The sequence below is a fragment of the Pseudorasbora parva genome, chromosome 11 (genome assembly GCF_024679245.1).
Source record: "Pseudorasbora parva isolate DD20220531a chromosome 11, ASM2467924v1, whole genome shotgun sequence".
NCBI lineage: Eukaryota > Metazoa > Chordata > Actinopteri > Cypriniformes > Gobionidae > Pseudorasbora > Pseudorasbora parva.
This window is the reverse complement of record NC_090182.1, coordinates 44,226,277-44,351,757: the sequence shown is the minus strand read 5'-3', so window position 1 is coordinate 44,351,757 and position 125,481 is coordinate 44,226,277. Positions and strand designations below refer to the sequence as shown.

Here is a 125,481-nt window from a genome sequence, read left to right as displayed (position 1 = left end):
CTCCGGTTTCCACTGATCGTCCTGGAGACGTTTCTACAACTGGATTGCTGTGATTGACAGTCTTTTGTCTAAAATGCCTTTCTAAAATTTCGTTTGTCATATTTTAGTCACCTGAATTGTTTTTAGTTTTAACTAAATAATATCATAATATTTTTGTCAACTAAAATCTAATAAGTTTAGTGTAATTTGTAATGCATTAATTGAGCATTGATGCATGTCAAAACTGTTTTTGACCATTCAAGTGCAAAAATAATTCACCTCAATTCACTTTTTTTGATTTTTAAAAACAATTTTTATAATTTTGTATTTCTGTTTTAGTTAATATATCAGGGTTTTTTTTTTCAGTTATAAGGTAATGGATATGTTTAATCGTTTTAGTTAACTGTAACTCTGATACATTATTAAATAATATGTGTAAAGTACTGTTCTTTCTGGTCTTTCCTCCTGACTATGAATTAAATGAGAATTACATTAAATATAGTGTATTGCAGGGCTATTCAAATCTTACCCTGGAGGGCCAATGCGGTGCAGAGTTTAGCTCCAACCCTAATCAAACACACCTGAACATGCTAATCAATGTCTTCAGGATCATTCGAAAATCACAGGTGAGTGTGTTTGATCAGGGTTGGCGCGAAACTGCACCGCATTGGCCCTCCAGGGTAAGATTTGAATAGCCCTGGTGTACTGTATTACCATTATGTGACTTAATTATTGCCAAACTCAAAATACACATTAACTCTTATTTTGAAATGACTGCGCCCTATTATTGTAGCTGCAGCTGCTCGTTCAAGTTTAGGCGAGGGAGATAAAATATGCATTGTAACCGTCTAAAAATTAATTTTATTCATTATTCATCAGAATTAAATCATTGACAGTTACCTGGCATAAATATGCACTATTGATTGATTGCGACCTGCTCTGAAGCGCTGTCGCGTGAGCCTGTAGAAGCTCAACAGCTCCGTGTTTTCCTGCGGTTAGATCCGCACCTTACAATTCACATCTATTATACTACAGGACGTCAGTTCTGACTGGATCTCTTCCCTAATCGTCCCTCCCTAATATTTTCATCTAGATTTTATTTATTAATGAAAATTTCAGTAGATTTTTGTCAACAGTTTTTGTCATTCAAAACTGTTTTTTATTTATTTGTCGTCTCGTTTTTGTCAGTGGAAAAAGGTTGTGGACATGGTTGATTGGACATGATTTGGAAAGGCACACACCTGTCTATATAAGGTCCCACAGTTAACAGTGTATGACAGAGCACAGACCAAGCCATCAAGTCCAAGGAATTGTCTGTAGACCTCAGAGACAGCATCGAGACACAGATCTTGGGAAGCTCCCAATGAGCACAGTGGCCTCCGGAATCACCAGGACTCTTCCTAGAGCTGCCGCCCGACAAAACTGAGCGATCCTGGGGAAGAAATACTTAAGTCAGGGAGGTGACCAAGAACTCAATGGTCTTTTTTATTCTTTGTGGAGAGAGACGAACAACCATCCAGAAGAGCAACCATCTCTGCAGCTCTCCGCCAATCAGGCCTGTATGATAGAGTGGCTAGAAAGCACATGACAGCCCTCCTGAAGTTTGCCGAAAGGCACCTGAAGGATGCTCAGACCATGAAAAACTCTCTGATCTGATGAAACAAAGATTGAACTCTTTGGCCTGAATAGCAAGCGTTATGTCTGGAGGAAACCAGACACCGCTCATTACCTGCACCATCCCTACAGTGAAGCATGGTGGTGGCAGCATCATGCTGTGGGGATGTTTTTCAGCAGCAGGAACTGGGAAACTAGTCAGGATCGAGGGAAAGATGAATGCAGCAATGTACAGAGACATCCTTGATGAAAACCTGCTCCAGAGCGCTCTGGACCTCAGACTAAGTGAAGGTTAATCTTCCACCAGGACAACGACCATAAGCACACAGCCAAGATAACAAAGGAGTGGCTACGGGACAACTCTGTGAATGTCCTTGTGTGGCCCAGCCAGAGCCCAGGCTTAAACCTGATTGAACATCTCTGGAGAGATCTGAAAATGACTGTGCACCGACGCTTCCCATCCAACCTGATGGAGCTTGAGAGGTCCTGCAAAGAAGAATGGGATAAACTGCCCAAAAATAGGTGTGCCAAGCTTGTCGAATCATGCTCGAAAAGACTTGAGGCTGTAATTGGTGCCTATTTTCTCTGTACAGCCTATTTTCTTTTCTTTTTTGTTGTATTCTGTGAAATGTAAATGGGGCTTAAAACTATTTAATTAATATAGAAAAATTTAATTTAAAAACATCCAGTCAGAACACTCCATTTTATAAAATAAAGCAGGGCTATAGTATTATTTATATTTTGATTTGGCTTTTATTTTAGTTTCAGAAATTTGTAATTTATATATATTCTTTTTAAACTTTTATTTTAGTTTCAATCATTTTAATTATATATTTTTTAATATAAAGACTAATATTTTTTATACTTTACTTTTAGTAAAGCAATTTGAACAGTTTTACTTAATAACAACACTTGATAACATCCTCTGATGAAGCAGTTGCTGTTTCGTTTTTCCTCTAATATTCACACACTGATTTAAATAGTGTCTAAAATTAGATTATTAACAGGGACGTCCCTCCGGCTGTGTGAATGACTCTTATTCCTCCAGATAATCATCAAGGGGAGTGAAAGCAAAACACTTTTCTTGTTTCCTGATCTAAAGCCACTATTAATAGAGAAACAATGCAAAGAGGAAAATAAAACGCTTTGGTTTAGTCATACTGAGGAGAAAAGTGAGCGCAAGATCGTGATTCTTTCTATTTCTTGTTTCAGCAAAGACAAAAAATACATTTTTGCTTCCTTCTCTGAAATCATTTCAGGCGTTCTGGGCCAAACTGAATATACAGTTGCAAGAAAACTAAATTAAAGAGATCATACACAATGCATTATTTTTATTTCTGTCCTGAATAAGATATTATACATACAATTTGTTTAAATATAGTCCGCAACAAGACAAAAAAACTAACAAAAAAACCCTGAATTTATTAAAATGACCCGTTCAAAATCTCTTGTTTGTCCTGATCAGTTTAACGGCCCAGCGTTCTTCAGAAAAATCCTCCAGGTTCTGCACATTCTTCAGTTTTCCCGCATCTTTTGCATGTTTAAATCCTTTCCAGCAGTGACTGTAGGATTTTAAGATCAATCTTTTCGCACTGAGACAGATTGAGGGACTCAAACACAACTATTAAAAAAAGTTCAAACATTTACTGAAGCTCTAGAAGGAAACAACGTTTAAACAGGATGATGTCCACATTTTTCTTCTTTTGTATAAATATCTATTTTATTAATTTAGGACTGCCCTTCAGAAGCAACAGAAGATGGTAACATGTTTCCTGGAAGACAAATTACCTTGACTAGCCTGACGTGGTCATAGTCAATTCTGGTCAGGGGCGAGGGGCGTTTCAACCCAACCAGGAAAGACCGCAATTGGATAGACCAACAACCAATCAGAGCAACGAAGCGACGCATTGTCAAATGTCAACAAAGCTCAACTGCACTGTGTTGCCAATTCCGCATTTTCTAAAAAAAAATTTAAAAAAAAAAATTTTAAAAGTCCGCATTTTCTTCCGTGGTTGTTTTCTATGTCCGCAGGTTGAAGCGACTATTATGTGATATATAGACCCATGAGTGCGAATTTTAGCAGCAAACTTGCCAAAATAACACACATTTTACCCCCCAAACGCCTTTTTTCCCCCTGGAGAACCCCCCGAGAAGCTATTGTTTAGGGCTAGTAGTTGGCGGGTTTTGTTGTAAAAACTTGGCAACCCTGTCTGCACTCGCGCTGGAATAAATTATCTTTGTTGTAAAATAAATAAATAATTTAATGATACACAGAGTACTTACCCAACATGATCATCATTTCTGAGAGAAATTGTGAAGGTGAATGCACAAGCTCTCCGTTTAGGATTTGAACAAATATAACCCAAGCCCCTTTGATGACGTGATGATTACGTTACTGTTGATCATCTGTCCGTCATCGTCTAAAGCCCGCCCTGATGATTTCATTGGTCCGAACAGTTTCTGTTCAGAGATAATTAGTCCTCTATGGAGCGAGGCCAGACCAAACTGCCCGATCTAAACATTTTGTGGGCGGGGATAAGTTCGGCTGGCATCCAGGCTATACCTTGATACAATTAGGAAGTACAATTTACCTTGATCTTCAGATTCGATACGTTTTCATCCACTGGGTCAGAATGCGTCTTGTTTCCTTCTGGAGCTTCAGTGAATGTTTCAACCTTTTCTAATAGTTGTGTTTGAGTCCCTCAATCATCCTCAGTGTGAAAACATTACCAAAAAAAAAAAAAAAAAACAGCCGTGGATCATCAGGGAGCACAGTAATGAGAATCAATGGTTCATAAACTTTTGGAATGGGACAGTTTTTATAAATGCAGCTATTTTTTTTTTGTTTTGTGGACTACATGTTAAAAAATGTCTTTAAATGTAAATGTTACTTTAAATTTTATGTAAAATATCTTATTCAGGACAGTACTAAATAAAAAATAACATGCATTTCATATGATCTCTCTTATTTAGTTATTATTTAGTTCAAATGATTCACATCTTGCAGGCGGTTCACATACTTTTTCTTGTAACTGTATTTCCAATGCTCACGTTGTTAATAATTCCTCAAATCATGGCGTTTTGATGAGGAGTGGTTTGCCATTACTTTTCTAAATTTTCAGAATTATATATATTTTTTGTTTTCAACCACAATCGTCCTGTTTATAATGAGCGTGCTGTAGTTGTGTGTAGTCTGTCTTGCTCGTACTCTTTAAAGTCTGGTGGATTCTGATTGGCTGTCTATATTTTTATCAATCACCAGTTGAATAAAAAAAATTCTGAAAATTGATTCTAATGATATGGTTTATTTGTATCGTCATTGTTATAGTTGTGATTTAGATGCCCCTATTGTCATTGAACTAGAACAATTATTAAAATGTTTAAGTTATAGTCCTTGATGTGAACCGGCCTTACTCTGAAGGATGACCTGAGCCTGAGAATATGACTGAAACCAGAGGAGGGCCCCTAAACAACTCCCTGGCAACTTGACACTGGCATCACTAAATCATAAATCTGGCATTATATTTATAATGCACATGTGTAAAATTCTACTAAGGACGCGGCTACAGATAAAGCCACAATAATCCTGTGGAGGTTATTTGTCAATACAGCATAAACACATTTAGCTTCACTTTGAAAGGTTGCCCTGTGAAAGTGAAATGCAATACTATAACAATTCCCTAATAAGTCCCTGCACCGAAACAAAACAAACGATCTACAGGTCTAAAAACACCCTAAAACTGCCCCATCAAGACTTTGAGATGAAGGGTCATTTGTGATTTGTGCAGTCATGGGTAATGCACCCTAAACACAAGCTCTCTCACACTGGTCCAAAACGCAGGTGACGCGTCATTAAGATCGAAAATTACCCTCAGAAATGGTCTCAAGTGTCGACGCAGTCCTAAAAAGTGTCTGAAAAGATTATTGTTCTCATGCACTTGGTGGGAATGTGAAAGAAAACTTGTGTGTCGAGTCTTATCTAAGCGGCTTTTAGCGCACTCATGTATTTAAAATGTAAATCTAAAGGTTTGATGAATTGCGGGAGCCCACTGGAGGTTCATGGCTGACTGTAGATGGGGAAATGTGTCCTCCCTGACAGAGTTTGAACACTCTTTCCCTGAACAGAGGGTCTTTTATTTGGTGAGAGTGAGACACCTATGGGACTCAGCAGGTTTGTTTAATGAAGGAACAGGTTCAGGGCTCACTGTCATTGACAAACTGCATCACATCTTTTCAGCATATTTTTGAACTATTTGAGATTATTGAGGTTATTGACTTTCTGCTTTGGCAATACTGTGGCTGAAATAATGCAGAACATAATATATACTACACATAAAAGGATTTCTGTCATGACAGTCTCTGAGTGCTTGGCATGATAACGGATATGAAAATATTATTATATATTGTTGGAATGGATCTGCTACACCGCTGTTGTTATTGCTGCTGCTGTTGTTATTGCTGCTGCTGTTGTTATTGCTGCTGCTGCTGTTGTTATTGCTGCTGCTGCTGTTGTTATTGCTGCTGCTGCTTTTATTGCTGCTGCTGTTGTTATTGCTGCTGCTGCTGCTGCTTTTATTGCTGCTGCTGTTGTTATTGCTGCTGCTGTTGTTATTGCTGCTGCTGCTGCTGCTGCTGCTTTTATTGCTGCTGCTGTTGTTATTGCTGGTGCTGCTTTTATTGCTGCTGCTGTTGTTATTGCTGCTGCTGTTGTTATTGCTGCTGCTGCTGCTTTTATTGCTGCTGCTGCTGTTGTTATTGCTGCTGCTGCTTTTATTGCTGCTGCTGCTTTTATTGCTGCTGCTGCTTTTATTGCTGCTGCTGTTGTTATTGCTGCTGCTGCTGCTTTTATTGCTGCTGCTGTTGTTATTGCTGCTGCTGCTGCTTTTATTGCTGCTGCTGTTGTTATTGCTGCTGCTGCTGCTTTTATCGCTGCTGCTGTTGTTATTGCTGCTGCTGCTGCTGCTTTTATTGCTGCTGTTGTTATTGCTGCTGCTGCTGCTGCTTTTATTGCTGCTGCTGTTGTTATTGCTGCTGCTGCTGCTGCTGTTGTTATTGCTGCTGCTGCTGTTATTGCTGCTGCTGCTGCTGCTTTTATTGCTGCTGTTGTTATTGCTGCTGCTGCTGTTGTTATTGCTGCTGCTGTTGTTATTGCTGCTGCTGTTGTTATTGCTGCTGCTGTTGTTATTGCTGCTGCTGTTGTTATTGCTGCTGCTGTTATTGCTACTGCTGTTGTTATTGCTGCTGCTGCTGTTGTTATTGCTGCTGCTGCTGTTGTTATTGCTGCTGCTGTTGTTATTGCTGCTGTTGTTATTGCTGCTGCTGTTGTTATTGCTGCTGCTGTTGTTATTGCTGCTGCTGCTGTTATTGCTGCTGCTGTTGTTATTGCTGCTGCTGTTATTGCTGCTGCTGCTGCTGCTGTATTGCTGCTGCTGCTGCTGTTATTGCTGCTCCTGTATTGCTGCTGCTGTTATTGCTGCTGCTGTATTGCTGCTGCTGCTGTTATTGCTGCTGCTGTATTGCTGCTGCTGTTATTGTTGCGGTTGCTGTTATTGCTGCTGCTGTTATTGCTGCTGCTGTATTGCTGCTGCTGCTGTTATTGCTGTTGCTGTTATTGCTGCTGCTGTTATTGCTGCTGCTGTTATTGCTGCTGCTGTTGCCGTTATTGCTGCTGCTGCTGTTATTGCTTCTGCTGCTGCTGTTGCTGTTATTGCTGCTGCTGCTGTTATTGCTGCTGCTGTTATTTCTGCTGCTGTTATTGCTGCTGCAGCTGCTGTTATTGTTGCTGCTGCTGTTATTGTTGCTGTTGTTATTGCTGCTGCTGTTTTTGTTGCTGCTGCTGTTATTGTTGCTGCTGTTATTGCTGCTGTTGCTGCTGTTATTGCTACTTCTCCTGTTGCTGTTATTGCTGATGTGCTGCTGCTGTTATTGCTACTGCTGCTGCTGTTATTGCTGCTGCTGCTGTTATTGCTGCTGCTGCTGTTAATGCTGCTGCTGTTATTGCTGCCGCTGTTATTGCTGCTGCTGCTGTTATTGCTGCTGCTGCTGCTGCTGTTTTTACTGCACGTTATTGCTGCAGTTATTGCTGCTGTGGCTGCTATTGCTTACTGTTATTGCTGCTGCAGTTATTAATTGCTGTTATTTATGCCGCTGCTGCTGTTATTGCTAATGCTGTTATTGATTGCTGTTATTGCTGCTGCTGTAATTGATTGCTGTGATTGCTGCTTCTGCTGTTATTGATTGCTGTTATTGCTGTTGCTGCTGCTATTGCTTACTGTTATTGCTGCTGCAGTTATTAATTGCTGTTGTTGCTGCTGCTGTTATTAATTGCTGTTATTGCTGCCGCTGGTGCTGTTATTGTTGCTGTTGCTGTTATTGCTTCTGTTATTGTTGCTACTGCTGTTATTGCTACTTCTGCTGCGTTTATTGCTGCTGCTGCTGCTGCTGTTATTGCTGGTACTGCAGCTGTTGTTATTGCTTCTACTTTTGGTTATTTTTGTTGCTGTAGTTATTCCTGCTGCTGTTGTTGTTTCTGCTGATTATATTGCCACTGGTGGTTGTTGTTGTTGTTGTTGTTGTTGTTGTTGCTGTTGTTATTGCTTCTTCTGTTATTGCTTTTTCTGTTGGTTATACACACACACACACACACACACACACACACACACACACACACACACACACACATTCTTCTGTTCTTGGCCTCTTTTTTTTCATTACAGAACTCTTTGATATTTCATGGGAATGATGTCACACGTTTCCTCCTGCCCAGATCAATGACCACATTTTTTCCTTTTCGTGATCCAAGCATGTTTCTCCTCCCTCTGCCTCACGTCCTGGGCTTTGGACCTATAATTTACAATTATGCACTCAGCAGACACTTTTATCAACAACGCCTTACAAAAGAGGAACTAAAGCAATTTATCAATGATACTTGTAGTATATGCATGGTCATCATATTTATTAGACAACCAAATTAGGAAGCAAATTAGGGGAGAGGAGAAATAATGTTCCAACATTGATGGAAATACAACATATGACATGCACTGAGATCTCTGTAATTATCCAGGGAAGCATTTTGCACCACATTTTGTTTTGTTGTTGTTGTCTGTACATAAACACACACAGAGAGAGAGTTTTTTTAATCCATAAAATGTATCGCTGGCCGCAGAAAAACAGGGGCATTTCCTGTCTGAGCACAATATGTATTGTTTGACAGGAAATGTGGGAGCTTGCGGTATTCCTGACAATAGGCAGATTACGTCTTAAGGGGTCAGTAAACATGGTCCATGTGTCTTTAAACAAACAATAATCTCAATGGTTTCGTCAGATCCGCAATGGAATCTGTTTACAGTCTCTGTGTGTCCTACAGTAATATGTTTGTGATTGTTCTGAATAATATGTCAAGTCACCTTTATTTATATAGCACTTTTTACAATGCCGATTGTTTCAAAGCAGCTTCAAAGTGTTAACAGGAAGATAATGCAACAGAATTTGATTCGGCTGTACAGCCGCTCTGGAGAAAACAGTGATGTTATCAGCTCATTTCAATGGTCATAGTGTCAATTTGGGCAGATCAGTGATATAGTTGAAATTTAAGTGTCCCCAACTGAGCAAACCAAAAGCCAAAGGCAACGGTGGCAAGGAACCAAAACTCCTTCAGGGCCAAAATGGAGAAAAAACCCTTGGGAGAAACCAGGAAACCAGGACGAACAAACAGTGTATGATTATAATTCTAGCAACGTTACAGATCAGAGGTGAGAGGTTATATTAGATCTGAATATTCAGAATGTTGGTCCAGTTCCAGCTGATTGAAGATTAAAGTCATTATGCCGGAGACGGGTTTGTTGAGGATGTCGTATCGATGAGGCCTTCACAGGTGAGAGTCTAGTTGACACGCTCTCAGCAGACACTTAAGGGATGAGTTGGTCATGTCCAGGCGCAGATCCACCATCTGATCTGGATACGGCCCGGATACGGCTGACTGCAGTAAACCTCTAGCCTGACAAGCCAGACCCACATCAAGATGTTTGGTCTGGAAACTCACCATTGACAGCTCAATCTGAGGGGCGGATAAACGGTTGTCTTTCAAACTCCCTCTGCACGCGATAGGATAGCGCTACAACCAACCAGAGCAACGAAGGTGAAGCAGAGCTCGTTGATAGATTAAACATTCACCGTATCCGGTCGGCAAAACTCAGAACACATCTTCCCTTTTTAAGAATGACTTCAGTGCCGTTCTTTGTTCTTTTCTCAGAGAAAAGCTTAAAGGTCCCATTCTTTGGGATTCCATCTTTCAAACTTTAGTTAGTGTGTAATGTTGCTGTTAGAGCATAAATAATACCTGTAAAATTATAAAGCTCAAAGTTCAATGCCAAGCGAGATATTTTATTTAACAGAAGTTCCCTTTCAAAGCCTACAGCAAACGGCCGGTTTGGACTAATGCCCTGCACTTCCTGCTTTAATGACGTCACTAGAACCGTCTGTTGACGAACCCTCCGCCCACATGAACACGCAAATTCGGGGGCGTGGTCCTTTTGCTCTCGCAGGTCGAGAATAGGAAGCGTTGTTTTTGTAGAGTGTGTTTGTCGCCATGCCATTGAAGCGCTGTTATTTTCATCCCGGAGTCAAATCACCTCTGTTTGGCCTTCCCACGGACGCTGTACGTAGAGATCAATGGCTACAGTTCATGGTTAACTCGGTTCCGGAAAATTATAATCACAATTTAAAACTATGTGCAGCACATTTTGCTGAGGACTGCTTCCTCAATCTCAATCAGTTTAATGCCGGATTCGCAGAAAGATTATTCTTAAAAGATGACGCAGTTCCCTCTTTGTCTTTTATGGACCACAACCGGTAAGTGTATTTTATTATTTAAGTCGGTCAGTTTAACAGTTTATGTAACTCATGACACAAAGTGCAACGCTGTTTAGCTTTGTTAACTAACGTTAGATGGTAATTGAAACTAATCCGAAAAACGTAGCATACAGTATAAAAGTGTATTAATTCATTCAGACTAGATTGTTGATGTTTGTAATGATCAGTTTAAACTACTGAATAGACAGCTGACCATTCTGAAACATCCAGCAAAAGTCTTTCCTGAGCAGGTTGTAATCGATCCTCTTCGATATTCTCCGGGTCTGATTCCGGCTCAAATTGAAAAGGCAATATAGACATTTTTGCAATAACATTGAGCGTGCATATCTCCCCGTTATGATAAGAGGCAGGTCCTTTCCAGGCAACGTGCTAAGCTGCTGTCCAATCACAGCGCGGGAAGCGCTGGCCCAATCAGAACTCGTTACGTGTTTCTGAAGGAGGGACTTCATAGAACAAGGAAATCATCAGGCCGTTTTTAGGACAGAGGAAACAGGGGTATACAGATAAGTAAATTGTGTGAAAAATACTGTGTTTTTTTACACGCGAAACATGAACTCATGTTATATTGCACACTGTAAACATAATCAAAGCTTCGAAAACACGCTAAGAATGGGACCTTTAACTCCAAGTCTTCCAGAGTCGCGGTCAAAGCTGATTCGAAAGACCGCCGCCGTTGGCCAGTTTCTGTGTTTACTAGAAGCACGCAAACGCAACTCGGCCGTCATTATGTTAAGCCCCGCCCACCGACTCTATACACGATGTGATTGGCCCGACCAGAGTTTGGCGTTTACTAGGGCTGTAACGATACACCAAACCCACGATTCGGTTCGTATCACGATTTTTGACCCACGGTACGATACAAACCTCGATATAGGGGGGAAAAAACAGTTTTATTCTGTACAGTATTCTGTAGCCTATTTTGCCGTCAATACCATATATCTGTATGGTCAATAGGCTACTGCCGACGTTTTCTTTGCGGTACCAATAGGCAATATATATTTAACATAAAGTATAGGGCCTCCTGTACATCAATACCAACAGAAGCGCCGCGTCAGACACGCTTCTGGTGTGCAAAGAAAGAGAAAACGCCACGCAGCCGCCCCGCGGATGACACGCAACAGAAACGCCACGCTCACACCACGTTGCCAGCCGGTTGGGGAAGCTTCTTGAAACACTTACGGCAAATTGTGTGGGTCTTGTCAACTACACGATTGCCATTCTTGTTCTCCACCGGGTAGCTGAAATGTTGCCATACTGCTGACTTAAAAGTTGGACCTGGACAGGAAGGATAATTCTGGGAGTTGGAAGGGGTGTGTCGCGATTCTGCCTCCTCACATCGCGATACAGGTTTGTGGACCTGCGTATTGCGATTTCGATTTCATATCGCATATCGTTACAGCCCTAGCGTTTACAGCTCAGACGTGTATTGAGAGTTGCTAGACGACACTCGCGGCAGATTAGATTTGCTGCCGCTAGGGTGCGTCTAGATTTCTAGGCTAGTAAACCTCGGGATAAACAGAGAGACTAACATTAGCGTCGATGCCTTCTTATGATGTAACGAGTCCATCAGGAAGTGTTCCCGGTTCCAGCTGACCTAGTTAATGCAACAATCATTTAACTGATTTGAATAATAGAAATATATATTGTTCTATGTGTGTGCCATAGTAAAGAGATGTGTTTTTAGTCTACATTTAGAGTGTTTCTGCTTCCCGAAAAATGCTAGGAAGACTGTTCCAGAGACATTTTAATCTGAGTATGTAGTTTTCCGAAAATTCTCAAAAATAGGGGCGCAGGTCAAGAAGTTAATGCTGGTTCTGATGGAAAGGTGTCAGAATACACAGAGCATCTCAGTTAGTTGTGTATGGGTCTGCACAGACCAGTCAGGGTGCCGATGCTGACCCCTGTCCATTGAGGCAGTGTGATAGCAGCAAAAGGGAGACCAACAAATATTACTTTCACTATATTGCTGTTTTTACTGTATGCTTGATTACATAGATGCAGCCTTGGTGAGCCTAAGATACTTTTTTCAAAAACCTTACAGACCCCAAACTTTTGAATGTTAGTTCATACAGTCGCTGATGCACATCAAGCCCAGTGTATTCAGCTCTGTGGTTAGTGCTGGTTTATTGGTCTTCATCTGCACGCCAACTGATCGCATGTGAGCACATCAGTGTTTTTCCGACAGCATAGAAACATTAGAGTAATGTACACAGACACACCTGTGTGTACACGGACATACATACACACACACACGTTTATTTATGGATTACATGCCAATCATCAGAACAAAGACCAAAACCGGAATGTGTACAGAGCTTTCAGTCGCCCTGCTGTGAAGATGAAATGTTTCAAATGGGCATTTTTATTTCATGCAGGCATTTTCTGTGCTGCTTTGGTCTGATAGTCGAAATCAAATTGGCTGAAATCTTCAATAAGTGAAGGGTCAGGGATGTGTTCAGCTTTGGGAATGCTGTTCTAATTGGGAGCTTTCTGCTGGTACGGGATCTGTTTTCACTCAACTGTATACAGTTCTCATGAAAATCAACCAGAGCTTAAAGTCAGCATGAAACAGAGGTGTCTTCTCTTCTCTGTTCTGCTGTACGTCCGAGTGAAACGGCTTCTCAAACAAGAACAAATGTATAGCGCGGGACTTGATTTTGCCTGTCTTAAAAAAACCTGTCGATTTTATTCTGATTCATGATTACAACATAAATAAAAAAATGATGTGCATGGATAAATCATTTATAACAGACTACATTTTAGATTTCATGGTAACTTTAATCTAGAATCATATAAAGTCTGTCATTTCTCCGCATAATACACATTAACAGAAGCAAAATAGCAATAATGTATGTCAATGCACACACACACACAGACACACACACACACACACACACCGCCTCAATTAGATATATTTATGTCACAGGTATTTGGTTACTTCCTGTTATTAGCATGTCAGCAAAGAGGGATTGACATGTGCCTGTTATCTTCAAGATGTTCATCTCTCTCTCTCTCTCTCTCTCTCTCTCTCTCTCTCTCTCTCTCTCTCTCTCTCTCTCTCTCTCTCTCTCTCTCTCTCTCTCTCTCTCTCTCTCTCTCTCTCTCTCTCTCTCTCTCTCTCTCTCTCCAGTATTTGTAGTCTCATTTCCTCTGGCCAGTTCTGGTTTGAGTTCCAGATGTGTTCAGGGCATCTGTAGAGGGAGGGGTGTGTGGGTGTGTGTGTGTGTGTGGGTGTGTGTGTGTGTGTGCATCTGTAGAGGGAGGGGGTGTGCGATTATGTAACAGCCATGTGTCGGTCTACACGTCTGCTGTCCGTCTGTCTTTTCTTCTGCTATATGGCTGTGTGTGTGTGTGTGTGTGTGTGTGTGTGTGTGTGTGTGTGTGTGTGCGTGCGTGCGTGCGTGCGTGCGTGCCTGCTTCTGTTCAGGGACTGAAACTCTTAATTGGGCTGGATTTTCAGTTTTCAACCGCCACGCACATTCTTAAAAACTGGAGCTAAAGTTTTAACAAACCCAGGAGTCCTGTTATCCATCAAGTAGCCTACATGATGGAAGGGAGTAAAAGAGGAAGGGTAATTTCTTTTCTTTTGAGCACTTCGGATTAGTTTGTGTAATAAAAATACTTGTTAAAAAAATTGATCTAGTACTTTCTTCCCTCTTGAGCTGTAACCGCTTCGGCTTCTGGGACGAGAACAAATGGGCGTGGCCCGCCCTCGTCATCAGAGAAGTGATGATGTCACCACAAGAGGGAGGGGGAGTTATTCTGATTCAAGATTACCAGGAACATGAACTAAAAACATAATGATAAATTATTGATAAATAATAAATAAATGATAAATGTGCACAGATAAAAGGAGTTCACATTAATGGATCTTGTTTCACGCTGCTGATTTCTGTAGCTTAAAATCCAGAAAGTTGATCTTTTCTTAATATGTTTATAATTTATAAAACAAATATTACATTTATTTGCTATATATAAATTAAATGACTGTAGTTCATTAGTATTAAATAATATATTAATAACATAAATGTATTTATATATTATAAATAAATACCATTTTATTTAATTATTATATATTAAATTTATTTATAGATATTTATAAATTGTACTGAAGATTAATTTTACTCTTTTTAGAATTACTGAAATATGCTAATGAATAATACAATTTGCCATGAATTAAAGGGGGGGTGAAATGCTGTTTCATGCATACTGAGCTTTTTACACTGTTAAAGACTTGGATTCCCATCCTAAACATAGACAAAGTTTCAAAAACTAATGTTGGACGTTTGATGGAGTATTTCTGTGTCAAAAATACTCCTTCCGGTTTCTCACAAGTTTCGGAGAGTTTTTTTCGAGTATGGGTCTACTTGACGTTAAATAGAGCGGAAGGTCCTTGTATGGGCCGTACGGGCTCTTCTCCCAGTAGGGTGCGCGCGCGTGACTAGAGGGAGAGAGAGGAAATGCACGCTGTAAACAGTCTCTCAGGTGCAGATCCAGTCGTCCGTGAACACTTATGACGCGCCGCGCTCCACTTTATTCCTATGGGTGATTTGAATGCAGAAATGACGGGAAGCTTCAAGGCATCGCTTCAGTCGCGTCTCAAAGTGGATTTCCACGGTCACTGCTGTCACAGGACTTCACCAAATCATACCAAAGAAGTGTGTTTTTGACAGAGCGGTCCTGCTTTGATGCCGGTGAGTAAATCAACTTCAAATGTCTCTGCTATTGGCTACCGTCGCATGAGTAAACATCAGTAAACGATACGATCGCGTGCTTCGTCATTCAAATGCGCTAACGGTTACTCCATTGTTGTTCTGTATAACGTTACACTATTCTGACTCTGACGTGCAAAACCGTTTTGCTTGCTACCTCTAAGGTCTAGTCGCATACAATAGTCCATAAACCGAATCATGTCCTCATAAACTGCACACAAAGGCCCCTAAATACAGTACATACCACAGAGACGGACGTCCTGATGTTGCCGTTTCTCCTGTTCAATTTATTTCAGCCTCAGATTTGATTGTGGATCATTATCTGTATTAGCTGAGATAGATGGGTTTCTCCACGCTTGAGGACGTCACCGCTTTGCGCGCTTGTCATTCTTTAGCTCCGCCCACACGATACGCCTCCAGGCGCTCGGTTTTTTCCGGAAAGACTCGGTAGAGCCCATATTTCTTTTATAAATATGATAAAACTAAAGACTTTTCGGAGATATGAAGGATGCAATACTACTCTATAGGTACTCAAGATTGACATGAGATTGACTGAAACTGAGTGTTTCACCCCCCCTTTAATCAACCTGATACCCCCCCCCCCATCTATCATATCAAGTAAGGCACAATTGTTATCATTTTTTTAAGCAAAATCCACAATTGATAACCATCGTTATCCTTAAAGTGTTGGATTCAAACTTTTTTTCAAACATTTTACTGTTTCTGAATGTTTTTATTTTTACATGATCAGACATGAAATCATATGCTGAGCGTGTGCTCTGCTGTCTGATTATGGATCTGTTAAAATAAATCATCATCTCTGTAAGTAATGCTGATGGATGTCCGTACTTCATCTCCTCCCTATCAATCATGTGACCTTCATACAGTGAACACATTAATACTGTTACAATATTTAGCATCAGCAATACTCTTTTATGATACAGTGTCACGACTTTAACAAATCAACAGCATTTAGACTGCTGAAAACCTCTCATTATATTAAACAGGGCATTTGAGCTCATTATATCCCAGAAAACACCCCTCTGGGTGTGAGACGGCACCAGAATGAAAGGCCCGTGTGTTCAGGAGCAAGTATGGACACTGTTACCCAAACCTATTCAAAGAGCTTCAGAAAACCAAACTGTGAGTCATAAAAACTCAACACCCTCTCCTCGGGCAACAGAAAACACACAGGGCTAAAGGAGGTGTAGAAATCAGGCCAAACGCGCAGGAATCAATACAACACCCAGTGCCAGTGGAAATAAAAGACAGTATTTTGAGTCCACTGCATTGATTCTGTTTTGTTCCCGTACAAAAAAGAAGGACGGGCATCAGTTTCATGACCCACTTCACACAGATTCATGTCTGCACATTTGCATTTGTCACTTTAAGCATAATGTAAAGAAGGAATGTAAAATCATTTGTTGTTGCAGTTCCACCAGAGGCCTGCAAGTGTCAGTAGTCTTGTGTTACACTTTCAACTGTTCCAGTCACCTGAGCTGTGTGTGTGTGTGTGTGTGTGTGTGTGTGTGTGTGTGTGTGTGTGTGTGTGTGTGTGTGTGTGTGTGTGTGTGTGTGTGTGTGTGTGTGTGTGTGTGTGTGTGTGTGTGTGTGTGTGTGTGAGCCTGTTTATGAGGACATAAATGTGTATAACTACATGGGTTTTACACTGGTATTACACTATAAATGTGGTTAATGAGGAAACTTCAAATGTCCTCATATTTCAAATAGCTTTAAAAACATACTGAATGATGTTTTTTTGAGAAAATAAAAATGTTTCCTGTGATGGGTAGGTTTAGGGGCAGTGTAGGGGAATAGAAAATATAAGGTTTATACAGTATAAAAACCATTACGCCTACACTGTCAGAAAAAAAGGTAAATTTCTGTCACTGGGGCAAGGTACAAAACCGTAAAGGAACTAATTTGCACTCTTAAAGTACTGATATATACCTTTTAAGGTACTAATATGTACCATTTAGGGGTGAGTAAGGTACAAAGACGTACCTTTTCACTTTTGTACCTTAGGGTACCGCCCCAGTGACAGCACTGTACCTTTTTTTCTGAGAGTGTATGGAGAGTCCCTGTAAACCACATAGACCAACATGTGTGTGTGTGTGTGTGTGTGTGTGTGTGTGTGTGTGTGTGTGTGTGTGTGTGTGTGTGTGTGTGTGTGTGTGTGTGTGTGTGTGTGTGTGTGTGTGTGTGTGTGTGTGTGTCATTTTCAACTAAATATCCGATGAATCTAATTAGTAAACTAAATTAATAATATGAACTATATTACTGATCTGCCCACACTGTATGATAATTGAAATGAGCTGATGACATCAAATTCTGCTGCATTATCTTTCCTGTTAACACTGTGAAGCTGCTTTGAAACAATCAGCATTGTAAAAAGCACTATATAAAGTTGACTTGACACCTAATTGAGGCTTATAGGGGTTGCATATGTAAAGTGATTTATAATCAGTCCAGAGAGTCAGTGGTCTCTCTGTGGGAGTCTGGATATCTGTGGCCCTATATTTCCTCTCCTCCATTGAAATCTTCTTTGAAAAACACCCGCAGGCCTCTCTGCAACAGATGTGTGTTTTCTGTTCATGACAGACGGATGTTTCTGTATTCAGAGAACTCACCGCTCAGCATTCTTGTGAAGTTTCACAGTTCAGGATGACATGAACAAACACAACACATGTGCTGTAAACTGCAGCGTTCCCATCACTGACTGCAAACAGAACCAGCTCCCTAAAATCTTCCACGATTTGACTCCATATGTAGTGTCTGCGATGGGAGAGAGATTCAAGAAGAACATATGAACAGATGCATGTCTGTTTTCATACAATTAGATCAAATTGCTGACAGCCCGTACGAGTTTCACATAACACACGAGCAAGCAAACTCAAAGTCCTTCACCTGGGTTTCACTGATACCTGAAAAAAATGTCGGACTTGTTTGTTCAGCACATCCCACAGATGCTCGATTGGATTGAGATCTGGGGAATTTGGAGGCCAAGTCAACACCTTTGCCATCAGACCAGGCCACCTTCTTCCATTGCTCCGTGGTCCGGTTCTGATCCTCACGTGCCACTGTTGGCGCTTTCGGCGGTGGAAAGGGGTCAGCATGGGCACCCTGACGGGTCTATGCAGCCCCATACAAAACAAACTGAGATGAACTGTGTATTCTGACACCTTTCTATCAGAACCAGCATTAACTTCTTGAGCAGTTTGAGCTCCAGTAGCTCGTCTGTTTAATCAGACCCATTGACTGTAAAAAAAAGATGGACGATGCACCTTCACTCTCTTCTGTTGATGTGAGTGGAGCTGACATCTTGTGTCTCGAGTCTGTGCAGTAATGAATGAGAAGTGGAGCCGTGATATCAAGGTCCTGCCCACACTCCCGCCTAATCAACAACATTTTGTGAAATAAACAGTTATGGAAATGTAGAAATTAAAGCTCTAATCTCCTCCCGAACTTCCTGAAAAATGTCCATTAGTGCCTCAGTGACTTCAATCAGAGAAGCTGTCAATCATAATGTCACGCTCCCGTTTGTTTAGCATCAAATAACTAAAACGAATTAACTATTCAGTAAGCAGTTGGCAACACAACGATCACCACACCAGCCATGGGAGTGTGTAATCAACCTACTAGGCCCAAAGGCAGAGTTTATCCGCTGTCCATCCCGGAGCAGAAGGCCATGGAGGAGTACATCCAGGAGGCACTTCAATAAGGTTTCATCAGAGCTTCTACATCCTCTGCCACTTCAAGCTGCTTCTTCCTAGCCAAGAAGGATGGAAGCGAAAGGCTGTGCATTGACTACCGTCCCCTTAACTCCCAAATGGTAAAGTACAGCTATCCACTTTCTCTGGATGAGCGGAAGACCGCCTTTGTTATATCTCAAGCTGGAGAAGTGTGAGTTTCATACCACCTCCGTACACTTTCTGGAATATGTCATCGACCGACAGGGCATGTAGATGGACCAGAGGAAGGTGGAAACCATTTGGAACTGGCCTCGACCAGTCACTAATAAGGAGCTAAAGCACTTCTTAGGATTCACCAAGTACTACTGCCTGTTTATTAACAACTGCAGCCTGCTCAGTTCACCTCTCACCTCGTCACTTAAGAGCTGGCCCAAGTCTCAGTCCTTGACTCCATCTGCCCTAGAGGCCTTACATCAACTAAAAGAAGCCTTCAAACTGCTCCGATCCTGAGTCATCTCAATCCTGATCTCCCGTTCATCATAAAGGTTGACGCCTCTTCTACCGGGTCAGAGCGGTTCTACCAGAACGATTCGGAAGCCAGATGAATTGCAAACATTAACACATTTATTGATAGTCCAGCAAGTATGTAGCCTGACGTGGTCATAGTCAATTCTAGTCAGAATATGAGTCTGATGCTCCATTGGGCTGTGATTATGGGGCGTGTTTCAACCCAACCAGGAAAGACCTCAATTGGACAGACCTACAGCCAATCAGAGCAACGAAGCGACGCATTGTCAAATGTCAACAGAGCTCAACTGCACTGTGTTGCCAAGTCCGCGTTTTTTTCCGCCGGTTGTTTTCTATGGCCGCGGGTTGAAGCGACTATTATGTGATATATAGACCCATGAGTGCGAATTTTAGCAGCAACCTTACCAAAATTACACACATTTTACCCCCCAAACGCCTTTTTCCCCCCGGAGAACCCCCCGAGAAGCTATTGTTTAGGGCTAGTAGTTGGTGGGTTTTGTTGTTAAAATTTGGCAACCCTGTCTGCACGCGCGCTGGAATAAATTATCTTTGCTAGTGTTGTAAAAAAATAAAATCATATAATGATACACAGAGTACTTACCCAACATGATCATCATTTCTGAGAGAAATTGTGAAGGTGAATGCACAAGCTCTCCGTTTAGGATTCGAACAAATATAACCCAAGCCCCTTTGATGACGTGATGATTACGTTACTGTTGATCATCTGTCCGTCATCGTCTAAAACCGCCCTGATGATTTCATTGGTCCGAACAGTTTGTGTTCGGAGATAATTAGTCCTCTATGGAGCGAGGCCAGACCGAACTGCCTGACCTAAAAAATTCGGCTGGCATCCAGGCTAGCAAGTATGATAATTAGAGTTCTTTGGCGTAGGCCCGTCCTCAGCTTCCGTTTCGAGGGTAACGGACTCTGCGTTTCCTGACTGAAGATGAAGGCAGGGGCACAGCCGACCCCCGGGAGGTATAGACGGGGACCATGGTGGTGGTGGGGAAGTTGGAGGTAACTGTCGGCGTCAGCATCTGCGAACTCAGGTCACCATCTGTTTTAAGTGACCTAAGATGGACATGTTTTAAGTGAGCGTCTCTTATACTCTCTGGATTATGATGTGATTGGTTAGGTCTGAAAGTTACGCGTGACATAACATTGAATCTTACGCTAAAGCTTTCATTTCTCTCACAGTAGCAGAGGGATCCTCCACTCCATCCATGTGCCTTCTATTTCAAGAAGCTGTCCCCGGCGGAGCAGAACTTCAACATCAGCAATTGTGAGCTCCTCGCCATCAAGCTAGCTCTGGAAGAATGGAGAGACTGGCTGGAGGGAGCGCATCACCGCTTTTTCATCACTGATTATAGAAATCTTGAATATCTGAGCGAAGCAAAGAGACGGGACCCACAGCAAGCGCAACGGGTATTATTCTTTACCCGATTCAATTTCACGGCCTCATATCAAACCTGGGGATAAGAACTGTAGTGCAGATGCTCTGTCATGTCCTGAAGATCGGTGAGGATGAGGGACTGATGGCAGGAAACGATGACTGGTCTGTAGGAGTAGTAGAAGACTGAGGAGGAGACTGAAGACGACAGATGGTGTTCACAGGACTATGGCAGTAGCTAGCAGTTTGGAGAGGTGGTGGGAGAGAGAGGATGGGTGGGGTTAACAAGACTGATGACGAAGGTTTCGATGTGATGAGGGGGCACAGGAAAGCACAAAAACATGTATGCATCTCTCCTGAAACTATTCTCCCTCCAGCCATGATCATCAGTCCATTCCAATGGTCCATCGATGAGCAAATTGCTGAAGCTTATCTCTCTGAACCTGCTCCACCGGGAGGTGCAGAGGGGCTCCTCTACGTACCATCCAACTATCATCTGCCCCATCGTGGACTCAGCTCATTCGTCTCCGTGCTCAGTCTGGACACCCAGAAGGTCTATCGTACTCTTCCGCTCTTACGTCATTGGTTCTGGTGGCCCATCATAGCTCAGGATATCTTCTGGTACATCCAGGGACGCGCAGTCTGCGCCGTTACCAAACACTCCCCAGAGACTTCCTGAAGGAAAGCTGGTATCTTTACCAATTCCACGCCGTCCATGATCCCATCTGAGTACTGATTTCATGTCCGACCGTTCCTCTACCACAACCTGTGTATTCGTCATCATAGATCGCTTCTAGAAGGCATGCAAACGAATTCCCTTCAAGGGATTACCAACGGCCTTCAAATCAGCTGAAGCCTTATGGTAAAAAATATTAGTAATTATATTAAAAACATTATAGTATTTTTTTCTTTTTTTACAGATTTTTAATATTAATCCAGTGTGAATTAAATTTGAAGGGAGTACAGCAAATACTAACATGATGCGTAAAGTAAATTAATAAATAAATATTATAATTAATCATATTATTAATTTATTAATAATAAAAACAATCATTATGGTAATATTATTACATATATTTTTGGCTTTTAATGAGATTTTTTAATGCATATAGGAGAAACGTTGTCATAAAAATAATGTATTAATGGTCTGAAAAGTAGTCATGAAATATAGTTGGTGAAGGGATTAGGGCATGTTTTACAGGTAAACACTGCATGAGCTCACGCTTCAGATCAGATGTGACGTCACCCGGGGGCATTACATAATGCTGTGAACGGTCCGAGCGGAGCAGATGGAGTTTGGACACCGTCAGAGCAGGACACGCGCTCGCGGCTGTCACTGAAAAGAGGCGTTACGCGCGCGTCCGCGGACTGGAGTTTGTGGCTCTCACACTGACTTTGTTTTGTTCATTTTCCGCAGCATTTGCTCCTGAAGCCTGACGTTTTCTTCCAAAGACTTTGGACTTTATTTGCATCAGTCGAGCTGTGATTTGTGTTTCCAGTCCACTCGTCCGTTTGGAGCTGAAACATGAGCGCGAGTGGAAACGCGATGGCGATGTTCGGGATGCGTTTAGCGGACGATCAGATTAAAGTTCTGGAGGAGAATTTCACGAAGGTCAGCAAACATCCCGACGAAACCACGCTGATGCTGATCGCGGCGGAGTGCGGGCTGAGCGAGGAGGAGACAGCGGTGAGTTTATCAGCAGATCCTCATCTACAGCGCCGTCGACGCGACGCGAAAAAAGAGAACGATTGAAGCCGCGTGACGCGTCACGTTGATTGGTCGATTGGGCGCGTTGCAGGATTTGCCGCGTCTTTCTGATTGGTCGAATTGGAGCGCTCGCGTTTCGGTTGTGACGCTTTTAAAGCAGAAAAAGCTGTGGTCTAGAAATAATGATAACTATTATAATTATCAATTAATATGTGGATAATAATAATAATATAATATATATTAATATTAATATGATAATACATATATAAATATCAGTGTAGTAATAAACATTATTATTAATCATAGTATTATTCAAATGCTTTTAATTGATCATAACAATGTATATTCATATATTTTTGGCATAATACGAATTAGACTTTTGCATTATATCTATCTATCTATCTATCTATCTATCTATCTATCTATCTATCTATCTATCTATCTATCTATCTGTCTATCTGTCTATCTATCTATCTATCTATCTATCTATCTATCTATCTATCTATCTATCTATCATCTGTCTGTCTATAGGATTAGCATATTGATGATAAGCGCATGGCACTAGTTTTAATAATTTAAAAATCTATCTTTAATATTAGAGATATTTGTCATACATAGTCACAATTATCTTAATAAAAGAAAACTTCATAATAATCACCTACCTTTGGCAATATGATATACCATTGTGCTGTGCATTTAAATCTCAATATTTAAAATAAAACTTGGTGGATGTTGAAAAATACAGTAATACCATTGCTCCATTTAGTTCAAACAACATATGGTTTGACATGTGGCTTATGAGCCTTTATTTGATCATGGAAAGTTTATGAGAACAATAAATGCTAAAGTAAATAATAATCGAATGCCGCCTCCGGACAGGTGTTCTTCATTTTGCGACTCAATTTTGACAGGTGGAGTCCCTCTGGAGGATAAAACTCTTAATTACTCCTGAATCAATCCTTCTGGGGTGTGTGTGAGCTTACTAGTTTTCAGTTAACACACACGATATATTTCAGCACTAAGCCACATTACCATGATGCAAGCTTCTCTTGTGCATTGTCTTCATTCCTGTTTTGCTGTCAGCAGCTCAAAATAACACACCGACAGCATTAAAAGCCGAAGAGTTGTGCTGTGTGAATGGAGCGCCGCTGACACTGACCATAAACAAAGTGTTGGAGCACAATAGGCCACCCGGACGCGCCTTCCCTCTTACGGATGGGGTCGACACGTTTAAACACATTGGGTCTGGTTGACAAATGACAAACCCACGCAGGAGTCATGATGTAATGGAGCAGTTAGTAGTGCTGTAATGCATCTACTTATCTAATAGATAGTTCAGAGCCTGTGAGCAACACTTCCAGCGCTGACAGCATGAAGTTTGGCAGAATTTAACTGGAAACACATTCCATCATGAGGCTGGTCTGTTCCTGTCACTATGATTGTGAAAAACCGTGTGCATTTAGACAAAATGTGAAAACGCCTCTGTGATATATCATCACACACAATAGAAAAGGCTTAGTGATTCAGGGGTGTGTGAATGAATGTAGTCACTTAAATACTTGAATGTTCTCTCGCTAAAACATGCCCATTGCCACTCAGAAGTTTGTTTGTTTTTAAAGAAATGAGTACTTTTATTTGTTGGGGAAGCATCAAATTGATCAAAAATGACAGTAAAGACATTTATAATGTCACAAAAGATTCCATTCAAAAAATAGAAAGAATCCCGTACAGTTTTTGTATCACATTTTCCACAAAAATATGATTTTTTTAACACTGATAATAATCATAAATGTGTGTTGATCATCAAATCCTCATCTGAGAGTGATCAGTGAAGGATCATGTGACACTGAAGACTGGAGTAATGATGATAAATTCAGCTTTGATCACAGGAATAAACTACACTTTACTATATATTCACAGTTTTTTAAAATTTAGTTTAGTTTAGTTTATTGGTTTATTATAACGTGGACAGTCCCTTTTTTTTTTTTAAAGAGCAGCTTTAGCCTCTACGGCTAATTTCCAGCTGTAGTCCCCGGCCCGTTGTTAATAGGCGTACATCTGGTAAAATAAATGACAATTATATTTACAACAGGGCTAAACAAGAACACACACTTGAGGCAAGCACAAACAAAGAAGCATCAATTTGCCAAGACATAAAAGCAGGTCATGCATTTAAAAAGTACAAATTTCGGATACAGTATAGTCATACAAAGGCCACATTAAGACACAATACCTAACATTGAGGCAGGCAACATGACCATGTCACATCACAAATACATCCCATCTGTCTGATTAATGTGTGCAGTTATAATTGTCGGACAGCCAGTTTTTAAGGTGTGTAGTAAAGGAGGAATACGTATGTATGTCTTTTAATTTAATGGGCAATGAGTTCCAATTTCGTATTGCTATAAGAAAATGATAATTGACCAAATGTGCTTTTCCTGAATGGGATAAGAAGGTCACCTCGTGCAGTGCTTCTGGTGCTCTGACTCTGAAATTGGAATAGAATGTGTGAAATGTGCAAAATTGCCAGCATGAAATATTCAGTCATGTAGCTTAGCACAGTCCCTCCTCTATGGCTTTATTTCTTAGGCAAATATGACCTGGGGAAAACTGGTTTGAATAACAAACTCTGTCCTGGCTCGGGGTGAAATGATATCACCTCTTTGCATTAGAAGACTAAAACGCAAAAGGTGTGGTATGAGGAACAGGTAAACCGGTCATGCCTGCTCGCTGTGTTGGGTATTAACACAGGCATGTGTGTGTGTGAATGAATGTAAGGGTTTGCTTGTGATGGGTGCGGGTGGATAGTTTTTGGCTCCGAGTCAAACGCTGCACACGCTACCCTTAAACCCTCAGTGCTGTGAGGTGGAGATGAGCGGCGCTGCTTTATTTCTGCTGAAATGCAGTTCTCCATGTGTTTAAACAACCTGTTTTCTTTTCTTCTGCTGAATAATATTACAGAGGAGGGGAAATTTATATATGCTTTTTATACCCGGTCGTGGTTTGTTCTGTAAAGCACTGACGGTTTTGCAAGTGTGTTGCAATGCTGTACCTCAGTCGGAGATGTTGTGCAACTCTCCGTTTCTATGAAAATCATCTAATTTGGGATACTCTTAAGGGTGTGTGTGTGTGTGTGTGTGTGTCTGTGTGTGTGTGTGTGTGTGTGTGTGTGTGTGTGTGTGTGTGTGTGATGTCATGGAGTTGATGTCATGGAGTATAAAACATTATAGTATCCAAATTCATCCATCTTGTTCACTCATTCACTTCTCTACAATTCTTCTCATGAGCACAATAACATGTTTGAGAACTTCTGAGAAACAGATATAAAAAAAAAACTAAGCAAAACCATCACATTTTGTTCAGAAAACAAACTCTATTTAAAAAAAAGCTACAATTAATATAAATATGTAAAAAGAAAAATCAATTCTGACTGTTTTTCTGTGTTTCTCTCAGTCTTGATTAAAAAAAAAGTCAGTTGTGACAAAAGTCACATTTTGAGAAATGAAGTCAGAATTGTGAGATATAAACTCAGAATTGCGAGAAATAAAGTCAGATTTGTAAGATATAAACTTGAAAAATAAAGTCAGATCTCATGGCCAACGCTACAGCCTGTTCGTAGCACTTCAAATCTGATTTTTTGGGGGTCAAGCGACCAGGTCAGACCTCTTCAGAGGTAGTGTGAACACTCAAATCTAGCCCAGATCTGATTTTTTTAAATCAGATTTACACCACATACATATGTGGTCCTGAATCAGACCCAGATCTGATTTTTTAAAATGTGGCCGCAGTGCGAACAACCAAAGCGGATTTGATGCGACTTTTACGTCAATCTATGTCGACATTGTCACAATTATGCACCGGCGAGTTAACCCTAGACACAACAGACACAGACAGTAACATTAAAAACATGACTAGATATGGAGAACAGCGATGGAGCGAGACAACGGAGGGAGAGTGAGGTGTTAGACCTGATTAGTATATGGGGAGATACTTCAATTCAAGCTAAACTAGAAGGATCCTACCGTAACCGCTCCGTTATTGAAAAAATAGCACATGAAATGGAAGAACAGGGACACAGAAAAACATGGCTTCAGTGCCAAAGAAGGTGACAATTTTGCTCTCCTTCTTTTCTTTCTTCTCCTCTTCAGCACCTGCTCATTAAGGTCATGGCTTCCATTACACAAACATGTTTAAATAAAAGTGAAAATGCTTACTTCCTCTAAAACCTCCCGAACTTTAGTGCAACAGCGTGCTGCGTCTGATGATATTGTTCTTTTGCACATGCGGGTTAGTTTGAAACCTGAAACAGTTCACACTGGAATCAGATATAGGCCACATTTTAAAAGGTAATGTGAACAGCCAAACAAAAAATCAGATCTGAGCAAAAAATCAGATCTGAGCATTAGGACTTGCGGTGTGAACGGGGCCTTACACAATTAAAACTGATCTATAAAAACTGTGCGACCACATTTATTAAGCTCGGTAAAATATATTATATACTTGAAATACTTCATGTCTCATCTGGGGCTGTTAGGTTCACATTACTGTATGACTTCTTTGAGTTAAAGAGCTTCAAATACGGGTACACGAGTTAACAGATTGAAGTATCAGTTTTGATGTTAATAATTATTCATCATAGGCGACTGTTGAACTTGACAGTATTGTCTCTCTTGTTATTTCATAGCAAGCTTCAAAAAAGATGAATGTTTATCAGTATCCAATATGTTCTTTGGGTAAAAAAGTAAAACTAAATAAACAAAGTAAAAATTAATTTGATAACTTTCCCCCCAAGGTTTCTATAGATATCGCAATATATCGATATTGTGAATTATTTTGGCCATAATAACCATATTGTGAAAAACTACACTGGAAAAAAAAAATGGCTCCAATTGAAATTTTTCTAGTGACTGATCACATCTAAATTTGTCAGTTGGCCGAATTGAATATCTGTGAATTGATGCAATTTAATTCACAGAAATTCAATTCGGCCAACTGACAAATTTAGATGTGATCAGTCACTAGAACATGTTCAATTGGAGGCCTGAGTTTTTTACAGTGTAATATTGTGACCGCCCTATTCTGTCCTCTGTTAGAACATGTTTTAGAGGATCTCCTAATGTCTCTCTCGTTCCTGCAGAAATGGTTCCGGATGCGAAACGCTCAGTGGAGGAAAGCAGAAGGCCTTCCTGCTGAACTGGGATCAGTGAAGGACTGAGGAAACATCTTCCTCATGCTTCATCTTTTCTTGCTCTTTTTCTCTGTTTGCTCCAGACCTGGAGACCTGAAGTTGTATTTTTTTATTATTATTATTATTATTATTATTTTATCTAAGTTGTAATCTTTTGCTTTTTCTCACAAATCTTTATTGCCTTAATAACTATCAAATGTACGTAAATAAACTAATGTAAGCATCTGTATATAAAGAATTACATTGTATTTTCAGGGTTTTATTTTGTGTTGAATGATTATTGTAGAGCATTTTTTGCTTCTCCATTAGGAGGATGATCATGGAGCAGAGAAACAAAGAAAATGACTGTTTATCTTTATATTTATCTATAAACATAAAATAATAAACAAAATCTCTGTGATATCTCAATTGTTTGTACTAAAAGGAGATTAAATGGAGAACAAATGAGCATGTCTTCTGCTTCTCAGATTTTTCTCCTGCAAACACAGACCACAGTAAGCTCACTAGAGGTCCAGAAGAAACCAACATCTCAGAATCTGCTCCGATAGGAAATATCAAAATCACAGATGTCAGTATGAACTCAGAAAAAAATCACATCAACCTAACATATTCTTTCTATATGACAATGGCTTTGTTTATCTGTTACTTCAAGAAGAATCATATCCGCTGACACCAGGAGAGTTTCATGATCTATGAAAGCAACATCTGAGCATTCAGTTTTTCTCAGTTTCCGCCACAGAATAAGAAAAATAAAAAGGTAATTGCGACCTTTTATCACGCAATTCTGACTTAATATTTCACAATTCTGACTTTATAAATTCGCTGCTGTAAGTTTATATCGCTGAAAAGTCTGAATTGCAAGTTGTAAACCTACCCTTGTGGGGTAAATAGTCGCAATTATCATTTAAAATGTTTTATTCTGTGGCAGAAGCAAGCTTTCATAGAAAACCAACTGACAGAGAGCAAAAGAGGTTATAAAATAAAATACTGATGAACAGGATGGTGAGAGAATCGACTAAAGAACAGAATCCAGTGAAAAGAGTGAGAAGCCCCCTGCCAACCAAATGCTGATGGCAGAGTTTCATAAAATATTTAAGTCTTTAAACTAAGCAAAGGATGGGCAGACAAGGCCGCTTTTGAATAAGCTGACTGCAGTGGTGTGTGTGTGTGTGTGTGTGTGTGTGTGTGTGTTGAGCAGTGGGGTTTGAAAAAACATCCCACACCCTCTATGGAAAAACAAACATGTTTATTTGACTGTAGCACAGATGCTGTCCTGAACACAAAGCTTTAACGGTTTTTTAAAGGGGCGATGAATTGAGAAATCAGCTTTCCTTTGAGCCTTTGATATATAAAGGTCATGGTAATATAAGACATCTTGTAAGTTTTGGAGCTGAAAAATAAATGATCAATTGTATTTTATTTTACTTCCTTATTAGTAAAATGTAAAAGAAGGGTGAAACACCGCCTCTATAGATAAATGTGTACACTGCTACTGTAGCCCTGCCCACCTGCTTATATATCCCCGCCCACCTGCTAATGTAACCCCGCCCACCTGCTTATATAGCCACGCCTACTTGTTTCGGTAGCCCCTCCCACCGACTCATGGAGCTAAACAAGCAATAAACACGCTGAAGATAGCAAGATAATCGTGTGTAAGCAAAATACAGGTCGACACTGGATTTGCCAACGTGATCTCATGAAAATACGTGAGTATTTTTACGTAAAGTGTGATTCTACTACAAGTACATTTACTAACGTTTTCACACACATTAAAACGTACAATACTGACTTATTAACAGCACTAAAATGTACAATATTGACGTATCTGTTAACGTGTAAGCAGCCAGCCACCGGCTCCCATAAATCGTGGCATTAATATTGTTTATTTTATATCCAATAGTCACATCAATACATGTTTTCAGTCACATTTATTAAATGCATTTTACTAAGTTAATCAACCTAATATAAAATAACAGAAATATAAAATAACATTTTGCTCTCGTGACATCACTACAAACTCATTTCGGGTGACTAGATAATGTTAAAAGAAGACTGAATTTTAAAACCGTCAGATGAATAACATTCTTGCCAACCATTTTGTAGTATTTAGCTTGTTGTTTGCTGTGAGACATAAAAAGGCATTTTCTCCTATTCAGCAACTGGCGATCACAATATACACCAAAACACAACATCAATTCACAAAACGCAACACTTTATTCGTTTGCTGTAATCCAAATCGTTAGAATCCATATGTTTGCGAGAAACAAATCTAAAATTGAGCCCGGTGATCTTCATCTCCATTAGTCTTCATCTCCTGTCAGTAGCGCGACGGCAAACATCAAATCTCGCGCTCGTAAATTCAAATTTAAAAAACGCGCCCTCATGAAGCGTTACGACATGATTTACGGCAGTGGCATCGAACGCTCATTGGCTCTCGCCTGCTTCGTCACAGATTTTGACATGTCGTGTTTCAGTCGATTTGTATTTGAAATGGGAAACGCGCAACTTCACGGAGAGAAGCCGGATTATTATTTTCATTGATTAATAGCTAACATTCTGCTCTGTACCTCATACAAAACTATTAACGTTATATACCACCAGAGAGGTCTGCGACTGCAACACATCTTCATTTGAACTACTTTTGGTACCGCTTTTGACATTTTTGCAATAAATAAATTATTGTGAGTACACTGGTCTGTCTGTTATGCTTTGATTTATAACAGTACGTTGTTTTAATAAATGCTAATGGGTAGGTTTAGGGGTAAGTGTAGGATTAGCCGTTCAAAATATTTTTTTTAATGCTATATTGTTACCAAAATCGTCATTTTCCAACGTTTTACCTTTTATTTTCTTTATATTCTGTATTAAATTGGTAGGTTTAGGTTTTGGGTAGTGTTAAGGGATCGTAGATTAATCAATAAAATGGTCAAAGGGAAGTTATATAGATATCTTTATGATATAACAAAACAAAAAAAATGTTTTTACCAGAATAAAGTTTTGTATTCTTAAAAAAAAAGATTTCATGATGGATTCGTAAATATTTTAGGTTTTTTAGCTGTAAAAATGAAATATTACTACGTTTAAATGTTGCAAATACGTCTATATTTTACATTTTAGCACTTCTCCAAACGTACTAAGACGTACGTTTAGTCTCTTTGAAAGTAACGTATTAATACCTACGTATTAAGGATGAGACCAGGCTGGATTTGCAGACATATTGAGATTAAAACACAATGCTGTGCCTTCTATATTGGATCCGATAGGAATGGTGCAGCTCACTTATGTGAGTAAAACATGTTTTTTATGTGAGATAGTATTGCATTGTTACAGATCGTATTGATTGTGTCCGTGTCTAACAGAACATACCTTAGCACACTGCCACAGGCTGGAGAATCCTTTATTTGTTGGTTCATTGCGATTCGGGATCAGAAAAGATCAGATCGGACATGTGATGTTAGGGGCCAGGGCTCGCAAAGCCCATGTGTTTTCCGGACCAAAACGTAAGCCCGTCGGCAGGCCGGTGAATCTTAAATAGTGAAATAACCTTCATTTCTTGATCTGCTTTGTTAATGTTCTCTCGCTTGACTTGATATTTGAAGAGCATGCGCCTGCTTATGTGTCTGCAGTTCGCGGGTGGATGATAGTGAGATAAATGATTGTGTTTGTTTGATAAAGACGTTTTGATTGCCCTGTGAGAGAATCATTCCGGTTGCCGCTTTCAAATCAATCCCTCCCTCTGATGGGAGCTAAAGCTCATTAAATATGCAAATCTTATCCAATCCTAGCAGTGGGCGTTTACTTCCAAGTCTCCAGTGCACCACGCCCATCAGAACCCAGCGTTCAGGAGAGAGCCTCAAAACCAGTGTAGAAAATAGCCTATTACTTATTAGTTTATGGTTGCTAGGCAACGTGGGGGAGAGGACGCTGGCGTTGTCTGTTCGCCGCTTCTCCACCCACAACAAATCATGTTAATGTACTATTAGATTTACATTTTATTTTATTTCCTTATGTTTGTGACTAGTCTAACAGTCAGAGCTACAATTGGGACTGTTGCTGATTGCTGGCAGCCACTGAGAGGTCGTTGTTCGTCGTTTCGCCGTTTTCAACCGCTTCTCTAATGTTTACGTTTGAATTGCTGCGGTTGGTTTCTGGTTTGGAGGACATTTTATGTTTCTCGCCGCGGGTGCTCACTGGTGGTCTCCCTTGGGCTTAAGCTGCATGGTGGCTGAAGTTTGCACCGGGCTAGCGTCATCCGGGCTCTCGTCGTCGGCGTCCGGCATGATGTTGATGTTCTGCTTCTCGGCTGCGCCGCTGTTCCGTCCTGCATTGCGACCGTGGAGCGACATCTGCGCCGGCCCCGGTGTGTCCACAGAAGTACCCGGAGGAATGTTCTGCCTCTTGCATGGTGCTGCAGCGATCCCCATCGTTTGAATCATCATGAAGAAGACCCATCATCTGGTCTTCAGCTGTCGTGCCTCGGCGATGTCATCGGGACACTGCCGCTGGGAGAAATCTGAAACATGGAGTGGACCACAGTGTGCTGCGGAGCTAACAGAGACTTCCACCATCAGCTGTTTTCTGTCCACCATCAGCTCTGTTTCTGTTCACCATCAGCTCTGTTTCTGTTCACCATCAGCTCTGTTTCTGTTCACCATCAGCTCTGTTTCTGTTCACCATCAGCTCTGTTTCTGTTCACCATCAGCTCTGTTTCTGTTCACCATCAGCTGTTTTCTGTTCACCATCAGCTCTGTTTCTGTTCACCATCAGCTCTGTTTCTGTTCACCATCAGCTCTGTTTCTGTTCACCATCAGCTGTTTTCTGTTCACCATCAGCTCTGTTTCTGTTCACCATCAGCTCTGTTTCTGTTCTGTTTTCTGTGTTGGTTGATTGTTTGTAGTATTCTATATTTTTACTTGTTATTCATTTTTTTGTTGTTATTTGCCCCCCCCCCCTTTGTTGCACTTTGAGATTCTTCGGAATGAAAAGTGCATTATAAATAAAATCTATTATTATTATTATTATTATTATTATTATTATTATTATTATTATTATTATTATTAGTTATGATGTTTTTGAATGTAAAAACCTCAAAAACGTCATTAGTTGACCTCAGACAACAGTATACTTTTTTTTTTTTAAAGCCAGTTCATGACACCTTTAAAATAATATGGTTAGTAACTTGAAAGGACTGGAACAGATTCTGGTTAATAAAATAAAAATGCATTTAAAAGCAACATAAAGAGTGAGCAAGAGAGTGAAGTAATGTGAGAAAAGTCCTGCTGTACTGCAAACCACCCTCCTACTAGACCTACAAGTTTAACCTCCCACAAAGACACAAGCAAAAGTTTGTTTGTAAGGCTAACTTATATTGCTTTTGAATCTTATAAAGTATGAAATAACAATGTCTCATGGGGATGAAAGACTACAATTCCCAAAATGCTTCGCTGCCCTGTTAGGCCATTTCAAAAGCCACCTACTGGATTACTGTGAGTTGAAGTCTTGAAGACACTACAATTAAAAACCTGAACGTGTCTGTTTAATATAATGAGTGAGTCGCCGCACGAGTATCACAGCACTGCACTAACTGCAGGAGAGAGAGAGAAATGAGCTAATGAGCTCGTGATGAGAGCTGAGGTAATCGCGACTACACTCGCGGCATACATTCACAACGCGAGTTCAGTCTGGCGCTTTTCAGTTCATGCCTTTGCAAGCTTAACTTTCATAGAAATTAATTTGAGAAGTTAAAACACTTACATTGCTTAGCATCCGTTTAAATGAGTGCCTGTAGCAGCCTGCTGAGCTCTCCCTGCTAGCTGAGTGTGAGCTCCATCCCCCATGCGCGAGTTCAAAACATGCGGAAATGGCTCCCTCTGCTGGCTGTAGTCTTTAGCCTTATTCCAAACATTCCTCCTATGATGCAAATATCGTCAATTTGCATCATAGGAGGAATTTTTCCAGAAATAAAATGCATAAATCTCTTGTCTCAGGGGGATATGAGGGGGGAAAGCACAATCATTTGAATATACTCCAGGGTTTCTACTGATACAAAGCCATATGCTAATCGCTGAAGTAACCCTTTAAGTTTCCGCATCCAGGCACATCTCGTGTATAGTCGTGTCCACTCCGCACAGCTTTCAAAGTACAGAGGATATCAACAAGACATTACCATCAGCTGGAGTGACTGCGGTGACGCGCAGTGGCAAAAAGACTGCGAATCACCATTGGTTTACAGCGGGAAATGTGTGTAAAAGTATACTTTGGGCTTAAGGCAGCGAGGCAACAAGTCAGCTGCCTAGTTTTTCGGATGCAGCCCTCAACAAAGATTCTAGAGGGAGGTGCTAATTGACTATTTCATTGCCGTAACCTGTAGTAAGTGTAGGGCGTCAGTTGTAGGGTCGTAGTTTGTAGTACTGAGGGATGCAGTCGAACACACTTGGGCAATTGCCCCCTATACCCTCATGCACTATTCCCTACATTACTCCACTAATATAGTCCACTAAGTGTCTAAAAAAAAGTCTCTAAAGTCCCTCACTTCCTTTCATTCACTCCTTCAAGTGGAGCTTGAAGGAGTGAATGAAAACGAGTGAGGGACTTTTTGCATAGTTTATGCTTGCAGTTTAATAATCATTTGAAACTAAGCAAACTGGCAGCTCCAGTAGTAATGAAAAGATTTACTTGATCATGGATACTATGTTGTAACCTTAATTAAACAATTTAATAATCAAATAAAAATGACTGTGTACCTGTATGATATTACGCTGTACCCACATTGGACCAGTGGTTTGGAAAATGGGTGGGTGGATGATTCCTCTGCAGCGCCATCTTCTGGTCAGATACGGGGATTCATTCAGCGCGACAGTCACAGTGCATCATGGGTATTCTCCAGCCGATGAGTGTACAGTACATAAGTTGTACACTCGTTATTGCGATTCATTGTGGGCTGTGTTGGGGAAAGTTACTTTAAAAATGAATGCATTACAGTATTGCTTTACTTCCTTAAAAAATACGGAAGCTTTTTGCCCATGGTTTAATAGAATCATCGAAGGTCAGCAGCAAGTACATTGGTCCATAAAGTGATATTAAATGCACAAAAATATTTGTTTTATTTAATATTTAATTATTAGAGGTTTGCATAGTATTCTGATTTTGCATTTGATTGATTTTGTTCATTTTGAGGAATACAGAATTTTATTTGTACAAGAGATGAATAAATGCTCACAATTATTCTAAAACTACAATAACCATATATTTACACACAACCTCTGCACTTACTCTCGATTTTTGCTGTACATTTTAAAAGTAATGCGTTTCTTTGCTAGTTACTTTTAAAAAGTAATCTGACCGACCAAGTACGGTGACATAAAATATGACGTGGCGCTTTTCTAAGCGGATTAAAAAGGAGAACTATAATGTATATCGGAATAGCACTTCTGAGAGAACTTCGACTTTTTTGCGCAGTAAAAATTCCCGGCTGAAAAATCCTTCCTCACATCTCTCCCTCCCGCTCTCATTTCTGTCAATAGGGGGAGAGGATTTTTCAGCCGGGACTTTTTACTGCGCCGAGCCGAAGTACTCTCATAAGTGCTGTTGCGAAATACATTATAGTTCTCCTTTTTAACCCGCTTAAAAAAACGCCACGTTTTATTTTTTTGTCACCATACTAGGTCGTTCAACTATTCGTGTAACTGTATTGAAATAGGCGAAACATTGAGCTGTTTGGTCGCCTATAACTTGATCTCTGTTGGTACCATAGTGAATGAACTGGGCTTAGTGGGCTAAGCTAAATGCTATCAGATCATAACCGCGTATCAGAGCGATTAAGAGCACGCACTGAGACGAGAGAGGTGTGTATCAACTCGGTTTAGTTAAGGGAATAACATTTAATATGAAAAAGCAGTGGAGTATCTCTTTAAGTAGGGCACAAATTGAGGGGCAGCCATTTGTAATGGCCGAAACCGTAGTGGGTGAAGTGGAGTGCAGGCATTATATCCTGCAATCAGTGATAGGGTAACTTATAACAAGTAACTTGAGTTTGTCCTTTGATATCCTACATCTTCTGTGGGTTTTGTTGTCGTTGGGTTTTTTGGTTTTTGGTCTCTATTCAGGCTTTTTTTCTGTTTTGTTTCCCATTTTCTTTGGAGTTTTTCTCCACTTAATTTTACTTTCTTGCCCAACCTGTTGAAACAAAGTGCTTTCTGCAAAACCAACCACCTGGTTAATGAAAATGCAGTTTTACAATCAATTCCTCATGGATCAAATCTATCCTGCCCTATATTTTGTTCCTCATCTGATATTTTTTTACTGAAGTAAAACAGGCTGCAAACAACCTATCAAGTTTAAAAAAAAGAAGAAAAAAAAGAAGACAGAACCATATATATATATATATTTTAAGCACGATTCCATCTGATGAAAAGCCTCCCCGTTTGGTCCCTAATGTGATTTACAGACACGTTTCACCCTTGAGTCTGTCTGATGAGGTTCTGACTCGGTTCTGTTTGATGAGTTAATACAGTGAGAGGAACTAGATCTTTTTACTGAGTCTGAATGTCTGACGGAGAGCCATGGCATTGTGTGTTACCACGACAACTCGACAGACACAAGTGGAATCTGTTACCCACGGGTCAGTGAGAGAGTTAGAGGAGGATCATGGGAATAAGAAAGACTGAGAAAACAGCAGGAAGAGGGGGGGGGGGGGGGGGTTACCACCTGGTAAAATAAAATATTTTAATATGGACATTTAAACTTTGAGTATTTGTTGGTTGTTAACAGTAAATACAATATAACACAAAAAAGCCACTGCACTTTAGATTAAACATACAGGAGCAAAAAATTTAAATATTTTTAAAGCTACACTGTGTAACTTTTTTAGTTTATTCTTAGCTAAAATCACTTAGTTCTTTCAAAAATATATGTGCTCATTAATGTATATTTACTTCTTTCAAGTAATAAAGTATTCTCGTAATTTTATAATATACCATTGAAAATACATACGGGTGAGGGTTCGGATGGCGGTCGCCATGTTGCTCCTCCATCTTAAAAGTACATTTGCCAAAGAGGGACATACCCGTAAATTCAAGCTTCGCTTTTCGCGTTTTTACACTCGATGGCGCCGTGTCGAATGTGAAGAGGGGGATTGCTTGAGGCTGCTATATGATGATGGAGGATCACTCTTAAGCCCCTTTCACACTGCACGTCGGACCCGCAATATTCCCGGAACATTGCCGGGTCGCCTTCTGTGTGAAAGCAACCACGTCCCGGAATTGATTACCGAATTCGACCCGGGTCGGGGACCTTAACATTGCGGGATATGTATCAGAGTCGCCAAGGAAGCGGAAAAGAGAATTAAGACGGCAACGCAACGGGCAAATCAACAAGACAAAAGTAAATATTGGAGTGGCCTTTCCAAGATGGAAAGAGCTCATGAGGAGCAACGATTTTAAAAAGAACGCCAACGTTGCATGCTTTCTTCTCGACAGGTAATATTAATTCAGCCTATTTGTGTATATTGGAAGTTTTATTGTTGCTTGGCTAATTATATCATGGTGTGCTGAGCATAACACTAGAACGACGTCTAGGATAGTTTTCCTCGCGTCAATGATGAAAAAGTATTGTTTACCTTATAACATAAATCCGTGTTCTATGACGGATTACATGAGATTAATATTTTAATTGCATTATAATTTGTTTGCCTTACGCTAGTGATGTCGTACAATATACAGAATAACGATAGCACTGATAAAAGTTACTTTACTAAGATTAGCTTGCATTGGTCTGGGAACCTGATAGCTGATGTTAGCAATGAAACGGTAAAAAATAACGAAAACGTAAAACTATTATTCATTTTACATAGATTAATTTGATCATAGATCATTTGGTAAATTAAATAACTGCAAATTATAATAGTTTTCAAAAATTACCTCATCATTTGAGTTAAAGCAACACTCACCGAAGAGGTCGAACTGGAAGCCATGACTAAATCGGCCACCGTAGGAGTTGAAACGAAATCGAAATTGAGAGGAGCAGAAACTATTATTCACTGGATGGTCATATACCTTTACACCGCTAGATGGGGGAAAATATCACACAGTGTAGCTTTAACTAAACAGTTGTAATATCTGTAAGGCACGTCTGCCTGTCACACCTCCACCGGTGCCAATGGGCCAGCCACAAGGTCACACACATATAAATAGACACACACTCTGTCTAAATAAACAAACATATATTTATTTATTTATTTATTTACACACCGATCAGGCATAACACTATGACCATAATGCCATCATAACAGCACCTGTAAAAGTGGGTGGGATATATTAGGCAGCAAGTGAACATTTTGTCCTCAGAGTTAATGTGTTAGAAGCAGGAAAAATGGGCAAGCGTAAGGATTTGAGCGAGTTTGACAAGGGCCAGATTGTGTTGGCTAGACAACTGGGTCAGAGCATCTCCAAAACTGCAGCTCTTGTGGGCTGTTCCCGGTCTGCAGTGGTCAGTATCTATCAAAAGTGCTCCAAGGAAGGAACAGTGGAGAACCGGCCACAGGGTCATGGGCGGCCAAGGCTCATTGATGCACGTGGGGAGCGAAGGCTGGCCCGTGTGGTCCGATCAAACAGACGAGCCTCAAACTGCTCAAGAAGTTAATGCTGGTTCTGATAGAAAGGTGTCAGAATACACAGAGTATCACAGTTTGTTGCGTATGGGGCTGCTGACCTGTCAGGGTGCCCATGCTGACCCCTGTTCACTGCTGAAAGCACTAACAGTGGCACGTGAGCATCAGAACTGGACCACGGAGCAATGGAAGAAGGTGGCCTGGTCTGATGAATCACGTTTTCTTTTACATCACGTGGATGGCCGGGTGCGTGTGTTGCTGACCTGGGGAACACATGGCCCCAGGATGCACTATGGGAAGAAGGTAAGCAAGCGTAGGCAGTGTGATGCTTTGGGCAATGTTCTGCTGGGAAACCTTGGGTATCCATGAGGCATCCATGTGGATGTTACTTTGACACGCTCCACCTACCTAAGCATTTTTGCAGACCATGTTCCACCTTTCATGGAAAAGGTCTTCCAGCAGGATAATGCTCCTGACACAAAGCACAAATGCTTCAGGAATGGTTTGAGGAGCACAACCACGAGTTTGAGGTGTTGACTTGGCCTCCAAATTCCCCAGATCTCAATCCAATCGAGCATCTGTGGGATGTGCTGAACAAACAAGTCTGATCCATGGAGGCCTCATCTCCCAACTTACAGGACTTAAAGGATATGCTGCTAACATCTTGGTGGCAGATACCACAGCACACCTTTAGGGGTCTAGTGGAGTCCATGCCTCGATGGGTCAGGGCTGTTTTGTCAGCAGAAGAGGGACCAACACAATATTAGGAAGGTGATCATAATGTTATGCCTGATCAATGTGTATATACATACAAAAATATTAAACATTATATATTAATATGTAATGTTTAATATTTTCGTGGAAACTGATACATTACTTTTTTCAAAGTTTAAAAGAACAGTATGTCCTTGAAATTGAATATTTTGTAACATCATAAAAAAAATATATCAATTGAATGTCTTTATTTTTCCAAACGTACAGACCCCAAACTTAAGGTAATGTGACTGTGTATATATATACATAATTATTGTTCTATAAAATGATGACATGTTATATTACAGTAAACTGTGTAGAATGAAAGTCCAGGCAACAACACTTACACTGATCCACAGATGCGGATGATCAGAGACTCTCTCACAGTGTTTTCTCAGAAAGCTTAATATTCAACAATATGATTGATCTGACGCCGATGAACGAGAACTGAACTGAGCTGGACTGCTTTATAGATGAAATGAACTCATTTAATAATTGATGACCTTTACACTGAACTGACTTCAGCTGAACTACAGCCCAAACGCATCGTTTTCCTGTTATCACTGTAAAGCTGCTCTGAAACAATCTGAATTGTATAAAGTGATATAAAATAAAGGGTGACTTGACTTAAAAGCAATGGCTGAACAGAAAGAGCAGAAGAGATGGATACACTACCGCCGTAAAACACACAGTCCTGTTTGAGAAGCCGAGCAGGTTTGGCAGCAGAGACCTTGATTAGAAAACCAGAGCGAAAGAAAGAACAAGAGACCATCACCAAACTCCTGACTGAAAAAACAAGATGGTGAGAGGATGACAAAACATAGACGCTTCAGATGATGAATGTACAGGAAACCACAGCTCTGCGGTCTGTCTTTCTCCCGTTTTCTCATGACTGCCATGTCGGTTCTCTGGGTGGGATGTAATCTTTAGAGAGGGCTTTAGGAGCGGATAAATCTCGGATCCGGGCACTCACCGTGGCTTTTCTGGCTCCTCTAGACACCTGTAAGAGAAACCAAAGACACCTGAATCAACCACCTTTGGGAATCCAGACGTATTTCACATTGTGCAACAAGAGTGACCAACAATTAAACTATTTTGAGTACTTCTTTTCTTCTTCATAAAACCTTCTCCCACCCGTGTCTTTGGCTTACCCTAAGTGACTATGGTAAGCATATATTAATAATCTATAATAAAAGGAATAGATAACCGTGACGGATTCCCTGGGAAACTGCATATTTTCATAATTCGTGTTTACATCATATCTGTAAATAAAGGAGAAAAGATCACTCTACAGCTAAATCCAGTGGAAGGAGCTTGAAGCCACAACAATCGGATCGAAAAGAGTTTGCAAGCGAAAAAGCGACAGTATATCCGTAATAAAACATGAATCAACATAGCCTCTGCGTAACATCACATTTGCTGTGAAACTACAGTTCACAGAACAATATTTATGTTGATAACAATGCCTCTGCTCTAAACAAGTACTTTGGTTTATTTACCTATAAATACTTTTGCTAAGTTATAGTTTCCACCATTATTTGATATGAATAGCAATCGCTGTCTAATGTCAGTGTTGCCAACTTTTGCAACATAAAAAACATTTTTCAGACCCCAGACTTCTGAATGGTTTCCAGGCAAATCTGCAAAGATTTTTTTTAGGTTTAGATTTTTTATTTTTTATATGTAACCGACAAACCAGTGTTATGTGAGGATAAATAATATATTAATTAATACATTATTAATATATTATAAATATATATATATATAGCGGCGTAGCAACAAATTTTGGGCCCTGGGTACAAACCATCTTGCTGGGCCCCCGTACCAAATACCATAGTGATACCAATGGGTGGGGTATTGCATTTTTATCATAAAAACACTTAAAATGTAAACAAAAGCCATTTGAACATAAATTCTATACAAATGTTAGTGTATGTATAGAAAACTGACTTCTAAGGGCCCCCCCATATATATAATTATGAAATTTAAAAAAAATCTGATTTAACTGCATAGAACAGTGCCACCATAACTCATGTAATGACAAAAGCAATGTTCTTCCACAAATCACACGTCATTTTACACTTCAGCCACAAGAGGGCCAAAGGCTACATGGTAAATGGACTGCATATATATATAGCGCTTTTAACAGACCCTATGGCCATCCAAAGCGCTTTACATCTTGCCTCACATTCACCCATTCATACACCGACGGCGATGTCAGCCATGTAAGGCGCCATCCAGCTCGTCGGGAGCAGCTGGGGTTAGGTGTCTCGCTCAAGGACACTTCGACACTTGGTCAGGTGGAACCGGGGAGTGAACCACCAACCTTCCGGTTTGTAGATACATGAACCACTGAGCCACTGCCGTGAAAGCTACATAGCGTAGATTTCACAAATTCACTTTATTCTTTCTGAAATACTTGATTAAGGTTGGTCAGTCTGTATACTTTAGAGTAATTCTTGCTGTATTCCATGAACAGTATGAAGTTTCATTCAGGACACATATACACATTCAGCGCATATATATATATATATATACACATATACAGCAGCTGTGTCTGTCTCTTACAGGTCGGATTGGACTCTCTGGTCGTCCGGGCTCATAGAAGTGTCTGTTCTCTCTTAGTCTGGGCAGTGAGAGCTGCTCGAGTCTGGCCGTCATCTTGGCTGTTTGAGCTGCATATGAGATGAATGTCTGGACATTCTGGACACAAAACAAATGTAAATTTGACTGCAAAACTCGTTGTCACAATGAATTGAGCACCAGAATCTTTCCTTGGTGGGATTAAACTGTAGGTCCGGACCTGTCTATTGCTGGTGAAGTTTGGGTGGTTGGTTTTAGGGTTGGCCAGATGGAGGATTCGAGGTGACACCATTACGTTCCTCACACTGGGACTTGTGTGCCAGATGGGACAGTCATGCTCACACAGCAATGAGTGTGGAGAACTAGAGAAACACACACACACACACACACACACACGCACACGCACACGCACACGCACACGCACACGCACACGCACACGCACACACACACGCACACACACACACACACACACATCAGAGCAAAAGATGCTGCTTTACACTACATTTCAAAAGTTTGGCATCAGAAAAATATATTTGAAAGAAATAAGGGATGCATTAAATTGTTAAAAAATGACAATGTAGAAGACATTTATAATGTTACAAAATATTTCTATTTTAAATAAATGCTGTTTATTTGCAATTTCTATTGAAAAGAATGCATCATGATCATGGTTTCACAAAAAGCAGCAAATCATCATATCAGAATGATTTCTGAAAGATCATGTGACACTGAAGACTGATGAATTTTCAGCATCATTACTCCACAGGAATAAATTACATCATATAATATATTAATAAAGAAAACACTTATTTTTAATTGCAATAATATTTTACAGTTTTTTTATCAAATAAATGCAGCCTTGGTGAGCAGAAGAGACTTTTTTCAAAAACATTAAAAAATATTACCGACCCCAAACTTTTGAATATTTTCTGAGCAAACCTGCACACCGATTTTAGAAGTTTTTTTTAGAAATTTTTTTAGGTGTACATTTTTATTTTCTATATTGTAAATGACAACCAGTGTTGGTGTAGGATCACTGATATACAATATATCGCCAAAAATCTAATCGGTTCAGGTGTTCAATCACTTCCATGGCCACAGGTGTATAAATCAAGCCTTGGGCATGCAGACGCTTCTCCACACATTAGTGAAAGAATGTGTCCGTAAAATCACAGAGTGGGGTCAGCGCATGGTGAGGGTCACAGTGCGCAGAAGTCACCAACTTTCAGCAGAGTCAATCGCTAAAGACCTCCAAACTTCTGTGTCCTTCAGATGAGCTCAAGATCAGTGTGTAGAGAGCTTCATGAATGGGTTTCCATGGCCGAGCAGCTCATCCAAGCCTTACATCACCAAGAGCAATGCAAAGCGTGGGATGCAGTGGAGTAAAGCACACCGACACTGGACTCTAGAGCAGTGACACATGTTCTCTGGAGTGACCAATCATGCTTCTCCAACTGGCAATCCCATGGATGAGTCTGGGTTTGGCGGTTGCTAGGTGAACGGTACTTGCCTACCTGTATTGTGCCAAGTGTAAAGTTTGGTGGAGGAGGGATAATGGTGTGGGGTTGTTTTTCAGGGGTTGGCCTTGGCCCCTTAGTTCCAGTGAAAGGAACTCTTAATGCTTCAGCAAACCAAGACATTTTGAAGCTGAAGCTGTTAGAGCTGTAAAGGGTGGGCCGACTCCATATTAAACCCTACAGATTAAGAATGGGATGGCATTAAGGTTCATGTTCAATGCCATCATTAAAGCATGTGCAGGCGTCCTAAAACCTTTGGCAATATAGTGCACTATTATACTTTTTGTTCATATTTTGTTACATGTAAAAAAAAAAACTTTAAAAAAAACTTTTTTTCATATTTTCAGTTTTATATGTTAGCTTTAATTAGAGTAAATTATTTGTTTTTTACATTTTTATTAGTAGTAATTTTTAGTTCTTTATCAGTTATTAAGTAAATTCCAAATCATGATTTTTTTTGTTTGTTTTGGTTTTAATTAATAATAATTCTATCACACACTTTCTTTTCTAATAGCGTCATGTCTAAGACCTGCTGCAAACATCCTCTGCTGCTGGTTTGAGAAGAATCACAGCTTTCTTCTGGTTTGCAGCGCATGTGATCTTCAGATGTTACGTAACAAAAGTCCACAGGTTGTAAAATAAATTGTTCAGCTGAATGCTGAGGTGAGCATGACTATTTATTGACCACTGAATTCTTTCAAAATATAATGGCATGAAGTCTTGTGATCAAAAAATGTCATGTGATCATGTGTATCTGACAATAATCTGACGTAATATGGGAGTCTTTAAAACAGCTGGAGATGAAACTGGGCCCAGATCTGAAACTGTGATGTAAGATTAAAAAAAGAAAAGAAAACTATTTCTGTGGTCAAACACAAACCTTGCCTGGGGTTACAGACAGGACTACTGTCTGAAAGCATCTCTCTCACGCACACACACACACAATCAGAGTAAATGCTACTGATAAAAACAGATGTTGTAGACTACTGGCTTCCTCCTCAGCAGGAGCTCATTTTAATTTTGGAAATATTTCATGAAACTGTATGGGTCCGGCAGGTTCTCTTACTTCACATCCTGGGCGCTTCTGCCTCTGGTTTTGGGAGTCGCTAGACGGACGATGTTCTCGTACTGCACTGCATGAGAGGAAGGGCGGGAGATCTTCATCCTTCGGTCGTCTTCCTCTTTCCTGCAGGAAGATTGCAGAGGGAATGTCTGACATCCGAGAGAAAATCCGCCTTTTCAAATAAGACAATAGGACGAGTGTTACACACAGGATGCTTGATAGGAACAAGTGAAACTCCTAGAAGAAAAGGTTCTAGGACAAACACTAAAATACCCCATTAAATATGAAAATATTATGTAATCATTTAAGACATTTCTCCTTATTTAAAGTTTTGGGCATAAATCGAGTGAAGAACACTAGACTTCTATATACAGAAGAACCCAACTCTTTTTTTCTAAGATTGTAGGGTTTGGAAAGTGTTTATGCTAATCACACCCATATTTCTCAGTGTTGTCTTTGTCTTTTATACGAGCGATTTTTATGCTCTCTTGAGGGGAATGGGCTGGAAACGTTCTTGCCAGCTGGACTCATTTTCAGTTTATCCATTATCTCATAAAATCTCTATGGCTTCAGACACAACCTGCTCATTCAGACTGGGGCAGATGACCGGACCGCTGGGCACTTGGGCAGAGAAAGCAGTTTTCCCACATAATATGAATGTATGAATGTGGAGGGGTTTTTTCAGGGTAAGACAGAACAGTGCTTGTCTATAAATGCATCTTGGCCATGCTAGAAAATACGCACAGTCACTTTTAATAGCATGCTTGATCAAACTATGACTGAGTTTGGTGTAAAGTACACATGTACAGTCTAAAGCAGGTGTTCAGCTGGAGCCGCAGTGTGGAAAAATCTAGGGGAAAACTATAAAAAATATATTTATATATTACAATAATAAAAAATTAAAAAACTAGACGATTAAAGCAATAACTTAGATGTAAATAATGTGATTAAAATAAAATAAGAATTAGTTAGATATTAATCTATTAAATAGATTAAATTAGTTTTAAAAAATTAAATAAACATTGATTCATATAAATAAATAAATTACATTAAAATAAAATAAAATACATAGTACATAATACATTACTAGTTACTTGAAAAAAATATATAATAATATTACAAACTAATTTTAGAATTGTTTGTATTACTTTTGTGTTTATAAAAGACAGATGCCTTACATTTTAGGATGATCATACACTATATTGCCAAAAGTTTTGGGAAGCCTGTCTTTACAATCACATGAACTTTAATGCCATCTCATTCTCAATCCGTAGGGTTTAATATGGAGTCGGCCCACCCTTTACAGGTCTAACAGCATTAAGTCTTCTGGGAAGGTTTTCCTCAAGGTTTAGGAGTGTGTTTATGGGGATTATTGACCATTCTTCTAGAACAGTGGTTCCCAAACCTGTCCTGGAGGACCCCCAGCACTGCACATTTTGTATGTCTACCTCATCAGACACACCCACTTCAGGTCTTGCCATCTCTACTAATGAGCTGATGAGTTGGATCAGGTGTGTCTGATGAGGGAAACATGCAAAATGTGCAGTGCTGGGGGTCCTCCAGGACAGGTTTGGGAACCACTGTTCTAGAAGCTCATTTGTGAGGTCAGGCACTGATGTTGGATGAGAAGGCCTGGCTCTCAGTCTCGGCTCTAATTCATCCCAAAGCTGTTCTATCGGGTTGAGCTCAGGACTCTGTTCAGGCCAGTCAAGTTCCTCCACACCAAACTCGCTCATCCATGTCTTTATGGACCGACACTTTGTGCACTGGAGCGCAGTCATGTTGGAACAGGAAGGGACCGTCCCCAAATTGTTCCTACAAGTTGGGAGCAGGAAATTGTCCAAAATGTCTTGGTTTGCTGAAGCATTAAGAGTTCACTGGAACTAAGGTACCAAGCCCAACCCCTGAAAAACAACTCCACACCATAATATCCCCTCCACCACACTTTACACTTGGCACAATGCAATCAGGCAAGCACCGGTCACCTGGCAACCGCCAAACCCAGACTCATCCATGGGATTGCCAGACAGAAGCGTGATTGGTCACTCCAGAGAACACGTCTCACTGCTCTAGAGTCCAGTGGCGGCTGCTTTACTCCACTAAATCCCATACTTTGCATTGCTCTTGGTGATGTAAGGCTTGGATGAGTTGCTCGGCCATGGAAACCCATTCATGAAGCTCTCTACACACTGTTCTTGAGCTCATCTGAAGGCCACAGAAGTTTAGAGGTCTGTAGCTATTGACTCTGCAGAAAGTTGGCGACTTCTGCGCACTCTGACCCTCAACATGCGCTGACCCCGCTCTGTGATTTTACGTGGCCTATTACTTCATGGCTGAGTTGCTGTTGTTCCCAATCGCTTCCCCTTTGTTATAACACCACTAACAGTTGAGTGTGGAATATTTAGTAGTGAGGAAATTTCCCGAATGGCCTTATTGCACAGGTGGAAACCTATCACGGCCTCATGCTTGAGTTCACTGAGCTCCTGAGAGCGACCCATTCTTTCACTAATGTGTGTAGAAGCGTCTGCATGCCTAGTGCTTGATTTATACACCTGTGGCCATGAAGAGATGGAACACCTGAATTCATTTTGTGGGGTGTCCCATTACTTTTGTATATATATTGTATTTGGGGGTCCGTTGCATCTAAACCAGGGGTTTTCAAAATCATTCCTGGAGCCTCCCCAGCACTGCACATTTTGGATATCTCCCTTATTGGATACACCCAGCTCAGCTCATGGAGTACTAAACTAATCAGCTGATGAGTTAATACAGCTGTGTTAAATAAGACACTAATAAGGGAGACATCCAAAATGTGCAGTGCTGGGGAGGCTCCAGGAATGGTTTTGAAAACCCCTGATCTAAACAATTGAAAACCCCTCTTTTAAAGCATCCAAAAATGAACAACAGGAAATGTGAATTGCTTTCTTCAACATTTCCACTAAATAATAGCTTACACTATCACTTGCTGGTTTGTGAACACTGACCTCAAATTCTCATTCATTATTAACTTAAATGCTCCTTCAGTATGCGCTGAAGCGGCTAAACCTGAGCCCACACAACCGAGTACACTACTGATCAAACACTTAGGGTCGGTGCGATTTTTGAAAACATTTTAGAAAGACATCTTTTATGCTCACCAAGGCTGCATTTATTTGATCTAAAATAGTGAAATATTATAACAAATTTAAATAACTATATTTTATGTGAATATATAGTAAAGTGTGCTTTATTCCTGTGATAAAAGCTGAATTTATCATCATTACTCCAGTCTTCAGTGTCACATGATCCTTCACTAATCACTCATATGAGGATTTGATGCTCAAGACACATTTATGACATTTATCATTCTTTGATGAATAGAAAGTTCAAAAGTAATATTATAATATTTAGTAACATTATAAATCTCTTTACTGGCACTTTCAATTAATTTCATGCATCCCTGCTGAATGAAAGTATAAATTTATATTTTTAAAGCCTCACTGGCTGTACCTGAGCTGAATCTGGAGGGAGAAGTCTCTCTTATGTTGGGCCAAAGCCTTTATTCTGGGGCTCGGGACGGCCCTCAGTGCTGAGCGGGACAGCGGCCGGATTGACTCCTGGTTTCCCCACGTCAGCGTCCTGAAGCCCAGAACACAAGCACAACACACTGGCCATATGTCAGCTGGATCAACGGACGAAACAACTGCTTTATGTCTGTATTTGGCTAGTGCCGAGTACTCATGGTTGAAAATATACTTGGTTTCAAGGTATAAATCAAGTTAAAGTACATGCAAAAAACAAAGTTTTTACCAAGGTGTTGTGGCCCAAATGGTCTTGGATGTTTTTGGTTGAGCTAGAAATGAAATTCTACAAGCAAACATTTTATCAATCCTCTTAAAAATATGAAGGAAGTGAATGAAAAACGAAATGTTATTATGACATACATACATACCTATCCAAGTCTTACAGGAAAATAATAATAATAAAAAAAACATATATTAGCAAATATTTCAGTAAAAAAACCCGAGAAAATATTTAGGTTTTGTTTTTAAATGTAGACGTTACCTGAGTCCATTCTGTCCAACTACAGACCTCTCGGCCCAAAGGGATCCTGGGAAACTGAAAGCTTACTGAATAGTAACACAACAGAGACGGTTGTTGCCAAGGAAGCTGTTATTATGGCAACCGGTCACATGATCAAAGTAACATTGGGGGATTTTTTTTAACTCTCATTTCTGTTACAAAAATGACAACCATATTCAGCCATTTCAATCAATATTTAATGGTTATCAAAAAAGACCAATCATAAAATATATCAAATCTTCACTTGATTTCTGGCATTAAAAATCCAATTAAAGACAGAAAGGTCAAGTTACAAAATTAATATACAGACATTTGCAGTGTAAAACTATCATTACTGACAAGTCAGCCAGTCACATCATAAACCAATGAAAGCATCTGATCATCTAGCAAACACATACAGTCTTCATAAAAGAGATTTAGAAGATTCATAACATATTCAAACATCCCATAATACACAACAGCAGCAGCAGCAATACACTGAAAGACATTATCATCTTTGGCATCTTTTTCAAAATGCTCCGTTTTCTCTCTCATTTTAAGCAATCATGATGTTTAAGTGTCCACTACTTCAGCTATTCTCTCCTCTACTACAGAAACAGAAACAGGCTGTTTGGTTGTCATTTGGTGAATGTGAAGCCCTGAATAAAGAAACCGTTTGAGGACGCAGCCGGTGGTCAGTCGTCTGCCATCATGTCTATGATGAGGTCACGGGCGTCCTGCACACCGGCGTTGGCCACAGACTTCCCCTTCTTCACCTGAGTCCCGATCACACTGAGCCGGTGGCCGTCGCCAACGTTCCCCAAATCCAGCGCCTCGTACAGATCAGTGATGCCACGAGCTCCGGGCACGTCCTGCGGGACAGAGAGAAGAGTGTGAAGATGTTGGCACTTGAGTGCGGATCGGGCCGCATTTTTCTGTCCGAGCCCGGCCCGCGTCTGACAGAGCAGTAACCGAACCCGACCCGAGCCCGACAGGCATTACAATATTTATGTCCGAGCCCGACCCGAGCCCGACAGTTAAAATCTATTTTTTCCCTCATATACTAATGACACGTACGTTTGTTTGTGTGGAAAGCCCGCTTTTATTAAGCAACTGTAGGAAGGCATTCTGAAATGTTTAGGCAAGGCAAGGCAAGCCCAATCAAAACATTAACGTAACACAATTGAAATGCTTATTGAAATGAAAGTCATCTTACCAATATTCTCAAACTGTATGGTTCCTAAACTGCAACATGGGATCTATTTACATAATCTATCCATATACATAATCTATTTAGGCTAATCGAGGTGGCTGCTGGCATAATTTTATTTTACTGACGATGGCTTTTAAAATCTCAGGATTCACAAAACGCTTGCTCTTGAAAGATGTGTCAATACACAGTTTATTTGGAGCATCTCATCAGAATCACAGCCTGTAAGTATGAATAATTATTGATGTATATATTGTCTACCGGGTGTTCAAAATACAGTTTTGTGTTTTATATTGTGAAAGTTTCCAGCTAACCTGCTGACTCAAGTTATTACTGTCTTACTGAAACACTTAAATCAATAAATCAGAAATACTGTGATGATAAACATAGGGCTCATCACCACATGAACGTCTGTTCACCTGATTATGGAGTATTTTGTTTATTATTGCATGTTTTGATTGATTATTTTTATGATTTACGTGTCTCAATGTCTAGGGTTCATACCGTGCTGCTTAGCTGAGGGCAGCAATTGAACATAGACTTTGTAGATTGTTATATTTTCTTTATATATTTCAGCTCATTTCAATTATCCATATAGTGACAATGCGGCAGATCTGTAATATAGTTAACATTTAAATGTCCCCAGCTGAGCAAGCCAAAAGCCAAAGGCAACGGTGGCAAGCAACCAAAACTCCTTCAGAGCCAGAATGGAGAAGAAAACCTTGGGAGAAACCAGACGGGGTGCCAGTTCTTCTCTGACCGATGAACAAACAGTGTATGATTATTATTCTGGCAACATTACAGGTCAGAAGTCAAATTAGATCAATAGATATTTGTAAGATTATTCGAAAGATTGGAGTCGTCACGCCGGAGGCGGGTTTAGCTGAGAAATAAAAGGACACTTTCATTTTATAATTTGTCAAATAATAAAATTGTGAGAGAATCGTCAATCGTATCGCAGAGTGAGTTAAAGGGGTGGTTCTGTGTTTTTTTTTAAGGCTTGGTTGTGTTTATGTGGCGTAGTATAACATGTCTTAATACTTCTTCTTTTTTTTAATGCTGTATTTTTCTTCTATTCTCCCTTTATTCCACACCGCTGTCTCCACTGTCCTTTGAACGGCTCGTTAGCTTCCTGCTTTTATGAAGCCCATCCCTCAGAAAAACGCAATGGTCTTATGCTGCTGTCGGAAGTTTCCTACTGCCCACTTCAGAAGTCGTGATTACGAGCTTGTTGTGTTCAGGTGCTTTGTTGTCGGAAAGAATGGAGGATGCCAGGTTCATACTTTTGTGCGTCTATGGAAAATATTATTTTAACACTATAACCATTTCAGCAATTTCCTGGTCCCAGAAATTCATAGAATCACTGGCAAACATAGCAGCACAACACGAAAGCATATTGTTTATAATCACATTCACAATAAAGGCATAATGTAGACAAGAGAAGGCTGCTTAATGACTAAAATGGCAATAGTTTTCAGCCATATATGGTCCTATTGTATAGCTAGATTTACCACAATATCTAGATCTCACTATTCTGGAATGATGGTCAACTAGATGCGATTTTCGATGTGTTTAAAATACACAATATGCTTCAAATGATTATTAATTTATGTAAAAATGTACTACTTTAACGACAAGACAAGACAATTAAATTGTTGTGGGGAAAAAAACTAACAAAACACCTGCCACAGCAGGAATTCGTCTCCCATCTGCCACTTTTAACGGTTATGCCACGCCCATCTCGGGAACTTGGGTATCAAAATTTTTTCCGAACTTCCCAGTGGTAAACACGACATCAGAGGGCGTTCATGTGCAATTTTTACCTCGGAAACTCGTATTTACGATAATTCAGACAGCACGTGAAGGCAGCATAAGATTGGTTAGATGGCCAAATGTAGTTTCCTGTATTTTTATTGGCTGAAGTGCCAAGCACAGGTTGCCGGAAACGCCACGCCCCTTCCCATTAAGGGCAGAAGTCACATCTGCGGAGACTAGCGAGGGTTTATGATGTCACCAACACAGGAAGAAGCTCGTTGTAGTCCAAACCGGCCGCTTTTGTAGGCAATAAACTGCCATAACTTTAAAAGACAATATCTCCGTTTGCAGTGAACTTTCAGAGCTGTAACTTTGCAGACACTGTTCATACTCAAGCAGCGACATTACACACTAACTAAAGTTAAAAAAGTCAAATCGCATGCAACCCCCCTTTAAGGGAATCGTTAAATCCCTAGTCGGCACAGAATTAAAATGCTCTAAAATATTCTAAAGTAAAAAACTTGGGCCGGGGGCTCAGCACATGGATCTCTCGTCCCCTCGCCCCCCAGGGACTCAAGAATTATTGCCTGGCCGGTCAGTCTGTGCCCTGGCACCGGCTCTGAAGCTCCCTTCTGAGCAGCCAGATGGTCCTGACACGCACGCGATCAGACAGAGAGGATTATGGAGCGCAGCACGACAACTCCTCACCTGTTTGTTGGCGAGCAGCACGAGAGGCAGGCAGGGGTCAAGAGACAGGAGCTGGTGCAGGAGACGTTTAGCCAGAGGAAATCGCTCTGGGTCAGACGAGTCCACCACGAACACCATCACACGCGCCTTCCCCAGATACATCCGCCAGTAATCACGCAGCTTCTCTGTGCCTCCAACTGCATGACAGACAAAAACATTACACTCTTCACTTCAGGAGACATTTGGATGCATACCCATATGATGCTGCAAGCCACAGGAATCGCTATATTTACTCTCTAAGAACTCGATCTGAAGCTCCTCCTTGTTGATGGAGACGGCGTTGAAGCCCTGAGTGGGACACACGTCTTGTTCCAGGCTGCCTGTGGCAAAACAGTGCAGTAAACTCGTCTTTCCTGCCCCGTCCAGACCCAAAACCAGCACCTGAGTACCTGCCGTCCTGGGCTGCACAACACAGAGCACAAATAAAACCACATTAGAACAGCTTTCTCTGCCGGTTTACTGCAGAAATCACCGCATGATGGGAGAGCAAAGCTGCCTCACACAGGACCAGACGGATCGCACTGCAACTAAACTAAATTCATGCATGCACATTTATCTAAAGTGGGGTTTTAATTAACTTTTAGGCAAAACTGAAATAATTTAAAGGTAACACCTTGTTTTACAGCTTCCTTGTTTCATATACTTACCATATAGTAATAACAGTAAATTATGCATAATTACTTGCAACTAACCCTTAACCAAACCCTAATCCTACCCTAACCTTATAGTAAGAACATGTAGTTAATCCTATATTACTCAGTACTTAAATATATAACAACACCTTAAAATAAAATGAAAAATCATTGTAATAACTTTTATGAAGAAGCATTATTATTTTATTAAAACATGAATCAATGTCTTAATATTAGGCATGTACTTTCAGCATCAGAATTATGTTAACAAATTATTATTAACATTTATAAATATATTAATAAAAGTTATTATTATAATAATACTATATGGGACTGTTTAAGCATCACACATTCCTATAATGTTTATTAATTTCAAAAATATGATTTAAAGATGCATGGTATTTTTAACTACTTGCACCTAATGTTATAAATTACAATGTTAACAAATAACTATTAACCTTTCTAAAAATATTCACTGGCATAATATTATAGGCTATGGGATTATTTGCATGCACTGAAAGTTTATTTTTAAGCATTACATATTCTGATAATGTTAATAAATTACTAACGTTAGAGAAAATATTAAAAGTTGGGTGATGTTTTTTTCAAATATCTGCATCTAACATTATAAATCACAATGTTAACAAATAATGTTAAAATTTCAACAAAAATAAATCAAAGTTGCATGCACTGAAAGTATCTTTTACGTATAATTGTCTGATGTGTATTAATTAATATTAACATTAGAGAATATATGCATGTTGTTTTTAACTATTTGCATCTACTTTAAAGATGTGTTATGCATTATGATAATAATAATAGAATACTAATATGTATAGACTGACTGTGCATGATAAGATAAGCATTAAACATTTCAATAATATGAGATACATTAAGAATTATTAAATCAACTGTAAACTGGACTATTATTTTATTTCTGCGTTGCGTCGTGGCCTCGCGTGCAACCAAAACACTACAATAAACTGAAATCCAAGAGGATAAACTGGATCAAAAGGAACAAACCTCTGATATTATAGGCGTTTGTTGTGCAGTTTCGGTCTTGTCTGCTTTATGCACGTGTTCTTTGTTGCTCTCGTTCTCCTCATGCAGCTCGTCCTTCACTTTTTTCTTGTTTTCCCGCGGCTGATGCATCAGATAGCAGACGGCGCACGCGACTCCTCCCGTTAGCGCGAGCGCGGCGCCCACCATCCCGATCTCGCGCGCACCGGGCATGTCTACGCGAAGTTAAAGCCCCCGAAATCAAATCAAGTTAAAAACGTAAACAAGCGCGATACTTTTTCACATGCACGCGGACATAATGCGCCACACACACACACAGGCCTCGGCACGGCTCCACAAGTGGATTAGAAACTCTACAAGTGGATATTTCCGGGGAGCAGAAACGGCGAGAGCGAGAAATAGAATTATTAATGCAGTAAGAAATCAAATATGAGCGATAAATGAAGTTAATTAGTCGTCCTTGCAAAGACGGGAAAGGGAAAAATCCGAGCGTTTCCTGGACATCAACAACAAACGCGCTGGTCTCGTGAGGTAATCACAACAAACCGCGAGAGATTTTGATCTTAAGTGGCTCTGCGGGAAGTCGGAGCTCAAATAATCCCCTGGGATGAACTAACCTGCCGCCGAGAGGAAAGCTTTTCCATTAAAGGTGCACATTAGCCGTCGGTGACATGTTTGATCCAAGTTTTGCGTGATCGTTCCGGCAGAGGGCGCTCGAGCACACGGGGAACTCAATAAAGCGCAGCAGCAGCGCCGCCTGCTGGTGGAACATGTTGGTAACTGTACACCGATAAGGCATAACATTATGAAAACCTTCCTATACCTAATATTATGTTGGCCCCCTTTTTTCCCCCGTAGTGGCATGGAGTCCACTAGACCCCTAAAGGTGTGCTGTGGTATCTGGCACCAAGATGTTCAGAGCAGAAGATCCTTTAAGTTCTGTAAGTTTTGAGGTGGGGCCTCCATGGATCAGACTTGTTTGTTCAGCACATCCCACAGATGCTCGATTGGATTGAGATCTGGGGAATTTGGAGGCCAAGTCAACACCTTAAAACTCATTGTTGTGCTCCTCAAACCATTCCTGAATCATTTGTGCTTTTGTGTCAGGAGCATTATCCTGCTGGAAGAGCCACAGCCACCAGAATACCGTTTCCATGAAAGGCTGAACATGGTCTCAGCAATGCTAGGTGGAGCGTGTCAAAGTAACATCCACATGGATGGAGGACCCAAGGTTTCCCAGCAGAACATTGCCCAAAGCATCACACTGCCTCTGCTTGGGGCCATGTGTTCCCCAGGTAAGTGATGCACACACACCCGGCCATCCACGTGATGTAAAAGAAAACGTGATTCATCTGACTAGGCCACCTTCTTCCATTGCTCCGTGGTCCAGTTCTGATGCTCAAGTGCCACTGTTGGTGCTTTCAGCAGTGAACAGGGGTCAGCATGGGCACCCTGACAGGTCAGCAGCCCCATACGCAACAAACTGAGATGCTCTGTGTATTCTGACAGCTTTCTATCAGAACCAGCATTAACTTCTGGAGCAGTTTGAGCTCCAGTAGCTCGTCTGTTTGATCGGACCACACGGGCCAGCCTTCGCTCCCCACGTGCATCAATGAGCCTTGGCCGCCCATGACCCTGTGGCCGGTTCTCCACTGTTCCTTCCTTGGAGCACTTTTGATAGAGACTGGCCACTGCAGACCGGGAACAGCCCACAAGAGCTGCAGTTTTGGAGATGCTCTGACCCAGTCGTCTAGCCATCACAATTTGGCCCTTGTCAAACTCGCTCAAATCCTAACGCTTGCCCATTTTTCCTGCTTCTAACACATCAACTCTGAGGACAAAATGTTCACTTGCTGCCTAATACATCCCACCCACTAACAGGTGCCGTGATGGAGAGATAATCGTAATGTATTGCAGTTTCCTGGGAACAATAAACCTACAGTTTAAAAATGTTAGTGTTGTTGTTTTTTAATGCAAAAGCTAATAAAGTCTCCATCTGATGCTTTATCACCACACACTTATATTTCTTATCGCTGGTCTGGATGGACAAATCATAATCATTTGTGAGTACAGGACAAGGCAATTTATTTAGTTTATTATTATTTATTCTTAACTGCCAGTTCCATTTTTGGGGGCATAAACCCCCCGATTTCTACTTTAAATTGTTATGAATCTTGGATGCAGACTTAAGTTTGGTCTCTTTTTAAAGAAGACAATTTTTTATGAAAGTGTAATGGAAAGAAAAACTTATAGAAGTTTAAGTTTATAAAAATATAAATATATTTTTTAAGACATGTTTTACTCTGAAACTGGAAGAAAATCAAAGCCATAAATTTGCACAAGTTTGAGGTGGACATCTGAACATTAGTTTGAGCGCAGTACCAAACGCTTCAACTAGATGGCAACATTTCCACATATGGTTTGAGTGATCGGAACCATATATTTCCATAATTTTCATACCATTTATAAATTACAGTTTTTCTCGATTGCTTAAACACATTTCTTGAAACTATGCCTCATATTCTCAAAACTATAAACACAAATCCATAACGTCTCACCCAGTTTCCCAAACAACCTATTTTCAGGTCAAAATGAAGCTCTACAATCAAAACCATTCACTCTTGCTGAAAAACCAAACTTTGCCCTCAGACAAGACACACAAGCCCTCAAAATCACACACACTACAACATAGTCTAACACACTGGTGCAATAAATTCAAAACAACATTTCCAAAACTGGTAAGTTATGTTACTTGTGGTTCCCCTCCTCACAAACCTTTTCACGTGATGAACAAAAGACACAACCAATGGATACATTGGCACATTTTTATTCATTCATTCATACTACACAGTACAAAAAAAAAATAAAATAAATAAATATTCCGCCTCAGCCTCCCGTCTTTGGTCTGGGTCAGGCCAGAGAATCTCATCCACATCACAGGCTATATTAGCCCTAGCCTGGCAGCGGGGGTAAAATCCTCTTGCATGCCTGATCCACCCCTGGCACGCATCTACTGACACATGGCCTGGACGAGGTGAACAAGCATATAAGGTTCTCGATCATACACTTTCCACTAGTGTTGTAGTCAAGACCACCTAAACCGAGACCAAGACAAGACCAAGACTTTGAAGGGCCGAGACAGAGTCAAGACCAAGACCAGTGCATGTCCCCATGATAAACTCCCTTATGATAAAATGTGGAATATGCATATGATTGGCACTTCTCTCGTATGATCAACTAAACTGGCTCTAATTTCATCCGAGACTGCTCCTCCTCCTCCTCCTCCTCCTCCTCCTCCTCCTCCTCCTCCTCCACGTCCTCTTCCTCTCCCTCCTCCTTCACCATGTCCTCTTCCTCCTCCTTCACCACCCACGTCCTCTTCCTCTCCCTCCTAGACCTCTTCCTTCATTTCTTTGTGGATCCATTGTTCCAAAGCTCAAATGAACTGACTCTGGCACTTTTATGTATCTTGAAAGTTCTGATTGATGTGTGTTAAATTTTGACTCTTAGTGTTTTCACCTGGGTAATTGTGTGCTAATTGAGCTGAAACTATGCTGACTTGAGTGAACAATATTGAATTCTAGTGCTTTCTAAATGACCACATGGTCTAGGCAATGAGAAATTAAGGGATTTGTGTGTAGAGTTTTGCAGTGACAGTTTAACAAATCTGACTCATGTGTCAAAACAAGGAATAGTGTTTATAGTTTAGTGAAATGGGTGTGCTTTTTGATAAATGGCGTTATGGTTTTGAAATTTTAGTTCAACAGCCTGGTTATAGTGTTTAAGCAATCGAGAAAAACTGTAAACATCTTATTCAGAAGGAATACGGGCAGTCTGGCAGTATTTGATTTGTACTTAACCTCTAACAAACGCATAAAAGATGCAGAAAGCCACAAATGGAGAATATCGGTATATCATTTTTCTTTAGATTTAAAATACTTTCAGACCTCTAGAAAAAAAAATATAGAAGGGGAGTTCATTTTAATTCTTGCCATTAAAAACAAACTGTTTAATGTTCATTGCCATTTCAAAATAAACGTCTGAACATTATGAGAAAATATACTTGTTGCAAATCAGTAAATCAATACCGTTCTTTTTCATTTGTATTGCAATGAAATTTGAAAATGTTAAGCTTTCAAATGATATAGTTTGTCAATATTACTTTAGGTTTAGACTAACCTACTGTTTTAAATGGATAAGAGAAAAAGTTTTTTACTTAGTGCATAATAATGCTTTTATAATTACAGAAAACAATAAAAACCATTTAAATAATAAAAAAAATATTACTATGGCAACAGGAGTTTATATATGAAATAAACAAATAAAAAAACACTTAAAGTTCATTGTTTTTTCCTTTATTGAGACGTAACACTGGAGATCCGTTTCGGTTCTCTGACTGAGGATAGTTTGTTCAAAATGATTAGGGTTGAGCACATGATTTAGAAAAGAAATCTCTCAACTTTGCATAAGCAGCCTCCACTGTAACACAAGTTGCTTTATTAAGCATTCATGTACCAAGCAAGGACAAAAGATGAACAGAAAAATGATCCAGATCCAGATTAAACAAATAAAACAAAAAACTAAAATGAAAAACGCCCTAGACTCTTGAACGTATACAGTGAATTGGATGGTTAATTAAAAAAAAAAAACATCGACACAAGACGGCTCCTGAACTGATTCCTGTTTATTCCACATGACAGTGTCGCTCAAATCACCATCCTTTTCCTTCGTCCGTCACGATTTAATGATAAAACATTTCTGCACAATTCATCCTCCAGGCACTGGAGTGGGTGGCGGCATCATTATTACAACAGTTTTCAGTGTTTCAAAACCAACAAGCAAACGGAGCGAGACAAAAGCTAGATCAATGGTTTTGTCTCTCTCTACCATCCTCCCTTCCCTCCTTTCTTCTTCTTCTGCGGAGCCTTTTTGCGAGCAGCGGCGGGCGCAGCAGGTTTCTGTTGTCGTGGAGGCACGGCGTTGCTCGTGGCGCTGCCGGTTCCTGAGCCGGGGCGAGGGGAGGTGGGCGGACTGCTGGCGCTCTTACTGGCGTCACTGAAAAACAAAACACAAAACTGTGACTGACGCTTCCAGAGCATTAAATGAAACTAGTGAAGTCTGTTTTTTATAGTTAAAGGGGTACTTCAGCGCTGGGAACATGAATCTGTATTTAATCTGGGTCATTAATGTCGTAGAAATGTGAAATTTATTTTTGAATTTGGTGCTTTCTAGACTGAGAAAAGACAGAAAATGTATTTTTTCATGAGGATGAAAGACAACAATTCCCAGAATGCAATTTCTTCGCTGCTCTACGAGGCCACGGCTACTGGATCACTTGCCCTCCGCGACACTGCTCCTTCATTTGTTTTCATTTTCATAGTAATACAATTATTTATTTCAGTTAGAGAACAGACACTACAATTAAAAACTGAACGTGTGTGTTCAATATAATGCGAGTGAGCCGAGCGAGTGTGAGGGCACAAACGCAGCAGGATTCAGATTACATTCATCACGAGAGCTAAGGTAAACTCGTCCGCGGAACAGATTCAGTCTGGAGCGTTTTCAGTTCATGCCTTTGGAAGCTTAATTTTCATAGGAATTAATTTGAGAAGTTGAAACACTCACTTTGCTCCGCTGGCCGCTCCGTTTACATGAATGTCTGAGCCGAGAGAGTGTGATCCCCCCCCCCCCCCATTGACCGGTTGAAAACATGCAGAAATAGCTCCTCTACTGGATGTAGTCTTTAGCCTCTGGCCAAACATTTCTCAGATGATGCAAATTGACGATATTTGCGTTATAGGAGGAATTTTTCCAGAACTAAAATGCATAAATCTCTCGTCTCAGGGAGATCGGCCTGCGAGGGGCAATGGGGGTATGAGGCAAGCAGCGAGGCGAGGAACCGTGACGCCGGCTTCACACTGCACGCGTAAGCAGGGCGTAAGCAGCGCGTATTTTTTTCAGCGCTCATGTTAACAGATGAGTGCATTCACACCGGCAGCAGAGGCAGCGCAACGGCGCGTAGCAGGAGCAGAGCAGAAGCGTCAGTGCCGCGATCGTTTCGGCGCCAGGTCTATTTTTGACGCGCTGCTCACGATGAATTAAAGCCACAGTACATTGTTCTGATCAAAATTAACCTGGTTAACATGAAAAATAACTTATAAATAATTTTGTGAAGTGTTCCGTGTGTTTCCCAGTCACCATATGACATCCGGCGCTGAGGAAAAAAAAAGTTCTACACAAAAAACGAAGTCACTGCCATAAGTTTTTGCCTGAACTACAAAACTAATTTTAAATAATGTATCCCAGTTTAGCTTAAATTAAATATGAATTAAATTATGTATATATGATAACTATATGCTGGCATAACAGAAACGATAAACAAAAGCACGTGGTGTCACAGGCAGTCATCTTCAGAGTGCATCTGGAAAGACAGTAATGGACGACACTCGTCTCATCGTGGAGGTTTAGAAGCTCACAGTTCTCTATGATCCACACAATTTGCTTTATAAAGACTTGCAAGTGAAGGAAAAAGCATGGGAGGAAGTTGGTGAGCGTGAGCGGCTCTTGGTGCTGATGGTACGTCATTTTTAAGTGTTTTTGACAGTCTTTCGTTGTCTCACGAACGAACAACTAAATATGGATAGGTAAATAAAATATACACACATTAATATAACACACATACAGTATAGACATGTAGATAGACTATAATGTGCGTTATTTTGTCATTTTTTTTAAAAACGTTAGATAATTTGCTCATTTAGCCTACAATATATCATTAAGAAGTGTCCTCTTAGTTATTACAGTCATTTATGAATTATCTTTAAGAGGTTTATGATGGGTAATGCATGTAAATTTGATGCCTATCCAATATTTCAAGACAATTTCCTGAAGTTTCTCTTTTTAGCAGTGTGATTTTCATGGACATATAGTGCGATGGCCTTTCTTCTATCAAAAACTCGCACTAAACGAAATTAAAAAAAACATCAGAAACAAGTGAAACGATTTTTTAAAAATAAAATTAGCTTCATGATAAATCTTTGCTTTATTTCCATTTCATATACATTAAAGAGAAATGCAAACTTATCCATTATAGAGTACTCTGTACACAACTGCGCATGACAAACGCTGCCTGTGTGAAAGCAAAAAAAGCGCGCGCTGCTACTGCTTTACACACGCGCTGCCTACACCCTGCTTACGCGTGCAGTGTGAAGCCGGTGTGAGAGCGGGCCGGTGGCGAGTGTTAATGAGCGCCAGCTGCGCGACAAACCGGCCTCGTCTCACCATTGCGGAGTGACGGGAGTATAAAGGGAGGAGCGAAGGCAGTGAAAGACGAGAGAGGACCAGGCCTGGACTTTACGTTGAGTTTTATTTATGTTTTGTTATGCGTGTGCGGGCAGTCGTCCCGCAGTTTACTTTCGTTTTGTTTATTGATTTTGAAATTAAAGTTTGTTGAATGTTCGCCGGTTTCCACCTCCTTCCTTCCCATATCTACAAACATTATTACAGTGTTTAATAAAAGTTTGTTCAGTTCAGAGCTGTTGTTATAATTTTCAAAAACAGAAATAAAACACTAAATAAATATCAGTTCTAAATATCAGTTTTTGGGGAAATAAAATGCAAATAATTAGTATTGTAATTTAAAAAAAATATATACATAAATTCTCATTTTAATTTGGTTGAACTTGATGTACTAAAATAACTCAAAGTTAAATTAAAGTAATTACAAACTTTTAATTTAAATCATTTATAAAATATATTTTTTTAAAAATTGAAATCGAATAACTACTAAAAATTATCAAAGCTGCACTATGTAACTTTTCCGTCCGCTAGAGGTCGCCTATTCTAAACAAAGGCGTAGTTTGATGACCGCAAGTTTGAGCTCAGAATCTTGGGACATGTGATCTTCACCTCACAGCCGGTGGAAAAGAATCGGGACAGGACTCGGGCAGAAATCATGTTCATGGATGCGGATATTAACGTTACTGTAGTGAAGCAGAGCAGGACCGAGTGTTGAGGAGCTGAGCACGGCCGCTGGAGCAATTATTACACACAAACACGGCTCGCGAGCAGTGGGACTTTTATTATGACAGGACAGTCGCAGACGCCATTTCCGGTTTTCCGGTCATGATTATAAGGTAAAGCAGCTCTGTTTATCATATAATATACATTTAAGTGTGTTTAAAATGATGTTATGACGTTACTCTGTGTGTTCGCTCAGCGCTGCTGTGACATCTTCACACTGCTAAGAGTAAAGCGCTTCTGCAGAATAAAACCGAGGGTAGCGCAGATATGACGCGATTGACAGGCGACTCCCTCAGACGTCCCGGCTCATTGATTAAAATAGCAATTTTCTCACAATTTACAAATAGTTGGAAACATTTGAGATATTGTAAGAACTCAACTAAAAATATATAACACTGGCCTGGTGTGTTTTCAATATTTTACAGCAAAAATACTACATAGTGCACCTTTAAGTTAAAAAAATTTTTAAAACTATAATAGTATGGAAATTGTACTAAAATAACACTGGCATGCAATAGTTGACACTGTAGAAAGAGAAGTATGCAAGTTCTTCCCCAGCATTTGACGTGCACACTTACAGCTCGGCAGAAGCTCCAGAGGTCGTGCCCTGTGTGCCGCGGCCGACCTGCTCCTTCTTCTTGCCCTTCTTCTTGCCGCGGTAATACGAGCGCTCTCGCATCGGTAACCAGCGCTCGGGGTCAGGGCTCGAATTGGGGTCGTAGTTCTTGGGCAGTTTTCCTGAACAGAAAACGCATTATAAAACGAATGACTTCTAGGGCTGATAAAATAAGACACCAGCAGCAGACATACCTTTCTTCTTTTTCTTCTTCTTTTTAACATCCTCTGGACTGAAAGAAAGCAATCAACATGTTAAATGGTGCTAGAAACGACATGAAGGGTTTTCATGTAGACACGAACATGCAGCTATATCTTCCGATAGACTCGGTTCTGCTTGCGATGGTAATTCGTTTTTTAAAATGAATGGTTACCCCTGTTCTTTAGGCTGGCTTTCGCCCACGACTTTGGCAGCTTTCTTCCTGACATACGTGGCTCCGTGCGAGTTCTCCAGTTCATCAACATCCACATTAAAGGACATGGTTTCCGGAGAAGGAAGGTGCTTACTCAGACTGAATTAAATCAAGCGCTCAGGAAAACAGTGCAAGAACATACAACATTTATGTCATTCAGCAGATCCCAGATCCTAAAACAGAGTTCAAGGGTTAGTTCACCCAAAACTGAAAACTCTGTCATTAATTACTTATCGCCTAATGTCGTTCGACACCCGTAAGAAACGTCGACACCGTCGTTACAAAGCCCATCTCACTACAGTGGCTCTACAATCATTTCATGAAGCCATGAGAATAGTTTTTGTGCGGAAAAAAAACTAAATAACGACTTATATAGTGATGGGCCGAATTCAAAACAATGTTTCTAACCGTTATGAATCAGAGCATCGATTCATGATTCAGATCGCGTGTCAAACTGCTGAAATCACGTGACATTGGCTATCCGAATTATAAATCAATACGAATCAATTCCTTCTTCAGAGGGTGACGAATGATATTAGGGTAAGTAATTGAGGACAGAATTTTTTTGATGAACTAACCCTTTAAGTAGCTTGAATTCAGCTCAGAGAATGAAATGAGTGAGATGTGTGTGATATTTGAGGATACGCTTTGGCCTTCTCCTGATCCACGAGCGAGTATGCAGAGATGAGCTGGGCGAGCGTACGGATATCATTAGTGTTCTGTTTCCACAGCTGCTCCAGATCACTGGTGGCCTCTTTCTTACGGCCATATTTCAGCTTGAAGTTCGCCGCCTCCCGCACCAGAGAGAGGTGGATGGCAGACCCCGGCTGGGAGGGGAAAAAAACTGAATTATGCCGTTCTGAGCGAATAAAAAGGCTTATTGAACCGTCATCACTCACATCCTGGCATTTACCTGCTCTTTCTGGTAGTACTGGATCGCTTGATAGAATATGTCAATTGCGCTGTCAATGTCTTCTTCATGCGAGTACATCGTTACCAGAGCAGAAATCTGTTAAAAATACAGAACAAAACAGTGAAAGATGGGGATAACATTAAAAACAAACCCAAACGACTGATAGAACATCAATAAAACATGATTTTTAAAAAAAATATCTACACTATATTGTCAAAAGTATTGGGACACTCCTCCAAATCACTGAGGTTCAGGTGTTCAATCTCTTCATGGCCACAGGTGTATAAATCAAGCACTAGGCCTGCAGACGCTTCTACACACACTAGTGAAAGAATGGGTCGCTCTCAGGAGCTCAGTGAACTCAAGCGTGGGGCCGTGATAGGTTTCCACCTGTGCAATAAGGCCAGTCGGGAAATTTCCTCACTACTAAATATTCCACGCCCAACTGTTAGTGGTGTTATAACAAAGGGGAAGCGATTGGGAACAACAGCAACTCAGCCACGAAGTGGTAGGCCACGTAAAATCCCAGAGCGGGGTCAGCGCATGCTGAGGGTCACAGTGCGCAGAAGTTGCCAACTTTCTTCAGACTTAATAGCTATAGACCTCCAAACTTCTGTGTCCTTCAGATGAGCTCAAGAACAGTGTGTAGAGAGCTTCATGAATGGGTTTCAATGGCCGAGCAGATCATCCAAGCCTTACATCACCAAGAGCAATGCAAAGCGTGGGATGCAGTGGAGTAAAGCACTAAACATATTTGCTAACCAAACAGTCGATGGACCCCATTTCCAGTGTGAATTTTTTTTAATGGAATTCAAGGGGGCCCATAAACTGTTTGGATACAAAAATTCTTCAAAATATTTTCTTTTATGGTCATCTCTTTAAAAGACATTAATAAAACTAAATGTTTCTTGAGAGGAAAAAAATGTTGAAACACAAAAATTTTAAATGAGGGACAAATAGAATATTTTCCGTACTGTACAAAAGTCTTAGGCACGTTAGTATTTTAATATATATATATATATATATATATATATATATATATATATATATATATATATATATATATATATATATATATATATAATTTATTAAAATACTAACGTAGATATATATATTATATATATATATTTAATAATATATAAATTTGTACTTTTAAAACAAACAATCTACTAAAACCCCTTATAAATCCAAAGCAAATGAAATCTCACCATTCCTGGTTTGTATTTAAATTCTTCTATGGACATCAGAATATCACAGGCTTTAGTCACATGACCTGTTGAGGGGTGGACACATAAATTACACTTCAAAGATCCTTTCAGGTTCAGTCTGCAAGTGTGTGTGTGTGTTTGGTCTGTATGAACATACCTTGTGTCAGGTAGAGTTGTGCCATGGTAAGTTTGATTTCAGAAGCGCTCTCAGGGTGCTTATCTGAAAACCGCTGCAGGAGAGACGGAAACGGTTACAGAACGCCACTGCGAGCGGAGGTGAAGAGGCAGGCGGGTAAAGTACCTGTAGGAGCTCTATGGCTTTATTGTGCTGTTTTTCTCGGCAGAGCTGGGCCACCTGGATCAGAACGGGTCTGGGGTGACTGGGATTCTGGGCCTGCAGGCTGGCCGACAGCTTATTGCACTGATCGGCCTGTGGAGCGACAACCGAGAGGTCAAAACTGGTCACATTCTTCTGTTGATTGTTTTTATTATTCTATATTTTTTACATTTTTATTCATTTTTGTTAAGTTCCCTTTTCCATTGTAGCACTTTGAGATTCTTCGGAATAAAAAGTGCAATATAAATAAAATCTATTATTATTATTATTATAACTACATCCATCAGGAAGAACGCATACTGTACAGTACAAACTGGCTGCTCACCTGATTAGTGTACATGGCCAACAGGGCTTTGTTGATCTCGATGGCCTGCAACTGTTTTTTGGCCAGTTTGTGCTCAACCCCCTCAGCATTGGTCAGTTTCACCTTTTTCTTGGAGTCAAACACATTTTGGTCCTGGAGGTTTAAAGAGCACAGATAAAAACTCTGGTTATGAACAAGACTGACACAATCAGCTCTTCAGGCGTGTGAAAGAAGAATACAAGAAGAAAGATCTTGGTTTTATTTTTGGTTTTACCTTGTTAATGGTGATGATGTTATTAGCAGTCACAGCCAGTAGACCCACGTCAGACGGCCTGAACGCAAATACAAAACCCTCATGAGAGTCAGATGTGGCAAACTTAACATGCATTTCAATCAATCAAAACTTATATTACAACTTTCAAACAAATACAATTTAAGGTACGTTTTTTACAAGCATTTGTCACAAAATAAAAATTAATGATGATATGGCAATGTGAAATAGAAATAAATGATGTAAATAAACAAAAACTAGAGTTAGAAGCCAGACTAAAGGGAGGCTTTTCAATTATGTTCAGGGATGCACCGATGTGAAAATTTTGGCCGATGCGATAACTATATATTTGAAGGCGATAACCGATATATTGCCAGATAAATCCAAATCTAAAATTAATATTACTGTTTCAAATAACAGCCTTGCTGTTTGAAGCTGAAGAGCGAATGAACACTGGGAAACTAAAGCGATTTGTACATGACATTCTACATGAGATTAATCAGATATTTATAATAAAAACATAATATTACTTACATCTGCACAAAATGACAAATACACAAGTGAGCCTGAACTAAGTAAAATACTACTCAGAATGTGTAACTCCTGCTGTGAATGCACCGTAACCACCCGCTGAAACACGGCAACTAAACCCAAAGATTTCACAATGTTTTATTGCAATATTGGTATTATCTAATAGTGTAATTAAATCTAACAGCTGATTGGTTGATTGTAACCCATTAAATCCCTTTCTTCTAAAAGCTACCTGACATTATCAAGATGAATTTGTTCAGACAGTTTAACTCTGGGTTGTCGTCATATTTTATTACCATTTTCTTAACTATAGCCAATAAACTTTGATAAGGTGAGAAATGTTGAAGGTGTCTTGTTACAGTTTGGTTTGACTATGTAAGACAGTCCCAAGTTATTCATGTTAGACCAGCATGAAGCTAAAGATGATCATCCGCATAAAAACCAAACGCATCCTATATGAAATAAATCAGAAATACACAAAATAAACATAAACATTAAAACATACAATATCACACACAAATGCACTAGTGAACTTCTAGTCATGAAGGTGTAATTAGGGACTTTAAGCAACAGCCACTGATGGAACGGCAACGGCGTTCTGGCGTTCTATTGCGCATGCGTGACTTTAACTGCTACTTCGTGACGTTCTACTGTAACCGTCAACTACGGGAGAACAGCTGATTTGCCGTAGTCATTAATACGTGACAGATTAGATAAGTAAATATAGTTGTGGGGCATTTTAATTGTATCTGTTTATAATTTAATGCCAAAAGCAACCATTTCCTTGCTTTTTAAATTACATGTTTCTTTATATTTGGTCAAATTATGTAAAATGAACCATTACGCCGTCTCTTTATTGTTGCTTAGTGATTTTTGCGTTCTTTGGCTACGGCAGTTAAAAGTTTATTTCCGGTCGCTGTTGCCATTCCATCAGTGGCTGTTGCTTAAAGTCCCTATTGTTTCGCTCTTCACAACATTATTTTACAGTAGCGTTATCATTGTATTTTTATGTAGCCTATATGGGATTCCAATCATATTTCAAGCAATTCAAACCCATCACGGCAAAAAGTGTCTCAGCTGAAGGAAATAATACATTATTTATCAGTTTAAATATATCAACCAAATATTCTTATCAAGTCAAAAAGATAACTTTAAAATGATGATCTGATATCGGCCGGTACGGACACGGTGGCCGATATATCGGGCATCCCTAATTGTTTAAAAATTATCAATTTATCAATTTAAAAATTATTAATTATCAAATTATCAATTTCTGCACCCTTTCATGTCTTTTTGGAGTATTCTACGCATGTCTTATAACCTGAACATGCATTTATTTGCCGTTTTATTAATTAAGACGTGTTGGGTTAAGGCGGGCGTACACAGTGCGATTTTTGCTGTCGTACAAACTCGCAGACGTTTTTTTTTTCTCGGGAGAAATCACGTGGACATCGTGGATGCTCGTATGGTCGCGGCTCGCAGCGTGAGAGGAAATACAAGACGAGCCGAGCACGTTAAGAGCAGCTCCCGACCTTACGATCATTTTTAAACATGTTTAAAAAGTTCGGAGTCAGCCCGATTTTTACCAGCATATGACTGTCCCCTATTGCCAAATCATGCACAAGCACGTCACATAGGCTCAATCTATGACTATTATTAGCTCAGTGGCTGCCACATACTGCGTTCACACACACACACACTCTCTTTCTCTGTCTCAAGCTCCGGTGTCTGTGTTTAAAGCGAAAGCTCGTGTGATCGCGGTGCAAACAGTCGTGCCGTGTACCAGCTGATTTGATGCGATGATCAAAATAAATGACTCGTAGTGTCTGCAATATCTCACGACCTCCGGAGTGTCCGAATTCGCAGTGTACGCCCGCCTTTATGAGTATATTAAACGTGTAGTTTTTTTTAATACACACTTAAGTTTAATGACTTGATTGTAGAGTTGAAGGGCATCTTCGGTTCTTCCCTGTAGCTGCATCACATAAGCCATCTGAGAGTGAATGATGGCCAGCTCAGCATCAACATCCTCTTCCGTCACATCCTAAGTAACAATATTCACAGTTAATAAGTGAAATGCAATAAATATTTAAAGAAGGCTCTTTAACCCTAAGTTAGTGCATGTGATGCTTACGCTAGCAAAATCCACTAATGAATGTGTTGCAAACACTTCAGAATACAAATATGAAGTATTACTCACCGAGTCCTCAGCCATAGACTTCCTGCACAGCTCTGGGAATACAAAAAACAAAGGCATAAAACAAACAAACGGACTGACTCATTCAAGTTATTCTCAGCCAGCTCACATTATTCATTACAGTCGCGGAGACTCAAAGTGAAACTATGCAAACGCTGGCAAAAGCATTAGTTGCCAAAGGCTAGATTAAATGAACCACAGTATTGTGTTCACTTCCATGATCGATTTAACGCTAATCGGTCCATTCATTTACAAGCAATAGAAAAAAGGAAGCATTTTACCACCTACAGATTTAATGAGCCAAACCGAAGCTGTAATGCACAGCAGGAGGCTCTTCTGGGTGTAAATAATCTGCCTGCTTAGATTTCAGAACATCTACGCAACATGATTTCCCAGAAATTCAGCCAAGTTGATTAAAAGCATATGATGCGCACACACACACACACACACACACACACACACACACACACACACACACACGTCTCCAACATTTTTGATCTGCCTGCTTTGAAAACATTGTATGAGGACTGAATCACTAGCCGCGTTTGCATTACAGATTTGCGAAAAACTTTTGTGATATTTCTTATATGTTGATAAAACCTATTGCGAAATCACAGCGTTTCCATAGCCGCAGTTATGCGACTAAAACATATTTTCCTCTCGCGATAGGTCATTTCAAAATGATGGCACTTGGTAGGTTTGTATATCCCATCCACCCCACTAGCCATTATTTTAATTGGAAGGAGACGTGTGTGTTTTCCAATCATTAATGACAAGGAAAGCCCCTTAGGTTACATAAGTAACATGGATATGAGGTGTGTGTGTGTCAGTCAGATCTGCTTCAAGCAAGGTCTTCATGATAATGTGGTATTTCTGTGTTTAGAACCCAGTATTCCTGTAAATCTATTGTCTTTTTATGAGTTTAATAAAGAACTGTCTCGTCTTTTCTCCAAACAAACCGTCTGTAAAGAATGATCGACTTTTACGCGACGCCAGGTTGACGCATAGCTACAGAAAAGAGCGAAATGTTTGAGTTTGCATGGTGGAAAGTGTTTTTTTATTTTTTTTATACACCACTTCGTTATTTTGACTAGAAATTTTGTTTGCTGGAAATATGAACTACATTTAGAAATGCGTTTGAAATGAAAAATTTGCCGTTTAATAACTTTTTTTTTAATGAAGACAGCGTTTGGAGTGAGAGCATGCAAAATAATTAGTTCCCTGCCTCCACAAATAAAAGTAGACAGTTTATAGTTTATGTCTTGAGCTTATCTGTGACTTCTTATACTTAACCGAGTTGCTTCCGCTGTCTTAAAGGAAGTAAAAAAAATAAAAAATGCTGGCGTCTTCATCGGCCATGGAATAAAGAAAACATAGCATAACTATGAAACTAAATAGGGTACGTTTAGGCCTAAACATTAGTCTGTAATATTATTATTTTATACATTGATTATGAAAAGTTAACAGCATGAGTAAGAAATAAGATTCGCAATATGTTTGAAACTTTGGGGCACACATGATTTTGACCACTTTGAGTTTTATTTGCTAGAAAGTCTTTTGTAAAAATGTATTTCGTTTTTTTATAAATTGTATTTTAATTTTGATCTATGTTTCATCAACTAATTACCTGTATATTAAATAAGGAGCAAACCTAGCTCGTCTGGAATGGATTGACATGCGTTCCGTTATATGTCTGAGTAAGGCTGAAACTATAGCTCTTTCTGTTTTAATACATTTCTTGAATATATGTCTTAATTACAGTAGGCCTATATAGTTATGATATTATTTGTGGCTGCACCGGGGGCCATTACTAGGTTAAAGTAACTCCACTGTCATTATTAGGAGAAAATACATGTCGTTTTAATGACAAGATCTCGTTATTACGAGAAAATACGTTGTTAAAAGACACAATTGAGTGGAAAATAATATATATGCCTTATGTGGCAGCAATGCGTCACCGCACCAGGTGACCTGTAATGCGGAAAAAAACGTTTCCATTGCAGTTTTGCGAAAATTTCCTTTTTCGAATTGCCTGAAAAACCACCTCATGAGAGCATAACTTTTTTGCGATACATGGGAGTTTTTGCGAAATTGCCGCGTTTCCATTGGGCATATTTTAAATTCTAAATTTCAGTTTGCGCAATTTGAAGGGTAATGGAAACGCAGCTACTGTTTGCTCCAGAGCAGCTGTATCGATAACTAAACTAAGGGTGCGTTTATACGCTAATGATGCTGAAAACAGAAACGTTTTTTCCTCCGTACAGATGACAATGTTATCAAAATGATTTCCGTTCACACAGATCCACAAAAATGACTAAAACTGCTATATCATGCATGCTAGACAAGTAGTTGGCAATGTCATTCTGTAAAGAAAGACTACGCACACACGCATTTGACTGCGCTTGCCTATCGACCAATCATGTAAGGCGCATGTGCATGACATCACCGTTTTCAGAGATTCACGTTTTTGACATTTACACGCAGATTACATTATCGTTTTCAAAAACAAAGTTTGCAGGCCACCAAACACTGTTAAAATGAATGGCCAGAATGCATTAAAAAAGTTTTCTATTTTGTGTAAAAGTCCCCTAAATTAAGGACTTTTCCCACGGAAATTATTCAACAATGAATTTACAAAATTAAAATCTCAGAACTGCCTTCACAGGGACTTTAAACTGGACAATGACTTTCTTCTAGTCAAAACAAACGCTGTTGCATTATTTTCCTGTTATCACTGTAAAGATGCTTTGAAACCATCTGTATTGTAAATATTGTATAAAGGTGACTTCACTTGATAAAGTCGCATCTTTCAAATTCTGTCTATTTTATCACAAAATCTAAAAAATAAATCCCACTTTGATGCTCTTAAATGTGACGTGACAGATCGCTGTAGGCCTCAGTTCAAGCGGCATCGCAGTGCACAAGTCTTTTCTTCCACTTTAATACAAATTACAGTCAAGTGGCAACTAGAGTTTCCCGCAGCTGACCCGACCAGATATTTTGCGCCGTGGGATTACATTTCCAACTAAAACACGATAGCGGTCGGTAACTCTGGTATAATTTGAACGGGAGCAGTCGTCCTTTTAGAACAGCATATGTTCGCTTTACCTAATCTTTATCTTCTCGATATACAGCCTGCACTTAGGACCGTTCTGCACGTATGGACCAGTTCTTTCTGCGTCATGCATTGTATTTGCGGGGTCTGTGCATGAGCATGATGGTCATCAGGGCAGACTGTACACCGGTACTTTTAGTTCTCCAATGACACAAACTTAGAGGTTGCAATCTATCCCTTTAAAGAAACCCCTAAAATAAAGACATGACCTCTGACCTTCAGCCTTCTGCAGTTTCTGCATGGCCAGGCTGAGCTGCCCTTGACCAATCCAGCAGCAGGCAGCGTTGTAGCACAGCTCGTATGAACTCTCCGGTAAACCCAGATCATCCTAAATACAAACAAAACACATCAAACATGTGTCACATGACCACTTAAAAGGTTAGTTCACCCAAAAATTAAAATGCACTCATTAATTACTTACCCTAATGTCGTTGGACACCCGTCAGACCTCCGTTCATCTTCAGAACACAGATGAAGATATTAGTGTTGAAATCCGATGGCTCAGAAAGGCCTTCATTGACACCAATGTCATTTCCTCTCTCAAGACCCATAAAGGCACTAAAGACGTCGATACAAAGCCCATCTCACTACAGCCGCTCTACAATCATTTATGAAGAGACAAGAATAGTTTTTGTGCGCCAAAAAACTAAATAACGACTTATATAGTGATAGGCCGATTCTTCAATCTCGAATCATTGAATCTTCAAAACAAAGATTTGAACCGTAATGAATCAGCGTATTGATTCATGATTTGGATCCCCTAAGTCTCGTGATTTCAGGAGATGGACACGCGATCCGAATCATGAATCAATACGCTGATTCATTACGGTTCAAATCTTTGTTTTGAAGATTCGATGATTCGAGATTGAAGAATCGGCCTATCACTATATAAGTCGTTATTTAGTTTTTTGGCGCACAAAAACTAATTCTCGTGCCCTCATAAAATGATTGTAGAGCCGCTGTAGTGAGATGGGCTTTGTAACGACGTCTTTAGTGCCTTTATGGGTCTTGAGAGAGGAAATGACATTGGTGTCAATGAAGGCCTTTCTGAGCCATCGGATTTCAACACTAATATCTTCATCTGTGTTCTGAAGATGAACGGAGGTCTGACGGGTGTCCAACGACATTAGGGTAAGTAATTAATGACAGAATTGTAATTTTTTGGGTGAACTAACCCTTTAAAGCAAATCAAGATTTCCATAGTTGAGCATGTGCGTTTCTCACCGGCAGTGTGTTCTCCCAGGTGCTCTGTGCCGCTAACACAGCTGACAGATTCGTCTTCCTCTCCTCTTCATACTCATCCTGAGAGTTTCTTATCAGGTCCTTATAGACGGCCTCACACTCGTCGTACCGCTCCAGTCTGTACAGCTACACACACACACACACAACTGCATCAACTCATGCATTTTGACTGAAACAGCAAATCCTCTAAAATCATGCCATATACACATTTGACAGCAATAACTGAAACCACATACCACTTGGCCGTAGAGCTCTTTGAGTTTGTCTGTTTGCTCTGGGATTCCCTGGATAGTTTTCAACGCGTTCTCCACCCTGTTCAGACGGTATTCACAGTAGGCCTTCTCAAACCCGATAATGTCACTACAGAGATGAATGACAAGTTTTTATTAGAAAAAGAACAAAAGGCAACATGCTGCTGAAACCTCGACCAAATTCAGCTGTCAATTTAGACTCTTAGAAATATAGTTAATAATAGTGCTCATGATACTGTACCCTGAACGAATCCTACTCTAACATATATGAACCAGCTAATCAAGGTCTTTGGAGTTTATTTTAAAATTACAGGTCTTATATTCAACTCTTCAGGAGGAAGAACAGCCACCCGGTCCTCTAAAATCAATTGACCATTATACAGGTCCTTCTCAAAAAATTAGCATATTGTGATAAAGTTCATTATTTTCCATAATGTAATGACACAAATTAAACTTATATTTTAGATTCATTGCACACCAACTGAAATATTTCAGGTCTTTTATTGTTTTTATACTGATGATTTTGGCATACAGCTCATGAAAACCCAAAATTCCAGTCTCAAAAAATTAGCATCTCATGAAAAGGTTCTCTAAACGAGCTATTAACCTAATCATCTGAATCAACGAATTAACTCTAAACACCTGCAAAAGATTCCTGAGGCTTTTAAAAACTCCCAGCCTGGTTCATTACTCAAAACCGCAATCATGGGTAAGACTGCCGACCTGACTGCTGTCCAGAAGGCCATCACTGACACCCTCAAGCGAGAGGGGAAGGCACAGAAAGAAATTTCTGAACGAATAGGCTGTTCCCAGAGTGCTGTATCAAGGCACCTCAGTGGGAAGTCTGTGGGAAGGAAAAAGTGTGGCAAAAAACGCTGCACAACGAGAAGAGGTGAGCGGACCCTGAGGAAGATTGTGGAGAAGGACCGATTCCAGATCTTGGGGGACCTGCGGAAGCAGTGGACTGAGTCTGGAGTAGAAACATCCAGAGCCGCCGTGCACAGGCGTGTGCAGGAAATGGGCTACAGGTGCCACATTCCCCAGGTCAAGAGACTTTTGGGCTACAGCACTGGACTGTTGCTCAGTGGTCCAAAGTACTTTTTTCGGATGAGAGCAAATTTTGCATGTCATTCGGAAGTCAAGGTGCCAGAATCTGGAGGAAGACTGGGGAGAAGGAAATGCCAAAATGCCTGAAGTCCAGTGTCAAGTCCCCACAGTCAGTGATGGTCTGGGGTGCCATGTCAGCTGCTGGTGTTGGTCCACTGTGTTTTATCAAGGGCAGGGTCAATGCAGCTCGCTATCAGGAGATTTTGGAGCACTTCATGCTTCCATCTGCTGCAAAGCTTTATGGAGATGAAGATTTGGTTTTTCAGCACGACCTGGCACCTGCTCACAGTGCCAAAACCACTGGTAAATGGTTTACTGACCATGGTATTACTGTGCTCAATTGGCCTGCCAACTCTCCTGACCTGAACCCCATAGAGAATCTGTGGGATATTGTGAAGAGAAAGTTGAGAGACGCAAGACCCAACACTCTGGATGAGCTTAAGGCCGCTATCGAAGCATCCTGGGCCTCCAGAACACCTCAGCAGTGCCACAGGCTGATCGCCTCCATACCACGCCGCAGTGAAGCAGTCATTTCTGCAAAAGGATTCCCCACCAAGTATTGAGTGCGTAACTGAACAATTATTTGAATGTTGACTTTTTTTGTATTAAAAAAACTTTTCTTTTATTGGTCGGATGAAATATGCTAACTTTTTGAGATAGGAATTTTGGGTTTTCATGAGCTGTATGCCAAAATCATCAGTATTAAAACAATAAAAGACCTGAAATATTTCAGTTGGTGTGCAATGAATCTAAAATAGATGAAAGTTTAATTTTTATCATTACATTATGGAAAATAATGAACTTTATCACAATATGCAAAAAACTTTAAAAGGACCTGTTTATAAATGCAAGGAATAAGCAATGAATTTGAATGCAATCCTTTACATTAAATTTAAAGGGGGGGTGAAACACTCAGTTTCAGTCAGTGTCATGTCAATCTTGAGTACCTATAGAGTAGCATTGCATCCTGCATATCTCCGAAAAGTCTTTATTTTTTCAATAATTATATAAGAAAGATGCGCTGTTCCGAGTCTTTCCGAAAAAAGCAGAGCGGGTGGGGGCGTGTCGTGTGAGCGGAGCTAAATAATGACGTGTGCAGCAGTTGTGTGTTGAGTCGAGTCCGTCATCCCTAACAGCGGGAAAAAAACTTTATTCAAAATAAAAATATGGCTTTTAATCAGATACAGCCATACATCTATGATCCGGAATCAGACCCAGAGGCTGCAGTTGAACAGGAGCAGCAAAAACGACTAGAGCAGGACGTCTCTATGTGGTACAAGTTATACACTAACTATATAATATGCTTAGCGGCTTGTGTTATTTACATATTTATACTTGAATTATATCGTCGTATTTTTGTCTTTGAAGGTGTACATGTGGGAAGTGCAGTTGTGCACGTGTGTTTGTGTGTTTACGCGTGGTTTGTGTGTTTACGCGTGGTTTGTGTAGACAGTAAGCGGACTAAAAAAAAACACAGACATTTGAAGCAGTCTCACTCACCCTTCTAACGTTGGGACTGCTCCATCCTTCAGTATTAGGCGATTGGGAAAATGCGGCGTCGAGCTGGGCCTTGTTTATGAAACAGTCGGCACCGAAATGCAGCGAACAGATATAAACATTCGCGCAACTCAGTTGCTGATCCGGAAAAGCAAATTACATCCACTGTTGCCTTAACGCGGGGTTTTGGGGAATCTGTGCAGGACTGTCTTGGTCTGGCAACCAAAAACGCACTTTTTTGGTGACATTGTTATGTGGACATCACCTGTCCAGCATCCTACAGGCCAGCGTTTTGATTGGCATAGCCTGTTGCTTTCGCTCTCTCCCTCGCTCTCTCTCACGCGCTTCCGGTAGAATTGTCCGTAAGGCCCATACAAGGAAATTCCGGCCCCATTAACGTCAAAGGGGACGCATGATCTCAAAAAACTGGCCGAAACTTATGACTAACCGGAAGTAGTATTTTTGACAAAGAAATACTCCCATCAAACGTCCACCTTAACTTTTGAAACTTTGTCTATGTTTAGTATGGGATTCCAAGTCTTTAACAGTGTAAAAAGATCAGTATGCATGAAACAGAATTTCACCCCCCCTTTAAAGTACTACAAATTGGTCTGGGTGACAGTCTCACCTGGTCAGTGATTTGGTGTGAGTGTTTATGACATTCAGGGCTTCTTTAAAACCTCCATTCTGGATCAGACAGACGATTTTGCAGCGCAGTGCAGTAACCTCATCCTTATTTTCATGAAGAACTGCAAAAAGGCAATGCAAGATTCAGTAAACAAATACTTACATATATGTACTTATATATAAATATACAATATATATGTGTGTGTAAGAAATATTTGCATGTATATATAATTTATCTTATACATAAATATAATCTTTTATAAAAACTATATTTTCCTTAAATACACACACACACACGTGTGTGTATATATGTGTGTGTATGTATATATATATATATATATATATATATATATATATATATATATATATATATGTGTATATATATATATATATATATATATATATATATATATATATATATATATATATATATATATATATATATATATAACGTTACTTAAAAAGAACACCTTTAAAACATTAAACAAATATAAAATACTTAATTTAATCCAGCATTGTAATCCAGCCCTTATGACACGTAATCACTAAGCACAGACCCCTCAAACCTCTAGAAAGTCTTTAGGACTCCGAAGACACCCTATAACAGCCTCACATAAGTTACATTGTTACAGTAAACATTACATTTTCCTTAATAAAATCTGTGAATTGTGTAAAAAGCAGTCATTCGCGAATCTACTGCAGGTTAGACACATGCTAGAGGAGAAATGGAGAAAAACAGTGGTTTTAACTAGAGCGAGAAAAATGTGGACACAAATATGAATGATATGTTTTTATTTTACTTTTGTTGACAGCTTTCAGGGCTCTAGTAAAGTCGCCGTTCTGTCCGCAGCGGTTGATTTCGGTCCAGAGAGCAGCAACGGGCCCCGATCCGCTCGCCATCTTCAGCCATATGAGCGGAACCAGCGGCCGGGCAGAATAAAAGTCCCCCAAACACAACGACACAATAGAAGTCCCCAATCTAACGCGTAAATTTAGATGGGATTTTTTTCTCATTTTTTCCTCGAAATAACAATATAAGGGAATACAGAATCATACAAAACCATTGAATATATAAAACACTAAAATCTAAATTCTGCATCCTGTATCAAAATTCAATATACATCTAATACATCAAGCCTCTTCAGGAGCTGAGACATCTTAACAAATTGTCCTGTATAGGAGTGCCTATTTCACAGAACGGGTTCAGATTAAGCCAGGATTAGGCCTTAGTTAATTTAGGGTATTTAAATAGCTTTTATAAACGTGCCTTAGAAAAAGAAAAAACATTACTGGTGTAAATCTTGCGACAAAACAATGGCACTGACATATTTTAAGATATATCAGTGAAAGTTTCTTTCAGTTAAAGCAGCTCAAACATGCATTTTAGTCAAGTAGGCTACTAGCTTAAGCCTTGTCCGTGAAACCGGAGGGGGGGGGGGGGTCGTAAAAAGACAGTCAGTGGGAAATAGTCTACCATTTGATACATATAATATAGGCCTACATTTTGCTTTATGAATATGATATTTCCCAAATAAAACAATAATTTTATTTATATTATTAATTCCCAATAAACCGGTATCACAATCCATAAATAAGACCATTATATCAGTTATAGTGACAAACTTGTAAAACATCTACAATAAAAAAATAAAATAAATAACAGACACTTGGGACCACAATTTGGTAGGCCACAACTGAAAAAATAATTTCAAGATTGTTTCTGATTAATCTGTACAAAACCAGCAATTGGAAAGAAATGCTCAAAACATGACACTTTCACAATTTTTATTGAAACCTGTCTTTTACGACTTTTTACTGCTTTTTCTTCTTTTTTTTTACATGATCATTCTTGTATAAGTTTACTTAACAAAAGTGATTTACAAAGTTGAAGAAAACATTCTGAGGATATTCTTATGCAAGATTTCTACAATGTGGAATGGTAATTAATACGTTGCAAATTACAACTGTTGCATAACGTAATTTTATGTGTAGCATTTCAGAATTCTGAAAAATGTATTAAAAAATAATAAGCACGCTGTTAAATTATTAAGGACTACACCTACACTATGTGTACTTATTTTTAAACAGGCAGTATCTTCAAAACATCTCATACCTATTTCAACCTGATTATTTTTGGCACGCTTCCTGATACATTACACACACAAAAAGACACATTACACTTCCATTCTCATCTGATCTCTGTGAACGGAACCAATCTGAGGCTTTGAGCAATAACTTTTCATGAATCATAGCATCCTCATATTGTTTGGACTGCCGGAACTGATGCTGGTCCGGAGAGAGAGATTCCATATTTTAATAAAGCACTGGCGTAGGAGGAGTCATTTGGGACCTGGGCCCACATTAGAGGTCAGGGGTGGGTCACTGAAAGTTTGCTAAAATTAAAATAAATTCCAAAGCAATGAAATAAAACGTGACAACTCCAATGAACATTACACTATACGTTTCAAGAGTTTTCACTTCAGCCTTTCTATTAAAATGCATTAATGCATGCCAATTTACACTTACAGTCTTCAGTGTGACGATATGATAGTTTGCAGAGAAATATAGTGCACAGAAGGTTGTTTAATGACTTCACCGATTCTCACGCTGGGTTTTTTTGTAATCATGCAGGTTATGGTCATCATCTGATCATCAAACATTTCAGACGTCTTGTTCGTTTTCAGTTCATTCTGCATTACTGCAACTCTACATTCAGCACGTGTACCTTTTCTAGAAGGCCAACATCTGTCATTTCAGTTTTATTGACAACAGATTTATTTATTTTAGTGCTCCTTGAACTGATAAGGAATTAGATATTCACATTCATTGCATGAAACTGCAGTTTTATCAATCTGCACCAGAAGAGGGCACAAAAAAGCAGTGTGCAAGAGGCAAACTGACTGGCTCTTTTTCTAGACTTCATGCATTATACACCACTAACACTCAAAATGCTTAATTGGTTTGAGCAGGACAAACTTAAATTAAACAAATTAGCTCAGTTAAATAAACTGTTATGAGTATTTACAACTTTCTTTTGACTTCACAGCACTGACATATTTCGTTGTTTCAGAGTTGTATGAACTAATTTCCTTTAATTTAACTTCAATTTACAACCCCAAATCAGAAAAAGTTGGGACAGTATGGAATGTGCAAATAAAATAAAAAAGAAGTGATTTCTAAAATTACTTTGACTTGTATTTCATTGCAGACAATATGAACACAAAATATTTCATGTTTTGTTTGGTCAACTTCATGTCATTTGTAAATATGCATCCTTTCCTGTCATTCAGACCTGCAACATATTTCAAAAAAAGTTGGGACAGTAAAGCATTTACCACTTTGTAATGTTGCCATTCCTTTTCACAACACTTAAAAGACGTTTAGGGACTGAAGACACCAAGTGATGAAGTGTTTCAAGTGTAATTTTGTCCCATTCTTCCTGCAAACAAGTCTTATGGGTATACTACTGTACGAACATGATCGCCATGTCACACTGTAAGATCTCAGTTGACATTAATGTCAGACTGCACGATAGTTAAGGCGCGCTAAAAACGGACGCGCGCAAGAAAACTCACCCGGAGTTTTATATCATCAATGAATGACGCGTTCAGTGACAGTGAGCTGAATTACACGCGGGACTGAAATGCTGGCTACAAAGAAATCTCTAGCTCTCGTTTTGGTCATAGTTTGTCTTGAAGAACGGAGATATTTGACGGTCGTCGTGGAAGTCACACTGCAGGATTGTGTGCCAAATCTTCTGACACTGCCAGAATTTCGTCTGAGGTAAAATTTGATCGCAGCGCTCATTAATCTGCTGCCGGTGAACATGTCAAACTAACGACCAAAGCAGTGGCGCCTCCAGAAATTTTTCATAGGGGTGGCCAGATGGGGCCACTTAAAATCTTGGGGTGGCACACCAAAACTAGAAACCATCATTTCAGAATTGTATTCTACTAGTGAAGTAAACCGGCCTGTAGCACGACACATAATTCCGCGTCGTCTTTTACTAAAAAATATTTTTTGACTTATTTACTTACCAGTAGTCTTCGTCTTCTAACGTTAACTTCTTTTGAAATTGTTGACTGACGGGCATGAGCTGACCTGTTGCTGTCTGAGCGAGCAAAGTTTATTAATAAGTCTATTAATTTATGAGGCTCTTCAGTTCAAATTATCTAGTACCAAAATAATAATACTCTTTATTTTCCAAGTTCATAAATGATTTTCAAAACAGATTTGAAAAAAAAAAAACATACACACAAAATGACTTATTTTAAATATAAAATACATATATAAAAGTCTTGGGCATGTCAAAGATTTGTAACAACTTTAGCTTTGATGCATTGTTAGTTTTTGTGCAGCATCAGATTTTTTTTCTCCCTCATTTACTGTTCATGGCTGTTTTTGCCCCATTGACTTCCATTATAGCCACAAAAAAATTATTGGAAAGCCATGACACCATATAATCATGCATTCTTGATTGTTGGTGGTTTTCCCAGTTGGGAAGAGGTAAAATGTGTAATTTTTACAGTTGATAACCAGGTGGCACCATTAACCCTTTAGATAGGCCTGTGCTGAAGAAAAAAAAAGAAGCTTAGTGTCCGGCATTTGTATAGAGTATAATAACTGCATTTAAATGAGGGATTAAAAAAAATGTAAATCTGATGCTGCACACAAACTAACAATGCATCAGAGCCAGTGTTGTTACTAATCTTTGACATGTCCAAGACTGTGATAAAAGGTAAAAAAATATCCAGTCCACAATCACTTTTTATATTGAAAATAAGTTATTTTGTGTGTATGTTTTTTTTTCCAAATCAGTTTTGAATCCGTTTTTGAAAATAATTTATGAACTTAGTTAAAGAGTTAAAGAGTGATAAGAGTGACAATGAAACAATGACAGCAGCTCAACAATAAACATGGAATTAAGTATGTAAACTTGCAATAGAACACATTTTAAAGTATTTTACTTTTGATTATTTTATTTATTTCTAAAGATCTCTTTAGTAGCCTGTATTGGTGTACTTTAAAGGGATAGTTCACCCAAAAAGGAAATTTCTGTCATCATTTACTCTCCCTCATGATGTTCCAAACCTGTATGAGTTTCTTCGTTCTGTTGAACATAAAAGAAGATATTTTGAAGAACGTTTGTGACCAAATGTTTGCTTTGGGGGCAACATTGACTTCCATGGTAGGAATGTGTCTTCATATGTGTTCTACATAAAGAAATGCATTCAGGTTTGGAACAACTTGAGGGTGAGGAAATTATGACAGATTTTTCATTTTTGGGTGCACTGTCTCTTTAAGCAGTCATTCTGAACCAGTAACCACTTTACTGACATATCTGAAATTCAAAAATGTTTAATCCTCTTTATTAATTTACTATTTTGACTATATTATTATGTAATTATTTGTCCCATTTTAATCTAAATATTTTTTAAATATCAAACTGCTAAATGATAAATTGATAACATTAATATGCTATAATCTATTATTTAACCGTTCTAATATCTAGAAAAATAAGTCTGCCAAGCTCTGATAATGTATGAAATATTATATTATCCATTAAAAAAACAATAGGCCTACCTTTAGTTCACGGATGTGTCTGTCATCGCATGCTTTCAGTCAGACAGTCTGAGACACTGAAATGCTTCTCTGCAAAGGGTGCAGTTGGTCTCAGGTTCATCTTAAGTTACTGGACAGACCCACTCATGATACCTTTTTTTTTTCTATTCAGCCCTATATCTGGAAATCCTCTTGCGTTCAAACTGTGGACGCGAGCTCGACATGTTTTAAAAAAAACGCGCAAGTTTCCAGCGCATGTTCTCGAGACTCCGTCGCTATGGCAGCAAAGCGCCGCTAAAACCCAATCTTGTGCATCGCGTCCGTATTGGTTTGATACGGGACGCGTCATTTTGCTTATTCTAAATATTGATTGGGACTAGTACCTTGCGTCCCCCCATGGGGTGGCCAGTGGGGTGGCCAGGGGTTGGCCAGGGGTGGCCGTGGCCACCCCTGGCCACCCCCTGGTGGCGCCACTGGACCAAAGACGTCAGATTTTAGCCTAGGATCTGAGGAATCTTTTAGGATTTGCTAAATTTGTCCCAGACGGCCAAATCGTGGCCAAAATCGCACAGTGTGCACCCGGCTTTAAGGTGGGCAACAGTACGGGGTCTTCGTTGTCGCATTTTGCGCTTCAAAATGCGCCATACATTCTCTATTGGAGACAGGTCGGGACTGCAGGCAGGCCAGTCAAGTACCCGTACCCTCTTCCTCCGCAGCCAGGACTTTGTAATGTGTGCAGAATGTGGTTTTGCATTGTCTTGTTGAAATATGCATGGACGTCCCTGGAAAAGATATCTTCTTTAAGGCAGCATATTATGCTCCAAAATCTCTATGTACTTTTCAGCATTAATGGTGCCTTCACAGAAGTGCAAGTTACCTTTGCCAAGGGCACTGACACAACCCCATACCATGACAGACCCTGGCTTTTGGACTTGTTGCTGGTAACAGGATGATGAATCTGGATGATCCTTTTCTTCTTTGGTCTGGAGCACACGGCGTCCATTCCTCCCCAAAAATACCTGAAATACTGATTTATCTGACCACAGTACACATTTCCACTGTGTGATGGTCCATCCCAGATGCCTCCGAGCCCAGAGAAGTCGCCGGCGCTTCTGGACACAGTTAACATAAGGCTTCCTTTTGGCACAGTACAGTTTTAACTGGCATTTGTGGACGTAACTGCATATTGTGGTACTTGACAAAGGTATGCCAAACTAGTCCTGAGCCCATGTGGTGATATCGCTTATAGATGAATGACGATTCTTGATGCAGTGCCGCCTGAGGGATCGGAGATCACGGTTGTTCAGCTTAGGCTTGCGGCCTTGTCCTTTACGCACTGAAATTCCTCCAGATTCCTTGAATCTTGTAATTATGTTATGCACTGTTGAATGTGAAATATCCAAATCTCTTCCTATCTTTCTTTGAGGAACATTGTTTTTAAACATTTCAATAATTTTCTCACATATTTGTTGGCAAACTGGCGATCCTCGGCCCATCTTTGCTCCTAAAGGATTAGATCTTTCTTGGATGCTGCTTTTGTACCAAATCATAATTTCAATTACCTGTTGACATCACCTGTTTCAAATCACATCATTATTTAACCCTTTTACCTCATTACTAGCCCTAAATTGCTCCTGTCCCAACTTTTTTTGAAATATGTTGCAGGTCTGAATGACAGGAAAGGATGCATATTTACAAATGACATGAAGTTGACCAGACAAAACATAAAATATTTTGTGTTCATATTGTCTGCAATAAAATATAAAGCAATTTTTTTTTAGAAATCACTACTTTCTTTTTTTATTTGCGTTTTCCAAACTGTCCCAACTTTTTCTGATTTGGGCTAGTTTTGTTTTTATTTTTTCCCAGCATGCCTTGTCCATGACACTCGAAAGGGAGAGTAAATGCTACAATTAAGTGTTATATAAGGTTTTTTGTGCAAGATCAATGGTAAGGGAGATTTAGTGAATCATGTTTTGTTTCTAATTTAGAAGAATTTCTGCTAATGTGTTTTTTTGGAGAGTTACCATCATGGTGAGAAGTGATGCATGCGGCTTGATTTAACAGCAGGTACCGTACTCATTCAGTTATTGCTATACTATGCAATTGCTATAGCAAATTAACAAGTTGACATTTTCTGAATTCTCGTTATAACAAAATATTTATGTTGAAATAACTTGGTAATTTTAAGTTAAATGTATAAATTAAGTTAAGAACAATACCAAAATGAAGTTAGCACAACTTACTCAGGTTTACTGCTAGTCTGAAATTGGCTGTTTTATGGAGTGACAATATTTGCTGGACTGGAATTTAATTTTGTGGTGTAGGTTTTACCTTAATGAGGTCATATTTTAACCATATACCAGTAAACACTTCACAGTGTGGATAATTAAGATAATTCGTTGAAATTAATACTGTCAAATCGATTAATCAGTTTGTGGTTATACAATATATTTGTGTATATTATACACCGATCAGGCATAATATTATGACCACCTTCCTAAGATATGCTATACGTGACAAACTGAGCTGCTCTGTGTATTCTGACAGCTTTCTATCAGAACCTGCATTAACTTCTGGAGCAGTTTGAGCTCCAGTAGCTCGTCTGTTTGATCGGACCACACGGGCCAGCCTTCGCTCCCCACGTGCATCAATGAGCCTTGGCCGCCCATGACCCTGTGGCCGGTTCTCCACTGTTCCTCTTGGAGCACTTTTGATAGATACTGACCACTGCAGACCGGGAACAACCCACAAGAGCTGCAGTTTTGGAGATGCTCTGACCCAGTCGTAGCCATCACAATTTGGCCCTTGTCAAACTCCCTCAAATCCTTACGCTTGCCCATTTTTCCTGCTTCTAACACATTAACTTTGAGGAAAAAATGTTCACTTGCTGCCTAATATATCCCACCCACTAACAGGTGCCGTGTAACACCTGTCAGTGGGCATGATTGGTGTATCTATATTTGTGTGTGTGTGTGTGTGTGCCCTTGTTTATATTACATTGTGGGGACTAAATTTCCCCATAAGGAAAGTAGATCATCTAAATTGTGGGGACCAGCCAGCGAGTCCCCATAAAGATAGTGAACCATGTGAACATGTGTGTGTGTGTGTGTGTGTGTGTGGGTGTGGGTGTGTGTGTGGGTGTGATTTGACAGCACTAGTTGGAAATCATTTCTCAGTTTTATTAATTCTTTGCTCACTTGTCTAACACCTGGGTTACATTACACACTAGAACCATATTAAACCCATAACCAAATCCAGGTCTAAATCAGATCATCGTGAAATATATAATATGTAAAGAACAGATTGTAGCTTTCAGTATTTCTCCTTTTTTTTCTGTCTCATTGACCAGAGCGGATGTTCAGACGCGTTTACAATGAATCAAAACGCATCAGTTACGCATCGTCAGTCTGGGCCATTTTCCAACAGCTTGACTAAGTTTTTCTGTTTTCTGGAAGTCAGAGTGAACTATGAACAGTGACATATTAAAAAAGAAAGACAAAGAACATATTCAAACCTATACTTGGTTGGCAAACGTCTGACTTCCGCTGGATGTGCTGTCGTCCAATAGCAGAAATACCTTTCATCATATAGATCACCATGACTGCTGACAAAATGGAATGTGCACTCCTACTTAATGTATATAAATAATTTAGATTGAAGATAATATCTGCAACCCATCCAACAGAGGTGCTTGTGTTTACTGTACCACTGAGGAAGCAATGAACCACAGCGTGTCAAACCAACACCTACACTAAACTTTGCATGTCATTGCACACCAATCCATGCGCACTCGGCCTGGTCGAGCAAAACACCCTCTGGACATCACTGCATTTGCAAATCAATGAAAGATTTAAGGATAAATAAAAACGAGAGCAGAATCAGGATTGTGTCTGCATGGAAACAGACGTTAGAGGAATGATATCAGTGACGTCATGTTCTTATTTCCAGGCGTCAATATTAGTGTGTGGGCTTTGAGGTAGGATGTCTTGCTCTTTTGCTCACCATAGGACTGCACCGTCAAAAACACCCTGGATGTTTCCACTTTGCTGATAAGCATTAAATTATCCAAGGATCTATCACCTCTCATGCATGCAATAAAATATACACACTAATTGAGCTAAACTGAGGCATTTCCGAGGTAAGAAAAAAAAGTTTTGCATCTATTGTTTTGATCATTCCATTTCTAATAGTGTTTTTAAAAAATATTATAATATTATATGTTATAATATTTTATTAAAACACTAGAAATGGAATGATCAAAACAATAGATGCAAAACTTGGCGTTTGCTTACCACGGAAAGGAAAGGCCTCAGTTTAGCTCAATATTATTTAATTATAATAATGAAAATAATAAATAGAAATTAATCAAATTGAAAAGAAGAGAAAATACCCAGGTGAAGTAAACTAAAGTATTACACAAATGGATCAATAGAAATTAAGTTGTAAACAAAATTGCTAAATAAATCAAAATGATGTAATATTTGAGTTTTTTTTTGGCCATCATTGACTGAATGAATGTCTGAATAAAGTCCTAAATAATAATAATAATAAAAATAAATTGGTCAGGTTGAAATTCTTTGTTTTTTACTTTGTTATCATCTTGAAAAAGATTGAAAATCTAAGCATGCGGCTCACTCAGAGTTTGATCTCTCTCGTCTTCTTCTGATGTCAACATTGCGTTTATGTGGTTAATAAAGGTCTTCTATTTTTAGAGCATGAAAAAAAGGCTCTTTCCGGTTGGACACACACACACACACACACACACACACACACACACACACACACACACACACACACACACACACACACACACACACACACACACACACACACACACACACACACACACACACACACAAAGTGTTGAGTCATACACATCTCTGGAAAAGTGTTTTCATGAGTAACTGTTTAAAAACCCCTCTGTTGTCCCTAAATGCACAACCGGTTTTAATGTTACTTCCTGACCTTCATAGTCCATCACTTTCACTTTTACTCACGGGGTCATTGTACTGGGCTATCAATAATGGAAAAAATCTTGTGGTTGATCTTTTACAAGAAAATACAAATTTTTGTGTATGTGTGTGAGAGATGAATCTCCTCCAGATGTAGATAGAAGCATGTGTCCTATGGAAAAGCCCATTTCCGCCACATAAGAGAAAAGAAAACATGCTCTGGTTAATCATTATTATGACATATAGCCTACCCCCACAGATTCACAGACAAGGCTTACACCTATAGTCCCTGACTAAAATGCATGTTTGAGCTGTTATAACTGAAAGAAACTTGGACCGGCATATCTTAAAATATGTCAATTGTTTTGTCCCAAGAGTCAAACCAGTAATGTTTTATTCTAATACATGTTTATTAAAGATACTTAAAAGTACTAATTGAACTAATGCCTAATATTTTAGCCTATACCCTGTCATAAGTAGTCATACAAAGATAAAATTATGACATTGAATCATAATTATGAGATAAAAAGTTAAAATTAAGATATAAAAAGGTTTTTTTTTCAATTTGTCATAATTTACCTTTTTAACCTCATAATTTGGAAAATGTAAGTCATAATTTCGATTTATTCCCTATAGGGTTCACAGGCTTACAGTTTTTTCCAATTGCTAACACACAATTTTGCAAACTAGGCTGGTTTTATCAAAATGTTTAACACAATTCACAAAACCACACACCCAAACTGCTAAACACTCATATCTTGCAAAATGAAGCACTACAAAAATTACATATAGCATTACCAAAATTAAACTTTTGCACGCAATGATGACACACACTTCGTATTACCAGATTTTTGTCTAACCAAATACACACTGTTGAGCATAATGAAAAGCATTATTTGCCATAATACTAAAATATGTATTCTTATACTGTTCAGTGCAACATTAGCCTGGCTAGTGCAACATATGCACAGGCACAGCAGATTCTATATTAACAATGAACTGAACAAAAATATGCTCACAAAAAACAGTGAACTGAAAAAGAAAATTGCATGCATGCATCCTTCCTCTTTCTGCAACAGCTTCCATTGTTGTAAAAAAAGGAGCTCACTTGTGGTCTTTTCTTAGCTCTTACATCCTGATTCTTGAAGTGTTAACAATTAACCAGAGAGGTGTGTTGGCCAGGCCAATTAGCTCATATCGCATCATTTTGAATGTTTTAAAGTGACAAACATGTGACTTTATATAAAAATAATAATAATAATAAAAACAAAATATGTGACTTTATGTCAGATTGTTGTGTTTTAAGCAGAAAATCATGTTTAGTGCGTTTAAAAAGTGCCATTTTGAATTGCAAAAGGCATGTAAGGAGAAAATGGATTTAGACTTTAGGAGACTATAGGCATGGAGGTTTTGCTCTCTGTGTGTCAGTTTAAATAATGTCATTTTTAGTGTGTTAGCAATTGGAAACAATGGTAAGCCTAGTCTGTTTGAGCAGTTTTAAATGAAAGCAACTTGCATCCATTGTTTTGTCTCAAGATGCTCAACAATACTGTTTTTAGACATGTTTTTTTAAATCTACTTAAATGAACTAGAGCTTATCAGGGTTTAATGTAAACCCTGTCTGTGAAACCAGGCCTTTATGTCATCATTTTGTTATAATTTCATAATGACATTTAAAGAAATAATTTTGTCTTTTCATCTTGATTTTTTTTTACAAAAATAGTTTCTACTTTGTCTGATAAATAGTATATCATAATTTCGATGTTTTTGTAATTATTATGACTTTTATTTTGACTTTTTATGTCATAATTATGACTTAAGTTACCAGAGCATGATTTTCCCCCTATATGTGGCGAAAATGGCGTTTCATGATCTATCTATCTATCTGTTATCTCTGAATCTGTGATTGTGGATCACATTCTGTCTTATTGTGAGTGAAGCCCTCAGGGTAAGAGCGTGGTGGGCGTGTTTTATTTGGATTAATGTTTATATGTGTTCGTTTGAAGATAAAATTACAAAATGTTCTGCTTTATCGATCGTTTATGATAACTGATGACCAATATAAGTTTGTATTTATTGTTTAACTCAGGTAAAGTAACGTTAGCGCGCTAGCAGCTTGACTAGCATCTTAATCGGCGTTTTGTTTTATTTTTATTATTTCAATGCGCTTTATTTCAACCTAACTTGTCAGATGTCAATACTGGGTTTTTATAAGTTTATATGTGTTTTATGCGAGTTTGCGATATTATACACGAATTTAAACGTCGTTAAAAGCCTATATGTGTCTTGCCATGCGCTCCTCCTTCATATTAACCATTAATCAATTTGTTGAAACCATCCATAGAACCATTAGGACTTGCTTCATAAAAGATCAATAACATAATTCCTAATGTGAGTTTTCATGTAAACACTGCCTGCAGTTGTTTGATTTTTCTTTCTAATAGTCAGTATCTAACTTTATTATCTGTTCTTTTGTAGTTGTGTCCCTCAAGCTGTTAGATGAAGATGATGAATAGGGGTTCGTCCTCCAGAGGGTCCAGCATGCCCCATGGCCGCTTGACAAACAACACCTCTCCTTCACCTTTTAATGACATTATCAACAACAACAACAACACATATCTGCCTGGACAACCATTGAGCACCTCCACCAAAATCAGTTAAGCGTTAGAGGTTTATTCTTTCATTCATTCTTTTGTAATTCTGGACAGGCTAACTTTTGCTTTATTTGAATCTAATTTGCATTGACAGAAGACTTATTTGTGTTTGAAATAGATCCTATTTCACTTCTGTAATGGGATGTATTTCTCTGTAAGAGTGAGAGGTCAGAGGTCCTCAATTGATAATAATGAAAGTCATTTCAGAGGCAAGACTACAAAGACAAACATTTCTTTTTGTTATATTTGTTGCCAAATCATAATTTTGTATACACTACGGATTGCTTCAATGCAGCTTCAATGTCATCAGCAGGAAAATACAGTAATAGGGTCAATGATTCATCATATATTAAAACACATTTGAATTCTGCTGTAAATCATCTATAAAAAGACAGTAGTGTCATTATTCAGCTTGAGTCAGTTCAATGTTGGTTCAGTTCAATAATAGAGTCAGTGTTGCATAACTGGTCAGTTAGCAAAATGAATAAAGTATGAGTCAAATGAGGTGCGAAAAGAGGCTCAAGATAAAAGTGTAATCATTTAGATCAATTCTGATCAGGTTTTGTTCTCACGTGATGATATCAGTGCAGTCAAATCAGAAATATTACTGAATATTTAAAGGTTAGTTCACTCCACAAGAAAAATTCAGTCACTAATTACTCACCCATATGTTGTTCCAAACCCGTAAGATTTTCGTTCATTTTTGGGACACATATTTAGATATTTTTGATAAAATCTAAAAGATTCCTGAACCTCATTGATTCTTGCTGAAGCTGAAACGTCAGGGTCCCCGCGGGGTCTTAAAAAGTCTTAAATGTCAAAATCAAAATATAAGGCCTTAAAGTCTTAAATTCGTGGAAGCATTGAGTTCTAGGTCTTAAATAATGTTAAGCAGGTCTTTCCTACGTCCATGTAACGCTACCTCTAATGCTCAATGAAATGCCCCCACAGTGCGCGTGTGTGTTTGTGTTTACTCTGGGGTGTTGTAGTTCTTTCTTTCACTAGTCCAACTATTGTTTGCTGTATTATAACTACAAATGAGTCCAGCATGCATTTTATATTGCAGCCAATCGTGTTATTGGCACGAGTCTCTTTCTGATTGTACCCCACAGACGCATAAAACGGATTTTGTTCTTCAGCTCACTGTTCTTCCAATTCTGCGATCGTGAAAGCGAAGGCAAATATTTCTCACCATCTTACATAATGACCAAATAAAAGTATGATATACCCGATAGCACTAAAAAGAGTTAATAAAAGTGATGTATACACCAAACTCTGATGTCAGACGGCGTGTGTTTGCTGCCTGTCAGCGCTCGCGCGAGTGTACCGAATGTGTTACACTTGAACAATCAAAATACACACATTATTATGCATATGTCCATAACCTGTAAAAAAGTTTGGGAGGTGTCAGTAAGTACTGGATCTGTGCATTAGTAAGTTCTCAAAGTGAAAGCAAACTAATATAGCTCTTGTCTGTGTTAATGTTGCACAAACAACAACACAAACAGGGAAAACGGCACTTACGCGTAGAACACTGTTTGTAGATATGTATCTTTGTTGTATTTTTTTATCATTTTTTGTCCTATTGTCATTTGTTTATAAGTATATGTTTTATTACTGACCATTTTCTTGATTAGCCTACTTAATTACTTAAAAACTTTTTACTTATATTAAAGAGCATATTGCTGTGGTTTACTTTTACGATTTTGGTCATATTTCCAACCCTAAGCAATCGTTTTATTAAAGATAGATAGCACACCACTGGACCAGCCCCTCTTTTTGTAATACCAGACAAGATTCATGCATTTTGTTTCTTTTATCGCCATGTGTTACTATTGTGCATCTAACATCATAATATGATTAATATGGCATCCTAATTATTAATTTTTTTTTAAAAAATCGCGAATTTATGAAAGTGACCACCACAAAATAAAATAAAAAATTAATTTGATCTTAAAAAAATAAATAAATCTAAAATGTATATATAGTTAAATCCTGGTGGGATTTGTGCAAGTTTACTAATACTTTGTTCAATTTAAGTAATTGAATTTGTTTTGCAAGTAATTTAGTGATTCTGCATTTTCTTTGTGTTTTTTTTTTACTGCGCAATATAGACCTTAAATTTAATTCATAATGGTCTTAAAATGTCTTACTTGGTGAAACCTGCAGATACCCTGTGCCTAATAGCACGAGAATGAACCTCATCGGTTCTTGAGGAAGCTCAAATGTGCCTCGTAACACGAGAATTAACCTCATTGGTCAAGAGGTGTTTGAGTTGATGAATGTTTATAAGTGAATAAAAGCCTAAATTCAATCTGTTCATCATATAAAGTGACCTTGTCTCATCAGAACATTTTTTTCTAAATTAATCAGTTCATCTCTATATGAGCGTTTTGAAGCGTTAAAGTGGTAGTTGCACAGCTGTCCATTAAGGGATGGGAAGCTCTGAGATTTCCTCAAAAAGATCTTTGTTTGTGTTCTGAAGATGAATGAAGTCGGGTTTGGAACGACATGCCGTGAAGACCTTTGAGTTTCTTTGTGTTTTTGACATGACGGTAGTTTTTCTCAAATGAAACGGTTAATTAAAGGAATACTCCACTGTTTTTAGAAATAGGGCTTATTCAACTTCTTTCCTTCATTTAGAAATGTGGGCAAATGCATTTTTGTCTCAGTGCTTGCATTGTTATAGTTTGGAAGGTTTCCCGCTAGCTTAGCATAACGAATGCCAGCTAGCTTGTCCCGAGTAAAAGTGATTCAAAAAAACAAGCAACTAATTACTTCTTGTGGCCTGCACATTCACAATGTGTACAAATAGCGATGCAGATTAAGACCATCACGGTTCTCATTCTCATGTCCTCCCACTGTTGAGCGATCGCAATGTGTTGCATGATATCTCTGCGCCCAAGTAGCAGTGCTTTGCCTTTGCTTCCCCATAATATAGTCTGCCTAGGAAATCACCTAGTCTTAATCTGCATCGCTATTTGTACTCGTGAATATGCAGGCCACAAGAAGTAATTAGGTGTTTGTTTTTTTGGATCACTTTAACTCGGGACATGCTAGCTGGAAACATAGGATTTCATCATGCTAAGCTAAGCTAGGGGCGATCCTGCCAAACTATAACAATGCATGCACTGAGATAAAAATGCATTTGCCCACATATCTAAATGTAGAAAAGATGTTGAATTAGCCCTGTTTCTAAAAACGGTGGAGTGTTCCTTTATACTGTGTGTGTCAAGGCCATTCATTCACACAGAGACGCAGGATTCGGGTTTAAATAGTCTTTATGCTGTTTAATATTCCCAGACACTAGTCTTTATCACCAGATACGTTCTCGGGTACTGACATTTTGTACTCTGTAGTACCGAAGTAATTCGTTCGGTGCCCTAAAAGTACTGAGTTCGGTACCTAACCCTAGTGCCAAGGAACCCAAACTCCATCAGGTCAGGTGACAAAAATGTAAAGGAAAAAAAAACCTTGGGAGAAACCAGGCCAGGCACAGTTAGATCAGGAAATCACATTAGGAAAGTCAACGTTGATTTCGCTGTCCAAGTCCAGAAAAATTCTTGCTAGGGAAAAATATAGATCGTACAATGTTATTTAGACTAGTAGTGTTTTTAAGGAGTGTGTTATCAGCTGCAGTCACTTGCTGATTGAATCACTTTATATCAATAAAGTCTGCTTCAACTTTTGTCTCCTTTGCAGATTCCAAACCGAAAAGCCTTCCCCGTGAATCGATCGACAAATATAAGCGAGGAGAAACGCATCCGGTGTCGGCGCTGTATCAGCTCTCTCAAACTTTGCAGTTTCAACTGGATCTGAAAGAAACCGTGACCACTGGTACCCGGCAGTTTCCCTGCATCCCTCCTGATTTTACTAAGTGCATTGTCTAGCTCAGTGGTTCCCAACCACATTCCTGGAGCCCCCCTAACACTACACATTTTGCATATCTCCTTTGACTGACACACCCATTTCAGGTCTTACATGCTGCGTCCCAATTCGCCTACTTATACTACGTCCTAAAAGTATGTACTCTTTTTGTGAAGAAAAAGTATATACTTTTGAGTGTGTAGCAGAAAAGTATGCAAGCTTCGGGACATACTACTTCGCCATCTTTAACGGACTCTGTCGCTTAGTTACGTGCATCCCGTCACCGTTTATCTGCCCTGTCAATCATCGTCAGATTCGTCACAGTTCAAATCCTTCACATTCAGTTTAATCTCCTACCGTATCAGAGAGAAATGTAGCCGCTCGTTGATCTGCCATTTGTGGGTCTTTAATGCAGAGACTCTCTTCATGTATTTACAGTTTAAATATAATGATGCATTTAAAAGTTAATGGCCAAACGTGTCATTTCAAAAGTTCTCAATGCTGCTGCGGGTGAAATATAATGTGACAACACTGAATAGATATATTTTTGTCAGGTTAAATATTGATAGTTGATCACTCAAACCCCTTTATCTAAACTTCTCTACTTAACCGTCGAACTCGCACATCCGTCATGTTTGTAGTTTTTTAACGCTTTTTATCCGCGTTTGTAGTTCTAATCGAATCCTCGGCCAACTCGCAATGGGTTGTGGGCAATATCAGCCGTTAGAGTGCGCATCGATCCATACTGTGAATTCGGACCGGAAATAGTAAACCATCCGGGAATCTTTGGAATACTCTTTTCAACATACTACGATTTGGGACATACTAATTCTATTTTCGAATACTATTTAGGATGGATAGTATGCGAATTGGGACGCAGGGTGAGTCACTACTAATGAGCTGATGACCTGAATCAGGTGTGTTTGATTGAGGAGACATGCAAAATGTGCAGGGTTAGGGGGGCTCCAGGAATGTGGTTGGGAACCACTGGTCTAGCTCATAGATTCGTTCAACATTTGTTTTCTTTGTTTTCTGAACAGGAGGAGTTACAGGGTTTTTCTTTGCGTTCTGTGCTGTGATTGATGGAATCCAGTATAAGACCGGAATGGGCATCACAAAAAAAGAAGCCAGGGCCAAAGCAGCTGAACTGGCCCTTGAAGATCTCATAGCAAGTCTAGAGAATGATGGGATCCCTTCAGATGTTTCTGGTAATAATCTAATGCTGGGTTACTTCTGGCAACTAAACAATGGAATAAATATGCTTAAAAGAGTCAAATTCATAAATGCAAATTTTCAAGAAACATCAAGAGCATCAAAAATGATGCATATTGATATCACTTTCTATATTTCTTCTGACAATATCAACACCCTAACCTGACACATAAAATATGCGCAACACTGGAGTGTGAGATTAGAATTATTTCTGAAAACTCAGCTTTCCATCGCAGGAATACATTACAAGAATGTGAAAAACATTACAGGAAAAACTGTTTAAAATAGTACTGAGTTTATTGTATTTTGATAAAATAAATGCAGCCTTAGTGCAGCTAATAGACTGCTTTAAAATCATGAAAAAAAATCTTACATAAATATTTTAATCATCATCCGTTGCCACTTATTAGGTATTTAAAGGACTAGTTAGTATCTAAAAATGAGACACTATATATATTATTTATTAAATAAAATGCATAACTTTAGCTATGTGGTTTGATTGTTTACTTTCATTAATGGTGTGCTCTGCAAGCCTTCAAGCAAATAACAGGCAGAAATCGTGTGACCTTCTGTTTGACACTTTCCATACAATCGATGCAAGCACTTAGTCAGCCCTTCCATCTTTAATGTGAATATGCAAACTTCGAAATTCACTGTGAAAGTTTCCCCAGATGAAAGAGAACATCCTCGCTGTGCTCCCTCCCATCGAAACAACCCCATAGTCATTCACTGAAACCGTGGTAAATGTCTTTCCTGTTTGAGGTGGGGGTGTAACATTTAGTTTTTTTGATGCAAAAACAATTCACATTCACACATCAGGGCGGTGCTGGAATTTAATCGTATCTATTGTATCTTTTTAATCTTTTTCTATTGCGATTCCATAAAGACTTTATATTTTACTGTTGGGTCATAATTAGTTTTGCGGATTTAAACAAACAATCTATTTATAAACCTCAGAGTGCGTAAGTCTTGAGTGCATATGCCCTGCACAGTTTGATCTTGATCTGACTTGAGCCAGTAAGCAACCAGCTTACAACCAGCTTGAGCCAGTAAGCAACCAGTGCCAAAAACTGCATTTTATTAGTAAATGCAAGCCTTTGTGTTCACAAACATTGCATGGGCAAACACTACTCATGTTTTCTTTTGTTTGTGTGTTCTGTTCAGAGGGGCCACCTCCTCTGCCAATAAGAGAGAAGGACTCCACCATCCCAGAAATCCATTCCGGAAGAGCTGTGATTGGTAAATTAATTCATAAAATCAATCTGCATGTATTTAATAGCCCAGTAAAAAAAAAAAGCTATAGTCAACGATCAAATGTTTTTAGCCATAGTAACCTTTGAGATCAGTGCGTCTAATCATGTCGAATTAGGAAATATTTGTGAACGTGACTAATAATTTCATTTTGGTTGGTTTAACGCAGAAAGAAAGAACCCCATCAAGGATCAGGTACCCAGCGTGGTGAGGGAGATGCTCACCAAGCTAATGGACAGTTACCCAGAATTCTCTGGCTGTGGCGGAACAGTGGCTGCATTTGTCATGCTCTCTCGTAAGTCAGACGTACAGGATGTCAGACCACAGGTTTTTCTATGTGGGATTTAAATTGATACGTCATGTGACATTTAACATCTTCCTTGTTGCCGTATAATCTATCCTGCACAGAATCTGCATTGTCATTATATTAATTAGGGGTGTGACGAGACTCTTAGCTCACAACATGAGAGGTTTGCACAGTATTTTTATGAAATCCTCAATGACAAAATTAATGATGGGAAAAATAGTCTGCAGGTGCATTTTGAAATGTTTTGACTAATCATCTTGTAATGAATGTCAAATGCATTGAAAGACAACAGGCTACTCTCCTGTATGAGTTCACATGAGTCTCTTCAGACTTTACTATACATGAATTATGAGCTTCCAGAACATGAGGGACCTCATAATTGAACTCCTTTCCAAAAATGTAATGCATGAATAAAAACAGTATAAATAACAAAAATAAAATACAATTCTTAGTTGTATTAAGTGCAATCAATAAGTGCAACCATAATTAAATTACTCTTTTAATGTTCAAAGCAGAGCTAAGAGGTGGTTACAACTACACAGCCCAGCCTAAGATAGCTGTTATTGGGAGACAGGCTATTGCTTGTAGCCTAATTTGTGCGTCAGGGAGCTTGAGGTTTACTTTCGCTTTCAAATTTGTGATTGCATGTACTCTTTATATAGGTAGAGGTGGTGATGAGCATGCATTCTTCGAGATAAGACCTTTATCAGATGCTTATGGCTCGTTCCCACCAAGAACGACCAGTGGATGACATCGTTCTGTTTATTCTTAGCTTGTGCTTCTGTTTGACTTTAAAGGGGGGATAAATTAAGAAATCAACTTTCCCTTGAGCTTTTAAAAGGTCATGGTAATAAATAATTTCCTGTAAGTTTCAGAGCGGAAAACTTCCAGCTGATAGCTGGCTTAGCAAACGATCGATCTGTTAAATTTCTTCATTTTCACATCAAAGTCCAGTGAAACCCGCCTTAAATTGATTAGTTATTATGGGGATAAACGGAGAGGCTAACATTACCATAGATGCCATTCTTCTTATGATGTAATGAGTACATCAGGTGTTATGGTAAGTTTCCGTGTCTGGCTGACCTAGTTAATGCAGCCTAACAATTATTTAACTGAATTGAATAATAGAAATTGATCATATTCAATGAGTATGCCATAGTAAAGAGATGCTTTTTTTGTCTAGATTTAAACTGATAGAGTGTGTCTGCTTCCCGAAGGTTAGGAAGACTATTCCAGAGTTTACAGAGTTTAGGTGCTAAATAGGAAAAGGATCGACCGTCTGCAGTTGATTTTGATATTCTAGGTATTATCAACTGGCCAGAGTTTAGAGACCGCAATAGACGTGATGGAGTATAATGCGTTAAGAGCTCGCTTAAGTACTGGGGAGCTAAACCATTTAGTGCTTAGTAAGTAATAAGTAAGGTTTTAAAATGTATGCGATGTTTAATAGGGAGCCAGTGCAATGTTGACAGAACCGGCTAATATGATCATGCTTACTGGTTCTAGTAAGAACTCGAGCTGCTGCGTTTTGGACCAGCTGGAGTTTGTTTATTAAGCGAGCAGGGCAACCACCCAGTAGAGCATTACAATAATCTAGTCTTGAGCGCATAAACTAACTGTTCAGCATTTTGCATTGAAAGCATGTGCTGTAATTTAGATATATTATTAAGATGAAAGAATGCAGTTTACAGATGCTAGAAACGTGGCTTTCAAATAGGGCTGGGTGATATGACCAAAATCTCATATCACGATAATGATATACAGTGGCATGAAAACGTATCTGAAACCTTTGGAATTTATCACATTTCTGCATAAAATCACCATCAAATGTGATCTAATCTTTGTCAAAATGACACAAATTAAAAAACAAGGGTCTGCTTTAACTAAAACCACCCAAACATTTATGGGTTTTCATATTTTTATTGAGGATAAACCAGATATTTAATGTGATTGTTCAGTTACTTATTCCTCCCCCTTCTGTCATTGTTTTCATGTTATCCTTATTAAAAATATGAAAACCTATAAATGTTTGGGTGGTTTTAGTTAAAGCAGACACTGTTTTTTCATTTGTGTCATTTTGACAAAGATCAGATCACATCTGATGGTGATTTTATGCAGAAATGTGAGAAATCCCAAAGGCTTCAGATACTTTTTCATGCCACTGTACATCACTATTAGGGGTGTAACGTTACACATATTCGTATTGAACCGTTCGGTAAGAGGCTTTCGGTTCGGTACGGGGTACGCATTATGTACAGAGCGGTTCTTGGATTAGTAGACTTAATTACATTTTGGAAAATAAAAAAGTGTGTGAAATATAATGTTATGAGTTCAACAAGGTAGCCCAATAACCCAAACAACATAACAGGCAATGCCCCTGACACTCCTGAAGAAATGTTTATTCTACTCAGTCAGGTGCTCACTCACTCAGATACTCGTTGCAAAATGGCTAATGCGTTTAACAGACCAGAAATAGAAGATCCTCCAATAACCAACAGGTCTGGTGTTTGGGTGCACCTTGGATTCCCTGTAAGCTATGAGGGTGATTGCAAGAGATTGGTGGATAAAAAAACAACGGTATGTCGCATTTGCTACATGACAGTAGAGTACAGCAGCGAGAATACTTCAAACATGTCAACGCATTTACGCCAACAATACGAAAAAAAGGAGACACATAATATCACTGCAGCATTTAAACAGACATTTCCAACTGATTCAAACAGGGCAAAAGACATCACCGCGGCGATTGGTACATTTATAGCCCGGATATGAGACCTTACTCTGCAGTGGAAAACGCAGGTTTTAAGGACATGCTTAAAGTAATTGAGCCCTGTTACAATATTCCTTCACAAGCCCATTTCTGCCAGACCGTAATTCCTGCTTGGTACCAAAAAACAAAAGCCCAAATAGAGAACCAATTGGCCAAAGCAACAGCGGTTGCTCTGACAACAGACGGCTGGACGTCAAGGGCTACACAAAGCTTCCTGACTGTGACGGCACATTACCAATGAATGGTAAAGCTGAACAGCCACATTCTTCAGACACGCCCCCTTGAGAGTCACACAAGTGAGGATTTGGCCAAAGGCAGAAGCAGTAGAAGTGTGGAAGTTGGAGAGAGCTAATGTAACTATTCCTTTAACTACATAGAAGATGGGTAAAGTATAGCTCCATCATTTTTCAATGACAAAAAAAATCATACTTTGTTAGTTTTAATAAATAAAACATTTTAAAAATCAAGGACATTTATCTGCCAATTTTTTCTTTTTGCTGTATCTAAAACGTTCGGTACGAGGACATAAACATTAACTGTGACACCAGTGTATCGTATCCCATGAACATTAACTGTGACACCAGTGTATCGTATCGAACTGAACCGTGAATTTTGTGAACCGTTACACCCCTAATCACTAGCCTGACAAGCCAGACCCACATCAAGATGTTTGGTCTGGAAACTCACCATTGACAGCTCAATCTGAGGGGCGGGATAAACGGTTGTCTTTCATACTCCCTCTGCACGCGATAGGATAGCGCTACAACCAACCAGAGCAACGAAGGTGAAGCAGAGCTCGCTGACAAATTAAACATTCACCGTATCCGGTCGGCTAAACTCCGAACACATCTTCTCTTTTTAAGAATGACTTCAGTGCCGTTCTTTGTTCTTTTCTCAGAGAAAAGCTTAACTCCAAGTCTTCCAGAGTCGCGGTCAAAGCTGATTCGAAAGACCGCCGTTCGCCAGTTTCTGTGTTTACTAGAAGCACGCAAACGCAACTCGGCCGTCGTCATTATGGCCCCGCCCGCCGACTCTATACACGACGTGATTGGCCCGTCCAGATTGTGAGGAATACAGCTCAGAAGGGTATTGAGAGTTCCTAGACGACACTTGCGCTAGGGTGCGTCTAGATTTCTAGGCTACCTAATCACTATATAGTACCTTTTTTATAAATTCAATCAATTAATGGTTCATATACATTATTTACCACATGGAATGGGCTATTTCTGTTTTTACATTTTAAAGAATATAGGCCTACTAAAAAAAATCTCATTCATATGCAATTGTTTTTCTCCCTTTTATTTAGTAGTGTTTGTCATTGTAATTTCCCCATGTTGGTTGTTTTGGCTTTTAATCCCATTATAATTTTCCCGTAAAAACATACTACAGTGTGTGTAATCATGTGACTCTGGTCCCTTCAGTCAGTGGCATGGAAGTAACTGGTAAACTCAAACACAGAAGCAACGAAGATGGCATCCTCACGAAAGTGTGTCAATTGTATGTGTTTAAAGGCTTGCCAGTTCAAACATTCAAGTGATTTTACACCATTCAATAACATTAATATGGAAAACATGGCACTTTTTTCTGGGACACAGAATGCCGAGCCATTGTCGTCTCTCTAACAGGTTCTCCCTGAAGTCAGATCGATATGACTAAACATGCAAAATTGTTTTCTAATCCGTCTTCACAGTCCACACTATGGTGCGAAGAAGGCGTTCACAAAGTTATCCACTTCGGAGAGTGTTTTTAAAAAAGCTACATTTTCATTGCCTTAAAACGCCATCTTGGTGTGGACGGAAGGCCCAAACGGAGAAAAAAAATATACGTTTTCAAATGAAAGCTTATTAGTGTGGACATGGCCTTATTGCAGTAGTCCTTATCCAGCCATCATAAACATAAAAGGCATGGATTTTCATTGTTCAAAATGTTTGGGAACCCATTAAGAATTTCAGAGATGGCGATAAATAAAAACACGTCAGACATGAGGAGGTCATTGGGGCAGACAAACATGTGAAGAATGAACTTGTCTCATTCACACTCCTCTCAGCACTTCCTACTCAAAGACGGTATCAGGAAATAGTACTTCCAGCATAATATTATGGGAACTGTTGACATTTAATGTAATTTATGAAATAGAGACGTCTGTTGTTCATTTTTAGAATTGACGTCAACGTGATATTTTTAACAACAGGTTAGTTTGAATGGTCTGTTTGTTGCATTTGTAATGCCATGGGGGCATTAAAAGTGACGGCTGATTGAAATTTCAAATGTTCGTTTGAATATTTTCTTTGTATAGCCATTGAGCTGCTGGAACACTATAGTACACCAAATTATGGAAATATACAGGAAGAGGAAGCAATTATATGATTTCCTTTGGCCCTTTTATATTTTTTCATTGGCGGGATTTAATTTTGACATAAAAAACAAACTATAGGACAGGAAATGTTGAAGGATTCTTAATTATATAGGTAATGTCCACAGGATATTATACAAGTGAAATGGTCAAGGAAGCAGAGACGTCATAGGTGCTTATTTTTAGAAACATTTACAGTAAAAGGAAGCCTTCTTGGTGGAGACCCGGTGGGTAAAACATCTGATGTCTATATCACAGGCCTTTCAATTATCCTTCTCAAAAGAATTTGTAAAAAGGGAAAGAAAAGTTGACATACCACAGCTTCAAAATAGAAAAACATTTCATGTTCTCATGTTCTCACCACAGGTGATGTTTAGTGGCTCTTCATCAGACAATGAACACACACAGTGATGAGCCTTTATATACACATCACATTATCAGCCACATGACAAAAAAATGATCATCTCTATCAAAGGATCTATCGCCATCTCAAAAGAAGAAAATCAAAAATATGTGAACAAAATCAGGAAACAGCAGGAAAAACACTTAGGCCTGGTTTCAGACAGGGCTTAGATTGAGCCACGATTAGGCCTTAGTTCAGTTAGAACATTTAAGTAACATTTATAAACATACCTTAGAAAAAAAACAATGCATCTTGAGAAATATGATTTGATATGTCAATGCAAGTTGCTTTCAGTTAAAATAGCTCAAACATGCTTTTTAGTCTGGGAATAGCCTAAGCCTTGTCTGTGAAATCAGGGGTTTAAATGCATTAGGGCCAGATTTACTAAACAGGGCAAAGTGCAAGTGCAATTAAAAAAAAAAGCAGATGGGAGTGTAAATTTCTGCTCGTGATCTACTGACGACTGAACACAGATGCAGCCGATCATTTCAATAATGACCAACACAATCTACCCGTTGGTGTCTGGTTTAAGACAAAGTTTTATTGGCCGGTAAATAATGGCACAAACACCAGTAAATTGATGAGAGGGATTTGTTTAAATCCTCACATAATTTTGCCTCTGAAAGGAAAACTCCTACCAATGCAGGATATAGAAACAGGAGAATAGTGGATATTGCTTCCACCTCAATGCCCCCACCCCCAGGGAATGAATGAATGAATGAATGAATGAATTGAATATAATCAAGCATAATATCAGAAGTATAGAATATATGTTGGATCTTTAAAGCTTTATTCATACTTAAGTATCCACACATACAGCGGTGGCCAAAATTATTATAACACTTACAGTTCTACCCAAAAGACTCAGGAGGCGAGAATAACATTTGAATAAGATTTAATTACAGTTGTTTACAGTGAGTGTCATATATGAAATGATACAGTTCTTTGGCGAAGGTCCCGTCCATAGTCCGAATCCGGAGGGTACGGATGCTTGCAGTTCCTGCCTGAAGATGAAGGCAGGAGCGGAGCCTACCCCCGATGTATGGACAGGGACCGACCTGGTGGAGGTGGGGAGGATGGGGGTGAACGGCGGCGTCAGTATCTGCGAACGTAGGAATGGGTGGGAACGGAACTTCTATACTACAGATTAGGGATGCACGATATTATCGGCACGACATCGGAATCGGCCGATAAACGCTTAAAATATAAAAATCGGCATCGGCCGATATGAAAACATTATGCCGATATGCCTTGCCGATATGATAACGTGTTGATATGCGCCTGCAATAACTCACGTGTGCAAGGAGTGCTACAGCGATGAGACCATGTCAGCACTGCAGTCATTCTTCAAGTGAAAACAAGAAAATACATTGCATGTACAGTGATTTATATTGACTGTTTTTAAATGCTGCCTTGAATTTCTGAATGCAGGTACAGAAGGATGTGACCGTCAGCAGCAGATTTGCCACGTTTTCACAACAAAACGAACCCAAAACAAGCCCAATCGCGTCTCCCCACTCTCTAGCCCGTGCGGCAGCCTCCACAGCAGCAGAAGCTCCTCCAGGTCCTAGTGCCCTCCAGCTAGACCGCTATATATTTATACATGTAGTGGGTGCGCTGTTGTTACACTAATACAATGAAAAGTAGAATACACAAATAAATTGAAGTTACTTCTTGTTCAGAATAAACAAATCAGTAATGATGTCATAAATCACAAGCATGACACTTGTAAATTAAATACTTTTATATACAGTGTATTAATCTGTAATACAATTTTACGAAATGGATGATGAAAAATAATCCAAGGAGCTCTACAATAATTGTAGAATTAAAAGACAGCATCAGCGGATGTCATGCCACCCCCACTTCATGTGCACAAACGTTAAATCCAAAAATACAATATTTAGGTTACTGCTGCATCTGGGGTGAACAATTACTGACTTTATTATTGTTATTTTCAGAGCTTTTAATATACTCTTATCATAAAAAGAACTTTATTAAAATTTATTTATCTTCAACAAGAATCCTTTTATTAAGGATACCTCAGAAATCTGAAACCAGAATGAAAAAAAAATAGTTTTTGCTCAAAATGGTGTTGTTTCCAAACAAAGGGAAAAAATAAACATATATCGGCATCGGTATCGGCATCGGCCAAAATGAGCTGAAAAATATCGGCATATCGGATATCGGCAAAAATCCAATATCGTGCATCCCTACTACAGATGAATAATGATTGGCTAGATAGATCATTAATAAATGACTTGACCTGGGAGTCTTCCAGGTAGAACTACACTAGAGCTTTTATATAATTTTATAATGTTCATGATGAAACCTGCAGATGGTTGCTCTGACCATCAAATATCAGATGAAGTGAGTCGTACTGTTTTTCTCCACTTTGAACTCTAATATCTGGTGTGTCCAGTTTTTGCAGTGATTACAGTAGCACGTCTCTCTGGCATAGTCTCAATATATTTCCTCTGAGAACTTCAACACCAATGTTATCCCATGCCTTTTGCAACTGAAACCAGAGGCTTTCCTTTGAATGTACGATAGATCGGTCCATTTTATCACCCCAAATGTGCTCGATGGGGTTGAGATCAAGACTATGAAGGGGCCAGTCCATTATTTTCAATGTTCCAGCAGATTCTTTCCATCACAGGTCGTTCCGGCAATAGTTAGAAGAATGTTTTGAGTCATTGTCCTCTTGGAAAATAAACCCAGGCCCTATAAAACAATTCCCACATGCCAAGTGTTCTAATGATTTTGGCCACCACTGTATATAATCATACACTCCTGAACAGATTCATGCCACATTCATAATGACATCTCTTGACAGTAGCTTTTTTAAAGGGGTGATGAATTGAGAAATCAACTTTCCCTTGAGCTTTTGATATATGAAAGGTCATGGTAATATAAAAATATCCTCTAAGTTTCAGAGCTGAAAAGTTCCTTGTTTGTCAAAGAAAAGCTTTTATAGACAGCAGGCTCAGCAAACGGTCCTGTGCTTCATACTGACGTTGGTGTGCGACGAAACACCGCCTCTACCGCGCGTCTAATCCAGTAGCCCTGCCCACCGACTCATGGAGGGCCCGTGCTAGTTGGTCAACATTAAACATGCAGAGGAAGATTAAGATATTGCGCTATTCCTGGTTGTGGAAGAACACATTCGCTGCATAAGCTTCCTTCTGATCCTAATATTAGGAATGAGTGGTTGAACTTCATTTTTAATGAAGTTCCAGCTCACGTGGGGAAGACATGTTCACTTCAGTTCACTGCGGGATTGTTTGTAAACCAATCTCCGGTCGATGCTGGATTTGGATCCGACAGGAATGGTGCAACACACTTACGTGAGTAAAACGTGTTTTTATATGTAATAGTGTTGCATTGTTATAGATTATTTTACTTATGTGTACGTGTCTAACAGAGCATACCTTTAGTACGCTGGACTAGTACACGTATGGGCCAGGGCTCGCAAAGCCCGGCAGGCCGATCAATCTCAATATATTCCGTTCTTGTTCTGCTATTCTCTCTCTCTCTCTCTCTCTCTCTCTCTCTCTCTCTCTCTCTCTCTCTCTCTCTCTCTCTCTCTCTCTCTCTCTCTCTCTCTCTCTCTCTCTCTCTCTCTCTCTCTCTCTCTCTCTCTCTCTCTCTCTCTCTCTCTCATTGAGATCTGAAGTGCGGCATGCCGAATGTGTATGTGTGCGCGCGGTTCATGCTTGTATCGCTCGATCGTGCAGGCTGTGTGTAATATAAAAATAATAGTCCAATCAATCGCGGGTCGATGAGAAATAAAACATTGTGTTTGTTTGATAAAGACATTTACGAGCCCTGTGCTCGAGATCGAGGTTGCCTCTCATGGTTCATGACACCTTTAATGCCAAAAGAGAGTTTGCTCTGGTGCATGCTGTTAGTAAATCTGTCCCTTAATGTACTAAAACCATGATGTGGTTTATATTCCATGAACCATTGTGTTTATATTCTGGGTTCATCTGCTCGCCTGTGCATGGTATGCATCATCAACAGGGGTGAACATAAGTGGTGCGCAGGTGCGCATACGCAACCAAAATTAAAAAATGAGCTCTTAATATAATATGACTCACATTTCAAATGTTTTAAAATGTATAATCAGGGTATAATATGGTCCAGCTATTTAAATGCCGCCAGTTACCCATCCCTGGGTTAGTTTCTGTCTCTACGAAGCCCCTCCTTCTGAAAAGTGGAGTGTGCTCTTGATTGTTCGGCTGGATCAGTGTGTTGTGATTGGTCAAGCTCGTCCAGCTTTTTTGGGAAATATAACCGTGAGTTTCCACACACTACTAACTAACTCAGCCAGGCCACATCCCTTTAATTAGTGTATGCCTTGGGTGGGAATTGTTTAAATTGGAAATATTGTGATGGTACCCGGAAGAGAGCTCAAGGCTACAATGGAGGCGTTTCAGGAGTTCAGAAACACTGACACTGATATAGAGAAGAACTCCCGCTGGAGGGACGCTTTCATGATCACACTGCAACATTACACACCAAAGAGAGGTGAAAATGTACTCTGATGCATAACTCACCCCTAGAAAATATGCAAGTACCATTTGTAGATGGAGTTTGCGCAATGTATCATATGCCTGTGGTTATATAAGTCTAAACGAAACTATCCTGTGTTTCGGTGCAGCCACAGGATGTGAGGTTGTTGCTCTTGGAACGGGCAGTTCTAATACCAAAGCCAGTCCAGCACCCACAGGACGAATCCTGCATGATTCACACGCTGTAGTGACTGCCCGGAGATCACTCATGAGGTAGGTGATGAATTCTGTTGGTCAACCGCACTTAAAATAATGAAATGGTCTAGTAGGTTGAATTAAAGCAGTGTATTTTGACTGTGTATTTTGACTGTGTATTTTGACTGTGCCATAGGTTTCTGTACAGGAATCTGTTGCTGTTCTTCAGTAAGAACAGTGCTCTGGAGGAGAAGTCAGTCTTTCAGCAGGACCAGACCACGAAGCTCCTCAGCTTCAAAAATCACATCACTTTACACCTGTACCTGAGCCAACTGCCCAAAGGAGCGGCACAGATACCTTCTCAACTGTACACACACTCTCACACACACATTTACATAGACTTTAAAGTAGAGAAGATGCAACGTTCACTCTATATAAACGAAGAGTCAGGTCTGATGGAGGCCCCCATGATCTTCTTTAATACTGTAAAGACTGACAGGAAATAATGTTTTGAAGATTCATTTAACCTTTAGACAAAATCTAAAAAAAAACATTTGTATATGTGTATTTGATTGAGTTTCATATTTGATAAATCAGGCTTTTATGGCTCATATGATATAGTGAGAATATACAGCTCAAACTTGAGGAGGAAAAAATAGCCGTTTTATTCAGAGGCTCAAACTAAACAAAAAAAAAATGCAATTTCGTGCAGATACTGATATTTACAGGGCTGGGTAAAAAATATTGATTTCTCGATTTTAATAATTTCTTATTTTTTATGAAACTAATATATGATCCTAATAAGATTCGATTCATTTTCAGTTGATGAATGAACATCGCAATAATCTTTGTGCTTTGTTTCATATCAAAAGCAACAATGTCTCTGATTTCAAATAACATGATTTTGTGCTGTTTTATGTATCATCAGCCTTAAGCTGATGATACACGGGGCAAATTTTTGAGCAATGTTGCTGAAAGATGTTGCTTGGCTTTCCCATTGAGAATGGGCAGCCAATTTCCATCAGGATATCCAAAAAGTAATGTGTTGCCCATTCTCAATGGGAAAATGCCCACAGCTATATCGCTTGGCAAAATTGCCCGGCAACATTGCTCAAAAAGTTGCCCACGTGTATCATCGGCCTCCGAGTTAGTTCAAGTGAAGTGGCGGCGCAGCGTGCACATGAACTCATCCGCTGTAATACCAGGTGCAGCGTGCAATAAACATGAATCAACATCTGAAGGGATGTTAAAAGACATAGTACAACTTCACATCACATGTAATCACTCAATCAGTGTTTCAACCGCAGAAAGACATCAAACATGATCATGTAACGTCACATTTAGCTTTTTTATTGATGATAAACCATAGTCAGCGACCATAAACTCGTTAGTGAACTAGAAAAATGAACACTAGAAGCATTTTAATAAATATATGCACCATATTGCATATTATAATTTTTTATGATTTTCAATATTTTATGCATGTTTGAATAAATCAGTAAAGTTTTTTTATGACCTCCACCATTTAAATGTTTATATTTCAAAACAAATTGGATTAGAAATATGATTGTTATTGTAAAGTTAGTATTAACTTTATTATTATAAAAACATCCTTGCGTGTAATTTAAGTGTTTGCATACATTTTATTTTAACCTTTGATATTATAAAAATGTAGTAGGTCTAACAACTGACACCCATGTGTAGTTTACAGTATGAATTAATATTTTTGTTCCTCGAGAAACTTTGCCATGCGCTGTGTCTGATATATATCCACAATAATCGAATCGGAATTGAATCGAAAGCTTATGAATAGGAATCGAATCGAAACGTGAAATTTGTCAATACCCAGCCCTACAAAAAAAGATACAATTCTGATGCTTGTAACATAAATCAATCAGATCTTTATAACAGTTTAACAGACTACTTGCATTAAAAGCACATGAATATCATTCGTCTCTCTATATCTGCCAATATTATGTCTTAAGATGACATTTAAATGCTTAGTTTTGATCATGCTGATAATTTACAGGCCTAAGAAATGTGCATGTTAAATATGAAACAAATGTGAAAGTAGTCTTTATAGGGTTAAAAGTTACCTTTTCTTTTTAATTGGTTGAGTTATAGCTGTTTTATTCCTCATTTGTGGATGCACCCATTGTGGTTTCAGTATGAATTTGTTAAACTACATCATAGTTGCTGTCCTTGTTTTCTAGCCGCCTCAATCCTTTGTCAATCTCTGCATGGGAGGTGAATAATCAGATCGGGCTTCATGTGGTGGTGGAAGGGAAGGTCTTCTCCAAGTTCTCCAGCTCGTATGAGCAGATGGGCTCGCATGTTGTCAGTATGTCCGCCACCGATAAGATCATGCAGTGGCAAGTGTTGGGATTCCAGGGGGCGCTACTGAGTCACTTCATTGAGCCAGTCTACGTGAGCAGCATCTTCATTGGTAAGTTAGCGTAAAGCCCAACGCTAGGGTTAGTGGTCAACTGATAATTAGCATTTTTTCATTATCGCATCGGGCGGGTTATTCTGTGCTTTCATTCCTCCCTAAAAGCCCAAACTTAACATCCAAATCAGCCGTATAAGTGTGTTGTAAAATGCAGTCTATTGTTGCTATTCCCCTGGTGGCTTTCTGTGTGCGTGCTTCAAGTCAGAAATGGAAAAAAGATAAGCAAATGGGCTTCGGATACAAGCCTGTATGGGTACACACAAAAATGTAAATGCCAGTTTGGAGAGTATTGACGTGAACACGGTGGCTTTTAGTCTTAAGTAAACACACAGTTGAGAAAAAAAACGTGTTTAACAGTTTATTGGATCTGTGCTTTAGCTCTTAAAGGGACAGCAGCATAATAATAAACCTGCTTCAGTCCGTAATTAGTGATAATCAAAGGACAAATTTAAAAATCCCTGATCTTGACTGAATTACTTAAGTAGCTTTAATAAGGATTAATGTACATTCAAAATGTACAGTAAGACTATGCATTATTTTTTGGCATTTGATTATTACATAGTTGTCCGTTTTGTTTTATTCGTTTATTTGTTTGTATTATATTGCTGAAATTTTACTTTTTTTAAATATTTTTTTTTAACATATTTATGTTATTATTTTTAAGGTCCCTTTTCTTACATTAGTTAACCTAGTATTAGTTTTTTCTGAAGTAGTGATAATTGTATACTATCTTTAAATTAAATTAAATTAAATTAAATAAGAAATATGAATATTGTAATGTTTCATTGGAAAATAAAAAACCTGAGTATTTGAAAAATAAAATAATAATAATAATAATAATAATAATAAATGTATTTTATAATGTAACTGTAAAATTACAATTCTAATGTTTTAGGCTTTCTCAACTCATTTTCAAACATTAAACCGTCAAGCTTTTATATTGACATATAACTGCAGGAAGTCCTTAAAGACGGTTTACAGTATCTTATAGATGCTGAGATGTGTTTGTTTCCAAAAGGAAACTGAAGACTTTATTGGGAGTTCAGAAACAGTGACACTGATATAGAGAATTACTCCCTTTGGAGTGACTTTGTGCTTTGGAACTTTGCAGAGCTGTGATATTACACAATAAAAAAGTTAAAAAATGAAAAAAATATTGCACAATACAGGGTTCCCGCTGGGTCTTAAAAAGTCTAACATTCAGAAAGTTAAATTTAAGGCCTTAAAAAGTCTTAAAAACGCCCAGATTTTCATCCTAGGTCTTAAATTTAATTTACCAAAGTCTTAAAACTTTTACTTCCGTTCAGAAACAAAACCTTTTAGTTTTCTTTACCCGACTGCTTCATGCATTTTAACTCCTTAAACTTTTCCTTTAGCTTTTCAGAAAGCTGCGATTGGCGAACGGAAAGCAAGAAATTACCGTAATAAACCATATTTTGGCAAAAAGCGCTATTTGTCTTTTAGGATTTTTTAAGCGTGCAAAATGTTGAGGATTTACGGTCAAATAGCGCTTTAATATGCTGGCGCCAACACTCGCATTCTAATAGGGTTAAGCGTAATGTATTCTGATGTATTTGATCTGACTGGGTGGGCAGCTGTCAATCTCAGGCCCAACCGTAGATCCGCCCCTATCATAGGGTGGTTGTTTTGTCTGGTCTGCACTTGTGTCTACGCGCGTTTTCAAAGAACATGGGTCTTTGCACACTGAGTCCGATATTTTCGCATGCGTTTTTTCATATTCGTGATCCGAAAAATTTGTCACGCACAGAGACCTTGCACACATGCTTGTTAATGAATGCGTTACGGAAAACAACGCAAAACAAGAAAAAGTGACGTCCAGTGAGGATGATTGGTTTGTCCTGAGGAGATATTGGGTTCATCTACTCCTGTGATCGTGTAGAGAGGAGAGTTTCCCTATCAAGCGGGATTATCCAGACCGATTCAAAGTTGCAGTGTCAGTGGCTCAGTTTGATGCTTTGTTAGCGATACTGGAGACATATTTAAAAGAAGACCAATAATTTCCGTGAATCAATTGATCCCGAACACCTGGCAGTATGTCTATGGATCCGATCTCTCTCACACACACACACACACACACACACACACACACACACACACACACACACACACACACACACACACACACACACACACACACACACACACACACACACACACACACACAGAGACAGAGAGAGCTTTACAGAGACTTGATGTGCTATAATTATAACTGTGATATAATAATATTTGTAGTATTATAGCACATCAAGTCTCTGTAAAGCTGTGTGTGTGTGTGTGTGTGTGATCGGATCCATAGATATACTGCCAGGTGTTCAGGATCAATTGATTCACGGAAATTAGTGGTCTTCTTTTTAATATGTGGCTCCAGTATCGCTAGCAAAGCATCAAACTGACACTTTGAATCGGTCGGTCTTGATCCCGCTTGATAAGGAGGGGAAACTCTCCTCTCTACGCGATGGCAGGAGTGGATGAACAATATCTCCTCAGGACAAACAAATCATCCTCACTAAACGTCACTTTGTCTTGTTTTGCGTTTTTTCCCCCATAATGCATTCATTAATACGTATCGGACTCAGTGCTAAAGGGGATGAACTCAGGCAATATGTAGGGTTAGGTTGTCTGTACTAGTTTTGTGTAGGGAATATGGATGCCAAGTTCTGTCATCTATCATTCATAAGTATTTTATGAATATGAGTTTATTTAATGTTTCTATAACTGAATCAATAAAAACAGAATGTTTGAGAGTTTCTGAGATCATTTATAATGCTTTTAGTAATGCGTCATGTTGGTCTTAAATTTTCTTAAAACCATGACAATAGGTCTTCTTTTATAAAAACAAAAGTTGAACATGATTGGGTCACCCACAAGTCCAATGCTGGTAATGCATTTTGTACCTGGTGTTGTTTTGCTCAGGCGATGGCAGCTGCAGTGATACTCGCGGTATAGAGATGGCAGTGAACCAGCGCGTTGATGGCATAACTTCAGCACTTCCCTTGTACTACTGTGTGTACCGGCCACACATCAGCCTGGTGTCCTCAGCCGTGCCTCTAGATGCACACTCTACCCAAAAGTCCCTCAGCCTTAACTGGAGCCACGGAGATCTTACGGTGGAGATGGTCAATGCTCTGGAAGGAAAGTCTACTGAAGAGTGAGTGTCATCCATATATTCTTCTCATGCTTTTAATGCATCCAAATGCTTCCTATTGGTTATTCTCATTACTGTAATTCTGTATTGTGTTTAACTGCATTAAATGAGACATGTCACAATACAATGCTTGACATTGCTAAAAAAAGTATGGAATATAAATAAGTTGACGGAAGGCATATCGTAGATTGTGTGCACCAGGTTTTTCAGTATTAATCATGTTGATAACTTACAGGCCTTTGAAATGTGTCTATCAAATATGATTTATGTAAGCTTTATAGGGTTCTGACTTTTTAATTGGTTTAACTTTTTTATTTGTGCAATGTGGCCTTTATCCTGAGGGAATATACGTCAAACAGACTTTTCAAGCAACACATTTTACAAAAAGAAATCAGATTTACAAAATGCAAATGGCATACATTTATTAAACTAACCCCCAGTTTCACATGCGTCTCAGACTAAAATGCATGTTTGAGCTGTTTTAACTGAAAGCAACTTGACATATTTTAAAATCAGTATGTTTTTTTCTAAGGCACGTTTATAAAAGCTACTTAAATGTCCTAATCAGGGCTTGACATTAACACCCACTTTGGCGGGTTGAATTGTATTGTAGTCTTCTCAAAAGGCACCTGTTATAATCACGTTGCGAGTTATAACCAATTACATGCAATTCATTTGAGCTTATGATTGCTGTGTCTAATAATTTTGGCCAGTGTAAATGCTGTGTGGCTAGTAACTTAAGAAAACCACTAGCCACAGTGACTGGTGAGTAAAAAAGTGACTGTCTTGGTTCTAATTAAACTAAGGCCTAATCATGGTTTAATCAAAGTTTTGTCTGTGAAACCAGGCCTAAATGACAATTGCTGTTTTTGCTTTCTGTGCACTGTGTGAAAACCCCCCGAAAAACTTTCAGCTGGCTTTTGCTCAGCTGTGTAACATACACTCACCTAAAGGATTATCAGGAACACCTGTTCAATTTCTCATTAATGCGATTATCTAATCAACCAACCAATCACATGGCAGTTGCTTCAATGCGTTTAGAGGTGTGGTCCTGGTCAAGACAATCTCCTGAACTCCAAACTGAATGTCAAATGGGAAAGAAAGGTGATTTGAGCAATTTTGAGCGTGGCATGGTTGTTGGTGCCAGACGGGCCGGTCTGAGTATTTCACAATCTGCTCAGTTACTGGGATTTTCACACACAACCATTTCTAGGGTTTACAAAGAATGGTGTGAAAAGGGAAAAACATCCAGTATGCGGCAGTCCTGTGGGCGAAAATGCCGTGTTGATGCTCGAGGTCAGAGGAGAATGGGCCGACTGATTCTAGCTGATAGAAGAGCAACTTTGACTGAAATAACCACTCGTTACAACCGAGGTATGCAGCAAAGCATTTGTGAAGCCACAACACACACAACCTTGAGGCGGATGGGCAACAACAGCAGAAGACCCCACCGGGTACCACTCATCTCCACTACAAATAGGAAAAAGAGGCGACAATTTGCTCAAGCTCACCAAAATTAGACAGTTGAAGACTGGAAAAATGTTGCCTGGCCTGATGAGTCTCGATTTCTGTTGAGACATTCGGATAGTAGAGCCAGAATTTGGCATAAACAGAATGAGAACATGGATCCATCATGCCTTGTTACCACTGTGCAGGCTGGTGGTGGTGGTGGAATGGTGTGGGGGATGTTTTCTTGGCACACTTTAGGCCCCTTAGTGCCAATTGGGCATTGTTTAAATGCCACGGCCTACCTGAGCATTGTTTCTGACCATGTCCATCCCTTTATGACCACCATGTCCCCATCCTCTGATGGCTACTTCCAGCAGGATAATGCACCATGTCACAAAGCTCAAATCATTTCAAATTGTTTTTTTTGAACATGACAATGAGTTCACTGTACTAAAATGGCCCCCACAGTCACCAGATCTCAACCCAATAGAGCATCTTTGGGATGTGGTGGAACGGGAGCTTCGTGCCCTGGATGTGCATCCCACAAATCTCCATCAACTGCAAGATGCTCTCCTATCAATATGGGCCAACATTTCTAGAGAATGCTTTCAGCACCTTGTTGAATCAATGCCACGTAGAATTAAGGCAGTTCTGAAGGCGAAAGGGGGTCAAACACAGTATTAGTATGGTGTTCCTTCCTAATAATCCTTTAGGTGAGTGTTTATTGTGAAGTCACAATGGTATTTCAGTGTTTTCTCTTCCAAATGATCATTGAAGTTACTATTTATGCCATTTGAAATGCTTTATTAGATATACAAAACTCATTTACTCACAGATGGCTGCTTGAAATGTGCAGGCGTACACGGTGATGTATGTGTGCGCTTTGAAAAGACAAAATTAAATTTAAATTAAGAGCACAGTCAATTATGTCTTAAGGTAATAAACAGATAGGACAAAACATATGAAATGTCAGAACAGATCTGTGGATCTGTGAATTCATTCTGTAATGTCATTAAATAAACAAAAAAACAATGTTTGGAAGAAGAGAAAATCACTCTTCATTAAACTTTCAGATACTGAAATCACTCTTCGATTCAATACACTCATTGCTTAATTTTTGCTTATTGTTTAATTAAATAAGTAAATGGTATAAATTTAATGTTTAAACTAATTAACTAATTTCAATCAATCTATCAGCTTTATTTATACAGCGCTTTTACAATGACGAATGTTTCAAAGCAGCTTCACAGTGTCAAACAGGACAACATTGCAACAAATTTGATTTGGCTGTACAGTCGTTCTGGGGAAAACAGTGTTATTAGCTTATTTTAATTTATCATATTACGACAATGTTAGCAAATCAGTATTATAGTTTATAGAATTAAATAAGACCTAATTAATTAATTTTATTTGTATATTTACATTTAAACATTTAGCAGACACTTTTATCCAAAGCGACTACCATAAAGAGGAGAGCAATAGAAGCAACGAAACAAACAAGGGCAACAACCTGCAAGTGCTGTAAGAAGTCTCAGTTAATCGAGGACAGTACACAAACAATTTTTTTCACAAACAAACAAACAGATAATTTAATTGGATAATTAGGTGCTAGTCTTTATTGGTATATGTGGTTAGGTTCGTGTGTGTGTGTGTGGGTAAAGCCTAGTTCAGACTGCACGATTTTCAAACTCGTCGGGTCACTGCTCTATTCACACTGCATGACTATCTGGGGTATCATTCAGTCACTGCTGTGTTCACACTGCACGATGGTTTGACGACAGAGGGGTTCACACTGCATGACTGAACAAGAGGAAGAATCGCCGACACCTATACTTGACTACACGTGCGATGTGCCGAGTAAACAACGCGAGATCACACGTGCGTCAGACCGGAGTTCTCGTGCGAGACTTTGAATTGTTATTTAAAATGATAAACTGCACAACGTTTGCTTCAAACTGTATGTGCGCTGATTTGTGGAAAAAAAGAAAAAAGATTATGGCGGAAGAAATTGTTGGAGAGACAGAGGGAGCCAGGATTGTGTTCTGCAAAGACAGTTTGAGGTAAATAAACAATTTTGTAATGTGCTGCTGCTGTGGCTGGATGTGCAAATGTTTGGGCTTTGTTTCTGTTTGATAGAATTGTAAATATATCTATTAAAATACTGATATTCTGCTCTATAACTCCTCCCTGAACGTCCTGCTGCCCTGTATCTCACTCTTTCATTGGCTGTCGGTCATCGCCGATGTAATTTTCAGTCAGAACCCTGTTCACACAGCAGGAGTTTCAATCGCCGACAGGTCCAGATATTTAGCATGCCAAATATCTCACCGGCGTCGGCGATTCTCTCTGATCGCGTCTTTGATTATTCACACTGCGTGATTGTCACTCGCGTGCACGAGCACCGATTTGCCTGTGATCTCGGGCATTTGTCTGCGATTTCGCAAAACCTGTCGGCGACTCAAAATCGGGGCAAAAATCGGGCAGTGTGAACTAGGCTTAAGGAAGAAAGCGGGGTCGGCGTGACTGGGACTTGCGGTTTTATTTCTCTTTATCAAACACAAAGTACGCACGTGGGCGTTATGCTCAAAACACTTAAACTCTTTCTCTCGAAGACTTTTCAACAACAGCTCTGTTCTCTCTCATCACTCAGCATCCACGCACAGTCCCAGTCCAACTCTCTCTCCCTCGTCTCTCTCGGCCGTGGCTTTTAAGCCATCTCTCCACGCCAATTACTGCAATGAGACACAGGTGTTATTCATTTGCACTTGACCCACTTACGCCCCGCTCGGCTCCGCATTCTCTCTCCCTCTGCCGATCCCGCAAAACCACGCCTCCCCTGCCACAGTATATTTAGTTGAATAAACTGGATCTTAATTTTAGTGTCCCTTAACTGAGCAAGCCAAGCCAAAGGCAACAGTGGCTAGGAACTGTTGGGGATGAAGAAGAAAATTAAATATTATGAGAAACCAGACTCAGTAAATGGACTGCATTTATATAGCGCTTTTAACAGACCCTATGGCCATCCAAAGCGCTTTACATTTTGCCTCACATTCACCCATTCATACACCGATGGCGATGTCAGCACCATCCAGCTCGTCGGGAGCAGCTGGGGTTAGGTGACTTGCTCATGGATATTTCGACACTTGGTCAAGTGGAACCGGGGATTGAACCACCAACCTTTCGGTTTGTAGACAACCTACATGAACCACTGAGCCACTGTCGCCCCTCAAAGACTCAGTCAGGGTGCCAGTTCTCCTCTGGCGTATTATCAAACAGTGTATGATTATTATTCTGGCAACCTTACAGGTCAGAAATCATATTAGATCGAAATATTCAAAATTTCTGGGTATTATGCAAGAGACTGGTTTATTTAGGATGGCGCATCGATTACACAAGAGTATGAATACTTGAACGTTTGGAGTCATCACGCCGGAGACGGATTTATTGAGGATGACATGCCGCAGAGACAATAATTGACACGCTCTCAGCAGACACTTTAGGGATTAGTTGGTCATGTCTGGGCACAGGTCCACCATCCGATCCGGACATGGCCTGGATATCCTGCTGACTGCAGTAAACCACAGGATAAACAGAGAGACTAACATTAGGGTAGATGCCACTCTTTTTATGATGTTACGAGTACATCAGGTGTTATTGAAAGTGTCCCCCTGTTCCGGCTGACCTAGTTAATGCAGCCTAACAATCAGTCAATTGATCTGAATAATGAAAGTTAAAAATGTTCTATGTGTATGCCATAGTAAAGAGATTCATTTTTAGTGTAGATTTAAACTGAGAGAGTGTGTCTGCTTCCCGAACAATGCTAGGAAGACTGTTTCAGAGTTAAGGAGCTAAATAGAAAAAGGATCGACCGCCTGCAGTTGATTTAGATATTCTAGGTATTATCAACTAGCCAGAGTTTAGAGACCGCAATAGACGTGATGGAGTATAATGTGTTAAGAGCTCGCTCAAGTACTGGGGAGCTAAACCATTTAGTGCTTTGTAAGTAATAGGCAAGATTTTAAAATGTATACGATGTTTAATAGGGAGCCAGTGCAGTGTTGACAGAACGTTTCTGTCAAACAGCACATCTAGGTTATGATCTATACTCATATCTTTAACAATAAATGCTTTTTGAGAAAGGGATCGAATATTCAGCAACCCGAGCTTTATCATTTGTTCATCTGTATTATATCTGTTTATTTGTTGGACATCAATTAAATTTGTACTGTTGAATAGTTTTGATGTTTTTTTGTATTTACTAATTTGGGGAACAGACACAGTCTCTATGTGATAATATCTAGGTGAAAGAGTCTCTATGTGCTGGGATTTAGCTGACTATGGTGACGTGAGACAGCTAGCAGACGGCTGGTTTAGCCAGTTTGTCTGCTTCCTAATCAATAATCATGTTGGATTCGGATCTTGATTCTTAGAATCCACAATCGGATGGAATCGTGAGGTGCCTAAAGATTCCCGCCCTATAGTGCTGATAAGCTTGACATGTTCTCAACTCTAAATTCAGTTTTTTTTTTCTAGCTCTCCGTTTAAGAGCAGTCCGGCTTTGGCCAGCCGTCTTTGCAAGGCAGCGATGCTGAGTCGATTTAATTTGGTAGCTAAAGAAGCCCAGAGAGAGGAGCTGCTCACCGCTGTCACATACAGGGAGGCCAAGGTACTGCACTCTTTCTAATTTACATTCAGCTATAACTGCATGATTCGGGGAAAAAATCGAATTGCACTTTTTCTGATAAATATATTAATAAAATAAGTGATTTATTTATTTATTTAACTTCCTAGGGCCTAATTTATTGACTGTTCCAGAGTTTAGGTGTTAAATAGGAAAAGGATCGACCGCCTGTAGTTGATTTTGATATTCTAGGTATTATCAACTGGCCAGAGTTTAGACAACGAAAGTCTCATTTCAAAACCATAGGGCCTAATTTATTGAATTGGTCTTGATAACAATGGAACGAGTCATGATGTAAATAAGCAGAAACTGATGTGAAAATGTTCCGCTTATGTGTATCCGCGTATACCAATAATTCAATTATTTCAACATCATTTAGGAAAATATAAAGATAAATAGGCAATCATGACATGCATTACTATTATTATACACGTAAAGGAGCAACAAAACAGCTTTTTAATAATAACTGAAATGTATTAATTTTATATTAATGATTTCTTGTACACACACACACACACACACACACACACACACACACACACACACACACACACACACACACACACACACACACACACTCTTTATAAAGAAACCAGGCTATGCCTACAGAAGTTTTCAGAGAGTGTGCTTGGATTTCCTTGACCGTGATGATGAGTATTATACTTTGTGACCATTGTGTAGCTATTGATGTGCTTGTACACTTTGCATTTGAATTTAACGTAATCTAAGATTTATAAAGAAAGAGACATTTTTGTACATACCAATGCTTTATAAGTCGTTCATAGGAACATTTTATTTTACAGTCTTAATTAATTTTCAAACATTAAACCATCTAGCCTTTATTTTAGTGTAAAACCACAAGAGGCCTTTAAAGCATCTTTTCTCGAAAAACAGTCAGTTTGTATTCACTTCTCGTTACAAGTTAGGGAAGTCGATTGGCGCATATTGTTTCTCCTATTGCATGTTATAAGCGACCCAGACTCAACGCAGAAGCAGGAGTTTGTGATGGAGCAGCAGCAGTTAATGTGAACAAAGCCTCTTTAGGAGACTGAAAACAGCGGATCATGAGCTTCCCGTGGAAATGAACACAATGCCAGGCTTTACTCTGACACACGATGCGCATTCATAATATATAATTAATCACATCCTTTGATAATCGCACTTAGCCAAATTAGACCACTGATAGAAATTGATACCCTGCTGTTTAAAACATACGATTTCTCATTTTATTAGTTCCAATACTTTAAGAAACTTTTAAAGGTCCCATGGTCCCAAATACCTTTTATTTCTAAATTATTTTTTTAATGTAAAAACCATACTAACAATATAAGTACACCTCAGGAAACATTATAAAATAATACAAAAACCTATGCCATGGGACCTTTAAGAAAACTGACTGTGCTTTAATAAGAGCTGTGTTTCCTGCACTGCAGTGTGTGGAGCAGTCGCTGCAGGCACACTGCGCGTGTCAAAGGTTTTGTCCTCTTAAATGAGCTGGTATGTTAATATGTCTACTCAGTGCAGCACTGCTTTAAAGCGACAGGCCACCTAAAAAATTTAATTCTGTCATTACTCGCCCTCATGTCGTTCCAAACCTTCAGGACATAAATGATCTTTTTGAATAAATCTGAGAGATTTCTGTCCCTCCGTTGATGCTTCAAAAAGTTCATACATTTATCGTAAAACTAATCCATATTAATTGAATGCTTTTAGTCAAGATTTTCGGAAGAAACTCATATGATTGTATGGTTTACTCTCTATTTGGGCTAAACCGCTCCATTCATATGGATTACTTTTATGATCTCTTTATGAACTTTTTGAAGCGTCAACATCTGGTAGTTGTGTAGCTGTCAATGGGAGGACAGAAAGCTCTCAGATTTCATCAAAAAGATCTTCATTTGGGATCCGAAGATGAACAAATGTGTTGCGGGTTTGGAACGGAGTAATAATGACAGAATTTTCATTTTTGGGTGAATTATCCCTTTAAGTTATTGACCCTCGAGCAATTAACAAACATACATATACATGAGAACTGGACATCCATGACGTTAACAAAGATTTAAGTGCAATAAGCCGTGAACTTTCATGAGGAGAAATGCAATGTAAGAGAGAGTAGTTTAAGATTTCTCCTGTTTGTAATTTGTTCTTATTTTTAAAATACAAGTCAAAAGAAAATAAATATATTGGAATATGTTAAATAAAATTATTCCTGTCGTGATCATATCCACCCAATTACTTTTCCTGTTGTTTTAAGTTTTTGCTGTAGTGTTGGTGTCAAGATATTTTAGTCAGGTATCACAAGTCATCATTTTGGTATTGAGAAACATTAAGCCATATCATAATGTCGGTATTATTTGGGTTAATCGTGCAATCGACGTCACACTAGCTGACCTGAAACGGCTCTGTAACAAAATGGGAACCCAGAACACCCTAGCAACACCCTGGAAACCACCCTTCTTTTTTTTTTACATGCAATTACTGACAACAAAAATCAAGTCCCTTTTTATAAGTTCTCCAGCTTAAAAAATAATTCTCCTTAATCGGTGCTGCTGTTAGTTGCTCACTTCAGATTTGTATTGACCATCTCGTTCTTTATTGAACGTCAAGATGATGGCAAAGCTGTACCAGGAAGCAAAGAGTGTGCTGAAGTCTTACCTGGAAAGGAAGGGCTACGGCCAATGGGTGGAGAAGCCGCCGATCAGCGACCATTTCTCTGTGTGAGAACCCACCTACAGACGCCATGAGCCACGGCACTGTCATGTTTAAATCTGTTTAAATTGCATGGTGAATTACTTTGTGGTTTGCTTGTTAGTTTTGTTTAAATTTTTTGTGTGTGAATGAAACAAAGCTCTTACAGACAACAGACTGGATTTTAAGTTTATTTACCCAAGTGCAAAGATATAGAATTAATAAAACCAGTTCAAGACAGATAATAGTGTAAAATGATAACAAAAGGGCACGTTATGTTTGTTTCCGAGGTCAATGAAAATAATAAAAATTGTTTGGACATTTATTTGCTTTGACTGAATAGTGAGTTCTTTATTTTAAAGAAATCATTTTATGAAAGAATCGGCTTTTCTGTGAATAAATTAAATAAAATAAAAAAAAATCATTGTATTCTGAAAACACCTTTCAGAGCTTAAAATTTCCACACCAGGTCGAAATGAAACCAATTCAGAAATCTTGGATTTCTGAAGTCAGTAATCGAAAACATGGACGCACACCTTTTTGACACATGCACACCTTTTTAGTGAATGATGCAGTGTTAGAACATTATGACTAGATGCAACCGACAGCCAATCGCGTGCCTCATATTTGCGTGCTTTAAACAGTCACAGTGTTTCAGCGTTTGAGGGGAAAAATGTCAAACTGCAATGGAAACGCATCAATTGAAGTGAAGAGATCTTTTAATTCTTACCTTTATAGTCCAGAAGGTCCGCTCAGGAATGAGGATGAGCAATGCTAGAGCCTTTATATTAACAAGTTGTGCGCTATGCTTGTCCAATCAATGACACTGACCACTTTAACCCAGGGTTTAGGGAATGTCCAGTGTGAAATGTATGTTTATGAATACCCCAGGTAATAATAGTTAACCCCAGGTAAATTATGAGCAATGAGAAACATAAGCAAGATAAGGTCATCCATTTGCTCTCAGGGTTTAGGATGACCTGGGTTAGCTAATTTAGATTTGAAAAGCCCACAGCATGCTTTCTTTTAAGTGCTTTATGGGTCACTTTATTCGTGGTTAGTAAAAGCCTTCTGAGAAATGGGCCGCTGCACATGTTTGGAGGTAAACATCAGATGTTCAAGTGCCCTGATCATACTACAACACAGGAAACCTCAGGGGCTTCCTGTCAAAGGTGTAACAGCATCCAATCGCATTTAAAATGAGTTTATGTTTGTGGATCTCATGCAAGGACTATATTTTCATTCAGTGTTATGTTGTGCATCTGAATGACAGGACCGCGTTTTGCAGTGGAGAAGGTTTGTACTCTGTATGCATCTTTTAAAATGGAGGGGGGATTCATGCTTTCGCTCTTTTTTTTCCAGGATTAATGCTTTTTTGAAGACGTTCAAAAGAAGTTGGTTCTTTGTCTTTCTTTGGAGCAAATGTGCAGGTTCAGTGTGCATGTTTATGCATGCACGCAAGCCATGCTGCAAAAACGCCCAAAATGCATTGCGACAGTTGTTAACATGCAGGATGTTTTGTTTTGTCGATGCTTGAACTTGGATTGGGGTCAATTTACGTTATGTCATTTATGTTAAGTGGCATATATTTCCATTGCAATGCATTCAGTTATGTTAGTATTTTGATTGCAGAGTTTAACCTTAGTGAGATTCAGTGGATTGCCAAATAATTGCAATGGTCTGGAGTAAGTCAAAGGTCATGGATAAATGCATATGAAATAGAGCAGGGAGGCTCATAGACGGTATGAGGAGGAGGACTCTATGGAAGCTTTCCGTCATGGAATAAAAACGATAATCATTACTTTTTTTTTTTATCTTGCGATTCTGACTTCTGGCGAGTTTATATCTCTCCAAATTATGAGCGATAAACCTGTAATTCTGAGGATTCTGAGAAAAAAAGTCTACTTACAAAATTCTCGCAATTGTGAATTTCTCACAATTTTTTTTACATTTTCCTCAGAATTTGGAGATATAAACTCACACTTGTGAGTTATGAATTCAGAATTGCGGATATAAACTTGAAATTCTGATGAAAAAAGTCAAAATTGTGAGATGAAAAATTAGCATTTTTTGTGTGTGTGTGTGTGTGTGTCAGATTGACCATTTGTGTATAAAAAATGCAATAAAAATGAATGGGGAAAAGCCAAGGATATTTCTACTACTTGCAGAGAGCCTGTTATCATATTTGTTCATCGTAGTTGCCCGACTGCCAGCAATGGTAGTATGTGGTCAGCAAGCGGTTATCTCTGCTTATGGGCATTTTTTGCATTTTATTTTTGTTTTAGCACCTGTCCTGTAAATATCATGAGACTACACACTCTGTATCCACAAGTAAATTACATCCTGGCAGCTAGGGGCAACAACACAGTGCACGGTTCAATACTTCCCTCGGTTTTTTAGCCACATTTTCGGTTCTGAGATTTTATCACATCACTCTTTTTTTGTTATTCTATTCTTAGGTGAGAGGAACAGCAAGAGGTTAAAGGTCCCATTCTTCGCGTGTTTTCGAAGCTTTGATTATGTTTACAGTGTGCAATATAACATGAGTTCATGTTTCGCGTGTAAAAAAACAGTATTTTTCACACAATTTACTTATCTGTACAGCGCTGTTTCCTCTGTCCTAAAAACGGCCTGATGATTTCCTTGTTCTATGAAGTCCCTCCTTCAGAAACACGTAACGAGTTCTGATTGGGCCAACGCTTCCCGTGTTGTGATTGGACAGCAGCTTAGCGCACTTTGCCCGGAAAGGACCCGCCTCTTACCATAACGGGGAGATGCAAGCGCTGAATGCACGCTCTTCTGCACGTGGGAGAGCAATGAGACCACGCCCCCTATTTTGCATGTTCTTGAGGGCGGAGGGTTAGTCAACAAACTGTTCTAGTGACGTCATTACATCCCTGCACTTCCTGCTGTAGTCCAAACCGGCCGTTCGCTGTAGGCTTTGAAAGGGAACTTCTGTTAAATAAAATATCTCGCTTGGCATTGAACTTTGAGCTTTATAATTTTACAGGTATTATTTATGCTCTAACAGCAACATTACACACTAACTAAAGTTTGAAAGATGGGGTCGCGAAGAACAGGACCTTTAAGGAGAATGACTGTTTTTATTGCAATACTCTTTAAAAGAAAAAAAAAAGATTTTATATATATATATATATATATATATATATATATATATATATATATATAGTATGAATAATATGAAAAAAACACTGGCAGCTCAGAGCTTTACAGCAGCATTGAAGTATGAAAGGGCATGAATAAATGTATAAATAAAACACTACATAGACACAATCGCCCAATCGTCCCAACGATGGCTTCCAATTAGCAGATGAAGGTCAATTTTGGTCTTTTTAGTGTGGCAAAGTAATTTAATTCTTGACAATAACACAACACTGAGCGTCTAAGACACACAGCGCTACGGTCTGACCCGAGTAAAGGATTGCGCCCTGACCCTCCTGCAACATCCCTTAAATACTCAGACCAAGACAGAATCTTATTTCAAAAGTAAACATGATTTTGAATTAATCAAGTCCTGTAGACCTGTAGTTTACACCTCATTGAGGACAAGAGGTAAAGGCCAATTGGCAATTGGACACACCTATCACATTAGGCAAAATATCTCTAAGCTCTTAAAACCTTTATTAGTCCAGACGTCCTGACATCTTACAGTCTTACACTATACAATATACATTGATTTTTATTAAAGCTACTGTATTAGTTTTTCAGTCAAGAGCAGTGTATGATCTTTGTCTTTTGTTGTTTTATTAACATTTAAAGGAAAGGGATAGTTCACTCAAAGTCATTGATTTGCTCTCCTGCTCAAGTTGTTTTAAACCTGAATGATTTTAAAATGAAAATTCTGTTATTATTTATGTTGGTAACCAGACAGCTGACGGTAGCCATTGACTTCCATAGTATTTTTTATCTGCAATGGAAGTCAATGGCTACCGTCTGGTTACCAACATTTATCAAAATATCATCATCTGTGGTGAGTGACTAATAACTAATAACTCTATTTTTTGAGTGACTAATAACTAATAACTGTGTTAAGTGCTAATAACTATAGTGTCCTGTTAGGGCTGGGCGATATGACGAAATATATCGTCTGGACGATAGAAAATGTCTATCGTTTTATATAAGGCTCTATCGCTTACGCCACGATAAGGCGTTTATGGCAGAATTTTATGTCAAGATGCACCTCACGCCACGGCATGCCCATGCAATACATAAACGCGCTCCCTCTGTCTCTCTCTCGCTCTCTCACTCACACACACACACGCGCTGCAGCCTCCCTTCCACTCACGTCACTTTTTTAAAATCCCCCACAGCGCGAAACACAAGTCCCGAAAACGCGCCGCAGAGGAGCTTGTTTGTAATCAGAGGACAAATGGCTCCTTAGTTTCGAAATGGTTTGGGTACAAGGTGATCGCGTTGAAAATAAAGGCGTTTGTCCAGCCTTAGAAGCTCATTTGAATCATTGCCGCGGCTCATTTAAGAAAATGACAGCTCCGAAGAGACGCCGCTTTAGTTAGAGGTAACGTTACTGCTAACAATAATAAAGAAAGACTATCAACACCTTATGTGTTACCACTGAAATGAAGATGTAATATATTTCTTAAGCCCATCTTAAGCGAAATGCACGCTTCATACTGTCGTCTGCTCTGGCTCTAACCTCGAGTGTTTACTTTTTGCAAACCTTGTGAGCGCGCAAACCCAAACGCTGTGACCTTGCGCCAAATG

General features: G+C 39.2%; 5 protein-coding genes across 6 annotated transcripts; 2 read left to right on the top strand and 3 right to left on the bottom strand.

The window, feature by feature from the left end:
- Window positions 1-22,061: 22,061 nt before the first annotated feature.
- Window positions 22,062-28,132, top strand: hopx (HOP homeobox). Its single transcript, XM_067456687.1, has 2 exons — window positions 22,062-22,473; window positions 27,635-28,132. Exons 1-2 carry the CDS (start codon window positions 22,312-22,314, stop codon window positions 27,710-27,712), a joined length of 240 nt encoding a protein of 79 aa, XP_067312788.1. The 5' UTR covers window positions 22,062-22,311; the 3' UTR covers window positions 27,713-28,132.
- Window positions 28,133-39,236: 11,104 nt separating this feature from the next.
- On the bottom strand, window positions 39,237-48,300 carry LOC137092437 (sperm microtubule associated protein 2-like). Its single transcript, XM_067456686.1, has 7 exons — window positions 48,252-48,300; window positions 47,997-48,053; window positions 47,697-47,825; window positions 44,211-44,330; window positions 41,848-41,989; window positions 41,583-41,747; window positions 39,237-40,044 (listed from the first exon to the last, which is right to left on the bottom strand). Exons 4-7 carry the CDS (start codon window positions 44,306-44,308, stop codon window positions 39,931-39,933), a joined length of 519 nt encoding a protein of 172 aa, XP_067312787.1. The 5' UTR covers window positions 44,309-44,330; window positions 47,697-47,825; window positions 47,997-48,053; window positions 48,252-48,300; the 3' UTR covers window positions 39,237-39,930.
- A 148-nt stretch (window positions 48,301-48,448) lies between these two features.
- On the bottom strand, window positions 48,449-54,436 carry arl9 (ADP-ribosylation factor-like 9). 2 transcript variants are annotated; one of them, XM_067458074.1, is made up of 4 exons: window positions 54,230-54,436; window positions 52,194-52,362; window positions 51,922-52,097; window positions 48,449-49,120 (listed from the first exon to the last, which is right to left on the bottom strand). In XM_067458074.1, the coding sequence occupies exons 1-4, from the start codon at window positions 54,254-54,256 to the stop codon at window positions 48,944-48,946; spliced, it is 549 nt and encodes a 182-aa protein (XP_067314175.1). In that variant the 5' UTR covers window positions 54,257-54,436; the 3' UTR covers window positions 48,449-48,943. The 2 variants fall into 2 exon arrangements, with proteins under 2 accessions (XP_067314175.1, XP_067314174.1); XM_067458073.1 differs by having other exon boundaries at window positions 53,616-54,434.
- Window positions 54,437-58,278: 3,842 nt separating this feature from the next.
- Window positions 58,279-77,181, bottom strand: srp72 (signal recognition particle 72). Its single transcript, XM_067458072.1, has 18 exons — window positions 77,063-77,181; window positions 76,264-76,384; window positions 73,017-73,140; window positions 72,763-72,906; window positions 71,755-71,866; window positions 68,427-68,458; window positions 68,146-68,270; window positions 65,699-65,756; window positions 65,446-65,577; window positions 65,085-65,213; window positions 64,941-65,013; window positions 64,784-64,848; window positions 63,576-63,671; window positions 63,308-63,489; window positions 62,624-62,761; window positions 62,445-62,482; window positions 62,213-62,372; window positions 58,279-58,667 (listed from the first exon to the last, which is right to left on the bottom strand). Exons 1-18 carry the CDS (start codon window positions 77,160-77,162, stop codon window positions 58,496-58,498), a joined length of 2,001 nt encoding a protein of 666 aa, XP_067314173.1. The 5' UTR covers window positions 77,163-77,181; the 3' UTR covers window positions 58,279-58,495.
- An 11,429-nt stretch (window positions 77,182-88,610) lies between these two features.
- adad1 (adenosine deaminase domain containing 1 (testis-specific)) lies at window positions 88,611-121,063 on the top strand. Its single transcript, XM_067458071.1, has 12 exons — window positions 88,611-88,727; window positions 89,258-89,435; window positions 93,136-93,270; window positions 94,341-94,508; window positions 95,677-95,751; window positions 95,933-96,058; window positions 106,260-106,383; window positions 106,502-106,672; window positions 108,519-108,751; window positions 111,689-111,923; window positions 117,903-118,035; window positions 120,658-121,063. Exons 2-12 carry the CDS (start codon window positions 89,279-89,281, stop codon window positions 120,769-120,771), a joined length of 1,671 nt encoding a protein of 556 aa, XP_067314172.1. The 5' UTR covers window positions 88,611-88,727; window positions 89,258-89,278; the 3' UTR covers window positions 120,772-121,063.
- The last annotated feature ends 4,418 nt before the right edge of the window (window positions 121,064-125,481 follow it).

Bases quoted from the DNA above. Each gene is read 5' to 3' on its own strand.
- hopx (XM_067456687.1), top strand. From the start codon at position 22,312: ATGAGCGCGAGTGGAAACGCGATGGCGATGTTCGGGATGCGTTTAGCG. The intron at 22,474-27,634 runs GTGAGTTTATCA...TCGTTCCTGCAG, and splicing joins TGAGCGAGGAGGAGACAGCG to AAATGGTTCCGGATGCGAAA.
- LOC137092437 (XM_067456686.1), bottom strand. From the start codon at position 44,308: ATGAAGATCTCCCGCCCTTCCTCTCATGCAGTGCAGTACGAGAACATC. The intron at 41,990-44,210 runs GTAAGAGAACCT...GTGTTTCTCTAG, and splicing joins AGAAGCGCCCAGGATGTGAA to TTCTCCACACTCATTGCTGT. The intron at 41,748-41,847 runs GTCCGGACCTAC...TTTTGTGTCCAG, and splicing joins ACTTCACCAGCAATAGACAG to AATGTCCAGACATTCATCTC.
- arl9 (XM_067458073.1), bottom strand. From the start codon at position 53,825: ATGCCCGGTGCGCGCGAGATCGGGATGGTGGGCGCCGCGCTCGCGCTA. The intron at 52,363-53,615 runs GTTTGTTCCTTT...TGTGTTGTGCAG, and splicing joins AAACGCCTATAATATCAGAG to CCCAGGACGGCAGGTACTCA. The intron at 52,098-52,193 runs GTAAATATAGCG...TCTGTCATGCAG, and splicing joins TCAGATCGAGTTCTTAGAGA to TTGGAGGCACAGAGAAGCTG.
- srp72 (XM_067458072.1), bottom strand. From the start codon at position 77,162: ATGGCGAGCGGATCGGGGCCCGTTGCTGCTCTCTGGACCGAAATCAAC. The intron at 76,385-77,062 runs GTAAAATAAAAA...GCCTTTTTGCAG, and splicing joins CCTGAAAGCTGTCAACAAAA to TTCTTCATGAAAATAAGGAT. The intron at 58,668-62,212 runs GTAAGTGTGCAC...TTTGTTTTTCAG, and splicing joins TCTGGAGCTTCTGCCGAGCT to TGACGCCAGTAAGAGCGCCA.
- adad1 (XM_067458071.1), top strand. From the start codon at position 89,279: ATGAAGATGATGAATAGGGGTTCGTCCTCCAGAGGGTCCAGCATGCCC. The intron at 94,509-95,676 runs GTAATAATCTAA...TGTTCTGTTCAG, and splicing joins GATCCCTTCAGATGTTTCTG to AGGGGCCACCTCCTCTGCCA. The intron at 106,673-108,518 runs GTACACACACTC...CTTGTTTTCTAG, and splicing joins GCACAGATACCTTCTCAACT to CCGCCTCAATCCTTTGTCAA.